Source organism: Capricornis sumatraensis, chromosome 3, assembly GCF_032405125.1.
Source record: "Capricornis sumatraensis isolate serow.1 chromosome 3, serow.2, whole genome shotgun sequence".
NCBI lineage: Eukaryota > Metazoa > Chordata > Mammalia > Artiodactyla > Bovidae > Capricornis > Capricornis sumatraensis.
Genome location: NC_091071.1, coordinates 173,702,028 through 173,833,528, shown reverse-complemented (window position 1 = coordinate 173,833,528; position 131,501 = coordinate 173,702,028). Strand labels below are relative to the sequence as shown.

The window sequence follows — 131,501 nt, the reverse complement described above, 5'->3', positions numbered from 1 at the left end:
AATTTGGAAAATATGGGCACCTGAGCTTTGCATTTCAAAAGAAAATTGTATGTGTGTGTGTGTATTCATGAATGTGATATTACACAAATATTTGTTATATGCCCTCTACATATAAATCAGTGTAAAAGTACAAAACATAACCATAATCACTGTCCTCTAAGTGCTTACATTCCAGTTTACAAGGCAAGACAAGTATACAAATAAATATAATAAAATGAATTGCTAGGGAGCGCTCCAGCTATATATCTAACCTTTTTAAGATGGGTAACACAGCACAGCTAGACCAGTCCACAGCTCTTCCCTGTCACAGAACAAATCTGTGGTCTAACTGGTATGTCAATGAACAACATGCTTTTGCTTCTTTAAACAATTACAGAGCACCAGAATACTCAGATTGAAGCTTTGACTTTTACTACTTACAACCTGAAGTAACAAAGAATGTTTAAAATTATCAAACCTTTTTAATTGGATCCTTAGATTAATCTTTGTCTTACTTGTCCCTTTCATGATTCTAAAGGAAACAGTCTATTCCTCAGACTCCAAACAAGATTACATCAGTTCAGCCTCTTCAAAAATGCCTTCACTTGCTACTAATGAGAAGCCAACTGAGCCACAGTTCAAGGTCACACCTAGGGGAAAGGAAAAAGAAATAATACAGAAAGAAGAATGAGGATAGAAAAATGGAAAATGAAGAAATACCATGTATAGCATGTTAGTGGAAAGGATATGAACAACCAACCCTTGTTAACATTTAGGTGCCAAGAGGTGTCTACTCAGGGAAGCCCCAGTGTGATGAATAAGTTAGAAAATACTAGTTAGAAAACTTCAGTTCTACTTGGAATTCTCCCACTGTCAAATAGAACTGTTTATTTCCTCCATCAGACTTTAATAATTATCATTTTAAGCCACTTTCCAAAATGGTAGTGCTCCAATCAAGACTGACCAGAGCTAAGGACTGTGTCTCATTTATACCTCCTAGAATTACCCTTTTAAAAAATAAAGTGCCATCTGGCTGACATGCAGTAGCTTATAATCAACTTACTCCAAGATCTTACTGCATGCCAGCTGTATCATTTTCGCAACATTGTTCTCTTGAAGATTATCCTAGCTGGTCCATCTACTTCCCTTCAATTCTCAAATTCATCCAACTGTTTTAAAACAGGAAGAGTGTTTCTCCATCTTAGTGACAACAGTGTTTTAAACAGCAATCATTACCATTTATGGAGCTCTTACTATGTATTGGGGCTTCCCCGGTGGCTCAGACAGTAAAGAATCTGCCTGCAATGCAGGAGACCTGGTTCAATGCCCGAGTCAGGAAGGTCCCCTGGAGAAGGAAATGGCTACCTACTCCAGTATTGTTGCCTGGAGAACTCCATGGACAGAGAAGCCTGGCAGGCTACAGCCCATGGGATTGAAGAGTCAGACACGACTGAATGACTACTGTGTATTGAGTGCTTTATATATGCTGTGGCTGATCCTCACACGAAAACTTAAAGACTGGTAACATTCCATTTTATTGAGGAAACAAAGCTCAGAGAGGTTAAAACATTTGCTCAAAGCCACACAGGTGAACTAAGACTCAAACACAGGTGTGAGCTACTTCATCAAGCTCCTTTTTGGTTGAAGTCCTAGTGTTGGCAGACTCGTCATTTGTAGAGATGGATATTTTACCAGTCAAACATACACACACACCATCATTTGGCTTCCTTGGTGGTTCAGCAGTTAAGAATCCACCTGTCACTGCAAGGGACACAGGTTCAATACCTGGCCTGGGAAGATTCCACATGCCACAGAGTGGCTAACACCCATGTACCACAACTACTTAGCCCATGCTCTAGAGCCTGTGCTCTGCAACAGGAGAAGCCACTGCAATGTGAAGCCTGAGCACTGCAACTAAGCAACCCCTGCTCGCTGCAACCAGAGAAAGCCCACTCCTGGTTCTCACTCACACAACCAAAACAAAAGAACCATCATTGTCAACATGATGAATTTGTTGTTGTTATTTAGCAGCTAAGTCGTATCCGACTCTTTTGTGACCCCATGGACTGTAGCCTGACAGGATCCTCTGTCCATAGGACTTCTCAGGCAAGAATGTTAGGTTGCCATTTCCTTCTCTAAGTGATCTTCCCAATCCAAGGGTCGAACCCACATCTCTTGCATTGTAGATAGATTCTTTACCACTGGGAGTCATCAGGGAAGCTCCAATATGATGAATAAGTTAGAAAATACTATTTAGAGCCCAAAGCAAACTGTGATGTAAGATAATGAGAACATTTTCCTATGTCCTTTGCAGATTGGCTTGTCAATGCAATATGAACACGTTCTGAGAAGCAACAGTATTAAAGAACAAAATTGTGGCCTCACAAAATGTCAACATTGAAGAGCAACAGTCGTTTGAGTAGCTTTGTTAGAAAATTTCCCATAGAGGTTATACCTATATAGACTTCAAAACACTAGTTAACGCTCACAACAATATATGAGGCAAAAAGCAAAAGGTATCATTTCCCTTTTGCAAATGAAGAAACTAATTCCCAGGTGAGAGCTGAGGCTCAAACTATGATGTAAGTCCAAATTACAGTCTTGTAATCATGCTACACAGCTAGAGCATAACTGGTCTGATTCATTGAATCAAAACCAATAAAGTTAAACCTTCACCTTTCTAAGACTTCATATTTCCAAACTTGTTGTTGGTAGTCTGTGATTTTTTTTTTTCTTTTGGTGATATTTCATGGCTTGTGGGATCTTAGTTCCCAGACCAAGGATTGAACACGGAGGCAGTGAAAGCATGGAATCCATACTATTGGACCACCTGGGAATTCCTGGTAGTCTCTGATTTTTTAATTCTTTTTTGTACTTTTTTTCCTCATGATTTATCTGCTTTCCTGGAGTTTTGTTGAGGGAACATAGAAAAAGTGAAAAGGAAAAATAGCAAAATGAGCTCTCCTTTCCAGCCTTACATTCCCTCAATCAAACTCAAGATAGCAAGAATCAAATTTCAGGGCCAGTTAGGATTGCTGGGTCCAATTTAAGAGTGATGAACACTTAGTCTTTGGAGGAACTTAACGTATTTGTTCTGCTTGGCCACAGCAGAATTCCCTGGAGAGTCACCACCAGGACCTTGGTGCATCTTTGCGCTGACTCTGAACTCTGCAACTGGTAAAGAGACTGGCACCGGCGGTGGTAGCAGCTTCCACCTAAATTCAAGAAATCAAATTCTAGGAGACTGTTGAACGTAACATTTGGTCCATTGACTTCTGATTATTTTAAGGCTTCCCTATGAGCAGACAGAAGAGTTATATGTGGCAAATCTTCTAGGAAGTGTTACTATAAGCTTTTAACTGAAATCCAGTAGAATCCCAAGTATTATTGCCCATATTCCAATATGCAAGTTAAATATACTGTTACACAAATCAAATTCAACAGGGATTGTGAGTCCTGCTCCCTAGGTATAACTTTTAAGAGTGTAATAAAATAGTAAGAATTGATTATAAATAGACAATATGTGTATGGCTCAAGTTTCATTACCCTTAAGTTAAAATATCCATTAGAGGGACTTCTCTGGAGGTCCAGTGGTTAAGCCTCCAAGCTCCCAGTGGAGGGGGGCTTGGGTTCAGTCCCTGGTGGGGGAACTAAGATCCTACAGGCCGCATGGCATGGCCAAAAAATTAAAAAAGAAAAATAGGAAAAAATATCCATTACAATAAGGGGGAAAGTGCTCTGAAATTATCATTAATACTAACAATAATATGACATGGTATGTTTGCATAAAGTTTTTCCATTTACAAAGAGTTTCAAATAGAGTATCTCACTAGATATCTACTACATTTGAACATCTTGAAATGTATGGCCTTTGCCCTGGGACGCTCCTCTCCTGATTCTCTGTGGGTTCTGCAATAGTCCCCTCCTCTGCCCATCATTACATTTGGGTGCTCCCAGGATTCCATCTTTGATGCTGTTCTCACACTCTTATCAGGGTCACCCCAGTCACGTGCATAGTTTTCGCTATTCATTTCCATACTCACTATTCTCGTTTTTTTTTATTTTTAAAAATTTATTTATTTTTGGCTGTGCTGAGTCTTCGTTACTGCGCTCAGACTTTCTCTAGCTGTGTCGAGCTTGGGCTACTCTCTAGTTTTGGTACATGGGTTTCTAATTGCGGTGGCTTCTCTTGTTTTGGAGTATGGGCTCTAGAGCAGGAGCTCAGTAGTTGTGGTACACAGGTTCAGTTGCCCCACAGAATGTGGGATCTTCCCAGACCAGAGATTGAACCAGTGTCCCCTGCGTTGCAAGGTGGATTCTTGACCACTGGACCACCAGCGAAACCCCATCACTGTTCCTACTTACCTGCCTGCCCCTTTTGGGTCCTAAGCTCTGAACTCATATTCTCAACTACCTGCTGGGCATGTGAGTGTGTTTGGATGTTCTTTGAACTCCACAACTAGTCTCTAAAAATGGTTTTTATCTCCCATCATTTGCCCCCTTCCTCACTGAGCTCCACCCACCCCAACCTGGTGTTATTCCTCCAGCATGCCAACCGCTGCCTCAGCCCCTCACATTTGCTCTTTAGTAAATTAAGAACTTAAAACACTTTCCTCCAGATATCCTGACACCTTCGGAACTCTGCTCTAATGTCACCACTTTAGAGAGTCTTGACTATCTTCTCTAAAAGAGCAGTCCCTCTTCACACCACTTCCCTTATTTTTATTTACTTCATTTGTTATCACCTGATGTTATGTATGCCTTTGTCCGTCTCCCCTACAGAATACAAGTTCAACAAGGGCGGAGCCTTCATCTCATTCAGTCCTATACCAAGTATACTGTTGGTGCTCAACAAGTTTTTATTAAATGAATTAACTTCTATCCTTTGTACCCTGACCAGATTTCTCCTCTTTGTGTGCCTGGGTTCCACTCACATCATACTCATCCTTCCAACAAATTACTCACCTCAGAAATCTGGATATCATAGGTTCTGACTCCTAATAAGTCACTGGTGAAAATGATTCATTGTGTGCCTGGAGGTTGGGACTAGGACTGGGTAAGAGGCTTGAAGTGAGCTGTCAGGGCAAAGGAGTCCAGGTCCTAGATAACTGAAGTTGGTGATCTAGAAGGGGAGGCAGGAGTATAAGCTCTAGATGGCATGTTCCTCTGCTCCCACGGGGAAAGGTACAACTGGAGGACCCTTTAACATACAGGGCTCAGAAACACAGCCCTGTTGCTCTGGTATAATGGCAGTATTGCTGCTGCTGCTAAATCACCTCAGTCGTCTGACTCTGTGCGACTCCACAGACGGCAGCCGACCAGACTCCCCCATCCCTGGGATTCTCCAGGCAAGAACACTGGAGTGGATTGCCATTTCCTTCTCCACGAAAGTGAAAAGTGAAAGTGAAGTCGCTCAGTCGTGTCCTACTCTTCGAAACCCCATGGACTGCAGCCTACCAGGCTCCTCCGTCCATGGGATTTTCCAGGCAAGAGTACTGGAGTGGGTTGCCATTGCCTTCTCCTGGGCTAAAACCCAAATTCCAATAGAGTGGATATAACCAAATGAAGGTGAAATCTAGAAAGCATGCTTCTTTCCTCCCTCATCTAAAAAACAAAGATTGAGTCTTGTAACTTGAGAACTATCAATACAGAGACTTAGAAAAGGAAATCGTGGGTAAAAATCCTATTAGAACACAGGACTTCATCAAAATGTGAAACGTTGGTTCTTTGAAAGATGTTGTTATGGTAATGAAAAGTCAAAGACTAGGAGAAATATTTGCAAATCATGTATTTGATAAAGGAAAGTGAAGTCGCTCAGTCGTGTCCGACTCTTTGCGACCCCATGGACTGTAGCCTACCAAGCTCCTCTGTCCATGGAATTTTGCAGGTAATCGTACTGGAGTGGATTGCCATTTCCTTCTCCAGGGGATCTTCCCGACCCAGGGATCAAACCCGGGTCTCCCGTATTGTAGACAGACGCTTTACTGCCTGAGCCACCAGGGAAGTCCTGTATCCAAAATATATAAAGAACTCTCAAAAAAAAAAAAAAAGGAGTCAAAACTTTCATTAGATTCTTAAAGGAATCTGGATCCTTCTCAAAATATCAACAACTATTGGTTTATAATGCTCAATTTGGAGAATTATCAGCTTGGAGAATTCAGAGGTTGACCAATAGCCAAATCTACAGTTGGGAGTTTAGAATCCTGCCCAAGCTCCCTGTATCGAGAGCTTGCCTTGCAACATTTTACCAAAGTTGCCATAATGTCTAATCCTAGATAACCCTCCAAAGATGACAATGATTCATCAAATACTGACGCTTCAAGAGTAGGTGATTTTACCCTCATTTTACCTTGGGAGGACCACATAGCCTCTGGGAGCCTTTTTTCCTCTAGCATGAGGCCCCACCAGACATGCAATGACAGAATACCTCCCGTTTCTACAGACTTTCTTTTATGAGTGGCTTGTGTAGTGAATAAGCAGGGTGACAATATACAGCCTTGATGTACTCCTTTTCCTATTTGGAACCAGTCTGTTGTTCCATGTCCAGTTCTAACTGTTGCTTCCTGACCTGCATACAGGTTTCTCAAGAGCCGGGTTAGGTGGTCTGGTATTCCCATCTCTTTCAGAATTTTCCACAGTTGATTGTGATCCACACAGTCAAAGGCTTTGGCATAGTCAATAAAGCAGAAATAGACGTTTTTCTGGAACACACTGGTTCCAAATAGGAAAAGGAGTACGTCAAGGCTGTATATTGTCACACTGCTTATTTAACTTTTATGCAGAGTACATCATGAGAAACGCTGGACTGGAAGAAACACAAGCTGGAATCAAGATTGCCGAGAGAAATATCAATAACCTCAGATATGCAGATGACACCACTCTTATGGCAGAAAGTGAAGAGGAACTACAAAGCCTCTCGGTGAAAGTGAAAGAGGAGAGTGAAAAAGTTTGCTTAAAGCTCAACATTCAGAAAACCAAGATCATGGCATCCGGTCCCATCACTTCATGGGAAATAGATGGGGAAACAGTAGAAACAGTGGCAGACTTTATTTTTGGGGGCTCCAAAATCACTGCAGATGGTGATTGCAGCCATGAAATTAAAAGACGCTTACTCCTTGGAAGAAAAGTTATGACCAACTTAGATAGCATATTCAAAAGCAGAGACATTACTCTGCCGACTAAGGTCCGTCTAGTCAAGGCTATGGTTTTTCCTGTGGTCATGTATGGATGTGAGAGTTGGACTGTGAAGAAGGCTGAGCGCCAAAGAATTGATGCTTTTGAACTGTGGTGTTGGAGAAGACTCTTGAGAGTCCCTTGGACTGCAAGGAGACCCAACCAGTCCATTTTGAAGGAGATCAGCCCTGGGATTTCTTTGGAAGGAATGATGCTGAAGCTGAAACTCCAGTACTTTGGCCACTTCATGCAAAGAGTTGACTCATTGGAAAAGACTCTGATGCTGGGAGGGATTGGGGGCAGGAGGAGAAGGGGACAACGGAGGATGAGATGGCTGGATGGCATCACGGACTCGATGGATGTGAGTCTGAGTGAACTCTGGGAGATGGTAATGGACAGGGAGGCCTGGCGTGCTGCGATTCACGGGGTCGCAAAGAGTCGGACACGACTGAGCGACTGAACTGAACTGAACTGTGTAGCGAAAAATCAGAAATGAAGTCACCAGTCCCACTAAAGGGAATGAAATTGATACATCAACTCCTTTCATTTATCCAACACATGTTTGTTGCCTCTCTATTCTCAGTCAAACATTTGCTAGGGACTGAAGATACAATGGTGAGAACACACAGTGATTTCTTGGAGGATATCAGAATCTAGTGGAGGAGACAAAGAAGTAAACAGGCATTTACAAAACAGAAATAAAGTGCTTTGACTGGGATAAACCCAGGGAACACTGAACAGGAACACCTGATCCAGTCTTGTGCGATCAGGAAAGGTTCCCTGGAACAAGCCAGGCATGGAGACCTGCAGGAGGAGGAGAAGCTGACCAGAAGAGTGGAGAGAAGGAGAGGCAGCTTGGAGAGTGCTGCAAGTGCAGGGAAAGCGCAGAGAACCACAGCTCAGGAAGGCAGCAGAGGCCAGGTCTTGTTCACTTCCTCACACATTACACATGGTGCCACTGGCAATGGAAAGCATGAGAAAGTTTTGCGCAGAAGAATGGCAAGAATGGGTTTGCCCTTCAGAAAGATCATTCTAGCTGCTGCTAGGGAGAATAGTTGGAAGGAGGTTGAAAATAGAGGAGACTCATTAAGAGGTTGTTTCAGTAAGCAGGATGTGGGTTGGGGATGGTCTAAATAATTGCAACTAATATTTTGAGCTCTATTATTTCATTTAATCTTTGCAATTCTGTGACTGAAGTCTCTTAGTCATGTCCGACTCTTTGCGACCCCATGGACTGTAACCTATCAGGCTCCTCTGTTCATGGGATTTTCCAGGCAACAGTACTGGAGTGGATTGCCATTTCCTTCTCCAGCGGATCTTCCGGACCCATTCTGCGAGGTAGGTATAATTACCCATCACTTTACAGATGGGAAATCCAAAGAACAGAAAAGCTAAGTAACTTGCCCAAGGTTACATGATAAGTGAGGGCAATAGACAAAGCAGGTAGATAGATTTGAGAAATATTTAGGAGGTGGCAAGGTAATGACAGGACTTCCCTGGTGACTCAGACGGTAAAGCGTCTGCCTACAATGTGGGAGACCTGGGTTCAATCCCTGGGTTGGGAAGATCTCCTGGAGAAGGAAAGGGCAACCCACTCCAGTATTCTTGCCTGGAAAATCCCATGGACGGAGGAGCCTGGTAGTTTACAGTCATAGGTTCGCAAAGAGTTGGACACGACTGAGCAACTTATGACTATGACTAAGATAATGACTGGAAGACTAATTATGCAACTGATTTTTATGATTGCTTTTGGAATAGTGGCTTAAGGAGTAGTTTTCAAATATGAAATATAAGTTTCTAGCATGGATGACTAGACCATGACTGAGTCTGGAAGTACAGAAGAAGCAAGTGAAAGGTGATGATGGTGACAGAACAAAGTGGTAGATTCAGTTTCAGGTCTGCCTGGCTAATTTCCAAGTGATGTCTATAAGGCAGCCACAGGGGATGCTATGAAATTCAAAGTGAGATTCTGATATCACCAGCCTCAGTCTCTCCCAAAGGGAAAAACAAAAGCAGCTTTGAAGAAGGTAAAAATGATACAGACTTTGCATATGAACCATTTAGGAAAACAGATAAATACAATGAGATTCACCTTGAAACCATTTTAGGTCATTACAGGGTCATTTTCTTCAAGCCATTTTACTCCTCTATTGTTTTTCACTAACAACCTTTTTATCTTAAAGTCTCCTAGAGATAAGGAGGTCCCAGTCGGCTGCTCCTCTACTGTAGAGAGATGGGTATCTAACCAATGCTTCAAAGAGTAAGTTTCTCCTGAGGCACAGGAACTCCTTTTTCAGCAGGAACACTAACCTTTGAAACACTATGGAACCATTTAACAAATTATCATTTCAATGGACTCAGTGGAGTCCTAATGGCCTGGAAGCACAGCCCTAACCAAGGGCTAGCCACCTAGAGAAAATTCAGAAAAGGAAATCTGCCCCTATTAGAATAATGGTGAAATATTAACATATTAAATACCCTGAAGGAGAAGTGCCAGGTCAATTTCTCCACCATTTTCCTTGAACTTTCCTTTCCGGAAATAAAAAATGCTGAACATGTAGGAAGGAGAAAAAAAGTTTTAAGAAATGTTTATGCCAACTGCCTGGAGATCCAGTGGTTAGATTCTGAGCTTTCACTGCCAAGGGCACAGGTTTCATCCCTGGTTGGGGAAGTAAGATCCAACAAGCCATGTGGCACAGCCCCTTACCACCATCCCCCCCCCCCCCCAAAAAAGTCTGATAATTTATAAAATCTCTTTCAAGTCTTGGTTATAGGGTAAATTAAAATTTTTCTTTCACATTTGTATTTTCCCCCAGTTTAAAGCACTTCTACTCCCTACCTCTGTCTAAATTGGTCTTCCATTAAAAAAAGAAAAAAGGCTCCCCAAGATAAAATTACTTGTAAGAAATTTGAAGATTGTGGCCACAACCTACTAGAAAATAATCACTGCCTTAGGCAGACTGTGAAATTTTGTCACGAATTGAGAGCCTCTGACCATTTTTAAGACATCTCTCTGTTCTGGGATCCTAATACTAATTTAGTAGAAACTGTTTTAGTACTAACAGATACCCAAAAATATCTCCTTAAAGCAATATGGCCTCCCCTCATTTTTTCCTTTTTGTTTTTTTTTTGCTTTTGTTTTCCTTCCCCAAAGTTAATGAGTTACCCATACCAAATATTTCCATGTTGTTTGCCATCAGCCTAATCTTCATAGGAAATGCCAAGGTTTTTGCATCTCCCCCAAATATGGCAATATCCAAAAGGCTGACCAATATGTGAAGACACTTCCCAGATTCCCACAAGAACATCTGTACAAAGGCATCAATATAAAAAACCAATTGTGCCCAATTTTAATGAATCCAATGAAAAGCTATTTTGTGAATTGGTGCTGAATTACTAAAATAATTCTTCGCTTTTTGATTTTAAAAATTTTACTTTTAATTACAGAATATTGTTAGAATAATACAGATGTAGACAGACACTAGTAGAACTGTGACCAATACCAGAAGGAAAACTGTGCTACATACTTAACTTGTTCACTCACTCTCCACAATCATAGAAAACAGGCACGATGTGTTCAGGGTATGTGCAGAAGCAGCCAGACTTGGGAGCAGAAGGCATGCAGAAAGCTTTAGCAAAGAGAGACTGATGCATAACTTTACACAGAGTTCAACGCAGCAAATGGGCAACAACTGGCAGCAAGAGAGGAGATAGAGCTGGTCTGGCCCTCTGCCCTTTTAACTTCCCAACTGGAGTGTATATGTCTGGAGAGAAGGCTGGGGCACTTAGAAACCAAAGGCAGCAGAAGGAACAGGCTAGGGGTAAGGGAGGAGAATAGGGAAGGAAAAGCGGGTAAAATACAGTTAGGTCATGGAGATGATGTCTTCTCTGGCCACTCTGAAGCTAATGCCCCTAGCGGCTCACAGAAACAACAGAAGTTTGATATTCATTAAAACCATCAGCAACACATATGGGGAAAAGACACGTTTGAGTTTAGTCATCAAGAACATGTAAGTCATTCAACAATTAAAATATGAATATCCACAGCTAGATTTCGTATAGAACAAAGAACATGCTCCCTGCCCAATTCTGTATTTAAATAGGAGTGCCAACAGAAAGACATCTACTTTGTGGATTATTTCATTGTTACGTCTGAGGTTGTGTTATTGCAAAGGATGCAGACCCGCAGGGCAGTGGGTCACAGGAAATCACTATAGTACACGACCCAGGAAAGACCACTGGCTCTTTTAACACCAAGTCCCAAAGAGTTATGGCAAAAGTTTTTCAAATGTTACAACACTCACAATAAAGCACAGTATTTGGGGCAGACTCAAAACAAAATATTCCTTACTCTAGCCCCCATTCCTGGACATCGATTCCCTCCCACCCCCACCCCCAAATGCTTGGATAAGCATCAACATTCAGGATATTTCTTAATTCCTATTTGAGCTGAGATAAGGAGAACTGACATTACTGGCTTAAATTGGGTCAACGCTGACATAAACCACTTAAATTTGTAAGCTGAGAGAATGGAAATACATTCCTATCTAGGTTTATTAATTCCTTGTGACTAGGGCAAAGAGATCATTCAGTCTGAGACTAGGACAATCAACCTATTTGGTAATTATCTCCAACAGACTAATACATATAAACAAGTGCTTGGTTCTATAGAGATCTTTCAGGAGAGTGCACACAAGAGCACTAGTGTTTAAATTTTTTTCATAAAGAATGAACAAAAGGACATTTCTCACATTGGAGTTATGTCAGTTTTTCTGTCACATGATCAATATCACCCAAGAGCATGCTAATTCAGTGTGAATTCAGTTTCTGCTATTGGAAAAAACAAAAGAATACACGTTTCACTGTACATACACATGCCCTTATGCAAGCTAAGATAAACACTGGGATGTGGCCCTTATCAAATCCTAGAGTTAGCAGTATAGGGAGAATTGATCTTAAAGGGTAGAGGGGAAAGAACACAGAAATAACCTGATTCCTTGGGAAGGAACTCTATGCTTCCTTCCCCAGTCAATTCCACTTGCTCCTTACACTCCACCATCACTTATGGTCCTAGCTTTCCTTGAAGATTTTCCCTACAATATTCCCTACAGTGATCCCCAAAGAAAATTCATAAATTCTGATCAATGGCAATAACAACAGTGGGCATCTCTTGCTAAAATCACCACTGTTGATGAGTCCTTGGTCCCCAAATCTGTCTCATTTTTCCTTTCAATCTGAATCTTCAGTAAGCTTTCACAAAGAGGAAAGCTTTAAAAAAAGTTAATTAGAAACAATGAGGAGAAAAGTAATGATCATTGCCTTCACCATGCAGAATCCTGCTCTCAGGAAGATAGAAAGATACAAATGCATGAGCAACTCAAGGAGAAAGCCCTTTGAAGGGAAGATGTGTGTGCCCAGCTACTATGATGGTGAGTGAATAGGTGTGGCAATTCAGGTAAAGTCTCTGGTTGTTTTGTTCCAAAGCAGCTGTGACCACCCTATCACAGTTCAACATTTCTCCTAGTATAGCTCTTTGGGTCAAGGATGGGAGAAATTACTTTGAAAGATTTACTCCACTTCCAGGCCTGAGCATTTACCAGCATTTATCACCTGGTCTTCGGATTTCCAGTTATTTGTGATTTTGATGAAATAATTCGTTAGTATTGGGTGAATACAAATCACTATTTTGGAAGAGGGAATAATATTGCCAAAGCCATGGGTCAGAATTTCAAGTGGCTTGTCTTCTGTGATGTTTTAAATGGCAACCCACAGCAAAGAAAGTCAGTATAGTAAGAGAAGCTTCAGTCTTGAGAGAGCTCTTTGATATCAAATGCAATTGTACCTTCAAATGAATCATTTCCCAGTCATAATTACAGGACTTAGTCAGTGTGCACTCTCTTATGTTTAATAAGAGCTGAGCTCCGGCTGAAACTCTTCTCACATTCTGTACATTCATAAGGCTTTTCTCCCGTATGAACTCTTTGATGTGTGATGAGGTTGGAGCTCTGGGTGAATCCTTTTCCACACTGCACACACTCATAGGGTTTCTCTCCTGTGTGGGTTCTCTGGTGTTTAATCAGGTCCGACCTTTCACCAAAGCTTCGCCAACACTCGTTGCACTCGTAGGGCTTCTCTCCAGTGTGAATTTTCTGGTGTGTGATGAGGTGAGAGCTCCGGCTGAAGCTTTTCCCACAGGCATTACATTCATATGGCTTTTCCCCAGTGTGGGTTCTCTGGTGCTGAACCAAGTGTGAGATGCGGCTGAAATTCTCCCCACATTCATTACAGTGGTACGGCTTTTCCCCTGTGTGAGCTCTGCGATGGCGCACGAGGTCAGAGTTCTGACTGAAATTCTTCCCACACTCATCACACTTGTAGGGTCTCTCCCCCGTGTGGACACGATAGTGTTTGATGAGATCAGATCTCTCACTGAAGCCTCGCCCGCATTCGTTACATTCATAAGGCTTCTCACCTGTGTGGGTCCTCTGGTGCTGAGCTAGGTGAGAGCTCCGGCTGAAGCTTTTCCCACACTCCTCACACTCGTAGGGTTTTTCCCCACTGTGGGTCCTTTGGTGCTGGATGAGGTGAGACAGCCGGCAGAAACTCTTCCCACACTCATTACATTTGTGAGGCTTTTCTCCAGTGTGTATTGTCTGATGCTGAATGAGGTGAGAGCTTCTTCCAAAACTTTTCCCACATTCATTACAGTCATAGGGCCTCTCCCCAGTGTGTGTTCTTTGATGTTGAATAAGGTGGGAACTTCGACTGAAGCCCTTCCCACATTCATAACACTTATAGGGTCTGTCACCTGTGTGGGTTTTCTGATGCCGATTCAGGTCTGAGATCTGACTAAAGGCCTTTCCACAATGAGAACATATATGATATCGGATGCTTGTGTGGACTTCTTTGTGGACAAGCAGATCTGTAACTTGTTGGAGAGGATAGCTTACCCACTCTTCTGCCGTTAAATCTCCCCATTGTCTTTCTGATCTATCCCTGTTGTCAAAGGCCTCTTCACTTTCAGGATTTTCCTCAGTATTACCAACAGGTCTTTCAGATGCAGCCTCAAATTCTACATCTTCACTAATCTCTTGCTTTGGATTCACCTCGTTTTCACTCCTGATTTCAAAATCTGTAATAAAGGGTAAAGAATATTATTGGTAAACACACACAAAAATGATCTACTGTGTGCTGGGCATTGTGCTAAGTTCTTTATGTGAATTACCTCAACCAGCTTGAGCACCAGACATCATAATGCTGCTGCTGCTGCTAAGTCGCTTCAGTTGTGTCCAACTCTGTGCGGTCCCATTTACGGCAGCCCACCAGGCTCCCCCATCCCTGGGATTCTCCAGGCAAGAACACTGGAGTGGGTTGTCATTTCCTTCTCCAATGCGTGAAAGTGAAAAGTGAAAGTGAAGTTGCTCAGTCATGTCTGACGCTTAGCGACCCCATAGACTGCAGCCCACCAGGCTCCTCCATCCATGGGATTTTCCAGGCAAGAGTACTGGAGTGGGGTGCCATTGCCTCCTCTGGGCATCATGATGAATTCTACTTTATGAATGAGAAATCCAAGGTCCACAGAAGTGGTTCACAAACGGTTACAAAGTAGTAAATGGTGAAGCTAAGATACAAATCCAGGTGTCTGATAAAAGTTAATGCTTTGTATCACTACAGTTAATGGTTCTTTATTCAAATTATATACGTTCCCGGTATTTCAAAAGAAGAAAACCAGAAATAGAAAATATAAAAGATTCTAGGGACTTCCCTGGTGGTCCAGTGGCTAAGACTTCAAGCTCCTAATGCAGGGGGCCAGGGTTCGATCCCTGGTTAGGGAACTAGATCCCACATGCTGTCACTAAAACCGTGTGCCACAACTAAGACCCAGTACAGCCAAATAAATAAATAAATAAATAAATATATAAGAAAATATAAAAGACTCTAAATTAGAACTTCTAAAAGCCAAGAGCCTAGATATTTTGCATGTGTGTATATATTATATGTTCTTAACTTGTCAAGTCTTCATCATTAGCATTATTTAGTATATACTAAGCACCTACTAGGGGAAAAAATGGACTTACTGGGTTAGCATGGAGAAAAACAGATTTTTATCAATCTATATCAAGTCTCACTTGACAAGAAAAATGACTGCCAAATGTTACTTGCTACTTTTCAGTGGCTTTTTTTTGTATTTTTTTTTCCTCCTGCCTCACCATGCAGCTTTTGGGATCTTAGTTCCCCAATCAGGAATTGAACCCACACCCTCTGCATTGGAAGAACACAGTCTTAAGCACTGGACTGCCAGGGAAGTCCCCCTCACTGGCCTTTTAATGTAAACAGAAGTGAGACAGTTGGAGAAGGCAAAAAAGATGTCTGGCTCAGAATACTCTTGGCATTGACTAGGTAAAGACTTTAAAAGAAAATCAGAATACACAAAGTCACTATGTATAAGAAACTTTCTACTAGTCACTACGTTTCCAAGTTGTGTCTCTTGGTACACTTTTTAGAAAGAGGTTACTAGGTATTCTGGGGGAAAAAGGTCCATGGATAAATTAGTTTGGTAAATGGTACATACAACATCCTCTTCTCAGAAATTCAAAATACCCTGATACTAGATTATAGGTTCTGAGGAGTCTGAAGGTAAAGAAGTCTTGTAAACATTATTTAACCTATTCCCAAACTTATTTGGGCAAGAAACTTGCTTTTTTTTTTTTTTTGGTGCTTCCATGTTTCCATCTTTCCAACAAGCATTCCTTGGGGTGGACAACTGACATATACATTCACATTTCTTTAAGATTCTCATTTCTTGTTTTTGTTGGATTAAGTGGAATACTTGGGTTCCTGACTACAACAGATCTGGGTAGATAGCGTCATTTCTAGCTGCATTTCTAAAGGAAGGATCCATGAAAGCTGAGACATTAGAGTGAGTCCAGGTTAAATAGGAAACCCTTCAGAGTTGCCATTTGTTTGTTAAAAGCTATGGGGATAAAGCTTTCAGAAAAACAAATAATCCTAATGAACGGTAGATAACCTAGTGAACCATACACGGTTGCTAACTTCTGTCAAGTCCTAACAGGAGACAAAGTGAGTCAAAAGACTGTTCGGCTCAAGAACAGTTTATTCTAGTTGCACCCAGACAAAAGGGTATCTCAGAGAAACGACAGGTTTGCAGGCCATTAAAGAAAATTAGCTTCCCTCTTTAATAGAATTTGTGATCTCATTTAGTTCAGGATTCTCCTGGAAGAGCATCTGACAAACTCAAAATCTATGATCAACTCTGAAACATCTCTAGACAACTACCTACTCTGGATAAATAAAGGACCTGAGGCAAAGCTAGGGCTCTGAAGCCAAAACAAACACAAAAAGGTGGCTTTTGCCCTCCTGTCAACCTCGGTCAGCACCCCTTCATCTTCTAGTAAAAGCACCATTTACAGGGGCATTTATAACCTGGCAAGTACCATTATGTCAGACCTGTTTGGTCAGTGATCTGTACAAACAGGCTGGAGAATGGCAAATGATTCAGGGCGCAAGAAATCTTGAGTGTTTCTAAAATGTGCAGAAACAATCTTTCATCCTAGACGGTATGACCTTGATATTCCCTCACTCAAAGAACTGCCTGAGGGCTCAGCCCACACCAAAATCTAATTAGGTGCTTTAAAAATCAAGTAACTAGTTTGTGTTGAAAGAGCTAAGGCATTTTTGATAGTCTCAAAAAACGTGGGGTGGAGAAAGACAGAGAATTCTTACCTAATGAGACAACATTTCCATAATTCTCCTGCATAACGTCCCTGTAAATGTCCCTTTGTGTAGGGTCCAGAGGTCTCCATTCTTCGCGGGTGAGGTACATGGCCATATCTTCAAATGTCACAGGTGCCTGAAATCACACATTGCTTCCTCAATACTTGGTATCTAGGAAGTTAGTACCAATTTTTCTTCTTGAAATGAGAGACATGGCTGGAATTGTTGAGAAGGCAAAAGGCGTTAGGTCTGATATGTAGAGTCCAAAGGAGAAATAAGTAAGCAACAAAGAGATGTGGTTCAGGAGAGAGCAATTTATGAGCAGATTGCTTTGGTCCCATGGCCGGACACATGGAGCATCTACATCATTCCATACCTTTACCTACAACGTTCCTCTTTTCTTGGAATATCTTCCTCGGACTAGTGAAATCCTACTATTCCTTAAAACCCTGTTCAAGCACCAGCTGTTCGTCAGTGCCCGCCCCCCCACACCCGCCCATTCCGCTGCTCTGCTCCACTCCTCCCTCCCTCACCTCAGAGAGAATACTCCCACTTATTGGTTCCCACAGCACCTTGCTCCTACAGAAAATAGTGCTTTTATCACGCTAGTCTCATGGCTAACCGGATGCATCTGTCTTCCTACAGATTGTGACCAAACAGGGAGGGCACATTCCATCCATCTTTGTCTCCCTAGTATTGAAAGGCAAACAGCAGGTGTTCAATAAATGCTTGTTTGTGGCTATACTGCCCTGATACTGGATCTCTGGAGGCAGAATGGCAAAGCAAGCGAATTACTAATCCCAGGGAATTTCCCACAGGGATTTGCAGAGCAAAGAAACGCGGGGACGAGGTGGTTAAGCATAGGCAGGGTCCAAGAAGCCACCCCCGGCTTACCTGGGACCCAGCCATGAGCAGGGTGGCTGCCATCTCGGGCTCAAGGATTCGCCTCCCAGGAGAGAGAGCAGGAAAAGCAGCTAGCAGACAGCGCTAAAGGAGGCGAAAAGCAGGGCGTGAGGCACAGAAACAGGCCCTGCCCACTCCCCAGGGCTGGAGTTCTGGCCGCCCAGGCGGGTGGGGAGGGCCCTGAACCCGGGCCGGGTCACTCTCCTCCCTGACCCTCAAACTCGACCCGCCCTCTGTGTCTCCGCCACCAAGGGGTGGAAGCTGCCAGAATTTAATAAGACAACCCCCTGGCTCGGTCCCTCCCGGACCCGGGGGTCAAGCCGACGCTCTCTCAGGGAGGAGGCTCAGCCCAGCCCACAGAACGCCTCTGCTCCTCCATGTCGAGGCTGGGCCCTTTCCGGCAGCTGCCTCGGCCAATCAGCGAGCGAAGCTCCCAAAGCGCTCTGCCAATTAGATGCCGAGTATTAGGCCCGCCTCTCCTAGCCCGGCAGAGCCCCTTTAGCGCGCCTGCGCCCGTCCCCGTGGCCTGTCGGGAGTTGGAGTTCCACTCTGTCGTACAAAGGCCAGTCAAGAGGCCAAAAGCCACGGAGGGAAAGAACAAAAGGGTGAAGAAAAAAAGCGCGTCCTCCTAGCCAGGGCGGAGTGTCTTTCACTTTCTTCTCTTGGAGAGCGCAGTCGGATTAAGCCAGAGAGGTTGCCCTGCTTCTCCTCAGACCCCTAGAAGTTTATCTTGAGTCGAGCTTAAGTTAAGCTTAACTGCGACATCGAGCCTTATACAGGTGGTGGCCTGTGTTGGGTTCCTCTGGGATTAGCTCTCATCTGACGACCCCGGCCTGAGAGGAAAGCAGCAGCCGCCCACTCCCCAGGGGAGACTCAGCGGCCGCGCTGGAACTTTGAGCTCCACTCACGCACTACATCTCCCCGCAGCCACCGCGGCATTCTCACACTGCTGTGCAGACTACAACTCCCAGGAGGCACCGCGCAGCCCGTCCGCGGGAGAGTGAGCTCCGCGGCAGGGCCCGGCTGGGTCTGGGCTCCATCGCTGTTAACCCTGTAGGGGTGTCCGACCGCGTCCTTCTAAAACGGGCTCCCCTTGAGGGGCCGGCTGAGTTGCGCCTAGCGGAGGGGAGGCAAAAGCCGAAGCGGAGTCAGAAGAGAGGGTGGGGCATAGGGTGCGTAAGGTGGGGCGAGCCGCGCCCCGGGGTTCGGAAAGTCTGTCCTTATTATCCCCGAGGGCTTGCCTGATAAAAGAGTTCCTGGCGGCCTCCCGCGTCGATGGGATCGTGGGCCTCTAACGGCCTAAGCCCAACGGGCTCTCAGGATGTTAGCAGCCCCTGACCGACTGAAGTCAGGAAGCCGAAAACCCGAATTGGGAACCAACAGACTCACCTCCTGGCCCGCGAAAGATGTGTTAGGTCTCCGGCTTCAAAAGATCCAAGAGGCCTCAAAACAGATTTCAAATCCGCAGGCAGAGTTCTCTTGAGACTGCACACGTTTGGAAAGATTCTAGGAATCACCGGCAGATCCTGGATATCTTAGATCTGCAGGTAGATCTCGATCCGTAGACATGCAGGCAAAGCCCAGAGATGGTAGGCGGTTCCCAAAGACACAGAATTCCCGAAACATCAGACTGAGGCAGCTCAGGGAAACCACAGGCTCCTAGGCAGATCTCCGAGACCACAGCAGCTAGCCAAGAAATACCACCAGCAGCTAAGCTGCATTCAACTGGAGCTCTTCCGAACGGAAGGACTTGTAGCCTTCCCTTTCCCCAGCCAGGATGAGAAAATGAGACAATGGAAGCGGAGCACTAGGGAGAGCAGGCATTCTGCGCGAAGGAGAGCTCCGAGCTCGCTGTAGCCTTGGAGAGGGAAGTGATGGAAAAAGAATATAGCAGCTTATTAGGGACTCCCACCCTCTTCAAGTTATAAATATCCTCAGAACCTTGGCCACGTGCCCAGAAGCCTGTTGTCTCTAACTGTACAGGAGACTTCTCTGCCTGGGCTGGGAAAGGGGCTTTGCTTTTGTTTTGCAGATATGTCCACCCACCAAGTGACTTGAATTTTTTTCATCAAACGTGACTCTAGGCTACGCTTTTATTAGTGAGTGTCCTGTTCCCAGTGCCCAGTTATTTATGGCTAATTAATCAAGAGTTTAAAAAGAACTCAGGACCCTACCCAGCCAGGAGGCAGACTCTCCCACTCCCCACTCTACACTGCCAACTGTGAGGTAAGAAATTTTTTAGATACCACAGAATTGTACCATCCCTCCCCCATCTAAAATTAATATGGGAACCACACACACACAAAAATAGAATCGTAGAGGATCCCCAAGAGGTGGTGTCCTGAGTGGGAAGTGTGTGAGCATCAAGGTCAGACAGACCTAGGTTGGAATCCAGGCTGCGTATCCTTTGGAAAGTCATTTAATCACTTCAGGCCCACTTCCCTTTCTGGTGAAATTGGGTAATCCGTACCTAAGGTGGTGGTGAGCAGTAAGATGATTTAAAGCACTCCATAGAGAGAGAGCACTCAGATGATCATTGATATTACTATTAATCCTGCCTTTGGTGGCAGGAGAGACTTTCAGAAAGCCTGTGGATATTTTCACTGGCTCAGAACATCTGGGAAGTCAGAGTGGCTAGATAGCTTTGGAGATCTGCTGGTGACCTTATTATCCAGAGTGTTTCAGTGAAAATCCAGAGGGAGCTGGCAGTTGAGTCAGTTTGTTGAGTTCAAGAGAACTGGCATATTGAGCCAAGTAGAGCAGAAGTATTTGGGGCTACCAAAAACCCGGCAAGGTGAGGCATCATGCTCCCAGGGAAAGCTCTGGGACAAGGAAGAGAGAGGTCAGCTCAGAGTTTGCAGGTTTCTAACTGGGCTGAAGGTGAGGTGAGTGCCCGAGCCCCTCGGCTCAGTTGGGGCTCCCTTTTCATCCCTTCTCTGACAGATTGCTTTGTAAACTTTCTTAGGCCTTTTCTTTCCCCTTGTTCCAGAGCTTTAAGTCCTTCTTTGTCCTCTCGCCATCGTTTCTTTTATTACTTAGGCCTGCCTGGGGGCAGGACGACTCTCCAAGCCCAGCTTGGCTGCTTGCCTCCTCCTATGAGTAAGTGCTTTTCTTTTTTCACCTGGGACCCTCCAGAGGGTTGAGAAGAAGGGGGGGCTGAGAGTGAGTGCGTTTGGTCCCCCTGGGGGGTGGGCAGTGGGAAAGGCGGGGAGGAAAGACTGTGGGTGAGGGGTTTCCGGTTGCAGCCTTCAGCTGGACTCTGAGGGTTGGGGTCACTGGAGAAGGAGATGGCTTCCTGCCCCATTGTTCAGGACTTCATTGTTTTCATGAATACTACTGTGGGTGGGTTTTCGGTAACTAACTTGGAAAGCTGTGTTCGTTCCCATTTTTCAGCATACAATCAGCGCCTACTGTGTGCAGACGCAGCAGCACAGCCTGCCACTGGAGAAGGGGGCCAGGTGAGCAGTTTCATCAGGGTCTCCAATTTAGGCTTTTGACAATGTCTCCAAATGGGGTTTTACATTATGTCACATCCAGTGATCAATTTGATCAAAAAGCCTCCTTACATATCCTGAAGCTTGTTTCTTATTAACAGACCACTGTGCCTACTGAGCACTATAAATTGTTATGTCTTAATAAGTCTTGTATATATAATGTATAAATACAATATATGATTTATATAAATATATAATATAAAATAGTATATTTCTTATGTTTAATAAATCATAATTATCTTGTGAGCAGCACAATTATAATTTTTTATACTTGGAAGTATCCATCTGCTAGACATTGAAAAAGATGCCTCAATATTTGTGATCTTGTTATCTCATTTTGAAATATACCAGGAACATTAAAAAAATAAGAATCAGTGATCCGGAATCCTCTTTATCCCTGCTCAGAGCAGAGATGAAGCCTCATCTTAGCACAAGGAGCTGGGAGCGTGGGGGACACACTGAGTTACAGACGGTCACTTCAGTCCAGATGCGAGAGCACCCCGATGAGCTAACTAGTCTGCTCCAAAGAGAGGCGGACTCAGAGCTTGGGGAGGTGGGTAGGGGAGGAGTCTTCACAGAGGAGGCAAAGGAGCTGGCTCGCAGAAACCAGAAACCGTAGGAGTCTTGGAGGTGGAGAACGAGGGGAGAGAAAGCATTCCAGTCTTCCAGAACAGCATGTGCGCAGTCACGGAGGCGTGAAAAGACAGAGCGTGTTTCAGAATGGTCAGGATTGGGTATGGTTGGAGGGAAGAACGTGGGGGTGGAGTGGCAGGGGAGGAAGCAGAGCAGGCACGGTCTCTTATGTCCCTTTGCCTGCCCGTCTGCCTGCCTCTGGCTCTGACTGTGGCTCAGCAATGCTGGTGAGGAGGTGCAGATGGGATGGGGGGTGGACTGGGGTGAGCACAGCAGATTGACTGCAGGAGGCGAGGAGGGTGATGGGGACTGGGAAGCTCTTTCTGACCTCCTGCATTTCAGCTGGTTTTCTCCTGAGACTGTCAACACTTTGAAAAAATGTAAACAATTGCATTAAAAACGTGCCACAGGCTTATTTAGTATTGTTTACTCTATTGACAGGCATCAGGGCTGATTCCCCATTTACAGTGTATCTGTCTTATAGCAGCTTGGCGCTGGGAGATAGGACACTACCCCTCAGTGACTACACGGCTTCCGTGAGGATTACACGTGAGAACGGCTGCAAAACGCAGGGGCCCAGAGGAGGGCCCTGGCACACAGTGGCCACGATGGTTATGGGGGAAGTAAACGCATCACAGATGCTGTCTGAGGTGAAACCGTACTTCAGAATGACTCAGAGTATGCATGGGGCCCCGAGTTCAAGTCCAGATTCTGTCTCCTAGAAGCAGATTACTCTCTGAACCTTGGTTTTCTTGGTCTGTAAAACCAGTACAATAATACAATACATGAGACATAAAGTAGAATAGGGCTTGCTAGGGACTAGGGAAGGAGGAAATGGGGAGTTGTTTAATAGGTATAGAAGTTTAGTTTTGCGAAATGAAAAGTTTTGGAGATTAGCTACACAATAGTGTGAATATTCTTGACATTACTGGAGTGTATGTACACTTAAAAATGATTAAGATGGCTAATTTTTTGTTATGTGCATTTCCCCACAATTTTTTGTTTTTGCACACAACTTCATTTAAAACCCACCAGTTCTCAACCCACAAGTTTAAAAAAAAAAGTATAATAATAGTAACCTAGTTTAGTGGGGTCTGAGGGTTAGTTGAGACAATATAAAGTACCGCCCTCCCACCCCCCACCCCATATTCATACCAATAGCTAATATTCACTAACTGGGTGCTTTGTGTCAGGTGTAATTCTAATGAATGCTCACAACAACCCTATGAGCTCACTGTTACTATTACATAATGTGCCCAAGATACTCAGCTAGTAAATGCTCAATAATTAATAGATTATATTGACAGTGTCATACAAATAAATTATCTTTGTCATGGTAGAATGCAGTGTAAAAATTATTAGCATTTCATAGTACTGTAGAAATTCTGAGGAACCATAATATTTCAGCCAGGGTATCAGAGAAGACTTCGTAGAAGACATGAGCCTCGAAGAAAGCGTAAGATTTGGACTGGGATGGGGGTGGGGTCAAAATAGGCAGCCACAGTTGGGAAGGTCCGTCAGGTTTGCAAGAACAGGACAAATACCTCCCTTAGGCTGGCTGTAGCATAAGAGGCAGCAAGGGTGGAAGATAAACCACTAAGGACAGGCAGGCGGAGAGGAACTTTTAAAGTCAGACCAAGGACAGCTGGTGAAAATCCACTGAAAATGAGGGAATGATGCTTAGAGGCATGCATGGCTCATGCAGGTAAGGTAGGGGGTGTATTTTTATTTTTATGGCCATACTGCACAGCCTGTGGGATCTTAGTTCCCTCTCCAGGGATCGAACCTGTGCCCCCTGGATTGGAAGCTCGGAGTCTTAACCTCTGGACTGCCAGGGAAGTCCGGGTAGGGAGTGTTTTGAGTTGGGAGTGTTTTGAGTTGAGTATGAGGCCTTTGCGTCAATCAAAAAAAAAAAAAACAAAAAACACCTGAGAGAATTCGTTGATGGTGGCAGTGGAGAGAAGGATTGGGCAAGGGAGACTCTAGAACTGATAACTGATAAGATGAAGAAGACAAGGGGAGAGGGTCAAAGATGGTTCTAAGTAAGGAAACAGTTGACAAATAGAAAAGAGAAGACGGGATTTAAGAAAGAGAAGATGTGAACTCAGTTTGTGATGGACTGGACTGAGAGGGCCAGTGGGGTACTTGGAGGAGATAACCAGATAGGCACTTGGAGACTTAAGTCTCAAGCTCAAAAAAAAAAAGAGAAAAAGGGACCCCCAGATCTAAGACCGAATTTGGCAGTCTGGATGAGACTACTAAGACTTTTCTATAGTATTTCAGGTTTCTGTAACGCTTGAAATCATCTAAACTGATTGTAGGATCTTGACTGTGTTTTTCAAGGTCTTTTGGCCCTGGCATTCCTGGTGAGCCTGTCTGTTGCTTCTGTTTCCCCTAAGGTCATCTTTTCCCTCCCCCTCACCCAAAGGTAGCATTCTCTGCCCCTAGGAAGCCTTCGGGGGAGGCAGAGTTAATACTAACTCCCTTGCAGCTCACACTCTCTTCATCTTCGAAATTAGGGAGGGCATGGGGTTAAACCATGCAGTCATGAAATTAAAAGACGCTTACTCCTTGGAAGAAAAGTTATGACCAACCTAGATAGCATATTCAAAAGCAGGGACATTTCTTTGCCGACTAAGGTCCGTCTAGTCAAGGCTATCATTTTTCCTGTGGTCATGTATGGATGTGAGAGTTGGACTGTGAAGAAGGCTGAGCGCCGAAGAATTGATGCTTTTGAACTGTGGTGTTGGAGAAGACTCTTGAGAGTCCCTTGGACTGCAGGGAGATCCAACCAGTCCATTCTGAAGGAGATCAGCCCTGGGTGTTCTTTGAAGGGACTGATGCTGAAGCTGAAACTCCAGTACTTTGGCCACCTCATGCGAAGAGTTGACTCATTGGAAAAGAGTCAACTGATGCTGGCGGGGATTGGGGGCAGGAGGAGAAGGGGACGACCGAGGATGAGATGGCTGGATGGCATCACGGACTCGATGGACATGAGTCTGAGTGAACTCCGGGAGATGGTGATGAACAGGGAGGCCTGGCGTGCTGCGATTCATGGGGTCGCAAAGAGTCGGACACGACTGAGCGACTGAACTGAACTGGGGTTAAACCACGTGTTCCCGACAACAGTGAATGCAAAGCCCATGTGATAAAGAGCACAGCTTGACCAGTGTGGCTGGGGCACAGAGGGTCAAGGATTGGCCGAGGCCAGCACTGCAGGACCTTGTAGGCTCTGCCACAAGCAGTGGGAAAACATGGAGGGCTGTAAAGGGGGGTGATGGAGAGGGGGGCTGCAACGTGATCAGACTTGCAGTTTCAAAAAGCCTATTCTGATCAGTGCAGTGGAGAGCGTGAACTGGAGTGGGTCCCGAGTGGATAAAGGAAGACTGGTTGGGAAGGTCCTGATGACTGCTGACCGACAGTCTCTGAGGCCTATTCATGCTTTCCTGTGTCCTCCTGTGAACGTGGATGTGAACTGCATAGATGTGGGAGCTGGAGACCTGTTGTCCTGTTGTTTACTCTGACTCATCTCCTTTGTAAACAGGAAGGTTATTCAGGGTGGAGATTCAGTTTTGTATTTTTTCCTTTGTTGTAAATCCCTGTGACACCAGAAGCACAATGGATATTCAGACGGAGCAGTGAGTGCTGAAGATCGCCCAGGCTGCCATCTTTAAATAGCCCCAAAGTAACACTTATTGACATTATTATGTCAATAGTGGTTGATTATTTTGGTCTGCATTTGTTGTTGTTTAATCCATTTTGGGGAGGGGTGATCTACTGAGTCCTTATTTTCCCAATGGGAGCTTTGACCAGGTGATTTCTGTGTCCTTTTGACATACTTCCATCATCCACTGAGTATTCCCTTGCCTGATATTTTTTAAAAATTAAGTATTAAAACAATTTATGTGTTTTTATGTTTGGCTGCACTCAGTCTTTGTTACTGTGCTCAGTCTTTCCCTAGTTGTGGTGCGTGGGGGCTACTCTTTGTTGTGTTGCGTGGGCTTTTATTTATTTATTTTGGCTGTGCTGGGTCTTCCTTGCTGCTCGGGCTTTGCTTTTGGAGAGCGGGGCTCCTCTCCAGTTGCAGTGTGTGGGGTCTCCTTCTGGTGGCTTCTCTTGGTGCAGGGCCCCAGCTCTAGGGCTCCTGGGCTTCAGTAGCTGGGCACATGGGCTCCATAGTTGTGGCGCACAGGCTTAGTTGCCCCATGGCATGTGGAATCTTCCCAAATCAGGGATCAAACCTAAGGGATCGAACCCATGTCTCTTGCATTGGCGGGGAGGTTCTTTACCACTGAGCCACGAGGGAAGCCCTCTGCTTTTGATTTCTAGACATTTGGAGGGAGGCTTAAGATATTGCAGAGAAAAGTCTAGATATCTCAACCATGACTACTCAAAATGTGGTCGGTGGAATCACCTGGGAGCTTATTGGAAATGAAAAAAATCTCAGGATCCACCCCAGACCCACTGAATCAAAATATCTGTATTTTAACATGATCCTCAGGGGATTCCCACCCTTATTACAGTTGAAGAAGTACGTGGGTATCTTAAGCAATGTCGCTCTGCCTTCCTGCAGGTAATGTCCACACCTCAGGCATGTATCACATGCCATCATCCCATCTGGTGTGGAGTCTGTGTCTGTGGGTTTCTTTCCCTGCCAGGCTGAGGGTTCCTGGAAGGTAGGGGCAGAGCACTGTGTTTGGCCCTGCATCTCTCATAGCCTTGAGCACAATGACAGGAAGCAGAAGACCAGAGTTTCAGTCTTGGATCTGATATTTATGAGCTTTGGGTATTGTATCTTCTGTGAGTGAATTTTCCATCTTCCCAAAGGACCCATCCCACATCTGACTGCTAAAAAGCTGGAGATGGTGGCTGTACACAGTTTATTTACAGGCTTCATCTATAGGAAGAGGCGGTTGGATAGAGAGAGGAAAGTGATAATAAATTCCAGAGTGGATGATGCCAGGGCACATAAGAAACGTGAGCTGAAGTTACCCCAAAAAAGCTGCCCTAAGAGTGAGCCCCAAGGCAGATGGAAATGCTATGAAGCAGGCACTAGGCCCACTCCCATTTTTAACGAGTAAGCAAATGACTCAGAGGTTAAGGGACTTGCCCAAGCTCCCAGGAGTTCCCAAGCTTCTGCATGCTCAGTCGTTAAGTCGTGTCCTACTTTTTGCAACCCCAGGGACTATAGCCTGCCAAGCTCCTCTGACAATGGGATTTCCCAGGCAAGAATACTGGAGTGGACTGCCGTTTCCTTCTCCAGGGGATCTTCCTGACCCAGGGATCGAAGCCGTGTATCCTGCATTGGCAGGTGGATTCTTTACCACTGAGCCACCCGGGAAGCCTCTTATTGCTTCACAAGCTCTTACGAGTTAGCTATTTCAGGAAACAAGTGTCCAGGAGGCTCAGCCCAGGGCTGCTGGAAGGCCAGGGACAGTGAGAGACTGAGACTCAGGACAGATGCACAGACCTGCTCCCAGGGCTTTTTCAGAAGCTTCCAGCTTTGCCTCAAGTTTCCTATTGGCTTAAAAAGCAAGCCAGCTTCATCGTGGGAGAAGCACAACAGGGGCCTTGTGCCCTGCAGACTTCCTCTGTAGCTCAGGCCACAACAGAGTGGTGAGGAACGCATTGCCTGGGCCTGGATGTGTTCCAAGGCTCAGGATCTCCCAGGGGCCGCCAAACTCAGGCACTGCTTTTTCACTCAGAAACCCTGAGCTCAAGATGATGTATGGCCTGCCTAGAGGGACCAGGTCTGGAGTCCTCAGAGCCCTGCCCCCAGATCAGCTAGGAACAGGGAAGACCAGAGCATTTGAGAAGAGATGAGGGGCGGGGAAGAGATCTTCCTACACAGTGTGGAAGTCATGTCTGCCTCAGCCAAATGTGATGCCGTGTGCCAACTGTTCCGCACGTGTGACTCACAGTGGAGTGGGTAAGATCTGAGTCAGTCTGGTATTTTTCAACTCAGAAAAGGCTGAGAGGTTCAGATGTGAGGGAAGGGACTCAAAGCAAAGGTCTGCCAGCTACTGTCAAATGTACTGCACCTTAGCTCTGGGGCTCTGAAGTCTTGAGTTTCCGCAAGAGGTCTGTCCACATGGGCTTAGAATCACACCCCAGTTAGCCTCCCCCATTAGCCGGTGCCCATCAGTGTGCTCCTGCTGTACTCTGCTCAGCTGTGTCCAACCCTTTGTGACCCCACTGACTGAAGCCCACCAGGCTCCTCTGCGGAATTTTCCAGGCAACAATACTGGAGTGGGTTGCCATTTCCTCCTCCAGCAGATCTTCCCGACCCAGGGATCGAACCCACGTCTCCTGCAACTCCTGAATCAAAAGGGGGATTCTTTACCTACTGAGTCACCTGGGAAGCCCATCCCTATTGATAAATGATTATTAATTTGCAAAAGAATTCTCCCTCTGGTCCCTAATGCCCCATTCAGAGTTCAGCATTTCTCTTCATTTTAATTTTTATTTTTCTCCAGTTTACAAAGGGCTTGGTGGTTTCTCTCTGTTCTTCCTCACCTTGTTCACTGAAATCCCGGTTGGTGGTTCTGTCAGCAGAACTACAAAACCAAGAAGGCAACAGCGTTTTAGAACTTTCTTTGCACCACTCAAAGAGGGTAAAGGCACGTGGAGGGGACGTGAAAGGGGAGGTGGGGTCTGGAGCCACACAGGATTGTGTTCATTCACTCAGTGTCTAACTCTGTGACCCCGTAGACTGTAGCCCGCCAGGCTCCTCAGTCCGTGGGATTTTTCAGGCAACACTGGAGTGGGTTGCCGTTTCCTCCTCCAGGGGATCTTCCCAGCCCAGGGATCGAACCTGCATCTCCTACGTTGGCAGGCAGATTCTTTACCTCGGAGCCACCTGGGAAGCCTGGAGCCACACAGACCAGTCCAGATCCCCGCCCTGTCTCTATTAGTGGTGCAACCCTGAACAGATCACTCATCTGTAAAATGGGACCATAATGCTGGTCCGTGAAGAAAAAGATAATCAAGCAATGAATGGAAATTTGATGCCGGACGTGTGGTGGGCTCTCAATTTATGGTCAGAAACATCACCATGATTATTACTCACAGCTTGGTTAGACAGTAGGCATCCCACATGGCAGCGGACACTACTTGGAAATTTTGTCCGAAGCCACGTAGCTGCCACCTCTAGTGGGACCTGCCTCTCCAACTTCCAAATTCCAGTTTCTCTCTGGGAATCAGGGAGGAGGAGCTGGTTTTGGAGCATGTATAATGTCGTTTGCCCAACAGTAACACTCACAAAAGCTCCTATTTATTGAGCAGTTACTCTGGGCTAACCAGTATTAACATATATTAACTCATTTCCTCCTCATAGTTACCCTGTGAGATAAGCACCATTATAATACTTGCATTTTCACAGGGAAAGAAGCAGTTCAGACAGGTTAAATGACTTGCAAGTTCCCATAATACTAACAGGTAACAACTGAATAATAAGAATGGTGGTTTCTATGTAGCAGGCACATATATGCTCAGGACTTTTTTGTGTGGTTGTACAGGTTGTTCACAAGAGAGCCTCCCCACAGGAGCAGGTTTGGGCTGAAACTCCATCCCTGCTGTTTCCCAAGTTCTGGACCCAAGTGCAAAGCTACATCTATCTGGAGGAAGAACACCTTTCCCTAATTTGACAAAGATACCATTTAAGCTGTCAGAGGCCCTGTTAACTTTTTACATATATTACCTTCTCTAATCCTCAAAATAGCTCTGTGGGCTATATTCCTACCCTTATTTTATAGATGAGGAAATCCAGGCCTAGAGAGTTCAGGGCACTTGGCAAAGTCACTTTGTGAGTGATAAAGCTAGGATTTGAGCCTGATACCCAAGCCCATGCTTGAAACCAGTAGGCCATTATCCTGGCTTCACCTCTAAGTGCTCAACAGGTGAATGAAAGAAGAAAATACATAATCATCTGACTTTTACCCTAAAAAAACATGGCAGTTCTTATGAGGCCCCAGGGCCATCAAGGCCCTTCATAAAGTCATAGAAAGGTCAATCGATCAGGAATTTGGAGCACTGTCTTTCTGTGCTCCAAACCCTGAGACTTTATGCTCGTTAACCATTTCAGTAGCTAATTTCCTCATCTCAAAGTGAGAGTAATATTATGAAAGAACATTTCTCGTAGTTGCTGCAAAGCATGTGTGTGTATGTGATAGTCTTCATAATCAGCCCGGGAGAAAGGTGTTAGCATCACCCTTTAGCTCAGGGAGGTGGGTGACATGCTCAGGGTCACACAGCGAGTAGGGCAGAGTGGAGACGGAAACCAGGGCTCCTGACTCCCAGCCTCATGCTCAGTCCTTGCTAAGTACCTTACAACCTGCCGGCTGCCCGGTGACCCAGACCTCACACAGCACGCATGCAAATCAGATGGCACTGGAAGGGGACATTAATCATGTGACCACACTCGGTGGTTCAGAAGATGAGGTGGGAAGGAGCACTCCAGGAGCAGCCTTTGCTTGGCTCCCATGCCTGAAAACAAAACTGCCGCTTTTGTGGGTGCTGGGGCTGCCTGGGTTACAGCCTGGGGTAATGTAAGGCTTTTTCAGAGCTGCCTTAGGAGGGGAGGACGACCTGGGTGCATTTGAGAGCAGTGCCCATTTGACAGGGCTCAGTCGTCCCCACCTCCCTGGCTGTGACTGGGCTCAAAGGAAATAGCATCTGTGGAAGCACTTTGCAGAGAGGTGTGGTCCAAGTGCAGAGGGCTATTGTTTTTCCTTCCCACCCCCCGCCCCCCCCGCTCCCCGCAACCCCTGGGATCTCAGGAGGCTGATTCCATCTGTGTTCAAATGACAGACTTGCCCATCCTGTGATAAAATGCCGGCTACTGTTCCCACCCTGGCTGGGTGCTTTCCAAAACGAAAACACACACACACACGTGTCCTCTGGCCTTGCCTTCCCAACAATGCACCACTATCTCCAGCTCTGCAGACCTGCTCTGTGCAGGCTGGCAAAACCGCCCCCCGCCAGCCCCCATTTGGGGCTGTGGGCCTACTACTTCTTAAGTGGGGCAGCTCCTGAGGATGACAGGGGAGGAAGAAAGATACAGACATACAGACCTTCCAGCGATTGCCACACTCGTTGCATAAGACAAAGGTCGTCATGGGCTCATCAGCGCTGCGTGTCTGCACCTGAGAGAAAAGAGAGCGGGCCCACTCGTGACATCACCCCCCTGCTCTTGGACCTGCCATGGCCCCCACTATAGAAGTAGGTCAAATCGCAGAGGTGGGCGCTGTTATTCCCACAGCACTTTGGCAGTGCCCTCATCACTGAGCTCTCCACTGGGTGTGCATATGTTTTCCTCTCTCATCGCAGGCCTATCGGCTCCCTTCCTGTATCTCACTGGCTCAGCCTGACCTCTGCACTCTTCTTGTTGATCCTTCTGAACTGACTGATCTGTCTTCTCTTGCTTCAAGACTCATCTCCTACAGGAAAAATGAACACATCCTATTGGATGTACCTCTCGGATCAGAACTGAGTGAGGTGGAAGCATGCTTAGGGATCATTCCATTTATTTCTTCTTCATTTTACAGGTGGAAGAACAGAAGCCCGGAGAGGAAAGAGGATTTGAAGGTCATGGGGGATATTCAGTGTTGTTTTCTGGTCTCTTATCCCTTTAACTAGACCGTTCAGGTGCAGAAACCAGGTCTGCCTCAGCAAATCCCGGGCATTTCTGGATTTAACAACTGCTGTTCTGATTTTCTGCAGCCCACCCTGGACGGCTATGACATGTAGCAAGTTGTGGCTTTGCAGACTCTTAGCTGTGAATGGTGTCAGCTGGTGTCTGTGGGGTGGGAGGGAGTCCCTGGCTAATGAGCATGCCCAGCCGCGGGCCAGGAGGACACAGCACAACACGGCCTTGTCACTGCAGAGCAATGACACCCCAGGAGAGAGAACTCTGCCGAGAACAGGAACCTGCACACACATCTTTGGATTCCGGCATGGGAATTCTCCAAGGGACTCCTGGAAGGCAGGGCTGACTACTATATTTCTGCTGCAGCCACATGTCCCCAGGGGCAAGGTGCTTGCTTGACAAGCAGATGGGGGAATGAATAGAGTTCTAGAATAACAGAGCACTAATCCTAGAATATTGGTGCCTCAAGGGCATAACATGTGTAACCCAGAAACAGGAGGCCAGGCCAGGGCAGTGGTCTTCACCCTCAAGGCTCAGGGCTCAGGCCCTTAGGCTTTACCACCAAGTTGGCTGGACTGGAGGCAGAAAGGTCTGGATCTGGGCTTATTATTCTCTCTGCCACTAACCCTCTTTGCCGCTTTAGACAAAGCCTGTCCCCTCTGGACCTCAGTCTCCCTGTGTGTGAAGTGAGGAAGCAGAGTTTTTATTGCCAAGTTCTCTTCCAACCATCTGTGACTCTGCAGAAGTTCTGTGCCCCCTGTAGGTCTGGTCCTTCTTATGCTGGCTGCAGGACAGATCTGGTCGCACCTCACACAGATCTGGGTGCTTCTCTCTGGGTGCTTCTCTCTGCATCTTTTCTAGAAGCCACAGATGTATCATGCTGGTGAACCAAGACGTGCCCCTCTCCGCAGCCTAGCGTTGTAGCCCCTTCTCCCTGCTGGCTTGTCCCTCAGCTCTTTCTGGTCCCCCGACCCCATGCCATACCTGGTTATAGGTGCAGTTCTTCTTCTTGCATTTGCTGCACTGGAAGAGGTCGGTGGTGGTGCCGCCTGTCTTGGCCATCTGGTGCTCACGGATGGCCTCTTGGGTCATGGCATTCCTCAGTTCCCTCAGCTCATCGCTGGCCATTTCCTGGAGAAAAAGGAGTGTGCCCTTCAGGGCTAGGGAGCCCCCAGGAGCCCTACCCCACACCTGGGTTTCAGGGAGCTTGAACAGAGGGAGGGGGACATTCTGGACTGGAGGGAAGCCTGGCCCTGTCCTGGCTGGGGCAAGGCTTTACCAGAGGAGTCCCCGTTCTGCCTCTGGGTGGCAGGTCAAACCCCGGGCTCTGACCAGGCCAAGTACAGCAGGGTAAGTACGGGAGAACACAAGACAGACAGCGTCCACCCAGAGTCAACAATCTTGTGTACATTTCCTGAGCTCTGGCACTCACAGTGCCAGCCAAGGACCTCAGGAACCTGCCTGAACCTTCCTGCTTAAGCTTATTTGACCACTGACCCCGTGATCTGTGATGTTCCCCTTGTCCTTCCGGGCTGGACTTGACTGAAAGCCTGTCTGAGCTGTGATCACCATTCAGCCAGGCCAATCTGCCTGGTGGGAACCTTGGCCTCAACTCTCTATAACTTACTGCGGCTACCCCACCCAAGCAGGACCTGAGGCTCCTGAGGTTCACACCACTGACTGCTCAACTGTGACTGCATCATGGAACATGTTTTTCTATAACGTTCCTATAGAATAGAGCCTCCCATCTCTTGTCAGCTCCCTGTAGACACCCAGTCTCTGCATTATTCAGGCCCTCCCCTTTTGTTTTGTCTGTCTCCCTAGACATCTGACTTGCCTTGACCTTCTTCCAGAAGAGAGGGAGACACTCAAGCTGGAGAGAGCTCTAGTTAGCCTCGGTTTAGGGGGAGGAAGATGGCTGAAGCTAATTTTTTTTTTTTTTTGGCTTCAGCACATAGCATGTAGAATCTTAGTTCCCTGCCCAGGGGTGGAAGCCATGCTCCCTGAAGTGGAAGTGTGGAGTGCTAACCACTGGACTGCCAGGGAATTCCCGGAACCTAATGTTAAAAGAGAATCTAGGGAGTTCCTTGGTGGTCCACTGGTTAGGACTTGGTGCTTTCACTGCTGTGGACAAGGTTCGTTCCTCGGGAAGCTGAGATCCTACACACCTTGTGGCATTTACCAAATTAAAAAAAAAAAAAAAAGAGCATTTGGCACTGGCTAAACATTTCAATTACTACCATTTAGCCTGACCCCTTAAACCGTGGAGAACAGAGTTGGCGCAAAGGTCAAACAATTTTTGTGTGCTGATTTCTGCATTATAACCAATTGTGTTTCCTGATAAAATGCAGATTCCTATGAATCCAAAACTCTAGGGCAGGCCCAGGAATATGCATTTTTACTAGTGCCCCCAAGTTATCCTGTGTACACGAATGCTTATCTCCTGTGTCGAATGCAAGGACTAGGTCCTAACCAATGGCAGGGGTATATACAAAACAAGTCATCATGCTCAGTTGTATCCGACTCTTTGCAACCCCGTAGACCGTAGCCTGCCAGGCTCTTCTGTCCATAGGATTTCCCAGGTAAGAAAACTGGAATGGGTTGCCATTTCCTTCTCCAGAGGCTCTTTCTGACCCAGAGATCGAACCCACAGTTCCCGCAGCTCCTGCCTACAGGTGGATTCTTTCCTGCTGAGCCACTAGGAAAGCCCACAAGTCAACCTCAGGCTGTATCAGCAAAAAGCAACTGACTTTAATGTTGGGGGACTTTCCAGAGCATAATATATTTGTTCTTTCCAAGTGTATTGGATATGAATCCCTTGAATGCCTTTCATAGCACTGACATGCTGGTGAACTGGCTTTGGCCACAGCGGGTGGCTGATTTGTAGCATCTACCAATTTCCATGGTGTAAACAATCCCACCACAGCCTCTCCAGCTACTAATGTGAGGTAACTGAACGCAGAGTTGGGAATAGCTACACACAATCGTCTCTCTGGAGCTGGGAGGCACGGACAGTCCACCACCGCCCCTAAGCCCTGTGGACTAAGATATGATTTGGTTCCTGTCTCCAGGTAATGATATCTAGTCAAAGAGCCAAGCATTCACCTAAGATTGCAAGATAGTGTTGTTGTTCAGTTGCTCAGTGGTGTCTGACTCTGCGACCCCATGGACTGCAGCACACCAGGCTTCCCTGTCCTTCACTACTTCTAGAGTTGGCTCAGACTCGTCCATTGAGTCGGTGGTGCCATCCAACCATGTCATCCTCTGTCACCCCCTTCTCCTCCTGCCCTCAATCTTTCCCAGCATCAGGGTCTTTGGAACTAAAGCAAAGGCCTGCAAAGTGCAGGGAAAGCCTGACTAGTGGCTAACTGCCTGGGGGCAGGGAGGCTCATTAAAGAAATTGACACCTTCACCAGACTTGAAAGATAAGCACAACTTCCCAAGGGGCATGGCACATTCCAGAGGAAGAAAATAATAGATGTGGGAGATCAGAGGACAAGACTAACATGTTTGGGGAAGGGTATTTGGGGTGGGTTCAAGGTGAGGAATGTGGGGGACCAGGCCAGGGTCAGACTGTTCCAGCTAAGAAACAGACCAGGAAATCAACAAAACTTCAATTAAAAGAGAGAGAGAGAACAGGAAAAAAAAATCTACCCACTCACCAATCCATTTACCTATCTTTGCCTGCCTTATTTAGGAAGCACATCAAAGACACATGGAGTCAGTACAGTACAGTTCAGTTCAGTTCAGTCGCTCAGTCGTGTCCGACTCTTTGCGAGCCCATGAATCGCAGCATGCCAGGCCTCCCTGTCCATCACCAACTCCCGGACTTCACTCAGACTCACATCCATCGAGTCAGTGATGCCATCCACCCATCTCATCCTCTGTCGTCCCCTTCTCCTCCTGCCCCCAATCCCTCCCAGCATCAGAGTCTTTTCCAATGAGTCAACTCTTCACATGAGGTGGCCAAAGTACTGGAGTTTCAGCTTTAGCATCATTCCTTCCAAAGAAATCCCAGGGCTGATCTCCTTCAGAATGGACTGGTTGGATCTCCTTGCAGTCCAAGGGACTCTCAAGAGTCTTCTCCAACACCACAGTTCAAAAGCATCAATTCTTCCACGCTCAGCCTTCTTCACAGTCCAACTCTGACATCCATACATGACCACAGGAAAAATGATAGCCTTGACTAGACTGACCTTAGTCGGCAAAGTAATGTCTCTGCTTTTGAATATGCTATCTAGGTTGGTCATAACTTTTCTTCCAAGGAGTAAGCGTCTTTTAATTTCATGGCTGCAATCACCATCTGCAGTGATTTTGGAGCCCAAAAAAATAAAGTCTGACACTGTTTCCACTGTTTCCCCATCTATTTCCCATGAAGTGATGAGACCGGATGCTATGATCTTCGTTTTCTGAATGTTGAGCTTTAAGCCAACTTTTTCGCTCTCCTCTTTCACTTTCATCAAGAGGCTTTTTAGTTCCTCTTCACTTTCTGCCATAAGGGTGGTGTCATCTGCATATCTGAGGTGATTGATATTTCTCCCGGCAATCTTGATTCCACCTTGTGTTTCTTCCAGTCCAGCGTTTCTCATGATGTACTCTGCATAGAAGTTAAATAAGCAGGGTGACAATATACAGCCTTGATGTACTCCTTTTCCTATTTGGAACCAGTCTGTTGTTCCATGTCCAGTTCTAACTGTTGCTTCCTGACCTGCATACAGGTTTCTCAAGAGGCAGGTCAGGTGGTCTGGTATGCCCATTTCTTGAAGAATTTCCCACAGTTTATTGTGATCCACACAGTCAAAGGCTTTGGAATAGTCAATAAAGCAGAAATAGATGTTTTTCTGGAACTCTCTTGCTTTTTCCATGATCCAGCGGATGTTGGCAATTTGATCTCTGGTTCCTCCGCCTTTTCTAAAACCAGCTTGAACATCAGGAAGTTCACAGTTCACATATTGCTGAAGCCTGGCTTGGAGAATTTTGAGCATTACTTTACTAGCACGTGAGATGAGTGCAATTGTGCGGTAGTTTGAGCATTCTTTGGCATTGCCTTTCTTTGGAATTGGAATGAAAACGGACCTTTTCCAGTCCTGTGGCCACTGCTGAGTTTTCCAAATTTGCTGGCATATTGAGTGCAGCACTTTCACAGCATCATCTTTTAGGATTTGAAATACCTCCACTGGAATTCCATCACCCCCACTAGCTTTGTTCATAGTGATGCTTTCTAAGGCCCACTTGACTTCACATTCCAGGATGTCTGGCTCTAGATGAGTGATCACACCATCGTGATTATCTGGGTCGTGAAGATCTTTTTTGTACAGTTCTTCTGTGTATTCTTGCCACCTCTTCTTAATATCTTCTGCTTCTGTTAGGTCCAGACCATTTCTGTCCTTTGAGCCCATCTTTGCGTGAAATGTTCCCTTGGTATCTCTAATTTTCTTGAAGAGATCTCTAGTCTTTCCCATTCTGTTGTTTTCCTCTATTTCTTTCCATTGATCTCTGAAGAAGACTTTCTTATCTCTTCTTGCTATTCTTTGGAACTCTGCATTCAGATGCTTATATCTTTCCTTTTCTCCTTTGCCTTTTGCCTCTCTTCTTGTCACAGCTATTTGTAAGGCCTCCCCAGACAGCCATTTTGCTTTTTTGCATTTCTTTTCCATGGGGTTGGTCTTGATCCCTGTCTCCTGTACAATGTCACGAACCTCATTCCATTGTTCATCAGGCACTCTATCTATCAGATCTAGGCCCTTAAATTTATTTCTCACTTCCACTGTATAATCATAAGGGATTTGATTTAGGTCATACCTGAATGGTCTAGCGGTTTTCCCTACTTTCTTCAATTTGAGTCTGAATTTGGTAATAAGGAGTTCATGATCTGAGCCAGTCAGCTCCTGGTCTTGTTTTTGTTGACTGTATAGAGCTTCTCCATCTTTGGCACAGAATATAATCAATCTGATTTCAGTGTTGACCATCTGGTGATGTCCATGTGTAGAGTCTTCTCTTGTGTTGTTGGAAGAGGGTGTTTGCTATGACCAGTGCATTTTCTTGGCAAAACTCTATTAGTCTTTGCCCTGCTTCATTCCGCATTCCAAGGCCAAATTTGCCTGTTACTCCAGGTGTTTCTTGACTTCCTACTTTTGCATTCCAGTCCCCTATAATGAAAAGGACATCTTTTTTGGGTGTTAGTTCTAAAACGTCTTGTAGGTCTTCATAAAACCGTTCAACTTCAGCTTCTTCAGCGTTACTGGTTGGGGCATAGACTTGGATTACTGTGATATTGAATGGTTTGCCTTGGAAATGAACAGAGATCATTCTATCGTTTTTGAGATTGCATCCAAGTACTGCATTTTGCACTCTTTTGTTGACCATGATGGCTACTCCATTTCTTCTGAGGGATTCCTGCCCACAGTAGTAGATGTAATGGTCATCTGAGTTAAATTCACCCATTCCAGTCCACCTTAGTTCGCTCATTCCTAGAATGTCGATGTTCACTCTTGCCATCGCTTGTTTGACCACTTCCAATTTGCCTTGATTCATGGACCTGACATTCCAGGTTCCTATGCAATACTGCTCTTTACAGCATCAGACCTTGCTTCTATCACCAGTCACATCCACAGCTGGGTATTGTTTTTGCTTTGGCTCTATCCCTTCATTCTTTCTGGAGTTATTTCTCCACTGATTTCCAGTAGCGTGTTGGGCACCTACTGACCTGGGGAGTTCCTCTTTCAGCATCCTATCATTTTGCCTTTTCATACTGTTCATGGGGTTCTCAAGGCAAGAATACTGAAGTGGTTTGCCATTCCCTTCTCCAGTGGACCACATTCTGTCAGACCTCTCCACCATGACCCGCCCGTCTTGGGAGTCTGTACAGTAATATGAAAAATAAAGTTGAAAATGAGGGAAGTAAGCAATGACACTGGATCTTCACGTCACCTACAAGGTGAATTTGAAACATATTTGTTGAGCACTTAAGACACAGCAGGCACTGGCCTTGACGCTGGGAGCAGACAAAACCCCTCTCCCTGCAGGCTGTCAATGTATCCACTCAATAGTTCTAACGGTATCTCAGAATCCACCCCGTTCTCTGAATCACCTGGATGTGAGAGGAAAAGCCAGACGAAGGAAGCATGAGGGCATCAGGTGGACCAGGAAAGAGATATAGAAAGGGAGTTAGGGAGACCCAGGAGGCAGAGAGGGATGGCCAGTCACATGTGGGGATCCGCTTCACCAGGCTCTCTCTGATGGGAGCCCCTGTCTTCTGAGCCACAGCATAGTAGGCAGCCCAACCCCAAGCTGTTATTTTTCTTATTGGAGCAACAGTGGTCCTGTTCAGTTCAGTTCATTTCAGTTGCTCAGTCGTGTCCAACTCTTTGCAACCCCATGGACTGCAGCACACCAGGCCTCCCTATCCATCACAAACTCCCAGAGTGTACTCAACCTCATGTCCATCAAGTTGGTGATGCCATCCAACAATCTCATCCTCTGTCATCCCCTTCTCCTGTCCTCAATCTTTCCCAGCATGAGGGTCTTTTGCAGTGAGTCAGTTCTTTGCATCAGATGGCCAAAGTAATGGAGTTTCAGCTTCAACATCAGTCCCTCCAAGGACTGATCTCCTTCAGAATGAACTGGTTGGATCTCCTTGCAGTCCAAGGGACTCTCAAGGGTCTTCTCCAACACCACAGTTCAAAAGCATCAATTCCTCAGCACTCAGCTTTCTTTGCAGTCCAAGCTGTTATTTTTCTTATTGGAGCAAAAATGATCCTGTATTTCATTATTTTATTTTGGCTGTGCTAGGTCTTCGTTGTTACGAAGGCTTTTCCCCAGTTGTGGTGAGTGAGGGCTACTCTCCCATTGTGGTGCCTGGGCTTCTCATTGCAGTGGCTTCTTTTGCTGCAGGCCATGGGCTCTAGGGCGCACACAGGATTCAGTAGTTGCGGTTCCTGGGCCCTAGAGCACAGGCTCAATAGTTGTGGCCCACAGGCTTAGCTGCTCCTCAGCATGAGGGGGCTTCCCGGATTAGGGATCAAACCTAATTGCAGGTGGATTCTTTATCACTGAGCCACCAGGGAAGCCCCGATCCTCTATTTCTTATAGAAATTTCCTGCCTAGAGTAGAAGCTGACCCCAAGAAGAAGGCCCCCTGGACCTCTGTTCCCTGGGTTGCTGGCAGGGGCCCTTCGGTGGCTGGCACTGGCAGTCCCTGGGGAGGCCTGGGGTGGTCCTGGCTTGCTGTCCTTGGCCTGGTCAGCCTCTTCTTGGGCCTGTTGATCACCTGATTCTCTTGCCCTGTTCTAGCGAATAGTCCTTGGATGGGGCCAGAGTTGGCTGGTTACTTTGCTGAGACTTCTGGAGCCTTTGTCCTAGTTCAGGCACCCAGCTCTGTCCCAGCCTCCGGCTTCTGGGAACTTGCCAGGCTTGGCTCACACTCACGTCTACACCTTGCTGTTGGTTTTCCAGGGCTGGTTTCCCAATGTCTCTGCAACTGTCTGTAAGACACTCTGATGATAGCATTCTTATGATACACTCACACACAGAGGCAAAGGGACCCCAGAGCCACAGAGTGAGAGACAGACGGAAACGCAGGCTGGGTTCCCATTTAAGTTGCAGTGCCACCTCACAAGGAAAGAGGATACTGTTAAGCCAAGTTGCATGTGTAACCCTCGGTATATGTTGTTACTGGCCGAAAAAGATATTTTAAACTAAGCAAAAAGTCAATGCTTTTTCACCTGTGCCAGGTTTCCCATTTTTATCCTAAAGCTGGGGTTGAGGGGCTTCCCTTGTGGCTCAGCTGGTAAAGAATCTGCCTGCAATGCAGGAGATGGGTTGGATCCCTGGGTCAGGAAGATCCCCTACAGAAAGGTATGGAAAACTATTCCAAAATTCTTGTCTGGAAAGTTCCATGGACAGAGGAGCCTGGCGGGCTACAGTCCATGGGGTTGCAGAGGAAGACACGACTGAGCGACTGAGCAAGCACAGCGCACGTTATATAGCACATACACCACATACCTACGCACACTATATCAACTACACACACCACACATCCATACCACCTCACACATGCCACACACCCACCCCCCACACACGCACTACGCCTCCAACACCAAACACACGGAGGCACATCCAGACTCCAAGACATGTCCCTGCCCCTTCTCTGGGGCTCTTGGATTTAGTGGCACTTTAGCTATGCCCTCGCTGTGTGCTTTCAGGGAATCCCCTGAGTGCTGGCAGCAAAGAGCTACTCATACTTGAGGGTGTGCAAAGGTCTTTCTGAGACAGACTCTGAAATAAACAGATCTGGGATCAAATCCTCATCATCACTTATGAGTTGAGTGTGGCCTCAGTTTTCTCAGCCATAAAGTGGGGATAATATTTCACTGTGATGAGGGTTACATGAATTGGCTGGTGAACGGGCCTCAGTTCAGTTCAGTTCGGCCACTCAGTCGTATCCGACTCTGCGACCCCATGGACTGTAGCAAGCCAGGCTTCCCCATCTATCACCAACTTCTGGAGCTTGCTCAAACTCCTGTCCATCAAATGGGCCTGGCATATACTAATTCTGGGGAGGGCTTTACTTGTCTTGACCTTTTAAACACTTTAAGTGAAGTCGCTCAGTCATGTCTGACTCTTTGCAACCCTGTGGACTGTACCCCACCAGGCTCCTCCATCCATGGAATTCTCCAGGCAAGAATACTGGAGTGGGTTGCCATTTCCTTCTCCAGGTGATCTTCCCAACCCAGGGATCAAACTCAGGTCTCCCACATTGCAGGCAGATGCTTTAACCTCTGAGCCACCAGGGAAGCCCCTTTAAACACTTTACATATGTTAACTCATTCTGTCCTTCATGAGATAGCTGTTATTCCCAATTTACAGATGAGAAAACTGAGGCATAGAGCAGTTAAGTGGCTGGTCTAAGATCACATAGCTCAGTGGCAGAGGCAGAAGTCAAACCAGGGCAGTTTGGTGCAGGCCCCGAGCTCCTAACCACTGCACATATTCCTTCAAACAGGCTTGTTCCCTTTTCCTTTCCTTACTGACCCCTTCACTCTGGGTCAATCCTTCCCTCCTATTAAGTTCCCACAGTGGCTCTATCATGGCAGCCACCACCTCTGAATGAAACATATTTGTATACATGTCTGCTGTGCTCCATAGAGTCAGGGGCTCCAATTCAGGCTTGGGCCCAGAGCTGGGGAATGAGATGTAGGATTGAACGAGGCAGAAGAGGGAGGCAGATCACAAAGCAGGGAGGAGGGACTTCCCTGGAGGCCCAGTCTTTAAGAAGCTGCCTTCCTACGTGGGGGATGCTTGCTCCTTGGAAGAAAAGCTATGACCAACCTAGACAGCATATTAAAAGAGCAGAGACATTACTTTGCCAACAAAGGTCCATCTGGTCAAAGCTATGGTTTTTCCAGTGGTTATGTATGGATGTGATAGTTGGACTATAAAGAAAGCTGAGCACCGAAGAATTGATGCTTTTGAACTGTGGTGTTGGAGAAGACTCTTGAGAGTCCCTTGGACTGCAAGGAGATGCAACCAGTCCATCCTAAAGGAGATCCTAAAGCTGAAGCTTCAATACTTTGGCCACCTGATGCGATGAGCCCACTCATTGGAAAAGACCCTGATGCTGGGAAATATTGAAGGCAGGAGGAGAAGGGGGAAAGAGAAGAGGAGATGGTTGGATAGTGTTACCGACTCAATGGACATTGGTTTGAGCGAGCTATGGGAGACAGTGAAGGACAGGGAAGCCTGGCGTGCTGCAGTCCATGAGGTCGCAGAGTCAGACGCAGCTGAGCAACTGAATGAGAACAACATGCGGCGGGTCCAGGTGTAGGGGAACTAAGACCCCACGTGCCACGGAGCCACAGCCCGTGCACCGCCTTTGCAATGCAATGAAGACCTGGCGCAGCCGAAACAGAAGCAAACAAGATGAGGTGGGGAGGAGCACAAGCTCTGGGGCTGAACCGTCTGGCTCCTAGCATCACCCTTTCCTGGCTGTGTGCATAGGCAAATCAGTGAAATCCCTGAACTTCAGTGTCCCCACCGCTAAGACTGGAGATGGTAAACATTTCTACCTCTGTCGCTGTGAAGCTAAACTGGCCCATGTGCCTGAAGCGATGAGTGCAATTCTGAATACCTGGTCGCTGTGTTCACTGTTCTGACAGTCCAGAGGCCCTGAGGGATGGGGCGTCCGAGATGGTCCCTAGCTAAGGTAGCCGCAGGCAAGACTGGAGGGGCCCCGGCCCCGCCCTCACCTCCGCCGTCATCTTGGCAATGAGCCCCGCGGAGATGGCGCCGCTGAGCACGTTCCGCCTCAGGCCGGGGTTCCTGGGGTCCTTGAGGTTGCTGATGCGGCTGCGCACGCGGTTCCGGTACTTCATGTCTGTGCTCTTGAGCTCCTGGTAGATATGTGACACAGTCAAGGGCCAGCCAGCCACTCAGAGGGGGGCCCGGGGGACGGGGAGCCAGTCCCTGAAGCCTGAGGAGCCCCAAGGCCACCTCTCCCTTTCCCTGGACGTGGCTCGCCCCACGTGCCCGAGTGAGTACCCCCAACTTGGGCAGGAGTCAGGCCCCTTCACGGCCTCTGACTGCCCAAGTCAGGGTCCTCACGCGGGCATCTGGGATCAGCCACATATCGGGGACAGGAAACAGCCTTCAAGGTGAGATCGGGTCATCACAAGCACTGCGGGGCCAGGGACCCCAGGAATGGGCAGTCTGGGTTTGTCTGAGCCTCCTGTGTGACCGCAGGTAAGCCCATGACCTCTTTGTGCCTCTGCTTCCCTCTCTGTAAAATACAGGTTGTCATGAGGATTCCCTGAGCTAAGCTGCACGCTGCACTAGCGTGGTGGTTGGGGCGTTTCAAATGCTCAACCTTTAGGGGCTAAGATGATAGTGATGACGATGACCCCCTAGTTTGGAAGAGCTCCTGGGCACTTTTAAGTCCAGCTGTCAGAGGAAAACATCAGATTGGGTGCCACGTGTCTAAGGCTCTAGGAAGTATTACAATAAAGAACGCATTGGCTTTTGTTTCATCTGGTGTTCCCAGCATATTAAAACACAGACCAACCTCCCCTTCCCCTCTTTTTCTCTAGGAATACCTATCACGGAACGCACTTTGGGAATTGCTGGTCAGTTACTTTGCTCATTAACAGATGAGGAAGCTGAGGCTCAGAAAGGGTACAGGCCCTTGCTCAAGGTCACAGGGCACATTCCCGGCAGAGGCAGGGCTGGAAGCCAGACTCTCTCCTGACGGTAACACTCTCCTCTCCACTCACCCGGCAGGAAGTCACCCCTGGCCACCGACCACAGGGAGTTCTCTGTCCAGAAGCTGCATCCCAGACGGGCCTCCTCCCTCCCCCTCCTCCCTCCTCCGGAGGAGCTCAGGGAACACAGCCGCACTTTCTTGGCCTCCGTGAAGCCAAGAAGAATCAGGAAAATGAAGCCTTTTCTGGGAAAACCCCTATATATACGAGAAAGCAGCTGTGGGGAATGTGGATAAACGGACACAGCTGGCTAGCTCCAAGTGGTGGGAGGGGAAGGTGGTGGTATTTATTTTTTCTGTCTTCTTGTTTGTATAGTACAATAAAATGTGAGAAGGAAGAATATGCTCTCATGCACTTGAAAGCCCCAGTTTTGTTTAAAAATCTTCTGCGTTTGGGATCCTTGGAAGTGGAGATGTGCTTGACAAGCGGGGACAGCAGGGCTGAGGATCCTTTCGTCCGCCTCTTCCTGAGTCTGCCTCCTTTCATCAAGGTCGCAGAGGAGGATGAGGTGGAGCAGACACGGGCATCACTGACCTCCCGCCCCCAATGACCTCCTCCCCACCCCGACATGAGCACCTGTGAGCCCCACGGCTGCCATGTTCGTCCAGGGTCACTCCAAAGAGGTCCTACCTTTGTTAAGACGTGGAAATTCAAGCCCCCAAACTCCTCCTCCCTCTGACCTCCCATCACCTATGAACAAAGAGCTGAAGGGTTGTTGGTGCAGCTCTGATGGCCTTTCCTTCAGAAGAGGGTAATTCAGAGGACGAAAGGCCAGCAGCGGAGGCCATGCACTGGGTCATCCACTTTTTGTCTCTAACCGGGCTTGAAGGTGGAGGGACCTTCTCAGAGGGACAACTGTTTGGGAAAAACAAAGATGAAGCTCGTGATAGTTCTGATGCCTCGAGTTCTGTGTTCCTGAATTAATTAGAAATTTTGAAAGGGAACTTGGACAGGTATGAGATTAGTTCAAGAAGTGCTGGTTAATAACTAAATGATGGTGGAGGGGAACTCCCAGGAGATGTGTTGGAGGCTATTAGGGTGGTTCCTAGGCAAGAGATGGAGGGAAGCAAATCTGTTTTCTGAGACTGGCCCCTGTACCTTCCCTGACCTGCTGAGCCCCTAGGTAGAGCCCAGAGGCCAGGAAAGGTCCTCAGTGGGACACTCACACCCCTGTTCCCTGGGGAGTCCGTCCCCACCCTCCACACTTCTTTGATATGCAAAGATTTGTCTCCAGTAAAAGGAATTCTATGCATTCACTCAGTGGGGCACGGTGTGGAGGCCTTTTTTCCTCAAGACAGAAATCTTGGGACTTCCCTGGTGGTTCAGTGGTTAGAACACCATGTTTCCAGTGCAGGGGTCCTGGGTTCTATCCCTGATTGGGGAACTAAGATCCAGCAAGCTCAAGGCATTGCTAAAACAAAACAACAAGTAAGTGTTAGTAAGCAACCCCTGGTCACTCAGTCTTGTCCAGCTCTGCAACTCCATGGACCGTAGCCTTCCAGGCTCCTCTGCTGTGGGACTTTCCGGGCAAGACAACAGAAAAAGCAACAAAAACCTTTCAGTTCAATTGACCGGACCACACAGCAGTCATCTCCTCTGTCTACACAAAGCTGCTTTTAGATGGTGGGAGGATGGGGTATAGGGGAAGAACTCAGGACATGGAATCCAAAGACTAAGGTTTTCAGTTCAGCTTTGACACTCAGTAGTTCCTGAGCCTCAGTTGCCTCATCTGTCAACTGGGAACAACAGCCCCTGCCTCACAGAGATTGTTGTAAGTGTTAACAGAGGTTGTTGTTGTTCAGCTACTAAGTCTTGTCTGACTCTTGGTGACCCCATGAAGCTCGCCAGGCTTTGCTATCCTTCACTATCCCCTGGAGTTTGCTCAAACTCAGGTCCACTGAGTCAGTGATGCCAACCAACCATCTCATCCTCCATCATCCCCTTCTCCTCCTGCCCTCAATCTTTCCCAGCATCAGGGTCTTTTCCAGCAAGTCAACTCTTCGCATCAGGTGGCCAAAGTACTGGAGCTTCAGCTTCAGCATCAGCCTTTCCAATGAATATTCAGGACTGATTTTCTTTAGGATTGACTGCTTTGATCTCCTTGCTGTCCAAGGAACTCTCAAGAGTCTTCTCCAGCACCATAATTCAAAAACATCAATTATTTGATGCTTAGTCTTCTTTATGGTCCAACTCTCACATCCATACGTGACTACTGGAAAAACCATAGCTTTGACTATAACGACCTTTGTTGGCAAAGTGATGTCTCTGCTTTTTAATATGCTGCCTAGGTTTGTCATAGCTTTTCTTCCAAGGAGCAAGCGTCTTTTAATTTCATGGCTGCAGTCACCATCCTCAGTGATTCTGGAGCTCAAGAAAATGAAGTCTGCCACTGTTTTCACTTTTTTACCTGATGCCATGATCTTCATTTTTTGGATGTTGAGATTTAAGTCAGCTTTCTCACTCTCCTCTTTCACCTTCATCAAGAGACTCTTTAGTTCCTCCTCGCTTTCTGCCATTAGGGTGGTGTCATCTGCATATCTGAGATTATTGATATTTCTCCCGGCAATCTACAGAGGTAGAAAGTGTCGACTGACCAAGATACAGAGCCTGGTACATACCTGGGGGGTCAAAGACAGGAGTTGTTATCTTCAGAGGAGGGAGAGAGGGAAGGCTAAAAGTGAGGAATGCTGTCCTCTCTTTCTGTCTCACCTCCTTGATGATGTCACAACCCAGACCTGTCAAGACACAGCCTCTCTGAGCCCTCTGGTTCTTTTTATTTTTGCCTGTTTTTTGGCTGTTACAGCTTGCGGGATCTTAGTTCCCTGATAAGGGATTGAACCCAGGCCCCTGGCAGTGAAAGCGTGGAGTCCTAACCACTGGATGTTTAGGGAAGTCCCAACCCTCAGGTTCTAGAGTCACACTTTCTGAGTTCAAATCTCAATTCTGCCAGTACTATTAGCTGACGAGTCTTGGCAAGGACTTAGCTGCTCTGAGCCTCAGTTAGCCTCACCTGTAAAATGAGGGAAACTTCCCTGTGAGATTGCTCTCCACATGAAATGAGGTACTGCTTCTAAACAGCCTAGCCCACTCCCTCTCCTGGATCCCTTGCATTTGGGACACCTGCTGCTGGACAGTTTAGGCACCCACAGCCCTGGCACAGCTCAAGGATATGATCTTCAATTTCTGATGCCATCTTGTCACAGTTGACTCCATAGTCCTTGTAATCATCTAAAAGAGATTCGGGAAACACAGGCATCAGTTGAAGATGACCTTGGCAGTGAAGCCTGTTTGAATAGGGGACTCTAGCATCTTGTACCACTTTCGTGGTGTGGAGAAAAACCACCTCTCCCAGATCTTGGGGAGCCCTTCCCTCCCTGGTCACTGGTTCAGGCTCTCTCACCATCCGCCTTCAGAGCTGCAGAGAGCATCTCCACGCACTTGTCCCGGACGGAGTCCCCCGTGAGATAGCAGGGCGCCAGGAGGCAGACGGAGGGGGTGAACGTGGGGCTTGAGGGGCTGCTGGGTGTTCTGGGGGTCTCCGCTTTTGATTTGCTGCTGTTTGATCTAAGGATGACAACCAGTAACAGACATGTTGACAACAAGGGAATAAAGCATTTTGTTGAGCACCAGTGTTTTCATGGATGATCTCCTTTAATCCTCATAAAAACTCTATGAGGAAGGTGCTGTTTTAGGCACTTGACACGGATCACCTCATTTAATCCTCCGAGGTTGGTACTATACTTATCCCCACTTTAGAGTTGTATTTTAAAGTGTGTTTTAGAGAGAGAGAGAGAGAGAGATGTGCACATCAGGAAACCAGTAGAACCGGAATTGAAACCCAAGTGGGTGAACACTGGTACCCAGGCACTCAGCCAACCACTGTGCTCTGCTGAGAGGTTGGAGAGCACCTTACGATGCCAATAACGCTATCATCCACCATGCTAGCTGCTCTCTCTTATCTGCTCTCATAGAACCATCTGTTTACTCATTTGGTAAATATTAGGCATCTATTCTCCAGGTACTGTGCTGAGAACAAGGGATAAAGCAGACAAGTCGGAAAAATTCCCTCGCTCAAGGAGCTATAGTCCAGTGAAAAATGAATTTACCACCACTGAATCAGCTTTCACCATATGCCAGGAGCTGTCCGAGGCCCTCTAGGAGCATTTTCTAATTTGGTCCTCAGAGCAGTCCTTGGAGGTAGATACTGTAATCACCACCATTTGCAGATGAAGAAACAAGAGAGAGATCTGCCTGAAGTTACGTCGCTAGGATTTGAACCCAGATCAATCTGATTCCAATGCCTGTGCTCTTAACTCCTAAGATACACCACCTAAGAATCATCCTGTTTTGGTTTTGGCTTAAAAGGCCACAAACATATATGCACTGGAGGGATAACCGTGTTTCCTAGTCAGCTCAGGCTGCCATAATAAAATACTATAGACTACATGACTTAGCAGCAATTCATTTCTTACAATCCTGGAGACTGGAAAGTCCAAGATCAAGGTGTCCATTAATCTGGTTTCTGGCCAGAACTCTCTTTCGGGCTTTATATAGCCACCTTCTTGCTAAGCCCTCACATGGTGGAAAAAGAGCAAGTGAGTTCTGAGGTGTTTTTTCACTTCAGTTCAGTTGCTCAGTCGTGTCCAACTCTTTGCGACCCCATGAACTGCAGCACGCCAGGCCTCCCTGTCCATCACCAACTCCTGGAGTCCACCCAAACCCATGTCCATTGTGTCGGTGATGCCATCCAATCATCTCATCCTGTCGTCCCCTTCTCCTCCTGCCCTCAATCTTGCCCAGAATCAGGGTCTTTTCCAATGAGTCAGCTCTTCGCATCAGGTGGCCAAAGTATTGGAGCTTCAGCTTCAACATCAGTCCCTCCAATGAACACCCAGGACTGATCTCCTTTAAGAACACTAATCCTACTGGATCAGGGCTCCATCCTTATGACCTTATTTAACCTTAATTACCTCTCTAAAGGCCCTATGTCCAAATACAGTCACATTGGGGGGTTGGGATTTTAACATATGAATTCTAGGGAATCACAGACATTCAAACAGTAACATCATTTCAAAAACATTTTTTTTTTGGCTGCACAGCATGGCATGCAGGATCTTAGTTCCCCAACCAGGGATTGAATCTGCATCCCCCCGCAGTGGAAGCTCAGAGTCTTAACCACAGACTGCCAGGGAAGTCTTATCACCAGGTTAATAGCAATTATCTCTTTTAGATGGGATTACAGGAGATTTTCATTTTCTTCTTTCACATACGTATTTTCTAAGTCTGCTTAAAGAACATATCTACTTTTGTCATGAGAGACACCTTTTTTTTGGTTTGTAATATTTGACAATCATGAGTGGTCCCTTTGTGCTGATGGCTCAGACAGGACATATCCCGTCTTCCTGTTCTCCAGTAAAAGCGGAGGCAACCTGAGTGTCCAGAGCTTCCCAGGTGGCATGATGGGAAAGCCACCCGCCAATGCAGGTTCAATCTCTGAGTCGGGAAGATCCCCTGGAGAAGGAAATGGCAACCCACTCCGATATTCTTGCCTGGAGAATCCCACGGACAGAGGAGCCTGGCGGGCTATACTCCACGGGGTCACAGAGAGTCGGACAGGACTGAGTGACAGCGCTCACACACAACCTGAGTGTCTGTCCATCAATAGATGAGTGTACAAGCAAACTGTGGTATGTAATACAACAGAAGATCATTCAGCTATAAAAGGAACAGAATCCTGAAACATGCTACAACTTTGAAGACATTATGATGAGTGAAATAAGCCAAATACAAAAGGACAAATACTGTAAGCTTCCACTCATATGAAGTCATACAAAGTCCCTAGGGCAGTCAAATTCATAGAGGCAGAACGCAGAAAGGTGTTGGGGGGAAGGGAGAATGGAGAGTTATTGTTTAATTGGAAGGAAAGTTATAACCAACCTAGACAGCATATTAAAAAGCAGAGACATTACTTTGCCAACAAAGGTCCGTCTAGTCGAGGCTATGGTTTTTCCTGTGATCATGTATGGATGTGAGAGTTGGACTGTAAAGAATGCTGACAGCCGAAGAATTGATGGTTTTGAACTGTGGTGTTGGAGAAGACTCTTGAGAGTCCTTTGGACTGCACGGAGATCCAACCAGTCCATCCTAAAGGAGATCAGTCCTAGGTGTTCATTGGAGGGACTGATGTTGAAGCTGAAATACCAATACTTTGGCCACCTGATGGCAAGAGCTGACTCACTGGAAAAGACCCTGATGCTGGGAAAGATTGACGGCAGGAGGAGAAGGGGATGACAGAGGATGGGATGGCTGGATGGCATCATCGACTCGATGATGACATGGGTTTGGGTGGACTCCAGGAGTTGGTGATGGACAGGGAGGCCTGGCGTGCTGTGGTTCATGGGGTCACAAAGAGTCGGACACGACTGAGCGACTGAACTGAACTGAACTGATAGAGTTTTAGTTTTGAATGATGGAAAAAGTTCTGGAAGGTGGTGATGGATATATAACGATGTCAGCATACTTAATACTAGTGATTTGTACACTTAAAAATGATTAAAATGGGTAAATTTTATGTTATATATATTTTACCACAATCAGAAAATCTGTATAGTAAGTTCAATGAATAAGAGCAGCCAGAAACCCTGAAATAAGTGATGGCAACGAATCTGTTTTAAATACTGGGTTGGCCAATAAGTTCATCAGGTTTTTCTATAAGACAGAGCTGAGAAATCCGAACGAACTTTTTGGCCAACCCCATAATTGGCAAATCTTTTCTTTTTTTGATGTGGACCATTTTAAAAAAGTCTTTATTGAATTTGTTACAACATTGCTTTTGTTTTATGTTTTGGCTTTTGGGCCACAAGGCATGTAGGATCTTAGCTCCCCAACCAGGGATAGAACCTGCATGCCCTGCATTTGGAAGGCAAAGTCTTAACAACTGGACTGCCAGAGAAGTCCCATTTGTTAAATCTTAATTCATTTGAAATGATGAAATATCTTTTTTTTTTTTTTTTTTGGTCTCACGCTGCAGACAAAAAAAAAAAAAGTTTAAAGTGGGGAATTCTTTGGTGGTCCAGACTTTAAGGACTTTGCACTTTTACTGCTGAGGGTGCGGATTCAATCCCTGGTCTGGGAACTGAAATCCCACAGGCTTCGTGATGGCCCAAAAAAAGGGCGGTGGGTTTGAAATGGTAAACTTTGTTATATATACTACTTTGAAGTGAAAGTCGCTCAGTCGTGTCTCTTTGCGACCCCGTGGACTATATAGTCCGTGGAATTCTCCAGGCCAGAATAGTGGAGTGGGTAGCCTTTCCCTTCTCCAGATATACTACTTTACCACTATATTAAAAAAAACAGTGAAGTGCTGATGCATGTAACGAAAGAAACCAGGCTGAGGCTCAGACTCCAACTGCTTGTTGGTCCCTTTCGGTTCCTGGGAACAGGTGCTGGGGGATGCGATGGGAGCATCGCCTAGCTTCCTGGTGGTGCCCCAGGCCAATCGGCGTTAGCATGTCAGGCCTTCCTGAGCGGCATAAGAAAGGTCAAACAGGTCATACTACAGTGTAATTTGGCCCAAGAAATTCAGCAAGGGATGGGGCCGGGAGTTAGCCACCAGAGGAGTGGATGGGAAAACGAATTCTTGGGAGAAATTTGTGGACGCGTGGAAGTCCATGGTTTGTATGGGCAGGACTGAGGGGCTTGGGGCAGCTGAAGGAGGAGAGTGAGGGAGATGGGGAAAAAGGATTTCTGGCCAGACTCTGGGGTGTGTTAAAGATGCTAGTAACAGAAGCCATCATTTACTGCCTGTTTGCTATTTATTCCACTCCATAACCCTGAGAGTCATAAGTAACCGGCCCTATTTTACATATCAGAGGATGGAGAGATAACTGTACCGCACTCTCCCTTTCAGAGCTGTTTCCACACTACTCTTTGGGTGGATGCCAGTCAAGACATCTCTGCCTTCTTCTCTTGGCTCTTCCCATTCTCCTCTTTCAGTAACCCATCAGGATCTGCCAGTCAGCCCTCATGCTTCCAAGAAAAAACTGACTCATCAGAGTTGAAGAAGTGAGTCACTTCTACTCCACCACACTGACCCCTTGTGGAAGGGCCCAAAGGACTGCTGTTTCCCAAAACTCCAAGGGGCACCATCTTCATTGTCACCTGGGTATCTCTTAAAGTTGTACAGTGCACAACCTGGGCAGCTGTCCTAGGCAGCTCTGGAGATATGGATGCACTTCTTTCTTTCAGGAAAATGGTGCTGGACTTCTCAAAGGTCAAGCTCAAGAAATTCTGTCTGGGAGTGAGGCTGGCTGAGTAGCCCAAGCTTCCCAGTGTTAAAAAACCTGGGGTGGGACTTCCCTGGTGGTTTAGTGGTTAAGAATCAGCCTGCTAAGACAGAAGACACCGATTCGATCCCTGCTCCAGGAAGATTCTACATACCGAGGGACAACTAAGCCTGTGAGCTACAACTACTGAAGCCCCAGAGCCTGTGCTGGGCAACAAGAGAAGCCACTGCAATAAGAAGCCCATGCACCGTAACTAGCTCTCCATAACTAGAGAAAGCCAGCACGCAGCAACGAAGACCCAGCACACCCCAAAATAAACAAATAAAATTTTAAAACCAGGGGTGACAAGATAATCCCATTGTTCAGTGTGAATTCTGCCATCCACCTCCTTGTCCCCCAACTCCTGCTGTTTTGGACACAGGGGACTCTTGTCACCATGGATACCCTTGGGCCACTGGGCGTTTTGTGTTCTCTGGAGCCTTGAGGTTCCTAAAGGTGTCTCAGTGCTGCCACAGAGTGGGGTGATCTGAGGAGGGAAGGCTCTGCCCTCTTGAGGTTTATTTTATTTATTTATTTTTTGCCTTGCTGCAGAGTTTGCAGGATCTTAGTTCCCCAACCAGGGATTGAACTCAGACTCACGGCACTGGAAGTCCTGAGTCCTAACCACTGGATGGCCAGGTAACTCCCAAGGTGTACATTTTGAATTCCCCCAAACTTTGTCCAGATGGATTCCCTAGTTTTATTATTTTTTTTAATTCAGTTTGAACTTCACCATTCTAGATTAATTCACCCTGGATTTTGCCCAGCTCTGCCTCACAACTGGTGCCCTGGGAGGAGAGCACAGGGACGGAGAAGCTGAGATCCAAGAGGGCCTGTCCTGGAGTCAGATTCCAGCAGGAGTAAAGGTGTGGGTGAGGGGAGGCTGGGAAGGGGGTAAACTCAAGTCTAAGGGGCTGCCTGCAAACCAAAACGAATCTTCCCACACCCAGTCCTGGCCACTGGGCTCTCACCTGCATGACCACAGTAGACCCCAAGCTGCTCTCCCTGCCCCCTCAACAATCTACAAAAACCCACAGCTGATGCCATCACTCCCCGGCTTCTGATTCTCTAACAGCTTCCAATCATTTCCAGCATAAAGTCAAACTCCTCACCATGGCCTCCTATCGTCCCCCCAACATCTGGCCGTGGCCTCCCCTACTGACTTAATCTCACACCTCACTCCCCTCACAGGTCACTAAAGCCCAACCCCCCTGCACTGCTGCTTTCTGTTTCTTAAGCACACCCATCACTCCCACCACAGGGCTGGTCCCCCTCCTCCAGGAAGGCCCTTCCTCCTGCAGATTTTCTTATGATGGGTCCTTTCCTGCCAGTCAGGTCTCAGCTCCAATGTCACATCCTCAGGGATGCCTTCCTGGACCATCCCAGCCAAGCCGACTCTCCTGCCCTGGAACTCTCCAGCACATGACCCAATTTCTTTCATCCACAGCACTTATCCAATCTGTAATTAACTTGTTTGTGCTTATAAATACTGTCTGCCTCCATCTCCAGATTACAGGTTCCAGAGTACCAGGTCCCCATCTGCAGGTTCACCACTGTCTTCCAGCACCTGTGACAAGCCCCTAGGTTGACACCTGATGAATCTTTGTCAAATGAATGAATAGATGATGAATTGAGGGAGTGGGCCACAGAAATGAAAGGCACATCCAGGGGTCTAACAGCACTGACTTGGGCAGGGGATAGGTCCTCTTTGGAAAACCAGCTGCCCAACTGCACTGGGATTAACAGAGGGCCCTTTGAGCCAGCATCAGTCAACTCCCACAGCCTGGACCAACCCATCTCCTACAGCTGGGACAGAGCCCAGATTCTTCCTGGTGTTGCCCCTCACGGGCCTGTGTGTGCATCACCACATCCTAAGTGTCTAAGACTCACCAGTGGGGAGCCAGGAAGGGAGGAGTCAACAGCATACTGCTTGGAAGAAGGCATAATAATAATGTTAACAAAAGTTGTCAATTTTGAGGGTAGTATATTCATGAAGAGGCCAGGCTCCTGAGGAGAAGGGGGCAACAGAGGATGACACAGTCACACAGCATCACCTCTACTGGATGATATGGTTAGACAGACTCAATGGACATGAATCTGACCAAACCCCAGGAGACAGTGAAGGACAGGGGAGCCTGGCATGCTGCCGTCCATGTTCTTGCAGAGTCAGACACGACTTAGTGGCTGAACAACAACAACAGGCTCCAGGGCCAGACTCACAGATTCAACATCTGATACCACCACTTTGTAGCTATTTGACCTAGGATGAGTTCCTTAACTTCTAGGTGCCTCAGTTTTCTCATATGTAAATAGAACAACAGTGCTCACCTTATAGAGTTGCTTAGAAGATTAAAGCATCTAAGAGAATTCCAGCAGCAGACTATTAGATGATAATTTACACGGATGGCCACATTAAGTGTGAGCACTCTTACTAAACACGGTGCATCCACTGAGCACCCATTTGGTTTAGGGATGGTGCTAAGCACTGCATTACCTCATTTGAGTCTCACAGTGACCTTGTGGGGGTGACAGTTATCCCCATCTTACAGTTCAAGAGACTGAGGCTCAGAGAGCTGAATTTACGTACTCAAGGTTATCCAACTTGCAAATGGCAGAGACAGACCACACATCTAGGTCTGTCTGCCTTCCAAATTCTTTTCAACACATCTCACTGTTCCTCTAAAAGGCGGAGAGCTTTCCAGAGGCCCCTTTCCTGGGCCAGGCTGGGCTGCCTGTTGCAGTTCCCCCTCACCTCCCTGGCGGGCACTCCCAGCCGTGGTCCCTCCTCTTGGAGAGGCGCTGGCTGGCTGGCTGGGATTCGTGTCTGGGTGGCGAATCAGGCAGCCAGGCTCATTTTGTTTTCAGTGCATGTGAGTGGGAACCATGCCAAACTGCAGAGAGGGCATTGTGGGCGGGGGTGGGGGGGTTGGATTTGTCAACTGCTTCCTTCTGCTCCCCGGATGCACCAGGGCCAGCACCAGCCTGTGGTCTGACATCACCAAGCTCTGAAAAAATCCTCACCAGCCAGGTCTGAGCAGAGGCACCTGGAGGCTGGTCTTGCTGCTCCTGTGCGCCACCTCGAGGGCATTTCGGTTACTTGCACCACCAAGCCTGCCGAAACTGCTCGGGTGAAAGCTGGCCAAGTGCAACCCTCTCTGTCACAGGGGTGCCCTTCGCGGTCTGTCTCCTGGTACTCCTGCTGCAGTTCCTCCAGCCCCATGCTCACTCAAACCGCCACACTCTGCCCGTGCCATTCCCTCCGCCTAGGATGCCCTCTACTGGGTGGTGGTCTACCAGGCAATCCATCTTTCAGTTCTCAGCACAAATACTCTCTTCCTTGAAGTCTCCTTTGACTTCTCCAGTCATGTTGAGATACTGTGTTCTCATTATGCATTAAGAGCTTCAAAAAACAAGCATTTTGGTGTCTCCTTGCTTCACTTTGGAGGTCACAAACTGATGGGCTACACATGAGTTTTGTCTGAGCTACTGAGTCTTAGGAAAATAGGAATATGTTGCTAATACATAAAACTGGGCATTTCTTAGGAAAATCTAGCTGGCCAGCTTTCCCTAAAAAATTGGAAGGGATGGCATGCTGGGTGTCATATCCATAAAGCAAACACCAGCTGGGGCTGGGTAGTGGGTGCCCCCTTCAGACGGGCAGGTATTCTCCACTAGTCACCCAGTGTGTCCACATGCCCTTTACCCCTGGAAGACGTTGAGTTTGTAAGGGGGTGCTTAACGAATGTGCTTGCTGGGAAACTTCCCTGGTGTTCCAGTGGCTGAGACGCCTCGCTCCCCATGCAAGGGGGCCCAGGTTCGATCCCAGGTCAGGGAACTAGATCTCACATGCCGAAACTAAAGATCCTGCATGCTGCAACGAAGATCAAAGACCCTGCATGCCACAACTAAGACCCAGTGCAGCTAAAAATAAAATATTTAACAAACAAAACCAAATGCGCTGGCTTAATGAATGAATGCATGAATGAGCAAATGAGTGAATGAATGGAAGACAAAGATGAAATGGAGGTAAAGAGTGCAGGGAACAGTCTGAGTGGTGGATAAAGTGAGCTTACAAGACTTGCTTCTCTCCCTCTTGGGTGCCCACCCCCAATACTGAACCAGCAGGAAATGGCACAGCTGTTGGAAGGAAAACATACTCTGCCTGACCAACCCTCAGAGAAAGAAGGCATTACGGGAGGGGGCCAAGAGGCTTCCAGGCCACAGGGCAAAGGAAGGAGAGGAGCCTGAAGGTATAAACCCTGACACAAATGTCCAATGTGCTTATTACAGCATCAAACCCAGAAACGGGTTACTGGCCAGCGTTTCACTTTTGGATAAGACAGTCCTTCTCGACGCAGGACTGTCCCTCACATTCCGGGACACCTAGCATCCCTGGCTGCTGCCTACTAAATGCCAATAGTGCCCCTCCCTAACCTCCCATTTTTACAGTGCAGTATAGACTGTGTCCCTTGGGCAAAAATCCATATGCTAAAGCCTTAACTCCCAGTGTGATAGTATTTGGAGGTGGGGCCTTTGAGAGATTATTAGGTTTAGATGAGGTCAAGAGGGTGAAGCTCCATGATGGGATTAATGTCCTTAGAAGAATAAGAGAGATCACAGGGAATTCCCTGGTCATTAGGACTCCAGGATTCTACTGTAGGAGGCACAGGTTTATCCCTGGTAGGTAGAACTGAGATCCCACATGCCACATGGTACAGCTGAAAAAAGAGAAAAAAAAGGAAGAGAGACCAGAGTGTGAAATCTCCCTCTTTCTCTGTCTCTCTCAGTCCTGTGTAGACACAGTGAGAAGGGGGCTGTCTGAAAACCAGGAAGTTCAGTTCAGTTCAGTCGCTCAGTCGTGTCCAACTCTCTGTGACCCCATGGACTGCAGCACGCCAGGCTTTCCTGTCCATCAACTTCCGGAGTTTGCTCAAATTCAAGTCCATTGCGTCGGTGACGCCATCTAATCATCTCATCCTCTGTCGTCCCCTTCTCCTCCTGCCTTCAATCTTTCCCAACATCAGGGTCTTTTCCAGTGAGTCAGCTCTTGCCATCAGGTGGCCAAAGTATTGGAGCTTCAGCTTCAGCATCAATCCTTCCAATGAATATTCAGGACTGATTAGTTTAGAACCAAGAACTGTGCTGGAGCCTCAATTCCGAGGCATCGCCTGTGGCAGACAATGCCAATCGGCCACAGAACTCTCTTCTTCCTTGGTAGGAGGCAGCTTCAGATTCGTGCTCCAAGCAGAGAGCCTCTACTCATCAGTTGGGGCTGGCACTCAGCTGCCATGGTGGGGATGCTCAGCACAGCTGCTCCATCAACATCCCAGGCCTGTTTAATCTTCATAAAACCTTAAATGACCTAATTTGTGCCCCTTTTTTTCTTTCCAGTGTCAGTCTGACTGGTGCATGTGTGCTTAGTTGCTTCAGTGGTGTCTGACTCTCTGCGACCCCATGGACCATGGCCTGCCAGGCTCCTCTGTTCATGGGATTCTCCAGGCAAGAATACTGGAGTGGGTTGCCATTTCCTTCTCCAAATCTGACCTAGTCTTACTGGTACATTAGGCCTAAAAGATTGAGAGCTGGAGGAAAGGGGGGCGACAGAGGATGAGATGGTTGGATGGCATCACGGACTCAATGGACACGAGACTGAGCAAACTCCAGGAGCTGGTGAGGGACAGGGAGGCCTGGCGTGCTGCAGACCCTGGGGCTGGAAAGAATCGGACATGACTGAGCAACTAAACAACAAAAAAGCCCAAAAGAACTGGGCAGCTTCCAAACATACTCCCCTAGAAGTCAACCCCCTTACCGCTCCTTCCAGTCCCCCGAGCATCCAATGTGGCCCATGGATCCTAATCATTTGCCTTGATCCACCTCTAAGCCACCTCTTGGCCTGGCCTGCTCTCCCTTTGCTCTGGTTCTTCTGCTCTGACCTTTGACCTCCCTCCTGGGCCACAACGCGCACTCCTCTACCCACAGTCTCTCCTTGGTGATCTCACCCAGGTTAGTGGCTTCAAATGCGAGCTACACATTAACAACTAAAATCTGTGTTTCCAGCCCAGGCCTCCTTCCTGAATTCCAGACTGGCATAACCTACTGCATATTCAATTTCTTCACCCGAGTGGTTTGTACACCCCTAAATCCAACATATCCAAACCTGACCCCTTGGTCTCCCACCTCAAGCCCGACCGACACAGAGTCTTCCCCATACCAGTTCACAGTATCTCCATCCTCACAGACATTCACATGAAAAGTCCTGGAGGCATCCTGACACTTACTCTTCTCTTGTACTCCACATCCAATCTGTTAGGAAATCCTGATAGCTCTCCTTTCAAAATATATCCAGGGTCAGGACTTCCCTGGTGGTCCGGTGGTTAAGACTCCAGCTTCCACTGCAGGGGGCGCGGGTTTGATCCCTGGTTGGGGAACTAAGATCCCACATGATGCAGGGTACGGCCCCCCTAAAACATATACCCAGGGTCTCCCACTTCTCCCCGCCTCCATGCTGTCACTCTGATCCAAGCCACCCTCACATCTTCCCTGAATTATCGAAACAGCCTCCTGGCTGGTCTCTCTGCTTCTGTCTGTGGCCCTGGCAACCTAGCGCAGCAGCAAGAGGGATTCTGATCAATTCACTCACAGAATTCCCACGCTCAGTACTCTCCAGGGGTTCCTGTTTCACACCATCTTTCAACTCCCACCTTCACTTATTCACTCCAGACCCACTGGCCACCTCACTGCTCCCTGACCCTGCCAGGCACACTCCCACTTGCAGGCCTTCTGTTTGGAATGACCCCAATGTCTGTCCGGCTAACTCCTCATTTCTTTCATGTTTTTGCTTGCAGGTCATCTCTTCAATGAGGGCTCTCCTGACCACTGCAGTGACCACCCTTTCCAACCTGCCAGTGCAGGCAGATGGAAGAGAGGTGGGTTCGATCTCCAGGTTGGGAAGATCCCCTGGAGAAAGGCATGGCAACCCACCCCAGTATTCTTGCCTGGAGAATTCCATGGACAGAGGAGCCTGGAGGGCCATAGTCCATGGGGTTGCAAAGAGTCGGATACGACTAAACAACAATATTTACTTATCATATGTATTACCAGTTTCCCCCATTAGAATATGGGGCTTCCCTGATAGCTCAGTTGGTAAAGAATCTGCCTGCAATGCAGGAGACCCTGATTCGATTACTGGGTTGGGAAGATCCACTGGAGAAAAAAAAGGCTACCCACTCCAGTATTCTGGCCTGGAGAATTCCACGGATTGTATAGTCCATGCTGTCACAAAGAGTTGGACACGACTGAGTGACTTTCACTTTCACCCATTAGAATAAAGGCCTCATGCCCTAGAGGATTTTGTCTCTTTTGTTCCCTGCTATATCCTTGGCACCTAGAATACTTCTTGGCACACAGTAGGCCCTCAATAAATATTTGATGAATGAGTGACATGATAATTCAGGGTTGATACCAGTTCTGCCCCAAACCCAGAGATCCCAATCCAGGTACAGGCTCTCAAGACCTGTTTCACTGGGTTCAACTTGACTTTGAGAATGTTCCCCAGACAGCAATGGGATAACAGCGATTGGTCAGGCACCCCAGTGAAGGAACCATACCTCGGATTCAGAGGCCTCCCCCGCCACCCTTACTGCGTGGGTCCTAGGAATTGGAGTCAATGCAACATAGGAAGCTTCCTCCTTTACCCTGCCTCGGGATTCCTCCAGTAAGACAGAGCGACACACACACATGGCGAACAGGACTTCTGGGGTGCAGAGGTCCACAGCTTCCTTTACCTTTCCATCGATGGTCTTTTTGGAGAGGAGGTGGCTGAAGACTTGGAGTCCACAGAGTCTCTCCTGAAAGGAAGAGGAAGTGGAGATGAGATGCTTTGGTCGATGAGCATGAGTGCTGGCCTAGAGGGATCAGAGTCCGGGGAGGAAGCATCCCGGAGCCAGGCCTGCTGGGTTGGGGATGACGAAGTCCACCTGGACCCCAGCTGCCTGGCATGGGGAGCCCCAGGAGGTGCTGGCTGGTCCTCTTCACTTGCCCACCATCAAATGAGGTAATAGGAGGGAAGGAGACCAAGATCTGCCAAGCACCAAACATGTGTCAGATGTGGTCCATGTATTACTAATTACTAATAACTAATTATCAGCAGGCCCTTCCTCCTTGCTGTCAGGCAGGCCTTGGCTAGCTGGAACCGATGGACTGAACTTCTCAGATGATCACTTCTCATGAGGAGTCGGAGTAAATCAGCCTCAGCCTCCCCTGTGGGCACCTTAAGAGGAGGGGAGGAGGAGGTGGGCCTCAGAGCTGCAAGAACAGGGTTTAAAATGGCAAGTGAGAAAGGAGGGTGCAAACTTAGATGCATACTGTGTCTGAGACCAGGCAAGAGGACTAATGCCTAGGAGAAGAAAAGATGAAAAGGAAATACATCCAAATGCTGAGTGACTGAAGCCGCTCGGTCGTATCCGACTCTTTGCAACCCCATGGACTGTAGCCTAGCAGGCTGCTCTGTCCATGGGATTCTCCAGGCAAGAATACTGGAGTGGGTTGCCATTTCCTTCTCTATTTTTGAAAGTTGCTCAGTCATGTCTGACTCTTTGTGACCCCATGGACTATACAGTCCATGGAATTCTCCAGGCCCGAATACTGGAGTGGGTAGCCCTTCCCTTCTGCAGGGGATCTTCCTAACCCAGGGATCAAACCCTGGTCTCCCGCATTGCAGGCAGATTCTTTACCAACTGAGCTATGAAAGTGAGGTCGCTCAGTCGTGTCCGACTCTTTGCGACCCCATGGACTGTAGCCTATCAGGCTCCTCCGTCCATGGGATTTTCCAGGCAAGAGTGCTGGAGTGGATTGCCATTTCCTTCTCCAGGGGATCTTCCCCACCCAGGAATCGAACTCAGGTCTCCTGCATTGCAGGCAGACGCTTTACTGTCTGAGCCACCAGGGAAGGAAGGCCATAACCAAATGCTGCTGCTGCTAAGTCGCTTCAGTTGTGTCCGACTATGTGCGACCCCATAGACGGCAGCCCACCAGGCTCCCCTGTCCCTGGGATTCTCCAGGCAAGAACACTGGAGTGGGCAACCAAGTGCTAGCCGTAGTTATATCAGGGTGATGGGATTAAAAGTGAAAAATCCACCACCCCTTGGCCCCCGCCGCCCCATTCTATGAAATACATGTAGCTACAATCTTTTTAGGGCTTCCCATGGCGGCAGAGCGATAAAGAATCCACCTGCCAATGCAGGTGATGCAAGAGCCTCGGGTAAGAACCCTGGGTCGGGAAGACTCCCTGGAGTAGGACACAGCAACCCACTGCAGTATTCTTGCCTGGAAAATTCCACGGGCAGAGAAGCCTGGGTGGGCTACAGTCCATGGCCTCAAAAAGAGTCAGACACGACTGAGGACACCTACACACATCCTTTTTACTGTATAGGATGTATTTCCCCCTTTCATCGTTTTTGTCACATTAATCTGCTTGTAAATTGTAACTCCTATTCCCATGTCACTTACCCAGCTCTCTCTGTTTCCCCTTTAAGTCATTTATTTATTTATTTTCGGCTGCCCTGGGTCTTCGCTGCTGCACTCGGGCTTTCTCTAGATGCAGTGAGCAGGGGCTGCTCTGGAGTTGCGGTGCGCGGGCTTCTCCCGGCAGTGGCTTCTCTTATCAGCGAGCACAGGCTCCAGGGCTGCGGGCTCTGTAGTTGCGGCACGTGGATGGGCATGTGGGATCTGCCTGGGCCAGGGATCACACCCACGCCCCCTGCACTGGCAGGCAGACTCTCAACCAGTGGGCCACCAGGGAAGTCCCCAGTTCTCCTTTTTAATTCCAGCGTAGGTGTCACCGTCTAACAGACCACATAATTTGCTTACTTATTTTATGCTTTGTCCAAGCAACCTACCGTGTAAATTTCACAAGAGCAGAATATGGTGGGCTTTGTTCCCTGTGGTGGACGCTGTCTATGCCGAGTCCCCATCATCCCTTGGGCACTCCTCCCAAATGCACTGGGACCCGAGGACTTCCTTCTCCAAGATCCCCTGGGGCTCTCCTTGTGCCAGCCAGCGCCAGCAGGCCGATGGGCAGAAATCACAGGGGAGTTAACAACGCCAGGAGCAGCCCTCAACCACACACATGGGAATAGATGGGCAAGTACTCCAGCTTCCTCGGCCCTCTAGTGGATCAACTGAGGTGTGTCCTCCACCATCTCCAGCAGGATTTTAGCCCTGGCTTCCCTTGTAGCTCAGTTGGTAAAGAATCTGCCTACAATGCAGGAGACCTGGGTTCGATTCTTGGATTGGGAAGATCCCCTGGAGAAGGAAATGGCCACCCACTCCAGTATGCTTGCCTGGAGAATCCCATGGACAGAGGTACCTGGCAGGCTACAGTCCATGGGGTCACAAGAGTCACGACTTAGTGATTCAACCACCACCACTCAGGGCAGTAACCTGCTCAGGATCACACCCTGTGCCGGTTCCCCTCCCTTACCTGTCTCACTTTCTCTCTCCTCTGTCTGCATTTCCTGAAATCACTTCCCAAATAAACCTCCTGCACTTAAATCCATGTCTCAGGGTTTGCTTCTGGGAAGCCCAATCTAATATACTCAACTCAACTGACTTCGCCTCAGTGAACAGAACAGTGCCTGCCACAGAGTAGGTGCTCTATGAATGTTTGTTGCTAAAGGCTGTGAAGTCAAACAGTAAAGAAATGATTTTTAGAAAATGTGGAAAAAGACACTTCCCCAGAGGTAAGATCATTTACGTTTAAGATCCTTCCCTCGTCTTTTTCTCCATGCATGCAAACATACATGGCATTTACCACTCTAAAAAGGGAGGTGGTGACATGCTTCCCAGGTGGCGTAGTGGTAAAGAATCCACTTGCCAATGCAAGAGACATGGTTTCAAGCCCTGGGTCAGGCAGATCCCCTGGAGAAGGAAATGACAACCCACTCTTGTATTCTTGCCTGGACAGAAGAGTCTGGCGGGCTACAGTCCAAGGGACTGCAAAGACTCGGACACAGCTGAGCAGTGGAGCAGTGCACAGAGCACAGGCCAGGGACATGAGCTGAAATCCCAGCCCTGCCCCTGGGCAGGCCATCTTCTTTGAGCATCAGCTCCTTCATCTGTCAAATGCTGGGAAAAGGACCTGTGTTTGTGGGCTGGCTAGAAGGAAGACCAGATCATTAACATCCCTACTGCAGTTCCCACCACGAAGAACTCCTCAGTGCTCCCTAATCCTAGGTAGCTGATTTCTTCTTTTCCAGGTAATAATAAGGCTCCTGCATGGATTTCCAGCTCCCATCTCATCCTCCACGTGGCCTGGGGAACAGCAGGTGAGAAAGTTTCAGGTGCCAGCTCTGAACGATCCTGTGGACCTCTGCCCCAGCTTAAACACAGGGGGAGGCAGGAGAGAGGGGGAGGGGCAGAGAGGGGGAGGGGCAGAGAGGGGGAGGGAGCAGAGAGGGGGAGGGGCAGAGAGGGGGAGGGGCAGAGAGGGGGAGGGGCAGAGAGGGGGAGGCAGCAGAGAGGGGGAGGCAGCAGAGAGGGGGAGGGGCAGAGAGGGGGAGGGGCAGAGGCCTTCCTTTGCATGTCCCCTCCAGTCCCACACTGGGCCCTGGGAGCTCCTCTGTGGGGTCCCCCCCTGACTGCCCCACGGGGATGGACAGTGCAGGCAGAGCTGGGAGCAGAGATTCTTGCAGTGGGACAAAGGAGGGGAGACATGAGTCTCTCCGCTCCCTGGGACTCCCCATTTTCTGGCCTTTCCTCATTGCTTTTTAGAACAAACCAGAAAAATTCTGCCATTTTTGCGAAGGATCATTATGAAAACTATTCAGGAACATGAAAAAAAATGCCTAGAATACATTAGAAAGACAAATAAACAGGGATGTAATTGTCCCTTGTGTCTACAGGAATGGTAAAATTATGTAAGTAGATCAGGACTAGAAGGGAAGAGGAAGAAAATACAAGCTGTTTCTTTTTTTCAGAAGCGGCACATTGTGGAGAAATATTTTTAATTCTTATTTTAAATTTTAGTAATGTGGTTACAGTGTTTATATAATAATGTGGTTATAGTATTTATATATGATAATAGTCAATTAAGAAAATTAAAAAGAAAGGAATTTCACCAATGGAACTGAAATAGGACCCCTGTCCACTGGATTCTCCCAGCAAGGTAGGGGGACAACCACCCCACTCTCTGCTCAGCCATGGAGACAACTTCATCTCATAGCTCCAGCTGTGAAAAGTGAGCTGGCATCAACAATTTAACACCCCAGGATGCTGTTAAATGTAAAATGCTGGTTATAAAACAGTATTATAGTGTGATTCTAATTTTCTAAGAAAATATAACTCTTTCTCTCTCTCTCTCTATATATATATATATATACACACACATATATTCTTAAAAAGATGAGAAAGATATACATCAAGATGTTAACAGTGATCATTTCTGTTATTTCCTTCTTGTATTTGACTTTCTAAACTTTTTACTCTAAATGTGACTCACTGTTGGAATAAATATATGATGTGACAAGGCTACAAAATAGTATATGGAGTTTAATTCCATTTTATTAATACAATAAGTATTTCATGGGTAGGCGCACAGGGAAAATCCTAGAAGGCTATATACATATATACACATATAGGGAAAGGCAACCCACTCCAGTACTCTTGCCTGGAAAATCCCATGAACAGAGGAGCCTGGGAGGCTGCAGTCCATGGGGTCGCAAAGAGTCGGACATGATTGAGCGACTTCACTTATCACTTATTTATAGTTATATAAATTTTAGGGCTTCCCAGGTGGCTCAGTGATAAAGAATCTGCCTGCCAACGGGTTTGATCCCTGGGTTGGGAAGATCCCCTGAAGGAAATGGCAACCCATCCAGTATTCCTGCCTGGAGAATTCCATGGACTGAGAAGACTGGTGGGCTACAGTCCATGGGGGTCATGAAGAGGGGACACAACTGAGGGACTGAGCTCTGCATATAAACCTTATATATCATGAGATAATGACATTCATTTTTCAGGTCACAACAGTGAGTCTCAGAGTCTAAGGATGTAAGTGATCAAGTTCAGCCTAGAAATTTGCTTTCTGCTTTCCAACTGTCTCCTCGCCCACACCTGTCGTCTCGGTAGGCCTTTAAAGGGGATCCCTTTGCTGATCGTTCGGCGGGATCTGGGGACAGAACTAAAGGAAACATCTGTGCCCAAGCTGCCGTCTGTACCCAGGTGTCTATACTCCCTACCCCACAGACGAGCCCCATATCCCATTTGCTCTCCTCGCCCAACACTTCAGCCTCTAGTCTTTGAACTGTATGTCACAATGTCCTAGTCCTTCATTTATTTGCCAAGGTACTCAGCACCAAACTTCCCTGGTAGCTCAGATGGTGAAGAATCTGCCTGCAATGAAGGAGACCCAAATTCGATCCCCGGGTGGGGAAGATTCCCCTGGAGAAGGGAATGATGACCCACTCCAGTATTCTTACCTGGAGAATTCCATGGACTGAGGAGCCCGGTGGGCTACAGTCCACAGGGTCACAAAGAATTGGACACAACTGAGAAACTAACACTTTTACTTTCAGAACCAAACAGGTGCTCCAGACATGGCTAGACCAGCCAGAACATGAATTTTCCACAGGGGATTGCACTGGTACAGCTGGGCCTGGCAATGCTCAGTAAATGCTCACTCCATGCTAGGCACGGGGAATCACAGGATCCCTGGAGGCCAGCCTTCTAATCCCTTTGGGAAAACCAAACACACCATGTGAAACATTAAATGCCAATGACCATTTCTCCAATCGGGATATGATTGCAAAAGTGGCAGAATGAAAGGAATAGAACATTCAGAAGATTCCAAGCTGACGAGTACTGCATCTTAAAAAGCAGACTACAGAACTGATGGTGACTATAGAAAACAGAGAAAAACATATACCAAAATATTAGCAGTGATTATTTTGGGGTGGTGGGAATGTGATTTTTTCATACTTTTAAAATATCTTCCATTATTTCTACAACAGATTTGTTTATTTATTTTTGGCTACACGGGGTCTTTGCTGCTGGGTTCGAGCTTTCTCTAGGCGAGGTGGGCGGGGGCTCCTCTCCAGTCGCAGTGTGCAGGCTTCTCACTGTGGCGGCTTCTCTTGTTGCCGAGCATAAGCTCCACAGCACAAGGGCTTCAGTATTTGCAACACATGTGCTCAGCAGCTGCAGCACATGTGCTCAGTGGTTGCGGGCTGTGGGTTCTAGAGCTCAAACTCAGTACTTGTGGTGCACAGGCTTAGTTGCCCTGAGGCATGCAGAATCTTAGTACCCAGACCAGGGATCGAACTCAAGTCCTCTGCATTGCAAGGCAGATTCTCAACCCCTGGACCTCCAGGGAAGTCCCAGAATTACAGTACTTTCAAAAATTAATTAAGGGTGATAAAAATATGTTATAGGGCTTCCCTGCTAGTCCACTGGTTAAGACTCCACCTGCCGATGCGGGGGACATGGGTTCGATCCCTGGCCGCGGAAGATTGGGACCAGAACAACGAAGTCCTTGTGCCACAGCTACTGAGCCTGCGCCCTAGAGGCTGAGTGCCGCCGCTAGTGAAGCGCGTGTGCCGAGGCAGCTAGTGAAGCGCCGGTGCCAAGAGCCCGCGCTCCACAACAAGAGAAGTCACCACGGAGAGAAGCCTGCGCGCCATAGCCGCAGGGTTGCCCCCACGTGCTGCAAGTAGAGAAAGCCCACGCACAGCAACAGACCCAGTGTAGCCAAAAAGAAATTAATTAAATAAATACAGTTTTTAAAGGTTTAAAATGTTGGTGTATCACAAGCCCTGTTGTCTGTAACGACCTAGTACCATTGGACACTATTCAGGGTCATCTAGTCTCATTCCCTTACCTATTAGATGACCTCCTCCCGAAGGATTAAGTGATCTGACTAGTCATGTAGGGAACAGGTAGGACCTACTAATGCCTCCATGAAGGCTTTTATCTACCGTCATGGACAAGGCCGTTTGGGCCGATCAGCAAGTCATGCACTGGGACGTCTCTGGTGGTCCAGTGGCTAAGACTCTGTGCTCCCAATGCAGGGGCCTTGGGTTCAAATCCTGACCAGGGCACTAGATCCCATATGCAGCCATGAAGACCCGGCACAGCTAGATAAATATTTTTTAAAAGTCATGCATTTTTGGAGACCCTGGTGGAGTGGGCAAGGGGGAACAGACAAAGAGCTGAGACCTCAGCAGAGCTGTGGGGGTCTGACAAAGATGGGGCTCCCACTCTGTTACATAATGGCTGTGACCCTGGGAAAGGCCCTGCTCCCCAATCTTCAGCTTCCTTATCGCTGAGGGCCATTTTGACTAAAAAGCCAGCAAAATATGCCTTCTCTGTGCACAAGTAAGTTCCCAGCCCCATTCACCTGGAACCCTGACGAAGGTGGATCGTCAAGCTGTATTGCTAGGTGACATTGCGTCTAGAGCAAATGAGCCCTGACTGGTAACCTCTGTCTAGACGGGAATGGACTATGAAAGAACTATCAATGATTTATGGAAAAACCGCAGCTTGAGGCTACCCCGAGTGCTGTGAATCTTGTAACTGGTCATTGCCCTTGCTGGAATCCTGGAGACCTGGTTTATGGGACTTACAATTGGAGGATGTGATGTGAGTTCCCGCCCTCAGAGGTCTCATTCTTTGTACCTGGGAATGTCATCAGGGGTGGGCAGGGGAATAGCTCTGGACACAGCCTGGTCCCTATGACAAGGGTCCCCAACCTCCAGGATCTAAGGACTGCTGACCCGAGGTAGAGCTGATGTAACAATAATGGAAATTAAAGTGCACAGTAAATGTAGTGTGCTTGCATCATCCGGAAACCATCCTCCTCGCCCCTCCTGCCACCCCACCACCCACGGAAAAATTGTCTTCCATGACACCGGCCCCTGGTGCCAACAAAGGTTGCGGACCACTGCCCTCTGAGAAGTCTTGGTGATGAGAAACACCTTGGTGATGAGAAGCTGCCCTGCTGGCACACTGCCTCTCCTGTCCCTGCATCCTTCGAGGTGAAGCCCCACCAAGGACGGCCTGTTTGAGTCTCGTGAGTCAGTCTGGCGGGGCCAAGAAGGCCCCCAGAGGGGCACTGTAGAGGGAAATAACAATACCCACCTCCTGGTGTGTGAAGACGAAAAGATGGTCTATAAACAGAAGTGCTGTCAGAGGACATGTTGAGCGTCAGGCCCCTCTCGCCATCCCAGAACAGTACCTGTCTTTGGGCTCCTCCACCCGTTTTTTCCTTGGTGGAGAAAGACTTGTCTCTGGCTTCCAATCCGAACAGTCAAGCCCTTTTTCCTTCTTCTTGGCTTTTACTCTTTCCTCTCCTTTTTCCCCTTTGGGGGTTGCTGGGGAGTCTAAAAACAGAATCATGACATTGTTCCTCAACTCACTCTGTCTCAGCCAAACCCTAGACTCTGGGGGAGAAAGGAGTGAAGGGCAGGGACTGGGGCAGCCTCCCCCCTCTCCCAACAAATGCACATTTACACAAATGCACATACAATGTGCACATGTGGGTGCAAGCTCAAGCTCACCAAGGGGACAGAAAGACATCTCTGCACACCAATGTGTACATACAGATGTGTACACACATATGAAAGCTCGCCCATCTACAAACCCCACATTTGTGGAGTAGACAAACCCTGGCACTGCCACTGGGGGTCATAGCTGAGTCATCAACAGCCACACTCTGGGTACCTGCTATAAGCCAGCACCCAAGTGCGGGGAGAAACACTCGGCCCCGGGGACCCTGCCCCCTCACCCAGCAGCTGCTTCCAGTTCCTGATGAGGACTTTGGCCAAGGCCACCACCTCCTTGTTGGAGCAGTGCTTGCGGACCCCGTTCACAGCGACTCCAATCCTGGTGGTCTGCAAAGGGAGAAGGTCAGGAGCCAGCCTGGGAAGGCAAGACCTGCTCCAGGGCACCCACCCCCTTGCCCTGGCCCAGGCTCCCCAGGGCTTCAGCCTGGAACTGTGGCTGAGGTTACCACCCTGACTTTATAACAGACCTGCTGTCCTGAGAGAGGTCAGTGCCCAAGGCCCGGCCCCCCACCTGCAGGGTAACTGCAGCTTTGAAGTAAAGCTGGGGTGGCAGTGGTGGCGGCCACAGGCCTGGCTGGTGCCCAGGACTCCTCCCTGTTCTCTGCCCTCTGGTGTCCTGGAGTTCAAATTTCAGCCTAAGACACAACTCTGGCTACTTTACAGCTTGGGTATGTGCTAACTTTTCAGGGCCAAGAGCTTCTGGTAGAGTTTTGGAGGCCACATGGGTAACACATGGAAAATGCAAAAACGAGGGGGCTTTCATCTCTCCCCGAGACGCTGGCCTCCTGGATCCCAGAGACCTCAGGTCTTGGGAACTTAGGGATTCAAAGAAAGCGGGTCAGTCTTGTCCCCAGACCCAGAGGGCCCCAAGAGCTCAGAAAGCTTCCGTTGCCATCTGCAGGCTTCTGTTCCCACACCTGGAGTACCTCAAGATGCCCCCTGCTGCCTTCCCTTCAGAAATCCCTCCCAGACCCCCTCCTGGGAGGGTTCCCCATGAGGGTCTTTCCTTCCTGCACAAGGTCGCCCTCCTGTCGCCGGCACTGCCCTGGGGGCTGCCCATCGCCACCCACCTGGAGCAGCTGGATGGACATCTGCCAGCTGTCGAGCTTCTTCAGGAGGTCCAGGGCCCCTTCCTGTGGGAGGCCACAAGGGGAGGGCTGAAGCCTGTGGGGTCTGCCAGGCCCCTCTCTGACCATCGCGCAGACTTGGTGGGAGGGAGGGCGGCAAGAGGTAAGGAAGGCGGCTATTCCAGTGACAGATCCAGGCAGACAAGCAGTCAAAGGAGAGGCGAGGAAGAGGAAGAGAGAAGCACCAGCTTCCGCCCCAAACCAGCTCTCTGACTTCACCTCCCGCCACCCATGCAGGTTCCAGCCCGTCTGAGCAGGGTCCAGCCTTACCCACTCACCCTGACCCCCTGACCCTGCTGTTCTTCTACTGGGAATGCTCTCTCCTTCCCCATCTCTTCCTCTAAAGTTAATTACCTCATGGTTTACCTTCACTTCCCAACCGTGACCTTCTGTAGGTTGAGGACTGCAGCTTTTATTTTTTAAAAACAGCTTTATTGGGGTATAACTGACATATGATAAACCACACATATTATAAGCTACAATTTGGTGAGTTTTCACATAATATGTACATCCATGAAGCTATCGCCACAATCAAGATAAGAACATAGTCAGGGAGTTCCCTGGTGGTCCAGGGGTTAGGACTCTGCTTCTACTGCAGGGGACATAGGTTCAACTCCTGCTTGGGGAAATAAGATCCTGCAAGCTGAACAGCGCAGCCCCAAACAAACATAGCATCCCCGACATTTTCCTTGCGCCCCTTGGTAATCTACCCCTCTCTGCACCCCCAACCCCAGGCACCACTATTCTACTTTCTTGCATTTTTAAGGATCTCACGGAATGTGACTGTAATGGACCTTTTTGGCTGGCTTCTTCGCTCGGTGTTGCCATGCTGAGGTTCCGTGCCCACGGCTGCACAGAGCCACAGCTCCTTTCTGTTACTGGGTTGTTTGCTGCTGTGGGCAGAGGCCACAGTTTGTTGGTCCATTCACCTGTGAATGGCACTGTGCGGCAGTTTCCAATTTGGGGCTGCTGCAAATGAAGCGGCTGGGAACATTCGAGTTTTTGTGAAGATATGTACTTTTCTTTTCTCTTGGGTAGAGAGGACTGTGTAATCTCTGAGACCTCTGGGTTCAGCACACAGCCCAGTGCTCCCTGAGTGAATGAATAAAGCGGAAAGCAGAAGCGGGAAGGGGAAGAGGGGGGAGAAGACAAGAGATGCAGGTGTGGAACCTGCTGGTTGCCAGGCCCTGAACCACCCCATCCTCTTTCGGTCTTCTCTGTCTTCCCACCCACTTCCTAGAAGCCAGCCCCAGCCTCCTGTCCTGAGGTCAGGTCCCTGGGAAGCATCAGCTGACCGTGTCCTGTATGCCTTGTGCCCTGGACCCAGCTGCCAACCCCTACCCTACCAGGTTCCCTGGGTCACGTCCCCCAACTGCCCTCTGTCAGTCCTCAGCCTCCCTTAGAACTTGGGTTCATAGTATGTTTCAGAGGAATGACTTGCGGATGCGTGTGCATGGGAACTTGTGGGCATATAACTCTGCATGTACTACCAATTAAAGGCTTATTATCTGCTGGTTCTAAATCTTTTACATGCATGATCTCCTCTGACTCTCGAAATGAGTCTGTGAGATAGGTCCTATTACTATTCTCATTTTTAAAGAATCAAGATCCCATTTTCACAGAAGAGAAATCCAAGAAACAGAAGTGAATTTTTGCTCAGTGTTATAAGGAACTGAGCTAGGATTCAAACCTTTTGGGTTTGACCCACTATACAGCCGTGCAAGTAGGTACGGACATGGGTCTGGCGAGATGTCTGCAGTCATGAAATATCAACATGGGTAAGTGCAGTGGTATGTTGGTAAATGTTTAACCGCAGGTTCTCAAAGGAAAAACTTGATTTGTAGTGTTTGTCAGTTTCCGTGGCGTCCATATTCTCCCTACAGCAATGTCAAGCTAGAGTAAGCTGTCACTGAATGAAGGAGACATTGGGAAGAAATGAGTGACACAGACCATACTGATATGCCGTGCTGTACTTGGCCTCTCAGTCGTATCTGACTCTTTGTGACCCCATGGACTGTAGCCCACCAGCCTCCTCTGTCCATGGGGATTCTCCGGGCAAGAACACTGGAGTGGATTGCCACGCCCTCCTTTAAGGGATCTTCCCAACCCAGGGATCAAACCCAGGTCTTCTGCACTGCAGGTGGATTCTTTACCATCTGAGCCACCAGGGAAGCCCGCGAATACTAGAGTGGGTACCCTATACCTTCTCCAGGGGATCTTCCCGACCCAGGAATTGAACTGGGGTCTCCTGCATTGCAGGAGGATTCTTTACTAGCTGAGCTACCAGGGAAGCCCCATATTGATACAATACAGTATAATAAATAGCCTCCAGACCATAGATGACAGAAAAAAGTAATAAAATAATAAGGAAGTGATGACTCTGGAGTACTTATGACATTTGTTTTTAACATAATTGTAAGCCTATAGTTTAATGTTAAAAACAATTGCTGTACTTAACAACTGGCTTGCAAAATCCCTGAAAGTTCAACAATCAACAGTAAGCCAGTTCCAGCTCACCACTGGGTGTGTGCCTGTGTATGTCACACTGTATATATAACTGGGTCATGTTGGAGAACAGCCGTGCGTGCTGGTTGTAGCTGAACTCACAACGCCATGGGCAAATGTTACACCAGGCACGTCTTCTGGCATGCACATATGGACATGCAGCCAGCAGTATCTGCAGTTCAGGTGGGGAGCTGCTGTGCGTATGCAGCTCAGAGGACTGGGCTGATGGAAAAGTCCGTTCAGGTTTTTCCAAAAAAGCTGGCATGGAAGCCCGAATGAACTTTTTGGCCAACCCAATATAATGTGTCTATTTGTCTTTGTGGGATGACGTCTGTGTCACAACCCGCCTGGACTCGTACGTGCAGCTGTTTGCTACATTTATAGCTTTGCACGTCAGGGCACAGCTTATGGTGCACACGCACACGTTTACACATGTATACAGTTGTCTTTGTGTCTTTTTCTGAAAATATAATGGTCAGTGTGTCAGTCATGTCAGGGTCAGTAACCACATCTGTCATGCGTTATTTATGTTCACAGTTGCTTGTTTAACCACACGGTGTGTGGCTGCATGTAGCTATGTCTATGTGTGTGATTGTGTGGCATTTTGCTGTATGATTGAGGCTGCTACAGAAGGTATGCGCTTACAGCATCTGACAAAAGCCCTAAGTTGCTGGGATTTCAGTAACTGGCAGTAAATCCCGGGTCTGAGCTGCAACGTGGAAGATCCGTCTTCTTACAGGAAGTGTGTCCTCCCCCTAACCACCACTGGGCGGGCCCACTTTGGCTCCCAGAGCAGGCCCCACCTTTCTAGGTTACATGCCCAGAGCTCTGTGCCCACCCAGATGCTGCCAAGAACCCAGGCGCAGACGTGGCTGCAGACTGGCTCTGTGCTCCAGGGACCCTGTGGCCAGACTTGCATCTTTCCTGGAGAGAGCTCTGAGTACTTCCACAGGATTCCTTGCCAAAGGACACTACTTCTTCCCATTTCACAGAAGAAGAAATCCAGGGCTAGAGAGAGAAAGCAGAGTGGTGGGTCTAGAGCCATAAAAGGAGTGAGGGGAGGCCAGGGCAGGTCCCTTCCTCCTCAGCCACTCTGCCTCGTCTCAGGTCTCCTAAGCTTCCCACTCTTGCCCTCTCACCAAGAGGCCTAGAATCTCCTGGCCCAAGTTGGGGGTCAGCAACCGGCAGGGCAGGGACAACTTGTCTGATTGAGGTGGAATCTGGTTCAGGAGACCCAGGCTGGGGTTTGCCATGCCCAGCTGAGTCTGATGACTTGAGGCTCAGTTTCACTGACTTTGGAGCATCCTGGAATGGAGACTCCTTAAAACCTGAAGGTTTCTGCATTTCTTCTGGCTGAGCAAAAGCACGTGTCACTCTCTGAGCCTTTCCAAGCGCCAGCCCAGATCATCCTAAGGGTTTCACCGTCTTCCACCCTCGCCATCACCAGCAGAGACAAAAAAAATCCATTGACAATCCTTCCCAGGAGGTAGGTCATCTCATCTCACAGATGAAGAAATTGAGGCTCTGGTCTTCAGATGGACACCAACTCAATACTGCCCATGTCTTACTCGAGGGCTCCCTGTCACCCCATGGATCCAGCAACCCCTCCCCTGTCCCTGCTCTAAAGGCACCCTTAGGGTCCGGCCCTTTCCTGAGCTTCTAAGATTACAGAGTGTGTTGGATATTCAAGTCCTGCTTCCGCAGGTGCCCCTGGATGGCAGAAGGAGGAGGGTTCTGAGACAGTGTCTAAGGGGAGGGGGGACCGCCTGCCATGCTACCCTCCCAGGCTACCTTCCCCTCTCACCCGACTCTGGGTGAGTCCCAGCCCTCCCTGTCCCAAGGCCAAGTTTGCTCGGCTAGGAATCGAGCGGCAGCCAACTTGAGGCAAAGATCACGGGAAGGATCAAATATTAACTTCAAGCCGGGCACTGAGCGCTCAGGGATCCGCAGGTAGGGCTGCCATCCCTGATTCTTCTCAACCTCCCGGCTCCGCTGTCCCCGCCGCCGCCGCCCCTGCCCCCGCCCCCAGCCCTGGCCGCCAGCCGGTCCCCGTTTCCCCCGCCCGGCGGGCCCCGTGGGCGCAGCGGCTGCACCCGACACCTGTTAGGCCCCCGCCCCGGGCCCGGGCCCCACCCCGCGGCCAAGGAAAGCGAGAGTGGCCAACAGCTCCTGGAGCCTCTAGCCGTGCGGCTGCGGGAACCCAGGCCCCTTGGCTCTTTCTGGGCCAGCTCCACTCCCGGGGTGCGGGGTACACACGGCTCAGCACCCCTCATCAGCTCAAGTTTCTTCCCACTTCTCGGGTCACCCAGAAGTCCTTCCCACCCCTATCTCCGGGTCCCCAGTCCCGCGGTCGCCAATGCTCCCCCCGGGCTTTTGCACACGCAGAGTCCAGAGGCTCCGAAAGTCCTTTTCCAGCTCCTGTCTCCCATTCTTTCCCGGGCCCCCCACGACCTACGCACAACCTACCCGGGGGCCCCCAACACTGCAGGTCCAGACGGACGTGCACAAGAAGCCTTTGGGTCTTCGGGGGCTGGCTCGGTGCTCCCCCACCCGACGCCCCCCACACCTCACCCCCGGCGCCACGCACACGCCCACCCTGAGATGCCAATCTTCCACCCCCTCCCCCCCGGGGCGCGGAGCCCGGCCCCAGCCGCGCCTCCCTCGGGTCCCCGAGTCCCGCGCGCGCGCCTCCCGGGCGCCTGGCCAGCACGCGCCCGCGGGACTCCTCGGGCTCTCACGCGCCGCGCCTGTCCCGGGGCGGGGGGCGGGAGTTGCAGCCCGAACTCTGCAGCCTCACCGTCTTCTTCCTGGCCACCATCTTCTCCAGCTTCTTGGCGATCTTTAGCAGCTCCTCTTCCTGGCCCATGTTGGCCCGCGACGCCCGGCGGGGCTAGGGGCGCAGGGGCCACAGCCGGGCTGCGGGGGGTGCCGGAGGCGTAAAGAGGCAGAGGACGCGCCAGCCGCGCGGGCCCCAAACACACCCGACACACACGCCCGGCGGGGGCGGGGCTCCCCCACCCCCCCACCCCTCTGCCGCGGGCCTCCCGACGTGGGGGAGGGGCGGCGTGCACTAAATATAGACTTCAAGGACTCGCCCGGGCAAAGGCTGCCCGCGCCAGCCAGCCCGGCCTCCCGGGGAGAGGGACCAGGCTGCGAGAGCCCGGCCGGTCCTGGAGGGGCGGGGCGGGGGTCCTGGAGCGGAAGGAAGATTTGGGAAGGAGGGCGCTCCGGAGAGTGGGGGCGGCCGTCGAGGCGAGGAGGGCTCCTCTCTGCAACCTCTGCAGCTCAAACCCGGCGCACCTAGTTCGCGCCGATGCCCAGGTGGAGGCAATTTTGTATACTCGAATCCCCTTATTTTTACATGATCGTGAAATCCAGTTCTGGCCCATCTCCGTGCTCACTCATTGGTGCACACGGCCTGCGCACATGTGTATGTATCCAGGGCCACCGTGGCCTTCAGTTTTGTTTGTTGAAGCGAGGTTTTGCGTTTCTGGTCGGGTGAGGGCTTGGGAGATCCCTAAGTGCGCCCGACTTGGAGAACTTTGGATCCAGATGCGTGAGTGCCCTTTATTTATTCAGGGTCTGCACGCTGCCTCCGCAAGGAGATTGGGTCTGGAAACAAATTTGTGCCCCCACAGCTGTGCGCACGTCTCTGTTCCTGTGGAAGGACCCTTCCAGTGCCCCCAGCAGACCCACATCCCTCCCTAAAGGAGTTTAATTGATAGAAAATGATCTATGCGTGTGTGCAGTGTCTGTGTGAGAGTGTTTATGGGCCTGGAGGGGAGTCAGGGAAAATGGTTCACAGTGTGTGGGGTGTGGGGAGTTGTAGCTGGAGGTGTTCAAGGGAAATATCCAGACTTTCCTGAGAGAACCTTAGAGAATGGATGACAGAGGGACTCATCTGGCTTCTGATAACAAACTGAAATTAAAATACGTGATCATAGTTCGGGCATACAAATGTGGAGTTGGGTAGCCACTGAGGATCTGGTATCAGACACATCTCTGCACCGTTCAGCACTTGAACTTTCAGGACTTCCCTGGCAGTCCAGTAGTTCAGACTCTGCTTTCACTGTAGGGGCATGGGTTCAATCCTTGGCTGGGGAACTAAAATCTCATACGCCATGTACTGTGCAGCCAAATAGAAAAAAAAAAAAAAAAAGATTAAACAAAACCCTTAAGCTCTCTTTGAGCTGTACCAGCTCCAAGAACATCACCAGAGTGCTCAGAACAATACCTGCCAGCTGCAAACCTTTTTGTCTCAAGGTCTCCCCTTATAATTATGCAACCATTTTGGATCGCAACCAATCTTTACTTCATAAGCACCTTTACTTCTGGCTAGCTGCAATTGTAATTCCTGATAAACAGCTCATGTAACTGACTATAACTTTGCCATTTTCTCCTTTATACGCCCGCCCCATTTTGAAGTCCTGCAGAACACAATTCATGCACTTCTCCAGGACTACAGAGCTAATAAAACCCAAATAAACAAACTTTTTTCCCAATCAAGTCTCCATTTCTAAAACTGGGCTAAAACTTCCCAGCAAGCTTGAGGCAGTCTCTGGGTAAGAAAAACCTACGAATATGGACACCGTCACTTCTGTGTTATCACAACTAGGGTGAAGGTCAGGAGGAAGTACAGGATACTTTACAGACATATCTAAGGGGTTTTATACCATTTGGCACGTCATGTTCTCTGAAGAAATGACGTTCAAACTTTGGGCAAATGTGCTCAGTGGGAGGTGGGGGGTCGGAGGAGAGTGTTGGAATAGAGAAGAGGGACTTCCCTGGTGGTCCAGTGGCTAAGACTGTGCTTCCAGTGCAGGGGCCAGGTTCGATCTCTGGTCAGGGAGCTAGATCCCACATGCCACAAGTAAAAAAATCCCCCATGGTGAAATGAAAATCAAAGATCCTGAGGGCCACCACTAAGACCCGACTCTTTGTGACTCCATGGACTGTAGCCCACCAGGCTCCTCTGTCCATGGAATTCTCCAGGCAAGAATACTGGACCCAGCACAGCCAAATAGATAAATATTAAAGAAAAAAGAGAGAGAGAGAACAAGAAACATTCATTCATACATGTATTTATTGAGTGCCTACTAGGTGCCATGCACTTTTAGCCTTGAACATCCTGAGAAGTACAAATCAATTCTGCTGGAATTCCAAATGTGCAAAACTTATGGAAGGGAGAGTGTTTGGCCTGTCAGGGTTAAAGAAACTGAGAAACTGGCGTGGCCACAGCACAGAGGTGACAGGAGTGTGCAGAGGGGGAGCTGCCTGATCATAAAAAGCACTATGAGCCACTTTTAGGGTTTATCAACCCAAGCAAGCCCCTCTGGGTTGAAGAGACAGCTGTCTGCAATTACTTACGACTGGTCTTTTCAAAAAAGCATACAACTCCCACTGTGAATTAAGTGACATCAAAAGAAGCCAAGACTTTCATCAGGGCTTGAATGGACGCTAAGAAAACATCAAGTCCTATTCTTTCTTTGTACAGATGGGAAGACTGAGAGCCAGTGACGCCTAGGATTGCACTGTTTAACCGTTATCAGGCGGTACCCACTACCTCCCCTCTGCCTACCCATCCACCTTGGAGGTCAGGTCAGTTCACTCACTCAGTTGTGTCGACTCTTTGCGACCCCATGGACTGACCTCAAGGCCTCCCTGTCCATCACCAACTCCCAGAGTTTACTCAAACTCATGTCCATTGAGTCAGTGATGCCATCCAACCATCTCATCCTCTGTCCTCCCCTTCTCCTCCCGCCTTCAATCTTTCCCAGCATCAGAGTCTTTTCAAATGAGCCAGTTCTTTGGATCAGGTTCCTAAACACATCTCTGACAGCTTCCTGCATCTGACTGAAGGCTTCAGAGCAGCCTGGAAGTTGAGAATTAAGAACTGGCACTCCTAGAAAGGACCCCTGAACCAGCAAGAGACTAGAGTTGGGGGTAAATACACCAGTTCTTCAGTCTCCATGGGACGACTTGAAGGCATGTTCTAATTAATACAATGTCAGAAGTTCCCTTCTTTTCTCACGGTGGTAACTCATTAACACACCCTTTACTGCTTTTTTTTTCCTTCTTTTTAAAAATATGTGTTTATTTAGGGGACTTCCCTGGTGGTCCAGTGGCTAAAACTCTGTGTTCCCAATGCAGGGGGCCAGGGTTCGATCCCTGGTTAGGGAAGTAGATCCCATATGCCTCAACAGTATATATTTAAATATATTTTAAAATATATTTATTTATTTGGCTGCCTTGGGTCTTAGTTGCAGCATGTGGGATCTTCGTTGGGGCATGCGGGCTTCTCTGTAGTCACTTCTCTCTAGTTGCGCACGGGCTCACCAGTTGTAGCGCGCGTGCTTAGCTGCTCTGCAGCACGTGGGATCTTAGTTCCCCAACCAGGGGTGGAATCCGCACCCCCTGCCTTGGATGGCAGATTCTTGACCACCGGCCCATCAAGGAAGTCCCTCCTTCGCTGTTTTTTGACCTCCTGTTTCACATCCCTGCTCCCCCTTTGTGCTTCCTGGGACCATCTCACAGATGAACTACCCTCTCCAATCCTCGTCTCAGGGGAGATGAAGTCGAAGCAGGCACTGCAGCAGAGCTACACTGCAGGTCTCCAGACTCCCAGTCCAGTGCTCTCCCTCACACCTTGGTTTCCCAGCCTTGGCACTATCAACATTTTGGAAATTCATTGTTTTGATGGGCTGGCCTGTGAACTGAAAGATGCTGAGCAGCAGCCCCGAACGCTAGCCGCTAGATGCCAGTATCACCTTCCAGTCGGGAACAGTAAAAGATGTCTTTGCCTTGCCATATGGCCTTGCGGGGAGAATCGCTCTGGTTCCCATCTACTGCTCCGCACCAGGCTGTCCCTTTCCAAGTCGAGAGCAAGAATTCCAAGCCCTAAGAATCTCTCCCCTTCTCTATGGCTCTTCAGAGCACATAAATGATACCACTGAAATTTACTCCAAAAAATCCTTTATTAGAGATGAATGAAATAATAACAGATCTGAGATGAATAAAACCAGTCACTGGGGGCTCTGAAGACAACCCTGCTCCTGTGGGATCACAGACTGGCCAGGTCTCCAGGGTAAACAGCCCAGCCTCCCTGGCCAGGCTGCCACGTTGGCCACTGGCATCTTCCAGCCTCCCTCGCTCATCCCGGTCCGTCCCTGCCAGGACTCAGTGCCCAGCGCCCACAGAACTGATGTGTTAGAGATTGATGATGGCGTAGGTGTATCTGTTTTCCAGTATGGGCCTGAAAGTGATGGTGGGATTTCTGATGCTAGGAAGCAGAACCTCTAAGTCTCCACCCTCCATTTCTATCACTCTTCTTTCTTGGCCCTTTGCTTCCCCTGAGACTGGAAGGCTCCTGAGCTGACTGAGATAAACAGGAGGGAAGTGATGATAATCATCCTAGACCACGCCTGTCCTTCTGGCTAAATCAAGGAGAGCAGGCAAACTGGGGGTGAGCTCTACCCTACCTCCTGGCTGGGGATCTAGCAGAGGTCCACAGGAAGGCTGTGCTGTCCCTCAGGAGTGATATTTAGAATATTTATTTAACAGCCAGTACAGCATGGGCATTGACCAACCGGATGGATGCAGGCTGAGCCAGCTGATTTGTCAGTCTGCCCTTGAGCCCAGAACCATCCTCTGGAATAGCCCTGCCCATTCCCAAGCCTAACTCTTGGGACCAGCTGCTGGGAAAGGGACCTCAGCTGCAGGACCTGTATCTTATTCCTGTGGCCTCTGCAGTGCCTGGCCCAGGAATGGACAAAGAGCCAGAACTCAGTCAAAGAATACTAGGCTAATGAATGGCTGAGAAGACAGTCCCTAGTCTGGCAGAATCCCTGGCCTACAGAATGATGAAGGTGGGCCAAAGTCCCCCAGACTGATGGAAGAAACACTGCTCTGATGAAAGATTTAGGGTTCTGCAGCTGGAGCTAAGTCAGGAGCACTAGGGTTCCAGACATAGGGTTCCCTTGTCCCTGGCAGGTATGAGATAGAGGAAAACAAACCACTGTCAGCCCTAACACAGAGGGCCCAGTGTTCCTGGCAGGGGCATGGGCTCATGGCAGGGAGGAAGGCCAGCCACAGCGGCACAAGGGACAGAAAGAACAAGACCCCAGGGCATGAACACCTCAGCTCCTCAGTCTTATGGGCTGAAGTCCTAGCTCTGAATGCTGGGGTTCAGCACAAGGGTGGTTCAGGCATGCAAGGGCCAGCAAGGAGCTAGTCCTGCAAAAGCTGCACAGAACTTGGCAGGAGAACCCCAGTCCTCGAGCCATCTCCTTCAGGGAAGCCGACCTGGGGAGGAAAGGATGAAAATTGGTATCTTCTAAGCACTGCAGATGGTGATTGCAGCCATGAAATTAAAAGACGCTTACTCCTTGGAAGAAAAGTTATGACCAACCTAGATAGTATATTCAAAAGTAGAGACATTACTTTGCCAACTAAGGTCCGTCTAGTCAAGGCTATGGTTTTTCCTGTGGTCATGTATGGATGTGAGAGTTGGACTGTGAAGAAGGCTGAGCGCCGAAGAATTGATGCGTTTGAACTGTGGTGTTGGAGAAGACTCTTGAGAGTCCCTTGGACTGCAAGGAGATCCAACCAGTCCATTCTGAAGGAGATCAGCCCTGGGATTTCTTTGGAAGGAATGATGCTAAAGCTGAAACTCCAGTACTTTGGCTACCTCATGCAAAGAGTTGACTCATTGGAAAAGACTCTGATGCTGGGAGGGATTGGGGGCAGGAGGAGAAGGGGACGACAGAGGATGAGATGGCTAGATGGCATCACTGACTCGATGGACGTGAGTCTGAGTGAACTCTGGGAGTTGGTGATGGACAGGGAGGCCTGGCGTGCTGCGATTCATGGGGTCGCAAAGAGTCGGACACGACTGAGAGACTGAACTGAACTGAACTGAAGCACTGGGAAGGGCAACCCAGTCCAGTATTCTTGCCTGGAGAATCCCACAGACAGGAGCCTGGCAGGCTACAGTCCATAGGGTGACAAAGAGTCAGACACGACTGAAGTGACTTGGCACGCACACAAGCACTTATTATATCCCAGCTGTTTATCTCACTCAGTTTCAAACAGTTCTGTTGTAGGTAAATGAAATTATCGTGAATGAAATATCTGATTTTAGAGAACGAAACTGAGGCTTGAAGAAGTGAAACACCACTTCTCCAAGGCCTCCACACACCAAAGCCCAGGTCCTTATTCTCACATCTCAACAATGGGCATCAAGCGGGTAATGGACGATGGTGGCCGTAGACACACGTTAGTGACGGGTGCCTGCCTTTGGTGGACTGAGGATGACGATTCCTCAGAGACCCCCAGTTCCTCCCATCCATTACTCTCAAAACATACAACTGATGCCATCCCTGGTGAATCCCCAGGGGAACTAGGAACAGAGATGGCTTCCTTCTTGGCATGCTTGCCTCTGTCCTCTGCCCACCCCCAGGCTCCTCATCTAAAGATGTGTGATTGTTTGAGACTCTGTGATTCAGCAGGGAGAAGCTGGATTAGGGATGACAGCTTAGAAGAGGATGATAGCACATCCTTGAATGCCTAGAAGTTTCAGCAGATTCCAGGAGACTCCTGTACAAGGGGAGAGTCTGGCAAACCAAGGGCTGGTACCCTAATCCTACCCTAATCCTAATCTGCCACCCTAATCCTACCTCATCTGCAGGGAAGCAGTACCTCTTCTCAGCGATCAGGCTGGCTGACACTGCTTTGCTTATCCTCCCCTGGGGAGCAGCCAGAACTTGGGCTTCGCCACCTCTGCCGTCTCCCAAGGCCTCCGCTCTCCCCAGCTGCACCCATCAAGGGCTGCAGCAGGGGAGGAGGAGCAAGAGGAAAGGGACTGGCCAAACAAAGGCTGCCCCCGGTGCTGGAGAGAGATCTCCCCCCCGAAAACAATCACTCTTGGCCAACTCTGCCTCCCAGGCACCCTGTTGTGCACGCGTGCCTGCTCAGTCGTGTCCAGCTCTCTGCAACCCCATGGACTGTAAGCCCACTGGGCTCCTCTGTCCATGGGATTCTCCAGGCAAGAATACTGGAGTGGGTTGCCATTTCCTACTCCAGGGAATCTACCCAACCCAGGGATAGAACCCACGTCTCCTGCATTGGCAGGTGAATTCTTTGGCACTTCGTCACTTGGGAAGCCCAGGCACCCTGTCACCATCCTGCAAATCACACGTCCTACCCTCACGTTCCTTCCGGGTACAGGCTGCTGGGCTGAGGGACACTCTTCCAGGCTCCGCCCCCCCGCCGATAGGAGCGCGTGCTCTCGGAGCTGGAAGACAGGGAAAGGCTAACGTGACCCCCGTGTCCAGAGAGCCCCTTGGAGTTGGGGGGAGAGGCTCAGGGAGAAAGCGAGGGTGGGGGCTTGGGATGGCTGGGTAGATAGTCCATGAGGCCCCAGGCCAAGTCCATCACAGGCCTCAGAGGCCTAGAACTGACCTCCACACTGGAAATTTCCCCATGTCTATTCCCCAAACTCCAAACTGAAGGGTCTGCAAGGAAGGGAAGACTGGATCCTGGGTTGGAGGTGGGGACACAGTGAAGACCCCACTGTGAGCCCCCAGAACAAGTACACGTGAAGGACGAGGCCTTTGCTCTTCCAGCCTGAGCCCCAGACTTGGGAGCAGATGTGTGAAGGGGGAAGAGGTCCAGTCACCCTCCACTTAAGGTCTAGCATTTCCACATTGTTCATGGGCCTCAGAGCTGGGAGGCATCTCAGGCTTCAGGCAGGCACCCTTTACAGGTGGGGAAGTAAATGAAGGCTCAGAGAGGTCTGGAGACTTGGCTACACTGCATAGCCGGGCTTTCACCAACCTGAACCTGACTGGGGGATACATCTCTGCAGGAGAGGTTCCAGATGTCAGGCTGGGGCGGGAAGGGCCTGGGGGCTCGCAGGGGCCCTCTTCAGAGCTGGGTAGGGTTTCGTTGGGACCCCCAGGTTCCACAGGGCTTGTAAGGCTGGAGGAGGAGGAGGCTGGGCTGCTCAGGTTCTCAGAGGCCCCAAGGGACTCTGAGCTCAGGCTGGGAATTTCAGAACGATCTGAAATCAGAAGTGATAAAGCCTGTCTTCATCACTTACGCAAAGGAACTTTTGACCTTGGGGATCTATCACGGTTCTCTCCCAATTCCCAAACCCGCCGCCCCCCCCGCCCCACCTCTCCAGCACTTAACTCTTCCCCATCATGCTTCAGTCTCATGGCTCACGCTGTTCAGTTTTGCTTCTGCTCACACCCTCTCCTCAATCTGGACTCTCCTGCTCATCCTTCAGGCTCAGCTTTGATGCTTCCCCTTCCAGGAAGCCTTCCTAACCCTCGCACCAATCCCAACAGGATCGGCTCCCTTCCTCTCCTGAGTTCCCAAAACAAGCTTATTCATTCTTTCAACCAACAGTTCTTGACAACAGCCAGGCACTGTGCTAGGTGCTGGAGAAATAGTCAGCAAAGCTTGCTTCTTTCCTTTCGGGATTTATGTTCTATGTCACACTATGCCTTAGATTATAATGAGCTAGCTTCCAGTTTTTATCTCCCTCTCTAGACTGTGTCTCAGTAGACCCCAAGGGACTTGAGATACAGTGGATGCTCAAAACATTCTTCCCTCTCTTTTAAGTGAAGCACTGAAGAATCTGGAATAAGACATACCTGGGTTTGAAGCCCACATCAGGGCTTAGCTGTGGGATCTTGGGCATGTTACTTAACATCTCTCTGCCTTTACCTGTAAAGGGGAGATGATAACCCCTACCTGCCAGGTGATGGTGAGGCTAACATGGACTAACATAGCACTCTTAGCTCAGTCCCCCAGGACATAGCAGGCCCTCAATGAATGGCATGAGAGCATTTTTTCTGGGCAACCAACCGTACCTCCACTGGCATGTCCCACATGCCCGTGGGCCATGGTCCGAGAAGGGTTTTTGACCGGCAAAGGTGGGGGGCAATCCTCACTCTGGCTCTTAGGGGCAGCTGGTCCCAGGCTGGTGATGGTCTCATAGGTCTTGTTGCTGATGTCCAGCCTCCCACTGGTCCAGCGGGCCTGGGCTGGGGGCTTCAGTGCACAGCGCTGCTGGGGAAAAATTGTGATAGGGAAGATGGCCTTGGTTCCCCACGCTCAGCCCTGCCCCTCCTCACATCAGGGCCCATCTGACTCTTCCCTTGGGCTGTCTGGAGACCCGAGAGGCTGGGACGCACCTTCTCTTCCTCATCCTCCTCACTGTCAGAGCCAGGCTCTGTGGAAATTCCCCAGGGGTAGTCCAAGTGCAAGGGGAAGGTGAGGGTCCCAGCCTGGGCCTGCTCCAGCTGCCGAACACAAAGCCTTTGTAGTTCAGAAGGCCATGGGCTCGGTGGAGAGAGAGGAGGGCTCAGGGGCTCCCTCTCCTTCCCTAGAGCTCACCAGGTTCTCACACTCCTTGTGCTGCTTCTTCCTGGCCATGTCCAGAGCCGTCTCTCCTGCGTCATTCACTGGGAGGGATAAAGGCAGCGGTCATGGTTAGGGTCAAAGAGGCATTATAGCACAGAGGTTAAGATGAGTCTTAGAATCAAAATTGTCTAGGTTTTAATCCTGGCTCTGCTACCTCATGGCTGTGTGACCTTGGAGAAGTGACTCAACCTCTCTGGGCCTTAACTGTCTCATCTATAAAATGAGTATGACACCAACTACTGATGAGGTTGTTGTAAGGATTGAATTAGTTAATGGACATAGAAAAACCCTGGCACATTATCAGGTACACATTAAACAGTAAACACATTAAACAGTAGCTATTACAAGCACTATTATTCAGATTTAGTTAATGTTTACTTGACTAGGTACTTTCAGAAACATTTAATTTTATCCTTTTAGCACATCTACTAAGCCAGTGATTTCATTCCCATTTTACAGATGAAGAAGCTAAGGTTCAAGAGATGAACAGACAAACTCCAACATCACAAAGGTGGTCAGAAGCAAGCCAGGATTAGAACCCAAGTCTGTCTGCAAAGTCCATTGGCAGTGCTTGGACTCTATAAGTGCTCTGTGTCTGGGAATAAGGCAGGAAGTCCCCCACGAGGGGCAGTCAGGAATGGGGGGGTTGATGGAGGAGTTGTCGGAGCCCCACCTGTGGCCACTGAGGCTCTCCCTTTCAGCAGCAGCTTGAGGCAGTCGAGCTGGTTGTAGAGAGCAGCGCAGTGGAGGGCGCTGTTCCCATCAGCAGCCTTGGCATCCAGGTGACCACTGCGGGTGTCGGGGGGTCAGGGAGGCAGGGAGGTAGGAAGGGAACAGATAGGTGAGGGGGTCAGCGTCAGAGGCAAAAGAGGGAGAGGAAAGGAGGGAGGAGATGGGGAAAAGAGGAAGGAAAGGGGAGTGTGAGGAGGTGGGCAGGCGAGCAGGAAGGTTCTCACCCATTTTGGATGATGAAATCCACCAGGGGCAGGGAGGCCTGGTTGGCGACTCTGACAGCCAGGTGCAGGGCGAGCTCTCCAGGTGCCTGAATACACGTCCACACCTCTGAGTTTCCCCCGGTTCACCTGCCCCCGCAACATTACCCTCTTGAACGTTTGCTGCCCCCTGACACCTCCAGATATGAGAGTGCCAGAACCCTGGTGAGAGGAGACTGAACGGGGAAACCTCAGGTTCCAGAGCGGGGTGCAAGGCCATTCCTTCACTCCTTCCTTCAGCGGATCTACCTCCTCCTCCCCCAGGAGAAGGTGTTTCCCAAACTTGGTTCTTGGCCCTGCACTCCTCTCTCTGCTCGTCCCTCTCATGACCCCCAAGACGGCAAATAACCTTGAGCTTTCAGCTATCATTTGCACGGAAGCTGCTCCAAATTCTTACCCTAAGAAAGCGCTACACCCACCCTGGCCCCTGAACAGCTCCACCAAGATATCAGGCAGAAGGCTCGAAGACAAGGCACCCAATTTCTGATGCCCAATCAGTGTCCATTTAATCTTTCAAAAGTCTGTGTTATCCTTTCCTTCCCAGCTCACGTGATATTTGTTACGGGAGTCACCAATGCGACGGCCTTCCCCTTCTCTGATCTCACCACCCCTACCCATTTCTAAGGCTTTTCAAAAAAAAAAAAAAGAAAGAAAAGATTCTATCATTTATTGCACATATATTATGCACCAGGCCCTTTCATACATGACTTAATTCTCACCTCAACCCTGTGGGTGCTATCATTAACCTTTTTACAGATGAGGGGAAAAAGAGACTTAGAGAAGTTAAGTAACCTGCTCAGGAGCACACAGCTAGGAAAAGACAGAGCCAGGATCTGGCCTCAAGGTTGCCTGACTAAAGCTGTGCTCTCTCCCATTTATCCCTCTGATGGGCAGGGTTTGAGCAGATGTCAGAGGTGGGGCACGGGCTTCTCTGGTGGCTCAGATGGTAAAGAACCCACCTGCCAAAGCAGGAGAGCTGGGTTTGATCCCTGGGTTGGAAAGATCCCCTGGAGAAGGGAATGGCAGCCCACTCCAGTATTCTGGCCTAGACAATTCCATGGACAGAGAAGCCTGGTGGGCTTGAGTCTATGGGGTTGCAGAGTTGGACACGACTGAATGATTAACACATACATACACACACATACACACACATACGTGGGGGCAGCGGGGAGTAATAGCCAGTCCTGGAGGAGGACAGGGTGTGCTAAAGTGGTCCTTAGAGAAGGTTCTCACCTGCCCCTCAGGCCCTGGCAGTGGCTGTCCAAAGTCCTGCCCATTAGCAAAGGCCTGCAGCACAGACAGGAGATCCCGGTTGCAAATGGCTGTCCAGAGTCTCTGAGGCTCGGGCGTTGACCTCCGGGCAAACCTGTGTTCCACATACTTGGCCACAATATAGTCCCTGCGGGTGCTCCTGCCAAAAATAACCGCAGGATGTCAGACCAAGGACTGTTTCCACCCAGCTGACCCTTGAGACCATCCCGCATGTCCTGGACCCTTCCAGACCGGAGACTCCTCTCTTTCCCCAGGCTTCTCCCTGGGCTCTGGGGAAGCAGAATTTCGCCGGCCGGCATCCGCCCCCATCTGAGAATCTCCTTACATGTCACTCTCAGCTGAGGGTTTAGGGCCGCCGTGCGAGGGCAGCTGGGCCTCCATGACCTCATTGAAGCGAGTGTTTCCGATGTTCAGGGCCAGCTGGGTTCGTGGGGAAAGTGATGGAGTTGAGACCTGGAGCTTAGGACAGCACCCACCCCTGGAGGACTGAGCCTCCAGAGGTCCCGCCCCTCAGCCTCCCTCCTGGTCCAGGCCCCGCTCCTGACCATCCTCTTTCGTGCTTGTCTGCGTCCTGGCCCCAAATCGGCGGGCCTCATCCAACCCCACAAGCTCCAGCGGAGCTGAGCCAACCGGCCCAAGCCCCGCCCCCTAACCAGGCCACGCCCCAAACCCCATCTGGCCCCGCCCCGCCCTAACCAACAACTCCGAGGGGCCCAGCAGGTCCAAGGTAAGGGACTGCATGCGTGAGAAGCGCACGCCCAGCTCACGGTGGACGCCCGAGCACTGGATGCAGGTGAGCACGCCCAGGTTGGTGCTGAGCCAGGTGGGGTCTGCAAAATAGAGCCACTCGTGCCTTAGAGGCGTGGGCCCCGCCCCTCTGCTTCCACCCGCTTCTCCTCGCCCCGCCGCACCTGCAGCCCCACAGTCGCAGCACTGGCCATTCCCGGGCCTGCTCTTGACCTCGGCGATGAGCAGTTTTGTCAGGTCCTGGGGCTCCCCGTCCAGCCCGGCGGCCCCCCAGGGCCCCGAGCCGCTGCCAGGCTCCCCAAGGAAGGCACTGCTCAAGGCTTCGTCCTTGCTGTTCTGCAGCACAGACACCCACCTGCAGAGCCGGGTGGGCCACAGCGTGGGGATGACACCGCCGGTGATGGGGGGCTTCTGTATCAGGGCTGGAGGCTGCCTCCCTCACCCCCACCCTGAGGCTGGCCGTGGAGGGGCACTCACGCCTCACACTCATGTTCGTCCTCTGCCTGGAAGTGGTACGTCCTGTTGTCTGTGGGGAGAGGAGAGGTTGTCTGGGCCACAGGGATCCTGCTGGCCTTACCTCCCTGGGCCCGGGAGGGTCTCATCCCAAGTGCTGGGTCCAGAGGGAGCTCTTGTCCCCGTGGGGCCAGGCTGGGTTAGGCTACCAGGGGAGGGTGATGACAGTGGCCAGCAGAGGGGGCAGTTTCTCAGCAGTCCCCTTCAAAGTCCAATTCCAAGAAGGCCCCTCTGTAAAGCCGCTTCCAGGGGCAGGCGCCGTTTCCCAGGGCACAAGACCCCCCTCGGCCCACAAGCAGAGTATCCTCTGAACCTACAACCACCTTCCCACTCAGCCCCAGGTCCACAGCCTCCCTTCTGGTCTTCCTGGCCTGTCCCCCGCCCCACCCCCCAGCCTGCACCAGCTGCCAGATGGCTGGGCCCCAGGTTCTGCCCTAATCACGCCATTTCACTGCTCCGAGGCCTCCTATGGCTCCCTCCTTCCCGGAAAGAAGGTCCAAATCTTTAAGAGGTATTCCCAGGGACTTCCCTGGTGACTCCAGTGGCTAAGAATCCATGCTCCCAAAGCAGGAAGCCCAGATTCGAGCCCTGGTCAGGGAACTAGATCCCACATGCCACAACTAAGACCTGGCACAGCCAAATAAATACAATAAATAAATAAAAAGAGAGACATTCCCAGGCTTCATCTCCCACTGCTCCTGCGTGAACCCTGCACCCTGGCTAAACTGGTGGGTCTACCCTCCTGTTTCCATGCCTTTCACCACACCAGGTCCTGTTTCCTGAAATGTCCTTCCCTAGACTTGACATTCTGGGTTCTTCAAGGTCAGACTCTAGTGCTCTCTTCTCCCAGCAGCCTTTCCTGATCCCCCCAGGCAGGGCAGGACTTCTGTCCTCTAATCTCTGAGGGGGCCCTATCTGCACCTGTCTTCTGGACACTCCCCATCCCCTTGCAGTCCTGGGTCTCTACATTACACCCGGCCAGGCAGAGCTCCCCAAGGACCAGATCTAGGGCTTTCTCAGCCTGTGCTAGCCCCCGTGAGATGCCTGTCACCAAAGACTCCTAACGATGAAAATGGAACATTTTTAAGTAATATTAATTTTGAAAGCCAAATTACCCAAATCCATTTAAATATGTTTTACAGAAATAATCACATTCAGAGTGGTGTATGGATATATTCTGGGCTTCACTGATGGCTCAGTGGTAAAGAACTGCCTGCCAATGCAGGAGACGAGGGTTCGATCCCTGGGTCGGGAAGATTCCCTGGAGAAGGAAATGACAACCCACTCCAGTATTCTTGTCTAGGAAATCCCACGGACAGAGGAGCCTGGTGGGCTACAGTCCATGCGGTCAGAAAACAATTTAGTGCCTAAGCACGCATGCATGCATGTGGGTGCATTTTAATCTTTAATGTGATGTAGGGTGAAACCTTTAAATAGCCTGTCCAGGGCTTAAAGAGTTGTATGCCTGTAGTAGGCTATTTGATAAACACTTGGGGCTTCCCCAGAAGCTCAGCGGTAAAGAATCCACCTGCAGTGCAGGAGACCCTGGTTCGATTCCTGGGTCCGGAAGATCCCCTGGAAAAGGGATAGGCTAGCCCCACTCCAGTATTCTTGGACTTCCCTGGTGGCGTAAAGAATCTGTCTGCAATGCGGGAGACCTGGGTTCGATCCCTGGGTTGGTAAGATCCCCTAGAGAAGGGAAAGAGTAACCACTCTAGTATTCTGGTCTGGAGAATTCTAGGGTCACAAAGAGTCGGACACAACTGAGCAACTTTCACTTTCACTTGTGGAATTGGACACAGACCCCTAATTGGAGCCTCCCAGGACTGACTGGTCTCTTAGAGAAGCCTTGGCCACTTGAGGTGTAGGGGGCAGGGACTACTCACGGGTCACCAGGTCGAAGCACTTTTTCTCCTCGGGGTTTGGCCTTACTTGGCATGTTAGCAGGGTCAGCTTCACTGGGGGCCGGTTTATCTGTGGGAAGTTGCGGATGGAGGATGTACAGTTACCCTCTGGGCCTCCCAAACTCTTAGGCCTCAGTTTCCCAATCTGTTAAATGGACATAATAATCGTGTTCCAGTTAATGTTTCCCCTCTCCCAGCACCTCAAGGATGTGGAGGATGGAACAAGACCAGCTTGGGGGCTTTGGAGCCCATCCTTCCTCCTGCAGGGGGTCTCCAGCTCCCTGGATCCAGGTTTGCATCTTAGAGGGAGGACCTGCCACCTGTCTGTTCTGAACACCAGGAGGAGAGGACCCATCATGCCCTGAGACCCCCATCCTCCAGGCCTCACCGTGCTGTGTGAGATGGTCAGGCAGCCATACTTGACTCCACACTTCCTTTTCTGCCAGACTCTTCGAATTCTAGGGCCCAGAGGGATAGAGACCATCACCCAGGGCTCACATTAGGCGTGAACATGTCAGTGAACAGGGTCCTGGACCAGGTCTCCGACCCCACCTGTATGACCTCCAGTCCCACTTCTTTACCTTTTCTGTCCCCTGACTCCGACCCCTATACTCCTCACTCCCTGGCTCCCTTCTGATGATGGAGGCACAGCCCTGCCCTTAGAAAGCTCCCAGTCAGAGAGGGGAAACAGCCCCACTCTCTGAGAATCTTTATTCTAAAGGGGACCATGCGATCTTGGTCCTCTGAGAGCTTCCAGTCTGATGGAAGAGACACAGCTTGCAACCTTAGGGAGCTCCTAGTCTGAGAGAAGGAATAGGCTCTTGACCACAAGAGATGAATTATGATTAAAGACAAAGCAAGATAAACACTGAGACTCCCAAAATAAGATGGACTTTCCAGGTGGCACTAATGTTAAAGAACCCGCCTGCCAATACAGGAGATGTAAGAGACGCGGGTTCAATCCCTGGGTCAGGAAGATCCCCTGCAGGGGAGCATGGCTACCCACTCCTGTATTCTGGTCTGGAGAAGTCCATGGACAGAGGAGCCAGGCGGGCTATAGTCCACAGGATAGGAAAGAGTTGGACACGACTGAAGCAACTCAGCTTGCGAAATAAAATGAGCAAATCCATAGTCAAAGCTACTTAACACTTTTCCTATAAGAGGTAAATATTAACTGGTTTAACCAAGTTATTTTTCTCTGATAAAAACTGATTAGTTAGTAAAAAAAAAAAAATTAATGAATGGATCCCATAAAGGCTTTTGCATTTACAGCCTGATTTTTGTTTTTCACACAAGGGAACAAGGCACAGCCCACATTTTCATGTCCAGGCATATTCAGTATATTACAACGGTTAAGAGTGAGGCCATGGAGACTGCCCAAAAAGTGTTTGGCGCTGCTATTCTTCTTTACATTAAGAACTGCAACGTTCAGCAGAAGTTCATGAGCCCAGGATTCTGATGGTTTTGCACTGCAGCATGGAGAGCCCTGGAACCCTCAACAAATAATAGCAACAAGCCCTTCAGGCACCTCCCTCAACCCTATCATTTACTGTCTGTGTGGCTTCGGGCAAGCTACTTGAGCTCTCTGAGTCACTTACCCATCACTTTTCTTGTACAAAAAGCCAACCTTCTCTGTCCCAAACTGCTTGTTGCCTTGGTGCTGGTGGATGCTGTAGCCACCTCCCGAGTTCTTCCGGCTCAGACTCTCCTGTTGCTTGGACACGTGAAGGAGACCTCAGGGCATGTGGGGCAAAGAGCCCCGTTCTGCAGGGTTCTCGCTCAGGGAGACCTTTTCAAGGGGACCCTGTGGGGTCTTCCTTTCTCTCCCTCTCTCCAGGGTGGGCCTGGGAAGGGGTGGGCACTTGTTCAGGGATGATTTGGGGGCTGACCTCTCTGCTCTCGAGCTGCAGCGTCCCTCGGAGGGAGTCCCGGAGCTGGGTCAGCTTCTGTAGCTCCTCCTCCTGGGCTTGACGCAGCTATGGGATGAAGGGCAGGACCCGGTTATCAGCTGGCAGTTGTGCCAGGCACGGAGCTCATGCCCAGAGCAGCAGGGCAGCAGCCTCTCTCTCTTGGTAGGAGCCAGCTCTTCCACAGCCACAGATTTTCCCAGGAGGACAGGGGGCTCGACCACACGCTTGGGGGTGAAGCCCGACTTACTGTGTGTACTGAGACTGCCAGCTTCTCGATGAAGGGAGACAGGCTCTGAGCTGCCTTCAAGCCATCTTGGAAAAAGCTGAGTTTGAGGCCAAGCATGGGACCAGAGAGAGAGATGAAAATGAGAGATTAAGTATGAGAAAAGGTGCTCTAAAGATCCCAGGGCACCTGGTGGGTAGTACAGTGTGATGGTCCAGATCCCGTTTTCTAGCTATGCGATCTTAGTAAATCTGAGCCTTAGTTTTCACATCTGTAAAATGGGAATAATATCAGTAGCTGCTCACAGGGGGTTGGCAAGTACTTAGTGGCTGATACTTGGTGAACAATCAATAAAGAGCAGCTGCAAAAAGCGTTACCAATGATATATATTCACACATAGAAACTTCAAAGGTCTGCCAGACACTGGGGATGACCCTGTTCTGGGTTGCCTGAAGGGTTAAGGAGCAAGAGACTGTGGGGCTATGGGTAGGACACGGGGGGAACCTACTTGTGCTGAGCGTGGAAGAATTTGATGAGGCTCTGCAGGAAATCAGGACCTTGCTTCATCTGGCTCTCCCCGGCTTTCAGCAGATACTGGGGAGAGGGCAGGGCAAAGTGTGTGACGTGAGCAAGACGGAATCCTGGGGACAAGAGGCTGCTGTCTTCATCCCGGGCTAATCTTTCTGGCCAAGACTGAACCTGGGTGACATCTCAAGGGCCATCTGGCAAGGACCTGGGCTAAGACTGTGACTGGCCCCAAGGGTTCAGGGATGTAGACTGGAAGACACATCCTACCCCACCCTCACCCTGGGGCCCGCCTCACCCTGGGGCCCCCCTTACCTCACACATGTGCAACTGGAAGACACGTCGCTCTCTCTGCGTGTCCTGGGCCACCTCCCCGGTACTCCCTCCTATCACCCTGGCCCGGTCCCTCTCCTTCTCCAGCCTGGCCCTAGACCCCAAGGAAAGAAAGGCCTGAACAACTCTCCCTAGGCCCCTGCATGTCCCACCATCCCTACATGCTGCTCTCTGCACGGGCACACGAGGATGAGGGGAACCCTCCTTTGTGCCAGCTGTTGGGGTACAATGGTCAACAAGGTGGGTTCAGAGAATCTACAGGCTGGTAGCGGGGAAAGACATGAATCAAATCACAGCCTTGCAGTGAGGGGAGAGTAAAATGGGTATCGACCTCATCTGGCTGCTCAGGAAGCGATACTGGAGCTGAGATCTGAAGTCTAAGGAAGCCAGGGCTGGGTGGGAGGATCAGACCATGTGACAGCCTGGAGGCAGGAGAGACGGGGTCACAGCAGGGAAGGAGGGAGGTGCTTCCAGGTGCCAGACCGTGCAGGGCTGGATTCAGACCATGCTGAGGTTCTTGGTCTTTGTCCCAAGAGCAATAGGAAGGAGTTAAAGGTTTCTAATGCAGGGAGGGGATGGGTTCCCATGGACCAGGTGGGATTGGGATTAGAGTTTGCTGGAAGGGATTTAGGACCAGGGGGGTTAGAAGGCACCACAAGGTGCCTCCATTCTTCTGAGCCAAGAGCTTCCATTTAGAGCTTAGAAAACTTTGATTCTTTTCTTTTGTAGGTCAAGAAAGAAAGCACTTCCCACCCTGTATCTGAGAGTAAGCTGGGCCTACCCCTACTGTTCTCTGGGTTGGTGGTTTCCCCTGTTTGGGGTTGGGTGGAACTGTGGGCAAATAGTTTCCTGGAAATGCCACACCCATTAGACCACCCACTCCCAACCAGGAGAGTATTTCCACACTTGGGGCTGGACCCATGAGCCTGTGTGAAGGAGACAACCTGCATAACAGTTTTGCTTCCAAGGGGGTGTCAAAGAAGACAGACATGGGACAACCTTACATCTGCATTACTTCCCCTCTCTAAGCCTCAGTCTCCACATCTGGAAAATGGGGCTGTTTATCTGTATCCAGATGAGATAAAGGATGCAAAAGACAACACAGAGAAGACACAGCAGCTGTTATAGGCCTCTTTAGGCTGCAGTTCTTCCATCTATAAAGGGAGGAAGCAATGGCCTAGACTGAGTTCTCAGTCTTTAGTTCTAGGCTTTACTGACCTCAGACCTCTGGAATGGTGCTTATTTGCACAATCTGTCTCTGGAGACCTGAAGAGCAGTTTCTCAATCTTTGAACTACAGACATTTTAACCGGATACTTCTTTGATGTGGGGGCCATTCTGTGCATACAGGCTGTTTAGCAGTGTCCTGAACCCCTGCGCACTAGATGCCACTAGCATCTCCCTTGTTGTGACAACCAGAAATGTCTCCTGGGGGATAGGGTGGGGGCGCAAAATCACCCCTGGGTGAAAGCCACTGCTCTAAGAGCAGACTTTTGCAGGGTTTTTGGTGGTTTTGTTTTTAATTTTCTTTGAAGTGGTGATTCTTCATTTCGCTAAAGCTTTATAATACCCCAGGAGGGAGTCTATGGCAGAAGAGTGCAGTTAGGTGGGGACTGACCCTGTGAACAGGCTTGGGGGTCAGGGCAGATGCTTTTTTTGGGATCTGAAGTTGAGTGGCAGAGAGAGAGGTGATGGCCAGGCCTGAGCAATAATGAGCCTGGCGGCTCATGAAGCAGGACAGGGGACTGTGGGGGCAGAACAAGGGAGAGGGCAAGGGGGGCTCCTGCCTTCACTGTTATCATGTCTGTAAACAGGGAAAATGAAAAAATAAGCTACATGTCTATCAACGGGAAGTGGGCAAATAAATTATGCTATGGCCACATACAAGGATATTATGCAGCTGTTAAAAAAAGATGGGGAATACACTGACATGGAAAGCCTGCTCCAGAGTAAACAGACAAAAAGGAAGCCACAGTGCAGTAAAGCGTCGTGTCCGACTCTTTGCGACTCCATGGACTCTACAGTCCCTGGAATTCTCCAGGCCAGAACACTGCAGTGGGGAGCCTTTCCCTTCTCCAGGGGATCTTCCCAACCCGGGGGTCAAACCCAGGTCTCCCGCATTGCAGGCGGATTCTTTACCAGCTGAGCCATGAGGGAAGCCCAGTACAGTGGCTAGAAATGTGGATTTTGGATTTATGGCAGCTCCCTTGCTTATTTAACCTTTATGCATCTTTCTAAACCTCACCTTCCCCATCTCCAAAAATAAGACGAATACTGCCTAGGTCTGCAATGATCTAACGCATTGGAAACATTTAGTACAGTCCCTGGTGTGTGGTAAGGCCCTCAATAAATGGCAGGACTATGATGCTGCTAATGACACTGACGATTAGAGTAATAACCTGGTGATTCCTTTAGATACTTTTTTGTAGTGTAGGGTGGGCTTCCCTGATAGCTCAGCTGGTAAAGAATCCGCCTGCAGTGCGAGAGACCTGGGTTCAATCCCTGGGCTGGGAAGATTCCCTGGAGAAGGGAAAGGCTACCCACTCCAGTATTCTGGCCTGGAGAATTCCATGAACTGTACAGTCTATGGGGTCACAAACAGTCGGACACGACTGAGCAACTTTCACTCGCTCACTTCACTCACTTCCTATTTAGAGCTTCCCTGATAGCTCAGTTAGTAAAGAATCTGCCTACAACACAGGAGATCATGGTTCGAATTCTGGGTCGGGAAGATCCGCTGGAGAAGGGATAGGCTACCTACTCCAGTATTCTTGGGCTTCCCTTGTGGCTCAGCTCATAAAGAACCTGCCTGCAGTGTGGGAGACCTGGGTTCTATTCCTGGGTTGGGAAGATCCCCGGACGAAGGGAAAGGCTACCCACTCCAGTATTCTGACCTGGAGAATTCCATGGACTGTATAGTCCATAGGGTCGCAAAGAATCGGACACGACTGAGTGACTTTCACTTCCAATAAGTTTTTTTTTTTTTTTTTATAATGCCGGGTCTAATGGAGATTAAAGGATAGAAGCTATTTAGTTCAGAATGAAGATAAGGGGTGAAGTATGATACAGAGCCTTGTGATTAATCATAGCTTCGTCCTTCAGCCTCAGCTATGGTAATTATAGAGATTTCCCTATAAAGTCTGACATAGTCACCCAAAATGACCCGAATCACCTCACACTAATAGCTGGGAGAGCTTTTATTGCAACACACACACCCCCACCCAGAAAATAACAAATTCCATTCCCTCCCTGTCCTCAAAGGATCACCAGTGTTTCTTAAACATTTCAAACCTTAAGAATATTTTTTATTTCCTTTGAATGGAGTTGCAGCAGAAGTGAAATACAATAGTGAAAAGTGCTGAAATGCTAGTTACTAAGAAGACAGAGACAACTGGAGAGGTGGAGCCCAGCCATTGCCTAATGTGATCCAGGGGATGAGAGACAGGTACCGGTAAAGTGAGGATGTCAGGGTGGGGAGATGGGAGAGGAAAGGAATCAAAAGGAACCGTGCACCTGCCAACCTGGCCCCCTGAACACCTCTCCGGCGATGCCTTTTCCAATCACCCTTCTCTCCCCCTAAACAAAACCGCTTGCCTCTTCTGCCGCCTCTGTGCTGATAACCATCACTAGAGCACTTTTGCTTTGTATTTTCATTCTTTTGGGTCTTTCTTCTTCCTAACAAACCAGTGGGATCCACTAAGGCAGGGATTGTGGTGGTATTTTTTTTCCACTCACTGCTCAACCTAGAAATTGGGGATCACAACCCCTTTCCCTTCCAGGAACAATCAAAACTGATAACTGATGTAAAGAGCTTATCACAGCAGTTAGCACAAAGGAAGCTCTTAAGGAAGTATTATTAGCTGCTGTTATTAATGTTTATTTTGAAAAAGATTTATTTGGCTGCACTGGGTCTCAGTTGAGGCATGTGGAATCTCTAGTTGTGGAATGTGAGGTCTAGTTCCCTGACCAGGGATGGAACCCAAGCCCCATGCACTGGAAGCATGGAGTCTTAGCCACTGGGCCCCCAGGGAAGTCCCTTAATAATTATTTTTAAGCGATAATTTTGTGCTGTGTGCTCTGCCAGGCCCATCACACACTAAAGCGACAACCCCGTGAGGCAGGACTCATGACTTTTATTTTATAGACAAGGAGCCTGAGGCTGAAATGATAAGCGACTTGTCCAGGCCACACAGCCACTAAGGACTAGAGTTGAACCCAAGTCTGCCCGATGTCAGAGCCTTAGCGAGCGTCCTGGCAGCCAACACTGTGGCTCAGATTCATCCCATCCCTCCTTCCCTGGCTGGTCTTCCCCAGCTGGCGACAGTCACACTGTCTCTTCTGATAGATCACGGTCAGAAACTATTTTACAGAAGGTGAAGCTGAGACCCAGAGAAGGGAGGTATTGGCTCAAGATCCCAGGCTGGTGGGGGAAATGCTAGGAGCAGAGGTCTGGGCTTCTGCCTCTCTACCCCGTGGTGTTATTCTGGCCCCCGTTCTGGCTCAGCAAGAGGGCAAATAAGTACGTGTTGAACGGCACTGCCAGGGGCTGGGTACTGCGTCTGTTTCATCTCCACATCAACCCTGGAAAGTAATGTTGGCTCCATCTTTCAGACGAGGAAACAGCCCTGAAAATGGAATAGCCTAGGTAACTGTGTCCACTGCCCAGGGCCTGGGATGCCTTTCTTAGCAGCCCCAGGTGGGGAGGGGACCCTCCTACAGGAACAACCAGTGTGTGGGAACCTGGTGGTGATCAGCAGATGTTATCAGGGCCCTGGGTCCTTGCTGCTGCTGCCCAGACTGGTTTGGTAAGAATGAAGTGCAATTACACAGCAACTTTTGGCTTGCTAATATCTAGCTACACCTGGAGCGTGCATAAAAGGAATGCACACAGTCACCTGTGCCAGGACATAAAGGCTCAACCTACGTAACACGAGGAGACAGGAGGCTACGTGGGGTAGCAGGAAGAGCACCAGACTCAGAAATCCCGGGGTCTAGCCTAGGCCCTGTTGATAACTCACTGCATAACCTCAGCCAAACCACTTTCCCCGTCGTTCCACAGGCTTTTCTTTAAATGGAACCTCACAGGCAAGATCAATATATCAGTCTGGTAAAGGCCCAGCTGCTTGGGGAGGTCAGCACTGCTTAGGGCTTATTCTATTTAGTAGATGGGTGGTCCCCAGTGTTTTTGGCACCAGGGACAGGTTTTGGGGGAGACAATTTTTCCATGGACCAGGGGTGGGGATGGTTTGGGGATGGTTCAAGTGCATTACTTTTATTGTGCACTCTATTTCTGTTCTGTGGCAATCTCAGGATGTTCTGCCTTGACTTTACGGTTAGGGTTTGCCCTCCCATGAGAATCTAATGCCGCCGCTGATCTGATAGGAGGCAGAGCTTGGGTGGCAAAATGAACGATGGGGAACAGCTGTAAATAGACGTGAAGTTTCACTCTCTTGCCTACCACTCATCTCCAGCTGCGCAGCCCAGTTCCTAACAGGACTGGTCCGTGGCCCAGGGGGTCGGGAACCCTTGTAGTAGATGATTTCCTGAAAGGCTGGGGGCTCAGTCAAGGTAACTCGGGAAGAGGAAGGCTATGTGATCCCACATTATCAGAAAGAGAAAGGCCTTCCGCCTGCGTGTCCACACCCCTCCCCGGCCGCTGGTGAGAACAGGCGGCCACGCCCATCACAGCCCCACACCCTCCAGCACCAGCTCTACACCCACAGCTGGGGTGCACGTGGAGACCCCGGCAGAGGAGCCGTTTCAGGCTTCCGTCAGACTCAGGGAGGTCCCCATGGCGCCGGGAGCCTGAGGAACAAGAAAGCTCCAGGAACTACTTCTTGGAAAGATTCTACAGAAATGATCATGGGTGGGAGCAAGGATGTAGTTCCAAGGATGCCTCCAGAACAAGGGCAGATTAAATACACGGTGGGGGGTGCCTATGTTGAGACACAGTGCACAGTGCACCCATTTAAGCGACATTATTGGACTTCCCTGGTGGTCTAGTGGTGAAGAATTCACCTGCCAATGCTGAAGACACAGGTTCGATCCCTGGTCCAGGAAGATTCCACGTGCCACAGGGCGACTAAGTCTGTGTGCCACAGCTACCGAAGCCAGCACACCCTAAAGTCTGTGCTCCACAACAAGAGAAGCTACCGCAACGAGAGAGGAGCTTCCGCCTGCCACGACTGGAGGAAGCCCGAGGGCAGCGACGAAGACGCAGTGCGGCCAAAAATAATAAATAAATAATAATAATGTCACATTGTATATAAAAATATGTAATGACGTAGAAAGATGGTCATGATGTATTTTTAAGCAAACCGCCCCCCAGTATAATTATGATGTTGGTTCTGTAAAAATAGTTCTTTATACACAGAAAAATGACTACATAGATGTGAATACTTTAGGCTTAGAAATGAAGGGCCAAAACTTCCCTGGTGGTCCAGTGGCTAAGACTCCACACTGCCAATTCGAGGGCCTGCATTTGATCCCTGGTCAAGGAACTAGATCCTATATGCCACAACTAAGAGTTTGTATGCTGCAAACTCTTTAACCTGGCACAGTTAAATAAATGAATAAAAATGAATGTCCAAAAAAGAAAGAAAAGAAATGAAGGCTCTTCTTCCGGGTTTTTGGTAGTTTCCTCCCCCCCCCACATTTTTTGTTTGTTTTTTGTTTGTTTTGGCCATGCCACACAGCTTGTGGGATCTTAGTTCCCCAACCAGGGATTGAACCTGGGTCATGGCAGTGAAAGCACGAGTCCTAACCACTGGACTAACCCAGGAACTCCTGCTCCTCCACTTTTTAAAAATGATGAAGTTACAGTGCTACCCACACTATGGAAAAAAATTCTAACAATAGAAAAGTACTAGATATCCCCCTGCAGGTCCCTAATCTTCTCCGAAGGATAACTTAAATTTTTTCCTCTTCTACTGCCCCATATTTTCCAAAGTTACGCATAATGAATACATACTGCTTTCCAAAAATGCAAGAGAAGCCAACGTTTCACAAAGAAGAGTAAACAGTGCCCCGAGGTTCAGTGGGCCCAGCTGGGCCGGGGAAGAGGGCTGGGGCCGGGACTTGGACAGAGTTTAGAAGGCAGAGCCCAAGGAGTCCCCACGCAGGAAGAGCTGGTCACTGGGCACCTGAGACCACTTCTGTAGCCATAATGTCCCAGTAGCTAGTGAGAAACCTGGTTGGTGCACACAAGAGGCCTGGGTATGGTCTTTCCTCCTCTGTGTCCAACTAAATGCTTACAGATACTCCCTGGTGTTGCAGAAACAGGATCACCAAACGTGAGTCCCAGGTCTGCCTCTGCCGAACTGTGTGGCCTTGGGCAAGTAACTTAACCTCTCTGAACCTCTAATTCCTCCTTTGATAACTGGGATACCAATATCACCCTCAGAGGGCTGGGTGAATGTGAGGATGGATGTCTGGCACTTGGAGGTATTCAGCAAATGGATGCTCCTTTCTGTCTCTCTACCCACGTTGGCACCACCAAGCAGACGGGTCTCTGAGAGGAGCATCTTGGGGTCCTTTCACAATAGCTCCTCCTTGGTTGTCTCGTGGTCAAGCCCCCAGACTCCTTTCAAGGTCTGGGCATAAACCAACCCCCTCCCGTAAACATTTCTGGAGAGCGAGATGCCATGCACTTCCGGGTGACACACCCTGGTAGCACCTGGGTTCTTCCCCACATCCAGCCTCCTGTTGCAACAGAAGCATCACTCTCCCAGACAAACCACCCTGGCCACAGTCACTTACATTTTGGCTTCGTAGTCCTTCCATGCCTTCTCCAGCTGCTTTTTGGAATCCTGTAGTTCAGAAAAGAAAAAAAAACAACAATTTGCCTAAAGAAGGTCTTGGGGTCTGGAATCAACAGGACACTTTGCTACAATTAGGGGGACCCTGTGTTTGCAGGTCGAGAGCCACCCTCCAACCAACCCATGTTCACATTAGCCCTGACTGCAAACCTCATCTGCAAAATAAACCCCACTGACCCCACTTCTCAGAGCAGAGGCCCTCCTGCCAACTGACCTCTTCCCACAGTTGAAAGTAATCAGTCTGAACTGGCAGGCTCAGGCCTAGGATATTGGGGCTGTTTGCCGGGGTGGGGGTGGGGTCTGCCCTGAGTCCCTCCCTTAGAAGATGGAGATCACCATGAGGAAGAAGAGGGAGGATAAAGATCGGAATCCTTCCCCTAACTTTGTCCCACTGTTTTCTCCTGCCTGGTTCTAGCTCATCCTTTCAACAGGAAGGTACGGGTTGAGAGACATATGCACAGAGGCGATAAGAAGTCTACCCAAGGCCACATAGCAAGCCAGAGAGACCTGGCTGATCCCTGGCCTCTTGTGCCTGGGCCCCATCCAGCAGGCTGCTCACACCCTTCAGAACATTCAGCTCCGACATTCAAGGTGTCTCAGTCCGCCAGGTGAAAAAGCTGCTGGTCTGGTCTGGGTGGTTCCCAGGCTGGTGCTTAGCCAGGCGGGCATGGCTCCTCCCCTGGGCCTTCTGGAGCAGACTTCCCAGGGAGATTTTCCTGTCACTTTCTTTGAGCTCGGGTTTGCCTCCAGCCAGGGGCTGCCTGGTGCAGAGAGCGCAGCAAGCATGGGGGGGGGTCAGGAGCCCTGACCTTACACTGGCTCCTCCACTGACCAGCTGGGTAGACTGTAAGCAGGTTATCAAACCCCTGAGCCTCAGTTTCCTCAACCGCAAAATGGGCACGACAGCACCTACAGAACACACCTCAGGGGGCTGTTGTAAAATTCCATGAGCTATTTCCAAAACGGCCCTGGCTCACCTACGCTCACCCTAGATCTGGGCCCTCTTGTCTTCCCGGGGGTCAATAATACGGGGACAGCACACCCACTGTGATGGAGAAGGAACTGGCACCCCACTCCAGTACTCTTGCATAGAGAATTCCCTGGACAGAGAAGCGTGGTGGGCTGCTTATCCATGGGGTCTCACAGGACACGTGTCTCTTCAGCAGACATGACTGAAGCGACTTAGCAGCAGCAGCAGCAGCAGCACACCCACCGTGACAGCTTCACTTGGCCTCCGTCCTCAGCCCAGCCCTGTCCCCCGCTATGGCCTCCTGCCTGCTCCCCTTCTCGCTCCATCTCACCATCTCTAGGCACCCCTCCCCACATGGAAACTCACCTGTCGCCCGTCTCTCAGCTGCCCCTTCAACAGAGTGTCCAGGGGGAAAGAGACAATGTTGTTCAGGTTCTGAACCTGGAAGAAGCAGAGACCCCCATACCCCACCTTGAGCGAACGTCTGTCCAGCCCCACAGGGCTCAGGATACAGTGAAGCATCACCAGGACAGCACTGGGGTGAAGGAGGCAGGGGAGAGAAAGACAAGAAGGTGGAAGGGTACACGGGGGTGGCGGGTCGGCCTCTCGGGAAAGCTCTTGCCCTCCCCCGACTGATGGGCCTCGTGCCTCCACTGCCCGCTCCACTGCATCCACGGTCAGCCCTTATCTGCTCCTTGGCCAGAGGGACACCTTCACGTCTCCTTTCTGACTCTCCGAGGTCCACCTATGTGGCCCACCTGTTGTTTCTCCACTCCCTTTTAATGCGAGAACCCTTTCCCTATGGTCACGTGGAGTGAACATGGAGTCAGAGCTGACCAGAGTGCTCCGTCGGGGGGCCACTGTGATTGGCTCAGGAACAGGCACGTGACTCAAGCCAGCCAATCAGGATACTTTCTGGGACTTTACTACCAAAGTTAACGAGAGAAAGACTGTCTTTTTTTCTGCAAGGTGTGAAGCTGGGCCTGCTGGGCCATCCTGCCCCTGGAGCAGAGACAGAGAGAAACCCTAAGAGAAAGAGAAGGAGCCTGAAACCAGCTGCACGCCTGGTCTTCCCATTACAGGGGTCAGTGAATTCTCTTTTTGAAAATCAACCTCGAGGGGCTTCCCTTGTGGCTCAGTGGTAAAGAATCCGCCTGCCGATGCAGGAAACACGAGTTAGACCCCTGATCCAGGAAGACCAGGCATTCCCTGGAGCAACTAACCTGTGCACCACAACTATTGAACCTGTGCTCCAGAGCCTGGGAGCCGCAACTCCTGAGTCCAGGTGCTGCAGGCACTGAAGCTCAAGTGCTCTGCAGCAAAAGTAGCCACTGCAATAAGACACCCAAGCACTGCAACTAGAGAAAAGCCAGCACGGCCAAAAATAAAATAATAATAAAATAAAACAAAAAATTAACCTGAGGAATTCCCTGGTGGTCCAATGGTTAGGACTCAGTGCTTTCACTGCCAGGGCCAGGTGGGCCCAGGTTCAATCCCTGGTCAGGGAACTAAGATCCCACAAGTCGTGTGGCATGACCAAAAGAAGTAAAAAAGATTGGAAGAGAGAAAAAGACTATTAAAAAAGAAAAGAACCTAGTTTGAGTTGAATTTCTGTCATTTGGCAACTTAAAACAGCCTATCTGATATTTCAGCCCACCTTTCAAGATACAGCTCAAGTCTCTCCTCCTCCAGGAAGCCTTCCTGACTACTTCTTCCCATGACCTATGCTGATCTCCTCGTGTCTGAGCCATGGCAGTTCTAGGCCTCTGACCCAAACTGCTGGGTCCTTGAGTTTGTGCCACACTGCTGATCTTGCTTGGTGTCATCTCACATCTCAGTTGCCATCTCTTGGACTATATGGCTCTCCAAGACAGAGCCTGACTCTTCCCTGTGAACAGCGCCCACCACCAAGTAGACCCTCAACAAACATTAGTCTGACCAAAACAAGGGGAAGAGGAGTAAAGACAAAGGAGCCCCTGTTCACTGATTCAGTTGAATCCACTGTTAAAGGCCTCTACTTGCAGGACAGGGTGCAAGGCAGTGCTACCCAGAGATAAAATGATGACAGATGGCATTGGCTAACGTTTACTGAGTGCTTTCCCTGGAGCAGGCACTTGAGAAATCCTCATCACTGCTCTGTGATGTGGGGGCCATTGTTACCCCCATTTTATTTTAATTTTTAAAAATATTTATTTATTATTTGGCTTGCTGGGTCTTGGTTGCAGCATGTGGGATCTAGCTTCCTGACCAGGGATAAAAACTTGGCTCTCTGCAATGGGAGCACGGAGTCTTATCCACTGGACCATCATGGAGGTCCCTTTCATTCCCCTGTTGCAGATGAGGCTCAAGCAGACTGAGTGACTTGCCCAGAGTCACGCACCTCATGAGCAGCAAAGCAGGAACTCATGGCCCGAGTCTAAGCCTGATCACTAAGCAACTTGCCTTACAGAGATGATGTGGTCCTCGCCTGCCAGGGAGGGCCCTGGTGGGACTTCAGCCATGAAAGCTAGCCCTAAAGCTATGGAGCCTGGGGCGGGGAGAGGCGCTTTCCTGGTAGGCAGTACCAGCAGGCTAATTACGCTTGGATGCTAGGTTCAAATCCACCTACGTGACCTCAGGTGAGGTACTTAACCTCACATCCTAGTCTCCTAGCCTGTGCAGAGGGGACAATGGTAAAACCAAGCCCACAGAGCTGTGCGCCAGGGTGGATGTGGACACACGTGAAGTACTGAGAGCCGTACTTATGCCCGGGGAGAGCTGGGGTCTTGGGGTGGCCTCGAGGTGTGGACTTAGGGAACAAAGCCGTTTCAGGAAGAAACCAGAGGCCACTGGACCACATGCAGGAGTGAGAGGTTTACTGAGAGGAGGCGCGTTCTAGGCTTTGAGGGCAAAGTAGGTGTGCTCGGGAAAGCAGAGAGCAAAGCAGGTGAAGGGGAGGTGGCAGTGCAAGGACAGGAAGCAGAGCCGGCCTTCGGCTCTCTCAAGCCTCCTCCAGGGAGCCCTCCCTCTCGTGGGCTCTTCCCCACTGTGAGACCGCTCTGCTCCTACGTGCTCACCACGGAGGAGGAGGAGGAGGGCAGGGAGGGAGAAAGGGGAGGGGAGACATCAACAAGAAGTCAGGGAGGATGAAGAAAGCAAACGGGAGGTCAGAAGTGGAAAGGGACCTCAGGTCATGGGTCAGAGGTCAAGGGGGACTAGAGGTCAAGGGCAAGCTGAAAGAAGGATGGAAACCAGCCCTTTCCCAGTCAGAGTTTTAAGCCACAGATTAGATTTGCCCTGAGCCTGGGCTGAGGCCGACGGGGAGGTGCAGGGCCTCACCAGGTTCTTGAAGAGTGCGGCTACCTCGCGGGTGAACACGGCCAAGTTCAGGAAGCCGGTGGACAGCTCATGACTGTTCTGGGACAGGTGGCTGTTGCCCAAGGACTCCACGGCCTCTCGGTACTGCTCCTCGTTCTCGACGTGGCCTGTGGAGGCACAGAGTTAGGTCCGGGCTGGGGCTGGGGACGGGGCTGCCTTGGCCAGGCTGCTACTGGTAGGCTCACTCACCCAGGCCGGAGCTTTGGATCGCACGCACAGCCTTCTTGATTCTCTGCAAGATGGCCTGGTCTCCTTCCAGCATCTGGAAGCAAATGTGGACAGAGGTTCAGGGACGCTCGGCTGGGAGGGCTGCCCAATTCTGTAATCCCGCCCTCCAAACACACACAGAATTTCCTCCCTAGGGGCCCCCTGCACCCTCACCAAACATAAACAGACCACCCTCCCTCACCCAGACCACACAGGAAGCCACGGGCCAGTCACACCCCTCCAGGAAGACTTGCGGGACAAGTAAAGGCAGTGATCCCAAGGCACGTGGCGTCGTGGGGTATGCCAGGCTGGGTTTGAATGTCAACTTTGACACTAACTAGTGTGTCAACCTAGACACACTATTCACTTCTCTGAGCCTCGGATGCCTGGTCTGCAAAATGAGGATGACACTACAGAGTTGCTGAGAGAATGAATGGTTTGATGAATATATACATAAGACTTAGCAAAATACCAGAGGAAAGAATGTGGACATCTCTATAGTCTTATTTATTATTTTGTTTGGCTGGGTTAAGTCTTAGTGGTGCCATGTGGGTAATTTTGTTGTATCACATGGGATCTTTCATTGCAGTGTGCCAGCTTCTCTCTAGTTGTGGTGAGCTGGCTTCTCTAGTTGGTGGTGCATGGATTTAATTGTCCCACGGCATGTGGGATCTTAGTTCCCCGACCTGGGACTGAACCCACATCCCCAGCATTGGAAGGCAGATTCTGAACCACTCGATTACCAAGGGAAGTCCCGACATCTCTATATTCTTGAAAGATTCAGCTGGGGAACACTTGTTCCCCATACCCTAGGCTCAATAAGCAGTCATGTGAGGATGAGGAGGAAGAGGCCAGGATACCAGTGGAGGGGGGGGGATATGAGGAGGGTCAAGGGGACACTGAGCTCCCTATGGACAGAACTGGTGGGATGATGTCAGGCAACCCAACCCCAAAGTCCAGGGGTTGCAGAACAAACAGTCAGACTGTAGGGAAGCCAGAAGATGTGATGGGAAGAAACAGGAGGCACATTTTCCTGGGGGCTCAACCCAGATGGAAACCTCCCAGACACACTCCTGTTTTAGTGGGGTAGAGAAATTGCCAGTCTCATGAAACCCTCATGAAATGCAGAGTCAAGTGGGAAATGACAGAATTAGGGCTGCAAAGGGCCCACAGATCCATAGGTGAGTAAAACAAGGCCAAGAGAGGGAGGGAGTCTTGCCCAGAGTCAAAGAGTGGGGCAATGGCTGAGCTGGGCTTTCTGGGGTTGCCCTGAGACAGTGCTCCATCCACACATGACGGCCCCATCTTGATCCCAGGCCCCATACGTTTCTCCCAGTGACTATAATGGAATCAAAATGTGATCTCCAAAGAGTTACTTCAATGTGACAAGGGTTAGCAAACATATTTGGAATGGTATCTGCAAAGATTTTAAACGAAATCCATAGGACATGCAGGGGACAGATCTTGGAGGCAATGGAGTGTTCTGGAAGCCTTGGGGATGTGGGAAGCCTCTGGAGGGAGAGGGGTCTGGTCTTGAAGTGCAGTTCCACTGCACAGATGCTGTGTGACTTTGGGCAAGCTCCTATTCTTTCCAAGCTCTCTGATCAGCTGTCTGTAAAATGCAAGAAATAATGCCTACTTCTCAGGACCATTATGAGGATTGTACGCATGAGATGATGCACATAAAGGGTTTAGTTTGGGTTTCCCTGATAGTTTAGTTGGTTAAGAATCTGCCTGCAATGCAGGAGACCCTGGTTGGGAAGATCCCCTGGAGAAAGGATAGGCTATCCACTCCAGTATTCTTGGGCTTCCCTTGTGGCTCAGCTAGTAAAGAATCCACCCGCAATGCGGGAGACCTGGGTTCGATCCCTAGGTTGGGGAGATGCCCTGGAGAAGAGAAAGCCTACCCACTTCAGTATTCTGGCCTGGAGAATTCCATGGACTATTCAGTCCATGGAGTCACAAAGAGTCGGACACAACTGAGTGACTTTCACTTTGGTGCGAAGCACAGAGTGTGTCCTCAATGAACAGTCAGCAGTTGCTCTGATGGTAGAAAGTACCCATCAAATTCTAGGTACTTTTCCTCCAGGTAATATAAACCTAATAGTCTCTTTCCCGAGTATGGCCTTGAGATAACTTTCACGTCTGGGACCAGTAGAGGCCCAACTAGGGCTGAAGAAAGAAAGAAAGCTGAGGAATAAGGGAGACTGGGAGAGGAGGCCATAACTGACTCAGCTAAAGAACTAAAACACTTCTACTTGAGAGACAAAGACAAGAGGAGAGAACCAGACATGTCTGTAGTTCCTGAAGACGTAGGCTGGGAAACATGTGTTAGCCAAAGTCCTTGATTCCCCGAAAAGGGAAAGATAAGAGTTTATTAATGTAAGGAACTGGGACTTCACTTAAGACAGTGCAGGTTAAAGATAAGGCAAATAGAAGGGGAAAAAGTGAAAACAGTGACAGATTTTCTTTTCCTGGGCTCCAAAATCACTGAGGATGGTGACTGCAGCCATGAAATTAAAAGACGCTTGTTCCTTGGAAGGAAAGCTATGACAAACCTAGACAGCATGTTAAAAAGCAGAGACATCACTTTGCTGACAGTCAAAGCTGTGGTTTTTCCAGTAGTCATGTATGGGTGTGACAGCTAGACCATAAAGAAGGCTGAAAATAGTGAATCAGTTGCTCAGTCATGTCCAACTCTCTGCAACCCCAAGGACTATAAGCCCACCAGGCTCCCTTGTCCAATGGAATCTCCAGACAGGAATACTGGAATGGGTTGCTATTCCCTTCTCCAGGGGATCTTCCTGACCCAGGGATCGAACCTGGGTCTCCTGCATTGCAGGCAGATTCTTTACTGTTTGAGCCACAGGGAAGCCCCTAGAGAAGGCTGAGCACCAATAAATTGATGTTTTCAAACTGTAGTGCTAGAGAAGACTCTTGAGAGTCTCTTGGACAGCAAGGAGATCAAACCAGTCAATCTTAAAGGAAATTGACCCTGAATATTTATTGGCAGGACTGATGCTGAAGCTGAAGCTCCAAATACTTTGGCCACCTGATGCAAAGAGCTGACTCACTGGAAAAGACCCTGATGCTGGGAAAGACTAAAGGCAAAAGGAGAAGGGGGAGGCAGAGGATGAGATGGTTAGATAGCATCATCAACTCAATGGACATGAATTTCAGCAAACTCTGGGAGACAGTGAAGGACAGGGAAGCATGGCATGCTAGCAGTCCATAGGGTGGCAAAGAGTCAGATGCCACTTACTGACTGAACAACAGCAAAGATATACACAGATTCCAAAGAGATTTAGAAAACTCCCTAGAAGGCAGATCGTGTGCCAAGCACACAGAAGGTGCTCAGTAACTGTTTATCTAAATGAGTGATGGTTTGCAAAGCCCTGGGACACAGACCTGAGCGGTCTATGTCCATGCTCTAGCTACTCTGGGGAGTCTTCCTATCCCCTGACACATGTTCTCTGACAAGCTCTATACAGGTGGGCCCTTGCTGCCTTGTTTGTTCTTGTCATAGCTGATGGGACCAAGGTGGACACCTGGCCCAAGCCGGGCCAATCAGATTCTTTCCAAGAAATTTGGAATCAGCTCTGGAAAGCTTGAACTTCCCTGGTGGCTCAGATGGTAAAGCATCTGCCTACAATGCAGGAGACCCGGGTTCAATCCCTGGGTCAGGAAGATCTCCTGGAGAAGGAAATGGCACCCACTCCAGTATTCTTGCCTGGAAAATCCCACAGATGGAGGAGCCCGGTAGGCTACAGTCCATGGGGTCACAAAGAATTGGACACGACTGAGCAACTTCACTTTCACTTTTTCACTTTCTGGAAAGCTAGCTAATTGACAGGAAGTGTTAAGCTGGGACACCTTCCCTATCATGGGCAAAGGGAAAAGAACAAAGTAGATGTGTAGAAAGAAGGAAACAAGACCCACCCTGCCATAGAGAGCCACAAGAAAAGAGCTGCCCTGGTTTCTGACAACTTTCCAGGTCCTTCACTCTCAGAGGCCCTTCCATACTTTCTGTCCTTGGGCCTCCATGAAATACCCCCAAATCTACCCAACAAATTCCCTTGACAGCTCAAACTGGTTTAAGAGGGTCTGTCTTCCCTGCAGTAGACCAGATGCTACTGGTTGGCTCTCAACCCATTCTCTTTTCTTCCTTTAGCAATTAGAACCCTGATTTTTCAAATGGCCACTTGGCCAGTCACAATAAAGACTACACTTCCCAGGTTACCTTGCCACTAAATGTGGTCACGTGACAGAGTTCTAACCAATGGTATGTAACGGATATTTCATGTTAGTTTTCAGCAAGTATTTTTTAAAAGGAAGGGAGGAACCACACACCTATTCGAATGACCAGAACCCAACACACTGACAACACCAAATGCTGGTGAGGAAGTGGAGCCACAGGAACTCTCACACATTGCTTGTAGGCATGCAAAACGGCACAGCCACTTTGGAAGACAGTTTCACAGTTTCCTACAAAACCAGACAGACATTTACCATATGATCCAGCAACTGCTCTCCTTGGTATTTACTCAAATGAGTCGAAACTTATTTCCACTTAAAGACTTGCACATGGATGTTTATAGCAACTTTATTCATCACTGTCAAAACTTGGAAGACAGTGGTCTATTATTTAGCGCTCAAAAGAAATGCGCTATTGTGCTCACTTCGGCAGCATATGCACTAAAATTGGAACGATACAGAGAAGATTAGGCCCCTGCGCAAGGATGACATGCAAATTTGTGAGGTGTTCCATATTTTTTCATGTTGGTGCATGGCAAAAACCATCACAATATTGTAAAGTAATTATCCTCCAATTAAAATAATTTTTTTTAAAAGGAAAAAAATAGAAATACTAACATTTTCACATGAGTCAAGGAAATTGAAAATAGGACAATAAAAAGTCAAGAAAACATTTTTAAAAAATTAGCTGTCAAGCCACAAAAGACATGAAGGAAACTTAAAAGGAAAGATCCCATCTAAAAAGGCTATATACTATATGATTCCAAGTATATAACTTTCTGGAAAACGCAAAACTATGGAAACTGTAAAAAGTCAGTGGTTGCCAGGGGTTGGAGGGAGGGAGAGAGAGTGGGTAGAGCACAAAGGAGTTTTACGCAGTGAAACTATCCTGCATGATGCTATGCTAGTGGGCACACCTCACTACACAGCTGTCCAAACCCACAGAATGTTCCCCACCAAGAGAGAACCTTAATGCAAACTGTGGACTTTGGGTGATAATGGTGTGTAAGTGCAGGGCCACTGACGATAACCAATGTTCCATGCTAGCGTGGGATGGTGATGGTAGCGGGGGAGGCCGGGCATGTGTAGGGCCAGGGGTATATGGGAACTCTCTATACTTTCCACTCAGTTCTGCTGTGAGCCTAAAACTGTTCTAAGAAATAAAGAAAAAAGAATTAATTAAAGAAAAAAAAGAAAGGAAGGGGTGACCTCTGTCATGCGTGTGTATGATCAGTTATGTCTCTTTGTGACCCCTTGGAGTGTAGCCCACCAGGCTCCTCTGCCCATGGGATTTCCAGGCAAGAATACTGGTGTAGGTTGCCATTTCTTATTCCAGGGGATCTTTCCGACCCAGGGATCGAACCCACGTCTCTTGCATCTGCTACATTGGCAGGTGGATTCTTTACCAGCTGGGAAGCCCATTTTTAAGGAGGAAATTCTGCTCATAGCTTGGGAATGGGATGGGATTTGGAGAAAGGCACAGAGGTTTCTGGAACTCCGGTAACAAGGCTACCATGGTATGAGTCACAAGCTGAGATCCTAGCCCCAGTCTCCTGGAGACTATCTCCCTGGCTGACACTAGCCCAGCCACATCCCCCCCTTCTTTAAAATAGGAGAAAGATAATATCATATGGGGAAAAAAATCCACTCTCCACTTAGCTCACAGAGTCACTGTGAGGCTCAGATGAGACTGCAGACACAACAGCATGTGCCAAGGCTTGAGGCATTTGGAAAATATGAGCATGATTTTTACTGTGGTTTGTTTTCTGCCTCTGTATGAGATCAGCCCTCCTTCCTCATTCCTGTGACTGGATAGGTTAGGAAAAGACAAAAATTAGCCTCTGGACTCAAGGGGGTCTATTTAATCCCCAAGTCAGTGATTCTCCAAGTGGGGTCAGCAGCATCGCATCAGCTGAGAACTTATTAGAAATGCAAATTCTTCAGCTGAATCAGAAAATCTGGAGGTGGAGTCCAGCAATGTGTGTTTCAACAAGCCCTCCAGGTGATTCAGACACATGCTAAAGTTTGGGGATCACTGGTTTAATTCTACCTTTCAGAGATGCAGTAAATCATCATGGCTAAAATTATGAGGCTGGCCCCAAACTACCCGGTCTTGAATTCTAGCTCCATTTAGATATTTGCTATGTGACCTCTCTGTGCCTCAATTTCCCTGTTTATGAAATGAGGATAATAGTTTTTACTACATAGGGTTATTGGGGAAATGAAATGAACCCACATAGGTAAAATGCTTAGAAAACTATTATTTGATTGATAATAATATTATCCATTTCAAAATGAAACTGAATTTGATTGAGGATTTCTCAACTTCCCTTGAGCTAATTGAAGATACCTCCCCCAACCCATGAGCCTGCTCAGCAAGATGTGGGAACCATGGTGCCGAGGGACCACAGTGCAATCTCTGTCACTGGGCAGCCACAGAGTCCAAGGTGTTACACATCCTGAGTGCCTGAGGAAGCGTTCTGGGCCAGGCTCTTACTTGTCACTCTTCCAGCCACCCTCTGAGGTAGGCATCACCATCTGCATTTTGTAGATGAAAATGCCAGGGGAAGGAGCATGTCCAGGTTTGTCCAGGTCACATAACACTGCAGAGCAGCAGAGTCATAATTTAAACCCAGGTCTGGCCAAGTCCAGCGCCAATGTTCTTTCATTATGAGCAAGCAGCCCCACTGAGACACGGCTCCTTTGATCCTGAGCCTGGATCTGCCTTTGAGCCTGAATCTCAGCTCAAGCATCTTTATCATATCCCCTCAACATCCCCTCAACACAGGAAGGGAGGAGGGAGTGACAGAGGGAGACCTGTCCAAAGAAAAGGAAGTTGACAGTAGTGGCTGGGCCCCCACTGCAAATACTCCAAGGGCTGTCCTGCTGCTGCTGCTGCTGCTGCTGCTGCTGCTGCTGCTGCTGCTGCTAAGTCGCGTCAGTCATGTCCGACTCTGTGCGACCCCGTAGACGACAGCCCACCAGGCACCCCCGTCCCTGGGATTCTCCAGGCAAGAACACTGGAGTGGGTTGCCATTTCCTTCTCCAATGCATGAAGGTGAAAAGTGAAAGCGAAGTCGCTCAGTCGTGTCTGACTCTTCGCGACCCCATGGACTGCAGCCTACCAGACTCCTCTGTCCATGGGATTTTCCAGGCAAGAGTACTGGAGTGGGGTGCCATTGCCTTCTCTGAGGGCTGTCCTACTAGAGAGAAAACAGATTGGTTGAAGTTGGCCCTGAACAGGATTCCCTGGACTGACAGGTAGAAGTTAGAGAGACAGAAACAGACATCAGCTCAAACAGAGGAAGAAGTTCCTAAGGAAGAATAAGCTACCCTGGAAGGCGTGAGCTTGAAGTATTCAGGACTTCGGGTGGTAGAGTGTGGTTCAGATTTTGAATCAACAGGGATGGCCATTTAGATTTCTCTCAAAGCTAAGAGTTCACGCAAGAGTCTGGGCAGGCACTGGGCAAAGGGAGGCGAAACTCAGAGTTCTGGGGACATGTCTGAACTTAGAAAATCAACTGGAGTCCTTCAGGCAGCCTTGCCTGGCTGGGCTTGGACAAAGTCTGAATTCCAGTTGGTGATACAGCTCCATGTTGCCCCCCACCCCACCCCAGATATAAACACACACACACACACCCCCCACACACCGTGCTCTCCCTCACTGCAGCAAAAGTCCACAGATGGCAGCACTAGGGCTGTGCCCAGCTTCCCCGCTTGGAAGGGCCTTCTGCATGTCCCCTTCCTGGGTCAGGATTCATCAATAGGAGCCATTCTTCAGGCCTGTGGTTTCTCAGAACCAGCTGAGGTAACCATGGCGACCCAATCCAGGGGGCAGAGCTGGTAAAGCTAAGGCCTTGGGAGCTGCAGATTAAATTTCACCATCGGACATTCATTCCTTTGGACTATTATAATACAGGGCATAGGCACGTCTTCTGTGGGATTTCATGACCGCTGGGGCCATGATTAATCCACCACAGTATCTTCCCCACTGACTGGCTTTGTTTCATCATTCTGTTAAGGCAGTTCTTCAGGTAGCCTCTACCTACCAAACTATAACTGGCACAGGAGATGAAAACCATTTTCTACCTTTGCCTTGGACCATGATGTCGTCCCTTGAGAGACTAAATCACAGAATATGGGAGATAATCTAACATTATCTCCTCATTTTACAGACTGCAAAACAAAAGCTCAGGTGAGTTTCTGGCCCCAGCTTTCACTGGAAATGCAAACAAACTAAGGAAAGAATAAATCCAAAACTTGCACAGGGCTTTACAGTTTGCAAAGCAATTTGACATCCACCCTTTAAGACTCACAACATCCCGATAAGGCAGGTATTGCTTTTATTCCCATCTGGCTGATGTCAGTGAGGCTCAGAGAGGTGAAGAAAGTTGCCTGAGCTCACACAGCCAGAAAGTGGCAGAGACCGACCTAGGACCCAAACTGGAGCCTGTGTGCCATAACTGGAGAGTCCAAGCAATGAAAGATCCCGCGTGACCTGACGCAGTCAATTAAATAAATTAACAATTTTTTTTTAATGGGAATGATAGTCACTCCTGCTTCAGCCACTTTCCATTGGGATTTGGATCATAAGGACTGGCTAAGTTTGTAGCCCTTGCAAATGTGAGCTGTCCTGTTCGGATCATGCTCTAAGTTTGCTTTTGCTCACCCACCTGCCCAACCAGCAGATCCAGAGAAAGGCAGGGAGCCCCACAGGGCCCTTCATGGGTGGCCAGCAAGGAGGGGCAAGGGTGGGACTGGGAAGTATTTGCTAGCATCCCACCTCCAGGCAATCCCAGCTCAGTTCTAATCCCCGAACAGCATCTACTCTGGGACCTCAAATCTGAAGGCTGCCCCTCTCTGCCCAGTGAGGCCGAGGCAGGGGCTGGGGTAAGGTCTCCAACAGAGTTGCCGGTACACAGTAGGGGCTTGTCCACACATACTGAGTGTCCAGCTGTGCTCTGCCTGACTGTGCAAGTGCTGGGGAGAGGAGGTCAGGCCAAACGTAGACAAGGATGTGCCCAGCCAAGGGCTGAGGCGGCCTGGATGAGGCTGGAGCAGAAGAGATGCCTGTTGGGCGGAGGAGGGCACAGGAGCACCCACCCTACCCTGGGATGAAGCAGTGCTTCACCAGAGCCTTGAAAAGATGAGGAGACATCGGTGGAGAAAAGCAGGACGGGAAGACAGCTCTAAGAGGGGAGAGGGTACTTCCTGGTAGTCCAGTGGCTAAGACTCTGTGCTCCGAGTGCAGGGGGCCTGGGTTTGATCCCTGGTCAGGGAACTAGATCCCACAGGCTACAGCTAAAGATCTCACATGCTGCAATGAAGATCGAAGGTCCCCTGCGCCTCATGGAAGAACCGGCACAGCCCAATTAATTCATTAAAAAAAAAAATATGAGGGGAGAGGCGCCTTGGCAAAGTCCCTGGGTTGAGGCGTCAGCACATTTGCGGAACGGCCTGGAACTTATGTGGCAGGCACTTACCAGGCTGGGTGGGGAAGTGGCGAGTAGTGAGGCTTCAGGCTAAGTGGGACCCTGCATGACCCACTGGGAGCCCATGTTCCTAGTGAGAAGCCAGGGGATGGTTTTACATTACCGCCACGTGCCATGCTTCTTCTAAGAACGTGACAGATTCTGCATTATTTCACGCAATCCTGTCACATCCCCAGAAAGTTTTACAGATGAGGAACCTGAGGCCCGAGGAAGTTATGGCATTTGTCCAGCTCACATAGCTGGTAAGTGGTGCGACTGCACTCAGGCCCAGGCTTTCGGGCTTCAGAATCCATGCGTTTAACCCAAACCTCTAGGTTTTAGCCCACGAGTGATGGGGAGGTCCTGCAGAGTTCTGAACAAGAGAAGAGTGACCCGATAAATTCTCATGGTAGATGGGACTTCCTTGTGGTTCAGTGGTTAGGACTCCATGCTACCACTGCAGAGGGCATGGGTTCAACCCCTGGTCAGGGAACTAAGATCTTGCAAGCCACACGACTCAGCCAAAAAAAAAAAAAAAATATTGTGGTAGAAAGATTGACTCAGGGACACATCTGCACACCCAGGCCCAAGTGGGAGAAAAGGGGTGCAACCTTGAACCTCAGGCTTGACTAGGTGATGGGACAGCACAGCCCAGCCTGGCCCAAAGCAGATCACCAACAGGAAACACTTGGGTTCCAAGCTCCCAGGAGGATCTACTTACATGAATCCAGCCACCACCCCCACTTACGGAATGCTGGTTTATTTCTATTTCCTTGTTTATTCCTGTGAAGTAGTTAATATCCTCCCCATTTTATAGATGAGGAAACCGAGGCTGGGGGAAGTGAGGCAATTGGCTCAGAGTCCTGTAAGTAGCGCCCTCTGCTCCAGAGCCTTCTCTCACTTGTACCCCTCTCTGAGCCCCACTGAGCTCTGTAAGGATGGCTGTGAAGATTATTAATAAATTAGGTCATGGTTTTTCTAACGGTGGATGTCAGGCATCTTTGGAAGCAATGCAGAAACATTTTTAGGGAAAGGAGTGGGGGCACTGAATTTTAGGCTCAATTCTGCCATCAGCCCCTCTGTATCCCTCTGAGCAAATTCCTTTCTCCATCTGTGCCTCAGTTTCCCCACCTGCAGACATGACCCTTCCTGGTCAAAGCTCCAGGACTCAGAGCCGAGTTAAGCATCTTCGGTAAGGCTTCCCCAAGCTTGGCCACCAGCACGAGTGTACATGCGTGCTAACTCGGCTTTGGTCTTGTCTGACTCTTTGCAACCTCATGGACTGTATCTCGCCAGGCTCCTCTGTCCACGGGATTCTCCAGGCAAGAATACCGGAGTGGGTTGCCATGCCCTCCTCCAGGGGATCTTCCCAGCCCAGGGATCGAACCTGTGTCTCTTACATCTCCTTCATTGGCAGATGAGTTTTTTTTTTTTTACCACTAGCGCCACCTGGGAAGCCCCACCAGCAGGAGCAAATGTCTCCAAATGGTTTTCATCTGGATTATCCCCCATCCCCAGCACCTGAGCATCCAGGCTGGGACGGTCCGGAGGAGGGGCTCCACTGCCAGCCCCAGGTCTGCCCCGGCCCCCGCTGTGACCTCGAGCAGTCAGTCTCCTTCCCTCCCTAGGCCGACTCCTTGTCTGGAACGAGGGGCTGGGCGGTGACATGGAAGGCTCCTGCCAGCTCCGACATTTATTATTTCAGGGTCCCTCAGTCTCTCGCTGTTTTCCTTCCTGAGCTGCTGGAGACTGTGGCTGGCCGTGTGCCCCCACGGTCGGGCTCCTGAAGCCGTCTCCCCATCCCGGGCACCCAGCCAGCCCTGCCAACTCAGCCTCATAAGCTGCCCCTTGCAGGGTGGTGGGATGGGAAGCGGGGTTGGGGTTGGGGGGGAAGAGGGGTTGCAGGAAGGGAGCCGCACCCTTTGTGTGCACCGAGGCCTCCACAAACCCCAAGTTTCCTGGCTGGGATTTTCCTCGGGAGACTGCTCGGCAAAGATGAGCTAAGACAGCAAGAACTCTGCCCGAGGATTGCTGTAGATTCCCATCTGACCTCTGGCTCCGAGCCCTGAATTCCACCCAACCCTGAGGAGAATGCAGCCTGTCCCCGGGACAGGGCAGCAGGGCCCCATGCCTCCCGTCCTCTGGGGTCTCTGGGTGGGCCTGGGTGAATCCTTCCCTGCCCCCACCTGACGGTCACCACGAACCCCTTGAACCCCGGTCCTCCCCAGCTCTGCAGTCTCCTCAGTGTGTCTGTCTGTTTCCAGCTGCTGGACCTTTCGCCATGCTGCCTAGCAAACATTCCATCCTTTCCCACTCAGCTTACAGGTCATTGCCCCCCACCAAAACAGAACTGACTTTATGCCACCCCAGGCCCACCACAGGCTTCTATCAGAGCAGTCGTGGCCCTTATTTACCACTTCTGACTCTCTACGGGCACTGAAAACACTAAAAGGGCAAGGATAAGAATTTGCCAGCAGGTGGTGGGGGTGGTTGGGGTGGGGGGAGCACCGGGGTTTGATCCTGGTGTCGGGGAACTAAGATCCCACATGCCTGGAGCTACTAAGGATGCCACAACTAGAGTGCCTATTTGCTGCAACTACCGAACGGGCGCTCTAGAGACTGCTCTCTGATGAGAAGCCTGCGGCGCTGCAATGAAGACCCAGGGCCACCAGAATTTTTAAAAAATCGATTAATTACAAGGGGAGGGCAAGGGTGGGCTCATTTGCTTTCATATCCACAGCACCCAGCACAGGGCCTGGCACGTGAGCAGCAGTAAAGCTTCGTGGAATGAATGAATGAGTAAATGAATAGTAGCAGGCCCTATGGAAACACAGAAAAGGCAACAGGGGTTAAGAACTCAGGACATCACACTGTTCTGAGGGCCAAATTCTAGTTCTAATTCTCTTAGCCGTGACCTGGGCAAGTGACTCAGTTTCTCTGAGCCTCCATGTCCTTATCTGTTCAAAGGGGTAAAAATAGCACTTATCCCATAAGACTGAATGCCAACAGGCATTTAAGCACCTAGCCCAGTGTCAGGCACACAGGGAGGGCTGTATGACAGCCAGGAAGAAGAAGCCTGGAAGAAGATAGCAGACATCTCCGCATGCCCAGGGCCTGAGACACAACCCCAGTTTATCAGGGGAAAGACCTGGCGTGCTTAAAAAAATAAGGGAGCCGGAGCCTCACTTCATACTTAACATCCTGTTAAGTCAGAGTCCCCAGGGGAGTGAGAGGTGAGGCACTCCCACGTGCTCATGTCCAAATAACTGGCTTGGCCACTTACTGCTAGCAGAGTTGCCCAATGTATCAAAAATAAATACAGGACACGCAGTTACATTAGAATTTCATATAATCAGTGAATAACTCTTAGTGTAAGTAAGCTGCAAATATTGCATGCACATCCTGTATACGTGCTTTGGCAATTCTGCTTCCTGGGCTATTTCATCTCTCTGTGCCTCTGATGGGGATTACAAGAGTTAATATGTACGTGAGAAATGCTTATAATGTTGCCAGGTGGGTATGGAAGAACCTTGAAACATTAAGCTAACTGAAAGAAGCCAGATACAAAAGTCCATATACTGTAGGATTCCACTGAAGTGAAATGTTTGGAATAGGCAGATCCATGGAGACTGACAGTTGCCAGAGGCTGGAGGGAGTCACAGTGGGGAGTGACTTCTAGTGAGCACAGTATTTCTTTTTTGGCCTGATGGAAATGTTCTAGAATTCGACAGTGGCAATTATTGCACAACCCTGTGAATAAAGACTGCTGAACAGTACATTTTAGAATGATTAAAATGGTGTATTTTGTATCATATGAACTTTATCTCTATTAAAAAAAAACTATCTATCTAAAAGCAACCCAGGGGATTGTGATGTGCAGCCAGGACTGAGAATGGAGACGGCTCTCAACAAATGCTTGATGTGGAAAGAAATGGATGGGAGAGAGCAAAGGGCAGAGCTGAGGGGACACCCCGTCTCGTCCAGAATCAGGCTCAGCTACTCATTCCCGGACACTCGCAAGGTACACAAGATTTCTCATTTTGCTCCGGTGCCAAAACTACACAATTTCAGTGCTTACTCACAGTAATTACCTCATCCCTATTGCAATGACCTCCCCCTTTTCTCTGTGGTTACTAATCTACTTAACTATTCTATAAGCAGGGATACTTGTGTTTTCAGTAAAAAAGAATTTTTAAAAATTAAGTATCTCTTATGTGCCAGGTAGATGCTAGAGGCTTTATATGTAATCCCCTCAAAAAAAACCCCATAAGACAGTTATCATCATCCTGATTTGCAGATGGGGAAACTGAGGTTCAGACCATTCCAGTCATGTGCCTGAGGACACATAACCCATAAGAATTCAAACCCAAGTCTGCTTCACTTCAGTTACAGGACTCTCTCCTTCAATCTCAGCCACACCGCTTTATGCTGTGGGCTGTCAGTCATCTTTCCATGGGCATGCGTTCTTCTCCCTCCCAGGTGTGTACCTTGTCACGTCTATGCCTTCAGAGACTACCATTTTAACACAGCAGATGTTCAATAAATAGTGTTTAACGAGTAACAAACCTTAAGTGAGCACGCACAGCTCACCATAATAGTTTTCACTCTGACTGCTCATCAGAGTTGCCTGGGGAACTTCTGACTGTTCCCTTGCCCAAGTCTCACCACTGGGAGATTCTGATTTGTAGGTCTGGGTGGAGCCAACAACATCTGAAGTTCTTGAAAGCTCAAAGTCAAAACCAAGCCCAGTTAGAAAACCTTTAGCAGGGACTTCTCTGGCAGTCCAGGGGTTAACACACTGTGCTTCCAAACCAAGGGGTGCTGGTTTGATCCCTGCTTGGTGAATTAAGATCTCACATGCCATGCGGTGCAGCCAAAAAAAATAAAATAATTTTTAAAAAAGAAAACCTTTAGCAGCTGTTCCCAGCTTAGCCTCCTGTACCTTCACAGTGAGGCCCACTCCCAAAGTTCCCAGGACAAAAGGGGCCCAAAGCCCTGCCCCAGAGTCTGGGGAACTCACTGTGCCCCTGTGGGCTTCACTGCTGCATATACTCTGAGCCTATCAAAGGACTCTTCTGGCAAAGATATCTGAGGACTATACTACCAAACTGACTTTGCAGAAAGCATTTCCCTTCTACTCTGACCTAAAACTCCAGTTTCTGTCCCCAAACCTGCCTGTGTCACCTTGGTGGCCAGAAACAGCTGAATACCAAGCAAGGAAGTTGGGCCCAAAGACTGAAATTTGGGGAGACAAGGAGACTTTGCAAGACTGGGCTTGAGGCTCACACTCCAGGAGGACCCTGTGTCCTTGTGCAGAGGCAGCCTGGAGTGGGAAGAGGCTGGGCTCAGACAGAGCCGGGTTCTAAATCTGGCCTGGAAAACCCTCTTGGCCCAGGTCCCTGGTTAGCATCCCATGTCTCTACTTCCCTTCTCAGGAAAATTTCTCATCTGTCTCCCCCTCAAATTAGTCCAAGCCGGAGGGGAAAACAGCACTAAGGTCACTTAAGGTGACCTTAAAATAGCACTTAAGGTCACCAATGACCTCCAAGTTGCCAACGTTAGGAGTCATGGCTCCGTCATTTTCTTATTTGACCTCTGGACATCTGACAGAGCTGAGCATTGCTCCTTCATCGAAACATTCCTCCCCTGGCTTCTGAGGCACTGTACTCTCTTGATTTCCTTCCTTCCTCCCTGGCAGCTCCTCTATCTCCCTTATTAACTACTCTTCCCATCCTAACCTGTCAGACCTGGAGCTCCCCAGAGCTTGAGCCCAGACTGTCTTCATTCCTTTCCCTGGGTGATCTTATCTACTCCCACTTCTTTAAGCACTAAATGCATTAAATGCAATAAATGCATTATGTAGTTCATAGACCACCTACATGAGCATCTCCTTGGGGTGCTGATTAAGATGCAGATTCCCAGACATTCTCCTGCAGGCTGGTGAGCCTGCCAAGGACATTTCTCATTTCTGCCAGACTGGTATCTAAACCTCTTTCCTACACCTGGGAAATTACTTGCTACGCAAGCCTCAGCAGAGCTTGCCTTCTACAAAAGCTGCCAAGACCAAATTAATGATTTCCAGACTCCCTTGAAGCTAGGGAACAGGAATGCAGGAGCTAGGCTTGGCCAATCAGAGGCACTCAACGCAGACTTTGAATCAGGAGCAGAGAGAGTGGAAGATCATTCTGATACTGATGGCAAAATTGGACAGCAAGGAGATCAAGCCAGTCAATCCGAAAGGAAGTCAACCCTGAATATCATTGGAAGGACTGATGCTGAAGCTCCAATACTTTGGCCAACTGATGCAAAGAGACAACTCATTGGAAAAGACCTTGATGCTGGGAAAGATTGAGGGCAGGAGAAGGGGGCGACAGAGGATGAGATGGCTGAATGGCATCACTGACTCAACGGCCATGAGTTTGAGCAAACTCCGGGAGATAGTGAAGGACAGGGAAGCATCACATACTGCAGTCTATAGCGTCGCAGAGTCTGATACGACTGAGCGACTGAATAACAACACCAACGGTGAAGGTACCCAGTCCCCAGGGGACAGCGGCGGTACAAGCTGCGGCATTTAATGCATGTCAGCAGTGTCCTCGCCAAACTGGCTCAGGAGAGTGGCTTGGCTGAGATCCCGTCTGCTGCCTTGCCCCAGTTCTCCAGCTTCCCAGAAATCCTGTGAACTACTGAATATTCCCTTTCAGTGAACTTCTTTTCTGTTTAAATCAGCTCAGGTTGGTTTCTGTTACTTGCAATAAGAAGGCTAAGTAAGAAACAGCTATTCAATAGGACTCTGGGAATGATGCCAGGTGATGCTTACACAGATCCAAGTCTGAAACCCATTATCTCAATGCTGTGTGTGTATGTTAGTCACTCAGTCATGTCCAATTCTTTGCGATCCCATGGACAATAGCCCACCAGACTCCTTTGTCCATGGAATTTTTCAGGCAAGGATACTGGAGTGGGTTGCCATTTCCTTCTCCAGGGGATCTTCCCGACTCAGGGATTGAACCCAGGTCTCCTGCATTGCAGGCAGATGCTTTACCATCTGAGCTACTAGGGAAGCCTATCTCAATGCTGACAACTCTCAGATGTGTATCTCCTGCCTAGTCCTTTGACCTTCAAATGAATATATCTAAATGTCTTCTTGACTTCTCCACTTGAATGCTTCAAAAACCTGTAAGATGTAAAAACAGAATTCTTGACTACCCTCCAAACCTGTTCCTGTCTCAGATTTCTCTTCCTGGGAAGGGGCAATGGCATTCTTCTGTTAGGAATTTGGGAACCATTCTTGACCACTCCCCACATGCACTCCATCAACAAATCCTGCTGTCACTACTTATAAAATCCTTCTAGAATCTGCCCACTTCTCCACCAACCACAGCCCCAACCACTTCTCCCCACAACCACCATCGTCTCTTCCATGAACAACTGCCAACAGCCTCCCTGGGTCTTCTCCCGACTCCTCCCATCTTGTCTCCATGCAGCAGCTGATAACAATCTTTCTAAAATATAAGTTGAGGGGGACTTCCCTGGTGGTTCAGTGGCTAAGACTACTTGCTCCCAATGCAGGAGGGCCCTGGTTCAATCCCTGGTCGGGGAACTAGATCCCACATGGAGCAACTAAGAGTTCGCATGCTGCAACTAAGACCCAGGGCAGCCAGATAAATAAATAAATATTAAAGGAAGCAAATATTAAAAAGAAATAAATAAAAAATATAAATTGGGTCATGTTGCTTGCCTGCAAAATAAATAAAATCCAGACTTGCCCCCAGGGCCTACAGACTTGAAGATCATCTGGCCCTTGCTTCCCAAACTCATCTCGGGGGGCTCTTCCACTTGCCAGGCTATGCTTCTGTTCCTCTGGCCTTCTTTCAGTATCATAAACACTTTAGGTTCTTTACCAACTCAGATGTTCCCTAAGGTGTTCCCTCCAACTAGAGCACCCTCACCCCATTATTCTCTATTAATGCTCCTTTTCAGGTTCCTTCTTTTCATTGTTATTCCACTGATATTTTCTGAGCTCCTACTATGGTGCTATGGTCAACACTAGGGATCCAGTGGTGAGAGAGGTTCTTGTCTCATGGAAGTCAAAATCTAGTGAAAAATCAGATTTCAATAAAGTAATTATGCAAGTAAATGTAAAATGTATCTAGGATGTATGCTGCCAAAGACAGCGACACAGGGCTGTTAGGGAGAACAGAGCCAGAGTGAAAGTGGAAAGACAAGTTAGGAGGCCAGTGCAGCATTCCAGGGGAGAGGTGACAGTGACGGGGACCAGGGTCGCAATGTAGAGAAGCAGACAGAGATGCTTAGAAGTGAACACTAATTACCTTTAGTGATGAAGGACATGGAGCTTCTGGCTTGTGTAACAGAAGAGAGGGAAGGACCTTTCTCTGAAAAGGGAAAACTGGAAGGGCTAGCCTGTGGCAGAAGTTGTGACATGGCTTTGGACACACCAAGTGAAAGTGAACCAGCCATGTGAGCAGCTGGACATGAGGGTCTGGGCTGCTGCTGCTGCTGCTAAGTTGCTTCAGTCGTGTCCAACTCTGTGCGACCCCATGGACGGCAGCCCACCAGGCTCCCCCGTCCCTGGGATTCTCCAGGCAAGAATACTGGAGTGGGTTGCCATTTCCTTCTCCAATGCATGAACGTGAAAAGTCAAAGTGAAGTCGCTCAGTCGTGTCTGACTAGTAGCGACCCCATGGACTGCAGCCTACCAGGCTCCTCTGTCCATGGAATTTTCCAGGCAAGAGTACTGGAGTGGGGTGCCATTGCCTTCTCCGGGGTCTGGGCTAAAGGTACACATGTGAGCCAGCTGAAGCCACAACACTGAACCCATGTGTATGGATGAGACTGCCTGCAGAGATGAGGACCCAGAACCAAGCCTCAGGGCAGGCCTAGACAGGGAGGAGGAGCCTCCATGATATTTATGACAGGTGCAATTACTGACCTACTTACTGTCTGTCTTCCCCAGGAGACTATAAGCTCAGTAGAGCAGAGACTGTGTCTCTCTTAATGAGTAATGTGTCTACCCAGGGCCTAATGTAAGGCCTGGCATGGAGCAGTTTCCCTGCACGATGTTGGCCACTGTCCCTCAGCAGCGACAACCTCATCCAATCCTTAGACAACATGATTGGTCGACTTGTCTCTGCTGTCCAGCAAAAAGCCCAAATGCCTAAATGACACTCAAGACCCTCCAAGTCATGCTGCACACCTCAGCTCACCATCTTTTTAATTGCACTATGGCTGAGTTTTCCAAACTGGGGTTCCTCTTCACCTGGATAACCAGAGGCAGAAAACAGGATGAACACAGCGCCTCTCCCTGGAGCTTAGACTGTGCCAAATGGATTGCCATGGACAAGTAGGGGTGAGGGTGGGGACTTTCCAGGTCCTGCTCCTCTTCTCTGAGAAGTGTCTCCTCCCACAGTGTAGGTCTCCGTGGCTGTGTTTCCCTGCCTGGGTCTATCCCTTCATGACCTCTGCTGATGAAACCAGGGGCGGAGACCCAGATTCTGGAACCAGTCCAGAAGGTTGGTGGGCTGGGCCACCAACCTACCAGGAACTTGGAAGTGGGACACAAGACTGGTTTGGTTGCCTTTAGAAGCTGGACCAGTGAGTTCACGTGAAGGTGGGGGCTAACGATGCCCGGCCTCCCAGAAGACTGTGTGATGCCCTTCGGGGCCTGGGTGATGATGAGTGAGCAAAAGCACTGCTCAGGGGTGCAGAAAGAAACAGAGGCCGGAGGCAGTGGGAAGGATGAAGCAGCTGCTTTTGCTCCTGACGACTTTGCAGCCTCAAGTGGGGCCTTGATGAGGCCTGGGTGAGGTCTACTGCTCCCCAGTACCACAAGGCATCTCTAATTCCTTAAAACAAGTTTCCCTTCAACATAGACTTGAGAGGCTTTCTGTTTCTTGCAAACAAAAAAAATCTCTAAGATTACATAATTTCTACCATTTTTTTAAAAACAAAAATGTTATTATTTGGGTAAAACGAGTATTGACACATGACAAAGCAGAACGTAGAATTCACAAGAATACTGAGAATTAAGAATGAAATCCTTTCTAAAATTAGATTCAAAAACGCTTAAGTTACAAAGGAAAAGATTAATTTGACTCCAAGGAAACTTAAAACTATGCATTATAAGACACGATACTGATTTAGGTAAACATCCCTCTTCACCACCACCCCTTTACTGAGAACACATTTTCTCTGAGGACAGATACTGGGAAGCGTGCACATTTACATAGCAGTTACCTCTGGGGAGAGGACAGGAATCATGAGACATGGTCAGAGGTGACTGCAGCTTTTCTGTTGCCTTTAAATTTTTAAATTAAAAATCAGTATGTCTTTTGTTCAATGAAAACTTCATTAAATTTCCAAAAACATATACAAAACACAAGCGTGTTTGTGGTGGACTGATTCATCCAAGACCCACTGTACGTTCATTGGTAGTTTAAGATACATGACATATCGTAAAGTCTCAGCATTGTCACAGTGAGACTTAGTGGCTCACTACAAGTCATAGTGGCTTACTTGGTTCCTGAATATGCTTTCTTCCCATCTGTTTCCATATTGATTCACTTGTCCTCTCCACTTAGTGGGGTTCTTCCATCCTTCAAAACTCATCTGGGAAGTGTCAGCTCCTCCAGGAAGCTGTCCCTGACTACATCAGTCTCGCTCCCTGCCTTGCTCCACTGGTCTCATATGGCACTAACCATATCTTTCTCTGTGTACTCTGGATAGACTCCTGGGGCTCCACTTACCAGACAGCAAACCCGAGCAGCATCTTTATGTTCTTGGTGTCTAGCAGAGAAATAGCATGGAGAACTGACACAGAGCAGCCTTAAAGTCAGACAGATCCACAGTGTGACACAAGGCAACTGCCTTAATCTCCCTGGGTCCATTTTCACCTGTATTACTGTGAATATCAATGTAACAGTGGCCCAGGACAGGAAGAAGGTGGTTGATAAAATGATTATCTGTTTTAATACTCCCTTATATTTGAACAGTTTTAAATTAAAAACAAAAACCTTTACCAACACAGAGAGGTAAGCAAGGAAGGATTATTAGACCCATCTTAAGGGTAAATAACTGAGGTTCAGAGAAATTACATAGGGACTTTAGAAGGAAAGCGAATAGGACCACGGGTTAGAACATTTGGGTGGAAACGCTGATTTTTCCATTCCCCAGCTGTGGGTGCTTAGACAAGTCTATAGTACTCTCTGGATATCAGTTTCCCCATCTTTTTTTTTTTTTTCAGATTTATTTTTTAATCTTAATTTATTTATTTTTTAATTGAAGGATAATTGTTTTACAGAATTTTGTTGTTTTCTGTCAAACACTGACAAGAATCAGCCATAGGTATACATGTGTCCCCTCCCCATCTTAAATGGGAGTTCCTAGGTGATCTTGACCTTCAAGCGCTTCTCAGCATTGATATTCTAGTTTCCTGTAACCTACCCAGGACCCTCCTTAGCAGGACAGCAAAAAAAAAGACTGCAAGTCCCAGGGCAGAGCCCTTAGTTACTCCCAGGAAACCAGCTGGAGGACTTGCTTTGAGAATCAGTCAAATTTTGATTCAGCCAAATGGAGCTTCAAGAATGAGGGTCAGTCATGCCCAGAACTGAGACTGGGGGAATGCCAGCATCAAACTGCATGTAAATATAAACACAAATGCAAAGCCAAACAGGAAACCTCAGGAAAGTCCAAAGGTCAGAGTCTAACTTTTGAGGCACTGACATGCTGAAGAGAAAAGCTGAATTTGGGTGTCAGAAACCTTTCTGGTGCAAAAATGAACACATGCATGCACCAGACTAAAGTCTCAAAGGCAAAGATTTGGATTTTGTCAGGCCTACACTGGAGCGGCCTCCAGATCCATTCTGAGGACTCCCTCCCCTAGGCACACACAGTGCTTACCCACACGGAGCCGGGCAAGACCAGATGCACGGGCATAAATGGGCATTTCTGTCCCTGGAGAAAGGTTCATAGTACAGCCCTTTCTCCAGATCCTGCTCTGATTTAACATATTAATGAACAACCCCAACAGGAGTATGAACTGTGAAAGCCCTAAGGATGCTGATCCCACTGATCTCTTCCAGATCACAAAATGAAGACAATCCTCTGGAGGCTCTCTCTCCTCAAGAGGAGGTTCTGGGCAGTTCCCTGTAAGCCTCCAGTAAAATACATCCTACATTCACAGGCGGTAGGTTCCAAGCTACTGGTTCTGCTCAAGGAAAGAAGCCAAAGGTCATCGCTGCTTCAAACAAGTACTGCCCCTCCCCCACTATATGCAAAGCATTAGGCTAGGCTGGGGACAACAGAGGATGAGATGGTTGGATGGCATCACCAACTCAATGGACATGAGTTTGAGTAAGCTCTGGTAGTTGGTGATAGATGGGGAAGCCTGGCATGCTGCAGTCCAAGGGGTCGTAAAGAGTCAGACATGAGTGAGAGACTGAACTGACTGAACTGTGAAAGACATGAGGACAAAAAGAGACCCAGCCCTGTCTGAAGAGGTCTGTCCATTAACCCTATAATCATTCCATTAATCAAAATGCAGGCGTTACCTACGTGGCCTCATTTAATACCATAGTCCCATGAGGCAAACATTATTATCCCCATTTTACAGATGCCAAAAGTGGAGACACAAACAGATCAGGTCACATGCCCAAGCTTGCACAGCTGGCAAACTGCAGAGCCAGAATCTGAACACAGGTCCACCGCCTTCCCCAAAGAGGATGATCTTTCCACAGTCCTCTATCATCACTACTCTAGGATGGGGGTTCAGACTGCAGGGGAGAGGAGAAGGAGGAGAGATTCCCCAAGACATTGGCCCAGGGTATGAGGAACTACTAATCTTTCTATCTGCTGCACAGTAGGTGCTCAATATTCTCAGGGTGAAGGATGGAAGGTGAGAGCCACTTGAGGTCCAAAACGCCACCTAAATTCAGGGCATCTTCTGAAAGGGAGCTGCAAAAACACATTATTTTCCTTTGGCCCAAAGCCTCAGGGTGTCTGCGCTAGAATATTCCAGCAGAGGAGGCCCAGGAAAGTGCGGTGGGTCTGGAGAGAAGGAAAGAACTCTTCTGAGCAGGGGAATGGGGTGGGGCAGCCTGCAAAGGCCAAAGGAAAGGCCTGGGACGGCAGTGCTGGAAAAGACAAAGAGGAGAGGGGAGGGGAGAGGAGACTGTAAACTCCTGAACAGCCTGGCCAAGGTGAACCCCGGCTCCTGGCGCCTTCTCCTCCGCATTCATTCCACAACACCAGCCAAATCTCAGAACCAGCAGTCTGGGGGAGAGCGGGCCTCCCTGTTCCCAGGGAGAAGTTTCGTTCAGGACTGTGGCGGGAAGGTCGTCTTCCCAGAAAGGGAGTGACTTAGGGGACGAACTTGTGGGGCTCCAAAGATGAAAACCCAAACAGATGCTGTGAGGCGCTGAGCAAACCCGCAAGCGACCGGGCTGCAGGTCATCAAGAACATTGTGGGTATGTCCCTCGACCTGGGAAGTCTGTCGTCGAGGTGACTGCGAGGCCCCCCAGATGGTTCCTCGCCCTCCGCCCCAGGCACTCGACGGGGAGGACCCAGATGTTAGAGATGCGCTCGGTTCTCAAAGATTTAGAGAAGGGGCAGGTTTCTGGGGCGCGGTAAGGACCGTCACTGCTCGGGTCACGCCTGTGAAGGTCAAGGAAAGGCCCTGCCTGGACCCCAGACCCCTCCCACCGCGTCCCTCCTCTCACCTCCTCCCGCGCCAGGGCTGCCCCCCGGCACCGGGGCATCTTGGCGGCGAAGGCAGCAGCCCCGGCCGGGGAGCTGAGGTCCTCTGCCGTGACGGCCAGGAACTCGGCGATGCTGAGCTGCTCGGGCATGGCGGGCGCGAGGTGTGGGCGCCGGGGCTGCCGGAACGGGGCCCGGGGGGCGCTTGCTGCACTGAGCGGGGCCGGCCTCTCCGCCAGCCGCGAGCGCAGTCCAGGACTCGGCGCGCCCCGCCCCCTCCGTGCCGCCCCGCCCCCTTCGCCTGGCACTGCCGCGTTCCCCTAAGCGTCCCGGGAGCCCCGACCTTTCCCACCCCGCCCGCTTCTCAGCCCGGCCCACAGCCTTCCAGCCTCTCTCTGCACCTTAGCCGGAACCGCGCGGCCTCGGCCCTTGCCGGGCTCCTCGGCCTCGCCCCTGGCCTCTCGGCCCCTGAAAACCCCGCCCCTGGTTTGCTGCCCCGCCCCCGGCCTATCGGCCCCGCCCCTGGCCTCCCGGCTCCTAAGAGCCCCGCCCCTGGCTCACTACCCGGTCCCCGGTCCATCGACCCCGCCCCCTGGCCTCCCGGCTCCTGAGAACCCCGCCCCTGGCTCACTGCCCCGCCCCCGGCCCATCGGCCCCGCCCCCTGGCCTCCCGACTCCTAAGAGCCCCGCCCCTGGCTCACTACCCCGCCCCCGGCCCATCGGCCCCGCCCCCTGGCCTCCCGGCTCAGTCCTTAGCCCCTCAGAGGGCTCCGCGTCCCCTCTCCGTGCGTCTCTGCCGGGTCCTTCGGCCTCCCTTAAAGCTCCTCCGCCCGGCCTCACTCTCGGCGCGTCCAGGGCTCCGCCCCTTTGTCGGGCTCCGGGGCCTCTGAACTTACCCTCCCTCCCAAAGCCCGGGACCCTATCTCCGCACCCTCCTGAATGCACCCTGCGTCTTCTCTCCTGTCTGTTGGTTCGCAGCCCTCACGATCTCACCCTTCAGCATTATCCCCACCCGGTCCGTCATCGCTCTCTCGAGCCCGGGATCGGAGGGCTCTCGGTGCCCTGCCGGCGCCCCGGATCGCCCCACCCCTCCCTTGCCCCGCACACCAGTTTCTGTGCCTCTGCTCGGCCAGGACCGCCCACACCCGCCCCTTGGCTCTGTTCCTAACCGTGGACCGTGCCTCCGGGGTCTGTGTGGCTTGGTGACCTAGCTAGCTGTGATTTAAGGGAAAGTACGTCCCTTCTTGGAACCTCAGTTTCGTTCTCTGCAGAATGGGAAGTCTAATGCCACTTGGTTGTGATTTGGGCAGGAGGGAGCCTCACACGTGCGTGTACCCAACAGGCGCCCAGGAACTGGTTCCCCACTACCCCTTACCCAGCCCTCTCACCCACACCTTCATTCTTTCTGGGCTCAGTCTCCTGCCTTTCACCGACTCACCATCCCGACCAGGCTCAAGACTACCACTCCTTTGCACCCACTAAACTCTGCCTCTTGGGAAAGGACGTATATATTTGGGTGGATGAGGGATGGTGTTCAGGATAAAAATCCACTTAGGTTTAGTTCTGGAGCATGAGGTCCTCTAGAAACTATCAGGAAGCACTGCGCTGAAGAACATTGGCTTTGGAGTCAGATCTCAGTTCCCATCCTGGCACTGCTGTGGACCAAGCTGTACACAGCTGAGTGAATTGCTTGCTTCTCTAAGCTTGAATCTCCCCCCTTTTGAAATGATCTCATGGTATTTCACCCCACTACCTTATTGAGAAGAGTATCTAGCTAGCCAGTAGTTGCAGCACATGGGCTCAGTAGCTGTGATGCATGAACTTTGTTGCTCCATGCTGCCTGGAATCCTTTCGGATCAGGGATCAAACCTATGTCCCCTGCATTGGCAGGCAGATCCCCATCCACTGAGCCACCAGGGAGATTCCTCTGGGTGTATCTTAAAGGCTGGACCCCTTGCTCTTCTCACTCCACCCAGGCTTCCTGGAAACCTTCATGCAACCCCAACAGCTCTCCTTACACCATTTATGTTGATGTCTTCTCTGGTCATTTCCTCTGTAACAAATTACCCCAAATTTGGCGGCTTAAAACAACACCTATTTATTCTCTTATAGTCCTAAAGGTCAGAAGTCTGAAGTTTACTGGACTGAAATTGAGGTATCAGCGGGGCCACACTCCCTCCAAAGGCTCTAGAGAAGAATTTGTTTCCTCACCTTCTCCTGCTTCTAGAACTACATTCCTTGCATTCTTTGGCCTGGGGCAAAGTTCGCATCTTAAAGGCCGTCTTGCTTCTGTGTCATATTACCTTCTTTTCTGTGGTCAAATTTCCCTTGATCTCCATCTTATAAGCATGTTTATGGTTACATTTTTGGCCCATCCAGAGGATCTGGGATAACCTCCCCTCCTCAAGATCCTTAAATTAATCACATCTGCAAAATTCCTTTTGCCATAGACAATGACAGGTTCTAAGTATTAGGACCTGGGTATCTTTGGGGGCTGTTACTGAGCCTATCTTGCAAGACTCTTTCTCCAGCCTGG

General features: G+C 49.3%; 3 protein-coding genes and 1 non-coding gene across 4 annotated transcripts; 1 reads left to right on the top strand and 3 right to left on the bottom strand.

Annotated features, from left to right (window-relative positions):
* Positions 1–12,565: 12,565 nt before the first annotated feature.
* On the bottom strand, positions 12,566–17,872 carry ZNF436 (zinc finger protein 436). Its single transcript, XM_068967422.1, has 3 exons — positions 17,782–17,872; positions 16,897–17,023; positions 12,566–14,284 (listed from the first exon to the last, which is right to left on the bottom strand). The coding sequence occupies exons 1-3, from the start codon at positions 17,812–17,814 to the stop codon at positions 13,032–13,034; spliced, it is 1,413 nt and encodes a 470-aa protein (XP_068823523.1). The 5' UTR covers positions 17,815–17,872; the 3' UTR covers positions 12,566–13,031.
* A 10,502-nt stretch (positions 17,873–28,374) lies between these two features.
* Positions 28,375–75,251, bottom strand: TCEA3 (transcription elongation factor A3). The gene is made up of 11 exons (XM_068968705.1): positions 75,126–75,251; positions 69,767–69,829; positions 68,918–69,023; positions 68,369–68,513; positions 59,925–59,987; positions 47,217–47,380; positions 46,988–47,044; positions 42,809–42,963; positions 32,548–32,694; positions 30,989–31,060; positions 28,375–28,474 (listed from the first exon to the last, which is right to left on the bottom strand). Exons 1-11 carry the CDS (start codon positions 75,192–75,194, stop codon positions 28,466–28,468), a joined length of 1,050 nt encoding a protein of 349 aa, XP_068824806.1. The 5' UTR covers positions 75,195–75,251; the 3' UTR covers positions 28,375–28,465.
* A 4,099-nt stretch (positions 75,252–79,350) lies between these two features.
* On the bottom strand, positions 79,351–129,155 carry ASAP3 (ArfGAP with SH3 domain, ankyrin repeat and PH domain 3). Its single transcript, XM_068967318.1, is given in 25 exon segments — positions 79,351–80,629; positions 82,530–82,588; positions 82,591–82,619; positions 83,162–83,387; positions 84,205–84,400; positions 84,529–84,636; positions 84,731–84,798; positions 85,431–85,546; positions 85,714–85,799; positions 86,983–87,160; positions 87,347–87,441; positions 87,718–87,851; positions 87,933–88,123; positions 88,246–88,294; positions 90,168–90,255; positions 90,574–90,643; positions 91,784–91,893; positions 92,075–92,161; positions 92,343–92,418; positions 92,827–92,912; positions 93,159–93,293; positions 102,329–102,403; positions 105,281–105,426; positions 105,509–105,581; positions 128,989–129,155. Coding segments are annotated over 25 exon segments (2,685 nt in total). The 5' UTR covers positions 129,118–129,155; the 3' UTR covers positions 79,351–80,554.
* On the top strand, positions 110,198–110,300 carry LOC138077236 (U6 spliceosomal RNA). The gene has a single exon (XR_011144700.1). It is a non-coding gene; the product is annotated as a U6 spliceosomal RNA (small nuclear RNA).
* Positions 129,156–131,501: the final 2,346 nt, after the last annotated feature.

Coding starts and splice junctions, on each gene's coding strand:
- ZNF436 (XM_068967422.1), bottom strand. CDS start 17,814: ATGGCAGCCACCCTGCTCATGGCTGGGTCCCAG. Junction 17,024..17,781: donor TGCTCATGGCTGGGTCCCAG/GTAAGCCGGGGG, acceptor GTGTGATTTCAG/GCACCTGTGACATTTGAAGA. Junction 14,285..16,896: donor TGGAAATGTTGTCTCATTAG/GTAAGAATTCTC, acceptor CCTTTATTACAG/ATTTTGAAATCAGGAGTGAA.
- TCEA3 (XM_068968705.1), bottom strand. CDS start 75,194: ATGGGCCAGGAAGAGGAGCTGCTAAAGATCGCCAAGAAGCTGGAGAAG. Junction 69,024..69,766: donor TGTCCATCCAGCTGCTCCAG/GTGGGTGGCGAT, acceptor CTCCCTTTGCAG/ACCACCAGGATTGGAGTCGC. Junction 31,061..32,547: donor AGAACTGCACCTATAACCAG/GTATGGCATGGG, acceptor CTTTTCTCTCAG/GTGCAGACACGCAGCGCTGA.